The sequence below is a fragment of the Semicossyphus pulcher genome, unplaced genomic scaffold (assembly GCF_022749685.1).
Source record: "Semicossyphus pulcher isolate SPU_LCO1_2020_fin unplaced genomic scaffold, fSemPul1.0.p SCAF_20, whole genome shotgun sequence".
In the NCBI taxonomy this organism is placed as follows: Eukaryota; Metazoa; Chordata; class Actinopteri; order Labriformes; family Labridae; genus Semicossyphus; species Semicossyphus pulcher.
Window position 1 is genome coordinate 8,561,649 of NW_027211694.1, and position 131,699 is coordinate 8,693,347.

Sequence of the window (131,699 nt, forward strand, 5' to 3'; positions counted from 1 at the left end):
GCAGCCCTTGTCCCCATGGGGCAGAGTGAGTGCACACTGTGCATCTTGAAGGCTTTGTTTTAGCATGTGAATATGGCTTTGTTTTGTGTAAATGTTGTAATAAGGCTGGTTTACAACTGTTATCTAGCAAAGCCAACAGCAAAACGGTCATATTTTAAGGTCGTCTTACTAGTAAAGTGCGTAAAGGATCGAGTGTCTTCTTACAACCCAAACAGGGACTCTCATTAGAAACTCTTGACACTGATAAATGCTACAGAAGAGGAAGCAATTCAGGTATAAAAACAACAGCCGGCCTTTCTAAACAGTCGCACAGGTTTCCTACGCCACATTCTGATGGTGTATGGATGTATATTTCATAGGAAAACAGCATATTTGACAACCCACTAGCTTAACTTCGACAACAGATAATGTTAGCATTCAGCCACTTTAACATTATGTTAGCTAGGAAGTAAATTCCTGGCCTAAATGACCTTCCATTTTGAACTGGTAATACTAAGAAATGGTAATCTTTCAGCCACTTGCTTGCTTATGTTACCGTTAGCCAGGAAGTGGCTGATTGCTAAAATTAGCCGTTGTCCAACTGTAGTTATGGGGTTTAAAATATTGACAGATTTCTCTTCAGATTTTCAATAGTTATTGTCTTGTCAGTTGCTGATCAATGAATAAGTAATGTTAATGACTTGTCAGACACCCAACATATTTAATAACCCATAAGCTACACTTGGACATCAGCTAATGTTAGCATTCAGCCACTTCCTAGCTAATAGCATATAATGTTAGCTAAGAAGTAATTTCCTGGCTAACATTATGCTTTCCTTTTGTACTGGTAAAACTACACAATTGTAATATTATCTTTTAGCCTAAAAGGTCACATTAGCTAGCAAGTGGCTGAATGCTTAAGTTAGCTGTTGTCTGATTGAGCTAATGGGTTGTCATATAAGGCCAGATTCCCCTCGATTTTCATTGTCTTGTCAGTTTCTAATCCAAAAAATTGCTATGAAATGATTTGTCAGATACCCTAAATGTATACGACGGTAGCTCTAAAACTGGTAAATGGCTGCGATGTGAGTGTGGTCAATGAGGTTAAGCTCATGTCTCGTTCTAAATCACGGTCACTGGATGCCACTGTTACAAATGACTCTTTATCCTCGGGCCGCAATGCTTCGTCACTGTCTCACCCAGCTCTATACATCCTTCTCCAACCATCTGTTTTTCTTTCTCCGCTGCTCTGCACTGGATTTCTTTGCTTTGATCCCCGAGTGAGAGACAGGCGTTGGTCCAGCTGGTAGTCAGCGGGACCAGGCTGCACGCTTCCAAACTGACGCCCATATGCATATTCCACCATAGGGTGAGGTTCAGCGGTTAATCAATCACACCTACACTCCCAGTTTAGCCTCTCCATAGAGATAGTGGGGGGTTGGTGAATGGCAGATTAATCAATATCTTTAATTTGGGGTGAGAGTGAGATAATATGATACCTCCAGTCAGCTGTTTAGCAGGACTACTCTGCATCAAATAGAAACCCAATATCTAGCTTAAAGTGCCTTAAACACTGTAACACAAAGGTAAGTTTACAGTATACTTATTGCATTACTTTCACAGCAAGTTATTGTGACATTTTTAATGTAAGTTTAATTTTGACAGTAAGTTTAAATTGACTTTCAACCCAATTCTTCAACTCAATTTTATTTTGAAATTTAAAATTAAAAAAATCTATGGTGTTGGCTTTTTTTTGGCTTTTTTGGCTGAGGAAACGACTCGGGTTTATTATATTATTATATTATATATTAATATGGACCACTTTAAGAAAATAGCATGCCACAGAGGTGCAGTGACTACAATTTTTACCGAGTGAAAGAGCCATAAATTAAGCCATAAATTTCCATGCTTGACTTCCGGAACACGATTGATTCTCTAATCCATCAGCAATGCATGAAAACACAATGACATATTTCCAACACTCTCCACCTTTTTCCCCCCAGCGCAGAGCCCACTGCGCATGCGCAGCCTCCCCTGAAAACCACATGCGTCTCTCCGCTCTGCTCTCTCCAGTGCCAAGGCGGAGAGATGCGCACACTGACTGAGGACACCGCAGCACAGAAATGCGATCATCTCCGAGCAAGACCCGGCGTTAGCTTCACCTCCTAACACCCCTCACCTCTCTCTCAACACAATGGGTTAGATGGAACATGGCAAACTTTGACACACTTTGCATGTCATGGGAAATGCCCTGCGTTGTCCGGAGAGCTGTGCTGCCGAGCGGCTGAATTGAGAGCACAATAACACAGAGACTTGACAAGAAGGGGGGACCTGATTTCCAGTCTTTTCTATCCGGGTTCCTCTCCCATTTTGGTTTTGAGAGATGATCACGGAGCTGGTGTGCACCGCCGTGGCTGTGGGTCTCTATCTGAACACGCTGGACGCGGATTTCTGCTACGATGACAGGTAGGTTTCGCCCACAGAGCCAACAACACTACCACCATCCGCTCCTCCACTTGTCATCTCCTCCTGTTACCTCCTCACGGGAGTGGAGGGGGGGGACGGGTCGCTGCGCCTGTCCGCATGTTTGCACGTGCTTTTGTTGTCCGGAGCCTGTAATAAATCACTTCTTATTTGTGTGCTGTAGTCAAAACAGACAGAGAGAGGGAGGAGGAGAGTGATGCAACCAGACTGTAAAATTGTATTAATATCACCAAAACATGCCAGCTGTGGTGCAATCCCATAACTTGGGCTGCATTTTTGCTGCACATTGAGGTCTTGTCTTGGACTGATACATTTGTAAAGGTCACAAGAACCCCAAGTTTCCCCCCTTTTAATATATAGCACATGCCTGCAGTAACTAACAGCAAAAGAGTTGAAGTTCAACTTGTTGTGAATTTCAAGCAGCCTCAGTCCAACCGCCTGCTGCTCACATGAAGCGGTCCACATGCTCTTTGTGTTGATGAAGCACTCATGCCTGTTATAACAATGGCCTGCACCCAGGGGAATTAAAGCTAATTTGAATCGGGAGTTTAGCAGCTGAACAAACATGTCAACACTCTCATGCTGTGGAGAAGCGCTCTGAGAAATCCTGTGCAGAAATGATGGACAGTGATGTGAGACGAAGGTAATGCCGGACAAATCAGGGAGTGAGGGTTTCCAAAGGGGGCCATTAAGACAAACTTGAGGGTGTGACGAGATTGATAAGAAAAAAAATCATACCACGCTGCAATTTACAAGTATTATCTTTATCAGTTACATTTTATCCATAATTTATTTAGTCTGAAACGTGTAAAACTTTAAGAGAGTGAGTGTATGAAGATAAAAAACAGAGAAAAGGAGCCAAAGTAGCTTACGGGAATATTTGGTTTTCGCTTAAAGTGATGAATCACTAAAGTAGCTGCCAAGTATTGACTGTCAAGGAATATATTGTTTCAGGCCTAAGACACATATTTTCTTCCGCTAAACTGTGTGTGTCTGTGGGCCTTTTAAAATTGAATTCAAATGGCATAATCTCAACAGAGAAGATTACTGAACTTTGAATCACGCTATTCATGTTAACACCAAGGGCACGGCCTGTGATGAGGCGTCACAAGAACACAGCCGGGGGAGCTGCTGAAGTAGACTTGGGCTGCATTCATACAGTACTGCAGGCCTTCATGCTCAATTCCGATTTGGTGCTCATTATTATTTTCGCATGTGACCCAAGTAAGATATCAATGTGAACAGAAAATTATTTTAAAAAGACCCACGTGCGCAAACAATACGTCACATCCGCTGACATTCGTTTTCAGTAAAACATGGATGGCTCTCAGGCGTTGGGACTTGGATGTTAATAAACTTTTTCTCAGCAATGGCAAATTTCTCTCGATATATAACACACACTTCGGCCGTGGTATGTGCCTTCTAGTTTTGATTGGATTGAGGCATCTCCCCAAATACTAATTAAATCTGCTATGTCGCCGTCTCTCCACTGCGGAAAAAGGAAGTCTTCTTCTTCTTCTTTAGAATTACCCCTGGAAATGTGCATAATACTAAGGCAATGCGGACCAATTCCAATTTGAGTGTTCAAATACAAGTCACGCACAAATAAATAAGATTAGATGAAGCTGTATTGTCAGACTCCTTTGCTTCACAAGCCTGCTGTATTTCAAGTAAATCAAGTAAAGTTAGATTCTTTGAGAGTGCCTGCTTTACATCCGCACTTGTAGGAGTAATCACCTTCATGTAAATGTTGCTCAACAGCTAGTGCTCTTTTTAAAAAGCTAAGCTGGACAGGTAGTCCCTCACTGACTCTGAAATTCTGCGTATGGGCATAAGTAGTTTTGGCTCCTGCAAAAGTGCTGTCAAAACTGATATTAATAAATCTTCCACTATCAAGTATTAAATCGCAGGTATGCATGGTATGTGGTAGATTTCCCCGGGGATTAAAAGAATGACTAGACAGTGAACAGGTCGCCTCCTTCATTCGTTCGCAGTGGTTGCCGTCTGGTATGCATCTCCTGACACCCCTTAAAGGTCAAAGATCCCCCCACTTTACTTTTCAGCACCATCGGTGACCCCTCTGTGTGAGTAAGACGGAGTGTTTGTGGAGGTAAGGGAGGAGGAGGTGGTGGAGAAACATGGAGTGGTGGTAGAAATGAGCTCCGTCTGCCGTATCAAGTTCCATCGCACCTTGCCAAGTATCCCAGCAAAGCGCCCAGCGGCTCTCCATCCATCAGCCTCCTCGTCGGTACATGCGACCGTGACTCTGCGTGGTTGTCAAGCAAGCCCTTCGGTGACATATTACCCTCGGCGCTTTCCTACCTGCTTCAGCCTACGCTTGCACTCCATCCCCTCTGTGAAAGTTCAGTATCTGCCAATGCTTCATATCTATCAAAGTCACGATGGTAATTTACGCTCTAGGGGGACAGACAGCGGCGTTTTGGTTCAGCACTCTCAGATGGAGGAGGTTGAATACCAATCAGAGATCTGACCTTCCCTGGTCGTTCATCAAACGCGACCTCCTTCAGGGTCAAGAGTCGTGTGCTCCCGGTCTCTTCCCTCAGGGGTTAGAAAGAGAGTTATGAGCAAAAGGTCAAAGCAAGACAAAGATTGAAGTGGAGGACAATCGCACAGATTGCTCTGGTCTTGGGTTGTCTGACAAAGATCGCCTTGCTTGAAGACAAATTAGTTTTTCTGCATTTGTCTGCCTTGTTGTGAGCGGAGACGATCTTATCTGAGCTTTCACCCTGTAATCGAATTCTTGTTAAATGTCACATGCGGTTCTTAATGTCTAAGAAAAGATTTGAAGGGAGATAGTTCATCTATGTCCAGATGCTTCAACTTGTTGGGATGTCCATACCGGTCTCTGCTCTCTCAATCATGTCAAGTGTTTTTCCTGGGCACCACTCGAGTCTCGGCCAAACCCTCTCTTGGCCGATGGTAATCCCAATGAAAAGACTCTGCGTGTGAAATGACTCCGTTTTACAGGAGCTGGGAGAGGGCTTGAGCCAGGCCCTTTTTGATTCAAGGGAAAATATTGAGACGTGATCTTCTGGTTTACAGTCAGGCTTTTCTCCAGGTTCAGCCAAGGGTATTCACAGTGCTGATGTGCTCATGTTTGTTCAGGCGCTTAGATTGATTACTTGAGAGTTGTGGTCATAGATTTAAAAATATATTAAGCGTCACCTCTGAACTCTCCTTTGAATACCCATCATCAAGGCTTTTGACAGGTTAACAAATGAGGCAATGCATGATGCAAGCTATTGTTTTTACCAACACCGTTTGACGACTTGACGCAGTAATGGATGCTTTTACAAGGAAGACTCTGACATAATTCCATACACACTAAGACTAAAGCAAGGACATGAGATAAAGGAGGCAACACTGCGAAATGAAATGCATCCTAAGTGGCTTTAAGCATGCAGAGTCGGGCATCCCAAAACATCTGCGACCCCAATCACGTCACACACCCTCAACGCAACCAAGAAATGCATTATGGTCCCTTGGGGGATTGAAGGGAAAACATCTTCCCTCTTGTTTTAGAAGAGCAAAACAGTTTAATCTCTGGGTGGGGGTCTGGGTTTGGCGGTTTGGAGAGTTTTGGAGTTTCAATGATTGGCACATTCTCTTTATAACTTAATTGTGAAAAATCGCCACCATTAACGCTGTTATACATGATTTAATATGCGTCCAAATAACCCTGAAGTAAGTCAAAAGAAGCGCTACAATGAAGACAGAAGATCACAAGGTCTGTTGCTTGCAACATCTGTTTACTCTTCTAGCTTGGTTTCTGAGGTTGACCAATAAATGCATCAGTATGGCATTGTCTTCAAGAAGCGCCCTTTCATCACAGTTCAAACCATAGTGCTTTCAGTTGAAGTGCTAAACAACCGCTTTAATGTATGTCAATGCTACACACTGGATAGCCTATACATTGAAACAATAACTCTGAGTAACACACAAAAAAGCATTAAATCTGTACAGAACTGTTTTCTTCTTCCTTCTTTTTGTCCTTCCTTGAACTGCGAGTCGTCCCATGTATAAATCTATATGTAGCAGGCAAGGGAAAGTGTGCTCCATTAATAACAAGCATTGTTGTCACAAGAATGTTCAGCAGCTTGTATCAACTGAGATAAGAAAAGCAGTAAATTCAGTCAGTTTCAAGCAGTAGGTTCGTTTTCAGTGCAGGACTTCTGGTTGTTTATTTTCTCCAAGCTATTAGCGTAGATTTATTCTACCATGACCAGCGTTGGGCAGGTTACAAAAACAAGAAATCAAATACATTTGCAATGACTTCATTGAAATCATTGAAAAGATAATAACATGAGTTAATCATTATACAAAAGTTACATTTTTTTAATATGCTCTCTTCTACTACCTAAAAATGTAGTGTTGAGCGTCCGTCAGGTTACTGCATTACACATTTTATGTGAAACAACTATATGCCTACCCTGCTAACTAGCTAAGAAGACACAGAAACAGAAAGGCTAGCTGCCTTCCGTGCTAGCTAGCTAAGAAGACACAACTACAGGAAGGCTAGCTGCCTACCCTGCTAACTAGCTAAGAAGACACAGATACAGTAGGGCTAGCTTCCTCCCGTATGTAAGCTAACACGTCTGTCAGTCTGTCTACAAACACAGAAATGGAAACCGTTATCAGCCATCAGTCAAACTCATGTGAAGAAAAGAAACAGCTGCCCCAACATTGTATTTGTGATGTAACATCACTGGAATTAGTAGGCCTCACTGTAGTGCCATTCTTTACTACAGAAAAAAAGCTAATCATAAGCTATGCCTAATAAATGCGTCATTAAAGGGCTGTAACGTTAATATTGTTGGAATAACAACAGTTGTTACGTTTGATACATGTATTTAAATTTTGTCCCACCAAGAGAAGCCATGACATCGCTTACTCATTTCTGTTTTTGTAATTGTCATCTCACATGGGTTGACGCCCCCAAGGCGCACTATGTCGCCTGGATTCCCTGTGCCTCTAATGGAATAATTATCTAAAACATGTGCCCTAGCTGTGTTAAGACTCTTTAAGTTACAGAATGTGCTCGAAGCAGATAAATATTGAAGAAAGAAGTAGGCTAATGAAATGAGTTAGCGACCTCTCCTTGACTGAGTTGTGTTTGCCCAACGTGTTACAGCCTTACAGAGGTGATCTCTGGTGTTCTCCAGATATTTTCACTTTAGATGTTTTAGGAATGAGTAACACTAACTAAATACAAGTCATGGCGAGTAAAACTGTTCGTGTTTATGAACAGTAATTTGAGATGGTTTTGAGGCAAGAGGTGTTTAACTAGATTTGCGTAAAAGACAAACAGGCAAACCTCATGAAAAGTGTGGTTTGGTGATAAAAAAAAGATGTTGCCAACTCATGCACTACCCGAATGTTCTTAAGCATAAACATATTTTTTTACTCATTCGCCACAAAAGAGCTATGCTATTGATGTCTTGTTTTTGCAGCCCACTGCCTCCTTAGATTTGGTGGTAGGGTCTGGAGCTATCAGTCAAACAATAGGAAGGCGGGAGCAGAGAGTCTCACCCTATTACTTGCAGATTTTATTCATGAAAGCACTTAGCGGTTTAACTCTGCAGATGTTGCGACTATGAAACGGCTTTAAAGCCACAAATTAAGTCTTGAACCCAACGTGGTGAATGGGTTGAGTTGAATTTCTCTTTGGGTTTATGATGGTTTCTGACTCAGTGTTTGAGGAAAGAAATGGCAGAAGATGTGCTGAAGACGGGATGAAATGAGCTCCAGCTTCTACGATCCTTAAAGGGGCAGGAAAAACAGTCTGCTGGCAAACAGAGGAGCTTACATGGCTTGTTCCTCATAATGAAAGGTTACTGAGGCACGCACGGGGCAGTTTTTGTTTTTTTAATCAGGAACATTTTATGAAAGATATCGTCATAATAAACAAACTCTCCTTCCCTGAAGTCTTCCTGCTTACAGAGGGTGGGGTTGAGGGCGATCATTTGAATTGAAGCTAAATCATCAGATCACAGATCATGCTTCTCGCAGTTTGGTCACTGTGACATGTTGCAGAATGAATGCTTCATCAATTTGTCCTGAAGAAAATTTTTGATTTCAGTATTTGATATCGAAAAAAAGTTAATGGAGCTGTCAGCTTAAAGACCAAGGACAAATATCATACTGCTGTTTTCAGCTTCGCTTATTTCCCCTGGTCTCTACAAGTAGCAAGCATCCATGACGGGCTCAATGACTCTTACTTTATACCACTTATGCCTCTGGAACCACGACTCAGGAGACATGGCAAAGACATGGTTTTGTTTATTTTAAGGTCGTCCCTTCTCGTCCCATTTGGTCCCAGTGTTCACGAGGTTGCTGCTAACCCTTGGCTGGCCCTTATGCTACGCAGGCCGCAGTCGACCCGCCCTTCTGCCAAGACATGACCGCCAAACCTCAGTCCCACGACCCTCCCTGCATACACACCATATGTGGATCCTTAAACACTGCGTATCCACGGACAACTGGGCTTACATGTTTGCCAGAGCCCTGAAAGATTTGTCATGCGAGATTTAGGAGGATGACAACCTCAAACCTCTTGATAAACGGTTGATAACATATATTTAAAGAAGTCCTTATCTGGTCAACATGAGCACGTTTATCACACAAACTGAGACCCTTCACAACTGTGCTCAGCAGCACGGGGTTCAATTTCTTCCTAAGCGCACTTAACTCACTTTGTAAGCAAAGCTCCTTTTTGTGGCGTTAGATTACACTTGGAAGCTGGCATCCACTTCCTCTCTTTAAATCACGAGGAGGACTTCTGAAACAACATACAGCAGTTGGGGCGTAATTCAAAACCAAATCCGAGCTGGGGATCACACGAAATCGCAAGCGGTTACCCTTTCTTCCTTTTGTAATCAATAGCCATTAAGTATCATTTTTCAGTGACTGTGAAGTTTCCTTTTTCTCGTCCGGAGCCTAGAACAGCTGTCAGAACAGAAAATCAAACGTGTTTTTTGCTGCACTTGACAAAGCGCTCATATTTCACTACAGCTTGTAACAGCTCTGGCTGTGAAAATCAATCTAAAGTTAGATCTGACTTTCATCATCCTGCTCTTCAGCATCAGAGGGGTTTGTTTGTGCATGTGGAGGAAGTTTGTGTTTTTTCATGCGCTCTGACAGCTGTCAGTAGTTAATGGTGTAAAAAGATCAGAGTGATGGGGCCAGTGTTGCCAGATCTGTGGTTTTCCACCCAATTAGGATACATTTTGTTAATTGGGTGGGTAAAATTATTTTTGCAATCAGAAAGTTAGGCTTATTTCCAGTAAATGCTCCCCCTCCTTCCGGTACAATGTTTGAAAGCAACTGAGATAACGGACAGCTCTCATTTTAGGATTTAACTAATAAAGCTAACTTAATTGGTTTGAAGGAGCAGTGACGTCAACCGGCCAAAGATATACCCCGAGCTCATAGCTGCCTAAAACCATAACTAGTCATCATTATAGTTTTTTTATTTCCATTATACGACCACCATGTTAAATACTTGATTCTGATTGGTTAATTACAGCATTCCGAGGTCTGCTATTTCTCGATAGCAGTCCGTTGCTATGACAAACAGCCAGTTGCTAGGGATGCGGCTCTAATCACAGCATATGGAGGACTAACAAACAAAAAAATGATATTGATATTATACTTGAGAGGTGCTGGTTTGCAGCTTTTTTACCCTTAGACAGAGTCAGGCTAGCTGTTTCTCCCTGTTACCAATGTTTATGCTAAGCTAGGCTAACATTGCTGGTTCTCGCTTTATTTATTTTTTTCAATATGATTTTTTTGGCCTTTTATGCCTCTATTTACAGAGAGGACAGTGGATAGTGTTGAGGGTGACGTTGAACCTGGGCCACCGCATCGAGGACTATTGCCACGGTATAGCGGCCACAGATCTAACCGCTGAGCTGAACTGACGCCCTCTGGATTTCATTTTACCACAACAGAAATGATTGTGATATCATCATATCATCTGAACTCTCAAGAAAATATAATCATGCAAGCATACTTCCCGAAATATCAAATATTGGCTTTAATCTGGCTAACTTTGCCGTATTTAATGTTTTCAGAAATAAAGGATTCTTTAAGCTTTGTTTATATATAAAGTGCACACAGGTTGATATGAACTGCACAAAGATTTTACCCTGACCGCTGTAAAAATCAACTGAATTCATTTTCCCAAAGCCTCGGCATTAAGCTGAGTTGGGAGAAAAATTCTCTTAAAGATGAAGACAGAAAGAAATATATTATAAAACAAGGTATTTGTTTGAAGAATACCTTTAAGACAATGAGGCCAAAATTGTTGTGCCATGCAAGCTGTAATGAGGCTCCCGTTTATCTCAGCATGTTACTGACACTGTGCTGTGCCCTAATTATAATATAAGTACCAGGCACCTCACAAAATCAATAGAGATTCATTAGCACGGGCACCTTGGCACTGAACCCTAGCTGAGCACTGCGCACACTCTTTCCATTTCCATGCATGGCTACTCCAGCCTGTAAAATATACTAATATGCATAAGGCCTACTGTAGAGCCCCCTGTGTGTGTGTGTGGGGAGGGGGGAATCAGTTTGTGCTTCTCACCTCATAAAAACCTGAGACGGGGAGATTGAAAGAGTTGGCGTGAGGGCTTGAGGGATTTACAGTTCAGGAGAGATCAGATGACAAAGCCCGCTACCTTTACTCAAGGGCACAGTTATAGTGTTTAGTGTTGAGATGTAGGTGGAGTGTGGTGATTATACTGCAGGCTTTGTCGTTTAAATGTGCTATAGTTGGTATTTGTTTGCCCTGAATGTTTTTGTTGGAGGACATTAGAGACTTTCTCAAGACACTCGCAGAAACAGAAACTCATATGAAAGCATTGTGAGTGATTTCAGATGGTTTGCTGATGTTCATATTTCATTCCCATCCACATGATTTACACTGTGAAGGGAGATAGCCTTTCTCCTTTTCCTGTTTCCTCCCGATAAGCGCCTAAAAGTGGAGAACCACACTACATGACGCAGATACAGGAAGCGTGGAGGTCTCAGTGGAGCTGTGTTGTTTGGCAGCTCTTTCATTGTGGCACAATGGAGCGCTATTTAGAGGAGCGATGACACAAGTAGATATTTGGAAACAGAAGGAATTGAATAAGTTGCTTTGTTCAGAAAAAAAGGAATCTGCATGTAAAGCTGTTCAAAGTTTGTGTTTGACTTTTAATTTCCTGCTTCAGCTTACAGACGCCCGCTTTTGGTTTTCGTGGTACGTCAGTTCCAGCGCAATCGAAACACCAATTCACTCAGGTTTGGCTTGGCTGGAGGGTAATTATTCCGTGTGTCGAACCATAAAGCACATCATCCTTCAAGTTAACTATCCTGCTTAATTTTCCAGGCAGTCAGGAAACATTTAAGTCAATTTTCCCATTTTGATGAATGCCTGTTTAAGCATGGCTCAATAGTCTGCTCAGCCATCTTCTGGAGAGGAACTCAGCTCCTCTCTCTTTCTGCGGAGTTCGTCTCATGATGGGATCAGAAGCTGGATTTTCAGGTAGTCTGAGCTTACTGGAGACAAAGTGAATCCCCGTTTAAGTGAACGTGACAGCTCTGAATGCAAGTAAACCCACAGTGGAAGTCGACCTTGATGAATGGGAGAAATCTGCATTTGATAATGGCTGTTTTCCCGCCTCAGTCAGCTCGAGATAAACCAGCCGGCGTATTTATCTTTCTACAGAACAAAATTTGTTTCTCAGAGTCATTTTGGTATTCATGGATCACCGGCTGCACGGTTATAGTGCTTTCACGATGAGCTATAGCAACACTGTAATTTATTTTTGATGTATTTTCGTGGACCCAAACAGTCTTTCTCCTTCACGTTTTACCCTTTCAATTTGTTATTTTCATCTTTTAATCTGGTGGACGACTGGTGGAAGGTCACTGAATTATTCATGTTTTGCTTTTCATGAGAACATGGCCAGTTTGTACGAGCTCTGTGATGCATTTTTACTTTCATTTTGATAAGAAAAACACAGCAGGCGGCTTAAATTCTGTCAATACTTTGATTTGTTGGCCACTGCCTGAGAGAAATTCAGCATCCAGGGCAATCAATCATTCTTTTTCATGTGAATTTTCGGCTAAAGAAAGATCCAAAGGTGCTGTCCTGTTCTAGATTTGTATCTTTGCTCTGTAGACATGGAGAGCAGACAGATTAGAGGTCACCACTGAGTGTGACGGTTGGCGGCTGATCCACTGCGCTGGCTGCATTTAATCAAAAAATCCACACAGACATTTTCCTCCCCAAGGCTCGCTCATCACCGCCTTACCACATCCAGTCGATCCATGACAGAGGTGAGGGGAAAACGAGGACTTAATCTGCACACCGTGGCCACATTGTTATTTTCCTGCAATGACCAGCAGCATCTACACACTGTTAGTGTTATCTGCACAAGAACAAACCATGTGACATCCTTGTTGCAGACAGGAAAGATGCTTGTCTGGGAAGTTAAATGACCAGAGAGAGTGTTTGTGTTTTTTCACTCCTTGTGACTACACAATCTCCAAACCTAGTCTTACAAAGATTTGGCCTCTGGGAGTGCAAATTTTTCTGGGCTTCCGATGTAGACTTCCATTTCTTTGCGCACACAATTGTTTACAGTCTAACTAGCAATTTGAGAAGCGAGTTAATTGAGTTAAAGTTGAAAGACAACGCCAACAACCGGACTGCTAACTTAACTTCTATGCAGATGATGGTTGGGTTTATTAAAAAGCTAAATACAGCCAATGCGTTCCACCTCTCTTGCTCTCCACAAGGACTGTTCTCATGCACAAAGCCAAACCTGCTAAAAGCTCCTGGACGATACTTCCCAGACTATCTACGGAAACGAGCACACTTACGATACTAAAATTCTTGTCCCTCACAGATCTGCTAAAAGAGATTAGTTACTGCATACGTTTGACATATTGGGAATCGCACTATTTTACCTTCATGCCTCAATCTAGATGAGAAGATTGATATCACTCCCACCTTTGTACGACAGATTTATAGCTAACACCAGTAGCCAGCTAACCTAGCATAGCATTAAGACTGGAAACGTGAGAGCTGCTAGCCTGGCTCAGAAAAATCCGCTCAAAAGCTAACGCTCAAGCTAACTGAAGTGTTAAAGCTTCAAGAAATCATCCAGTACATAACCCAACAATTTAACAATTTTTACTAAAATTTTTGTACAAGCTAAACAGAAGGTTCAACACGCTAACTAGCGAGCTTTAGATGAGTAGATTTTGTTACCCTCAAAGAGAGCTAGGCTAGCTGTTTCCACATATGTCAAGCTTAGCTAACTTAAGCATAACCATAGCCTTATGTAACTCTTTTAAACAGGCAGTACTGGTTGTGATTTCATGCGTATACTGAATAACAAAGAGTAAAACTTGGCTGCAGCCACTTGTAAAAAAGACCTCAATGCAAATGTCACGGCATTGTAACATGACATCATGTCTGCTCGTCCCCCCAGTCCATCTCAGAGGGGAATATGGTACTTTTATGATGTTATACGATGTGTTTTATGGTTCCATAATGGCGTTTCCTGCAGCATTTTAAACAGGGCAATATATTTTGGAACCCCCGCTGATAGTTTGTCAAACTTGTATTATATGAAACCTCTTGAGGGGAAATGCATCTGACATATTATATTATTGCACTGGATTCTGTTGGTCTCATAATTCAAAGGCTGTAATTATTTGCACTTGCATTTGAATTCACTGATAGAATTTGTTTTGATCTGCAGTTTCAGACTTGGTCGAAAATGTGGCTTAAGTTTACTCTGAACCCCTTTAACCTACTTTTTCTTTCTTCCTACGTTAAGGGTCAAATGGATGTGGTTTCCACGTTAGCGATGACTCTATTGGTTCCAATGTGAGAGTTGAGTTCAGGCAAATGGTTTCGTTGTACCAGCCGTGTTCAACAGATCACAGATCAGAATTTGAAAAGATCTTAGATAATTAGCACAGTTCCTTGTAAAGAAGACAGATTTGGTTTGGGTTGGCCCCTGTGGTACCCCTCTATAGCTGCCGTTTCTCTCCGGCTAATGCTGGAATGTGACAATCGGTCACGGCAGAAGAAAGAAGGGCCTATTCTGGATTGGATACAGTGCTGTACGGCCTGTTAGCATACTTGGCTGTTGCAAACGCTGCATGTGAATCTGACCACTGAAAGCTGTCAAAGCAGAGAGAAGTTTCACTGCTCCGGTACGGCAGGGTGTTTTGTTTTCTGTACATCTACATACATAAAGGCACCAATCTTCTACATTCTCAAAAGAGCTGCGTTTTTTTAATTTGTGATCGGATTACAAATCAATTCTGGTGAGGCATTAAAGTGTTTTTTTTCTAATCGGAGACAGAAGGCTTTTGAGCAGAAACAGAATGCTGCTTTGTTTCTCCAGCTGCTCCCTTGGCAGCGCTGCAGCGCTCAGATCCTGCACTGGCTCCGCGATTTGTCATCAGCAATTAAAGTCGTCCTCATTATAATCTCGGCAGCAGATCGTAAATGATCCGGTTTCTCAAAGGAGCTAAGAAGTTTGAACAAAAGTTTGGTCTACATGAAACATGCCTGTACCGCGAAATATGGACTCTTTTTATCCGTGTTTTATATGTCTTCACGCAAGTTGTCTTTAATTTTTATTACTTTAGTTTACTGCAGAACAAATTTGGACTACAAAAAAGGAGTTTTTTCCTTGGTAAGAGACAGTAGACCCAGCCAAGGTCTGCCATTCTGTTGATCTAAGTGAAGGTGGTGGACCTTAACCACCCTGGAGAGGGTACTGGGGTGAATTGTTGATGTCGTGTGTGAGTCAGTTTGAAAATGTGTTCATGCAAATTATACAGGTGGCCTGAGGTGAAAAGTGAGCCCAGAGCACTGGCACTTCTTCGTAAGCTTTGACTCTTCACGGCCCATCAACATTCATGTATTCCCTGTAGAGAAAAAAAAATCAATGCCAGGAACGTGTTTGTTCTCAGTGTTGAAGTTCTTCCCTCTTTTAATTCACGTGTGGAAGAGGGTCTTCCATAATAATGAGCTGAGGTGGCTGGAGGTTCACGTTTTTTGTAGGTCACTGTGCCAACACCTGCAGCTTTTCTGGAAGTAGGCCAGTGGAATTGATTGTAGAAGCAGAAGGTACGGTGAATTAAAGAGGAAAGGGAAAAGGGAAAAGGAGACGTTCCTGGTGCTTGCAATAACACAAAAATCACATGCGGTTGAGTGAGGTAGTCGTGCCGCTGGAGTTGCTGTTGTAACCACAGCAGAACAATCTTTATAACAGGAACATGATTGCACATGCTGAAAAAACATGTAACTCAGAAAGTAAAAGAAACACACAATCCAAAATGTCCGAAATCAATCCTTTTTACCATGTAGTAAACCTCCTCTACTGTCCACCATTTTTTTGAGTGTCTGCAGTTTAAGTGTGTAAATGTATCCATTATATTATGCCCTCAAAAATTCCATAATGGAACCAAGAAAGTGCTTGTGAAAATAATCCCACATCTGCTAATGCACTGTATATAGATCATACGGATTGCACAACTCTACAGCTATTAGCGATGATGCTAAATGATGATTATGAAAAGTACGTGTCCAACATTTCTATTTAAAGCTCACTTAAACTGTTGGGTGTCCATTGTAAAAGAAGAAGTGAATCAGCACTCTGGTACCCCCAAAAATTTGTCCTTGAAAAATGTAAAACTACTTTGTGCTAACAGTCCGAACAAATGCAAAAATAAACTCACTACTGTCACTAATGAGTTAACTGTCAATATAAGTGTCCATTATCCAGTGAGGATTAATATAATAAATGTATGAGGAATTTTAGAGGCAGCATGCGCACAAGAAATAAGGCGTTCATTCACAGTGCCTCCGCTGCCTTACGGAGTTAAGCTAACATTACAGAAAGGCAGTTGTGCTTCCCAAACAACAGTCATATCTTTATCAAAACACTTTTTTTTGTTTAAGTGTATATTATTCAATGAGGATTCATTAAATAAAGGAATAAGGATTCCAGACACAGAGATAAGGTTTTCATTCACAGTGCCTCCACTGCGTCACATAGTTAAGCTAACGTTACAGAAAGGCAGTTGTACTTCACGAACAACAGTCATATCTTTATCCACACACACACACACACACACATATATATATATATATATATATATATTGTATGAATGTATATTATCCTGTAAGGATTAATTAAATAAATGAATGAGGAATTTCAGATGCAGCATACGTACAAGAAATAAGGCGTTCATTCACAGTACCTCCGCTGCCGCACAGAGTTAAGCTAACGTTACAGAAAGGCAGTTGTGCTTCCCAGTCGTATCTTTAACCACCAATTCTTTTCATCTATCTTATAAAATACACAATTGTGCCTTGTTTTAACTCACAGACGGTTTAGGGTTATGACTATCAATTCAAGGCGGCTTGCTCGAGTTCTGCTTTTTTTTCGTTGGCATAGAGAACATTACACCGGGAACACACCGGACGCCGAAGCGCCGCGAATAGCCGCGAAGCGCCGAGATGCAGAGCCCGTTTCCTTTCGGCGCCCATGTTAACCGATTGTGTCGTTCACACCAGGCGCGCCGTGGCGCGCACCTCCGCAGCCGGCTCGCGCCCTGCAGCGATCGTTTCGGCGTCTGGTCTATTTTTTGCGCGAGCCGCGAGCGATCGCGTCAATCCTGGCAGGAAGTCACACATGAAACAATGAGAGAATCCGGTCAATTTTCAAAATTAAAACAATTTTCAAAATAAAACACCGCGATTGACAAATGCGATGTTATATTTGTTTGCTTTTATATATTTAACAGTATCTAAACAGAGCGCGAGAGAGATGAAGATACACACAGACACAGACATATAGACACAAACACAAACAGACATAGACACACACACAGACACAGACACACAGGCACACACAAGAAAGAGAGAGACACAAAGTGGACTGGCTATAGGGGGTGCGGGCGGGGTGTCAAAACACACACGCAAACACAGAGAGAGAGAGCATGATGAAAACATGAAAACAGCTCCGAATGTGAGTAAACGACAGCTGAGGAGCAGAGGTGCTTGTCGACCAGCGCGGAGAAATGCGCGTCTGGTGTGAACGGAAGTGCTCCGGCTCGCGCACGATTTTCGTTGCGCGGCGCTTCGCAGCGCTTCGGCATCCGGTGTGTTCCCGGCGTTAGCCTCATTTGCCTCTGAAGAAGCAACGGGGCATGCACATGGTCAGACAGTGTACTTTAGTTACATCAACCATTTGATATTATAGTTCCTTTTAAGACTGTATTTAAATTCAAACAAATAAAACAGATTTAATATTTAATTTTTTCCCTCACTCAACTAGTAGCTGGGATTTTGAATGGAGACTAACAGCCCTGTTGCACCTTTTGCTGAAATTATAACTGCAGTATAGAAAAATGGCAACATCCGTCAAGTGCTTTACATAATTACCCCAGCCTTCACACAGCCCGTGATGTATGTATTGTTTGACAAAATCCTGGGACGCCACTCAGTCACTCTGCAATCAAGCATCACATTTATCACTGTGGAGGCAGGCGACTCAGGGAGGCCACCCTAATTACCCGTCCACAGTCAGACACTGTAATCAACTGTCAAGACCATACTGGATGCAGAATTTGGACAGACTGATTGGCTGCTCATTTGTTTTCTTGCAACATGCCGGAGGTGATTTTCTGGTTGGATACCATCGCAAGGACCGATGCATGGAGGGTGTTAAAGTTGGCCGCGGTTTCACTGATAAGAGCCGGATTTGAGAGAAAGCCAAGGATTTTAGAAACCCTATAAAACGCTCAGCATGCATTGCTCCTGGACTTTGGCTCATTTAGATGTGTTTTTCACCATGAATGCTGCCGGGCACTGTACCATACTGTAGGCATGTGACATATTTATTGGGTGTGATGTTTTTAAAATACCTTCACATTAAGAACTGCTGTCTTAATATATAAAGGAGAAACATAACTTAATATAAGAGCCTTTTTCCAAGACTATTCTTTGGTGGTCTTCTGGGTTTTCATGGACGTGTGAAAATTTAATTTGCTGTTGAACTGTACACTCTGCAAACCTCTTTCTCAAGTCTTATTCAATTTAATTGCATTCACACATTTTTCTTTTTATTAAAGTACAGCTAAGCTTTGTGGCAGGTCTGCTTGGAAACTTGCTAAAAATGTTTCCACTTTCTCCAGCTCTGTAAGGAGAAGCAGTTACAAATGCATTTTGTACATCTGCAGTTGCACCTTAAGTTGTCATGTCACTTTATAAAAACTCAAATTACACAGCTTTTTAGAGGTGCCTCTTTTGATCCCTTTAAATCCCAACCCAGTCTTTCCCTTCACTGCGTCTGCCCTGGGGGAGAGTAGAGCATTAGTTTTATTAGCCATCGATTTCCAATAGCCTTCCCTTCTGGTGAGACAGAGGATTCATCACAGCCTTTTATTGACACCATCACTCTTGGGAACCCTGAGGTTGGCTCGGTTTCCTTTTTAGCTGAGTTGGCAGTGGTAGCATTGTTGTCAGATCGCCTCTATTTTGTGTGACCAACTAATGGGAAGTGATCAATCAGTCACTTAGATGGAGATAAAGACTCTGCAATCAATCTGCTGAAGAACAGATGAGGAAGCTGCTCTCTCAATGATTAGGTTCATAATTTTTTAACCTCTAGAAATGTACTAAAAATGTCTGTGTATGTTACGCTATCACAGAGGACATGCTTCCACACTTGTTAGTTAATTTGAGCTACCACTCTCATGTCTTCCTGTTTCGGAGTTAGTACCAGAAGGCGACTAGCTTAGCCTAGCCAAAAGACAGGTAGCGGGGGGAAGTATTACTTAGCAAAAAGATAACTTCCTGAAAAACTTGACGTTTCTACCTCTCTGTTTGTGTACAGATTAACCAAATAGGATATACTGTGTTAATTAGTGAGCTTAAGAGGTGTTTTAAGGAGTGTTTGTGAACTTTGGACAGAGTTACGTTAGCTAGTAGGCGTTTTAAGCTAGGCTAATCGCCTCCTGGCTAGGCATTATACTTCAAGGAAAGAAATGAGAGTGGTATTCATCTTCTCAAGTAATTTTCAGCAAGAAAGTAAAAAACTGTATCCCTCAAAATAGCTTTTTATGATAAATGGGTCTTTAAATTTTTAAGGAGTGTTTGTGAACTTTGGACAGAGTAAAGTTAGCTAGTAGGCGTTTTAAGCTAGGCTAATCCCCTCCTGACGAGGCATTATACTTCATGGAAAGAAATGAGACTGCTACTAATCTTCTCAAGTAATTTTCAGCAACAAAGAAGATAACTGTATTCCTTAAATTGTTTTTGTATGAGAAACGAGTATTAACAATCCACTGATATGAATTTTATAGATCAATTTAATGATCAATGATTGAATATCACCCCCTTATGTACATATATTCTTAAATTAAAAAATATAGATTGTGTCATTTAAATGTGAGGAAGAGTTTAGTTATTTTATTTGGGTTTTTTTGTGTCAAGAATGGAGGTGAAACTTGATTTACGCCCTGAGTATCAGGTAAGGATGTGAGGTAGGTGCATAACAATTAGGCTAGTTTGCAACTGACATTTTAACCCCCTTTTGTCCATTTTTTTCCAAATCAGCTTCTCAAGCTTCTAACCAGATATAAAAACGCTAAATGCAGTGCTGGGTTTTTGCTTTAGATTTTATGACTGGAAAAACGTGGCGGTTATGGATAATTTCTTAGATCAAAAATATCTGTTTGAAGCATTCATGATATTTAAAAGTTTTAAGATGTGAGTCAGACATGTCAAAATAATTAATTAAAAACATAGCTCTGTGAGTCTTCAAAAACTGCTCTCCATTTACCAGCTGGTTTGCCTTCCTACTGCTTAATTCAACCGGCTCTCAAGTGATGCTTTTCAGACAAATATAAACCTGTATCTCAGTCTATTTATGTGCACAGCATACGTCCACATTAAGTACAATGAGTTGACCTTGGCTTTTTTGGAGGTAGCTGTTCAGCTAATCAGGAAACCGGCTTCACGGGGGACATGAAAGCAAGTCCTTGGCCTGACAAAAGAGAGACGGCCAACTTCCTGTCGCTTTGCTCAGACTGCTTCAGCCTCTTTGAAGCCTGGAGCTCCCGGAAGAAATCTGTTTCTCCTGATTGGTTGCTTGGACAGGGTGAGGATGTAGAGGAGACTTTATCTTAATCAGGTGTGGGTTGAATGTTGGGCCAGTGTGATGATGAAGCCAAAACAGCTGGACTTGGACTAACTATGACCAATAAATTCATGAATACCTGTATTCCATTGTTGAAATAATATTGATGTGAGTGGAACATAATGTTTTTAATTATCCTCAGCCTTGTGTAAAGGTGAAAAATGTTCTTTGAGTAGTATATTTATTGGATAAGGAATAAGAATGTGTGTTTATCTTACTAGCTTGTGTGTGTGTGTGATATGTGCGTAAGAATCAACACAAACTGTACAGATGGTAGCTTCGGCTTCACTGTAACACTAGCACTTAAATTTTGTATTACAAGATGCTTGAGTTGATTGGGGTCACATCCATTTGTATATTAATGAGAATGCAGAATTTTACTGCCCTGTTCTTTAAAATATTTGTGAAGCTTTTGTATATTTATCACAGTAGGAATGTTAGCTACCCTTGTACAGTAAACACAGTAAAATCAAGTTGGTTTAACGAGCCTGTTCTCACGCCCAAGTCAACAAAAACTGCAGTTGAGTGGCCCAACTCGTAAACCGTAGGTCCCGCTCTAGCATCATTTCTGGATGGTGTCCTCTAGCTTATCGTTTCCAATGTTGCGTCGAATTACCACAAAGTCCGCTTTGGGGGATGTTGGATCTGTCAAACCAAGATGTAACTTCCAGCCAGGAGATGAGGGGTAACAAATATGCAAGGTTCACTTAAAGGTATGCAACATACTGTTTACTTATGTTACATTAATTATGATGCATAGTCACGTAACATATGTAAAAAGCAGTGCGGTTAGACTTATATAGCTAATATAGCAATCAAGCTAGCAGTAATAAGTTACGTAAGTAGGCCACATACGTTTGTACTTCTTTAAAGCTCCTGTGAGGAGTTTTTATCTGGTTATGAAACAGACTGAAATTAATTCTGATCACTCTATATGACCTACAAAAGCAAACCAGACCATCAGCGACAAGATTGATTATTTCTATATAGTTATTTTTAATGCCTGAAACCGCTGGCGGTTAACGAAGACGAAGCGATTAACTTTACGCTGCCTTTGTTTACTTTTTCAAGGACTAAAAATTTTAAGTGATTGACACAAATGACCGTCTAAAGAAAGTGATAAAAACCACCACTTAAGCATGTACAGGACAAAATCTGCTAAGAGATAAAGAGGTACGGCTTTTGTCCACAGGGGGCGCCAAAATTAACACAAACCAAAAGTTCCTCACCGTAGCTTTAAATCGAAACCATGACCTTTTTCTGTAAGTTGTATTTGTGCTTAGAGGTATCTGAACTGCTACTTAGAGTTGTACCTAGATGGTCATATTTAGAAGCAAAGCGCCACAGGCCAAGCTGCCATATTTTACATGCTGGCAGTGGAAATGTTGGAACAGACATACAGCCATTGCACGCATCTGTGAGCCTGAAGCTGTAGTTGTTTTGTGTGAAAGCACAGCAAATTACTCATAGTCGTCTATTTTAGATGTTTCTTTTCCTAATCCCCGCCTTAAAAGTTAAAATAACTAATTTGTCTGGCCTTTTCCTTCCACAAAACTCCTGCCTGGTTGTTTTGCACCCTTGGGGAAAAATGCTGCGAGCTGCAGGATGGGCTATTTTTAATCAATGAAAGGATAGATCCAGTGAACTGAGCAGGAGATAAAAATGTAGGTTAGTGCCTTGAATGCAAAGTAAGCTTCATCCTTTGTGTCTCAGGTTTATTTTCAGTATTAAATAAAAAAAGTTCCAGTTTTTTTCCTTCATCTTTTCACGTCATCAGTGTCCAGCTGCGTTGAGCACCATCCAACTGCAGTTTATCACCGCTCACACATTTCAAACGATGGAACAAAACAAATAATTGCATCGAATAAAATCTGCCAATGAATGTCAGATTTCACACCAGGAAAAGGAAGAGCGGCTGCATGGCAAAGCATAAATCTTTTCACAACTAGGCCACTGGCAGTACGACAGGTTTTTTATGAATGCTATCTGGACATTTATGCAATTTTCCTGCCAGCTTGGCGTGGGACGGAGTGTGGGAAAGTGGCCGTGCCACTCTGGGTTGGGGTATTGTTCTGCCAGTGGTGTCGCTGACGTAAGATGTTTGAACACACCCTGAACGGTCACTTCCTGAGCTTTCAGTCTGCGGATACACAAATAAAACAGATACAAACAGCTGATAAAAAAAAGGAAATATTGTATTACCGTCTGTCGTGGCTGTGTCTGCTTCAAAACCATTTAATGAGAAGAAGAAATATGATTTTAAGAGGAAAAATATCTTTATTGAGGTAAGAAGAATATAAATGAGAGACTTCTAAAGCCGTCTTCCTCTTTCATCTTCATCACCACCTCCTTCCTCATTTTCCTGCCGTCGTGCTGTGGCCACATACTGACAGGATTATAGCAGCTGATAATCAGCCAATGAATGAATCACTCAGGCCCAGCCAGCCAGCGTAATGGCTTCACGCATGATCGTTCAACCTTGCACTGTGATGGATGGGTAGGTACCTCGCGGATTAACGAAAGAAAAAAAAATCATCTCCACGTGTTCACTCGCCTCATGTGGTGCGGCAAAATACACGCGCCCGGCTGGAGTGACCATTGAGGTGAAATTTATGGGATTTTTATCCTCAACCAGCTGCGGACTCGCTGGGAACAAAGCCATAAACGGTGCTTTCCTGCCAACCGGGAATCAGTACACTTTTTTTTTATAGATTACACATGCGGCCATTCGACATGTGCAGTTTGAGTGTGGAGCCACGAATGCACACACACAGTTTTTAATCAGATTACTTGTTGACCTCGACCTCTGTGCATGTCTCAGAAACTCTGTGCACCCTATGATCACTTTCTAATCCTGTTTGTATTGGATTAAGACGGAGGTGATCTGGACCCTGACACCCACTCGCACACAGACCCAGTCTGCTTGTCTTTAATACACTGCACCTTCTCCCACTGCTAAGACAGAATATAGATGAAGATGAAATCAATAATTGGTTGTGGATGTGACGAGCGGCTTGTTTCCTTATGCTAATCGTTTAGCAAAAACGTAACTGCAATCAATTGATTTGATTTACTGTCAGTGGGTTATCAAGAATTTGTTGTTGACTTACAGCCGGGGTCTCCAACCTGTTTTCTTCTGAGAGCTACTTTGGAAAAAATGAAAGTGGCCAAGAGTTACTTGCGTTACGTCGCTGTAATTGCTGGTGGCCCCATGTTGAATCTTTTGTCGACTGAAACGCCGGTACCACAGATGAGGCACACACACTTCCGTCCTTCACATTCGTAATTAAAAACTAGCCCATGGAAATAGTATGTTTCCTGCTTTTTATGGCGTGGCCGCCTTCATCGTCCATCATAAATCTGGCTAACAGGCTTTCTAACAGCACCAAACTCCTCACTTTAGCTCAACTAGCGTACAGCATAACTGGCCAGACCTGTCGATGGAGGTTTCTGCAACATTGCTGTGATTGGTTAGGTTCAGACGTTGACAGCTGATCGGCCTATCCTATTATTTTGTATTGGAGGGGGCGGGACATCTGTGTATTTGATTGAATTGAAGTGGGAAGAGGCTTTGAAGGTGCATTTATTGTCGTCAGATTTTTTGTGAATGTCTTGGCGAGCTACTAAAATCCAAGCCTACCGGTAGCTCGCGAGACCCCTGACTTACAGTAATCAAGGCGAGTCATTGGAGGCATGACAGACGTTTTGTTGCAGATTGGCAGCGATAAAATGGCAAGAGAAGAGGGCATATATTGATAGACTAAATATTTGTTTATATTTTTAAGTTTTTGGTTCAAAAAAATGTCAGAAACTAGTTCAAAAAAGGTCCTTAGAAGTCGTTAAATGACTTTTTCTTGGAAAACAGTCCAACAATTAAATTACCTGCATTCACGTAGTGTTGGAATGACTGAAAACACGAATTTCTGAATGGGGGAATTCAGATGAAGATTCCTGCAAGTTGGTACAACAACTTGGAAAGTCAAACATTTTTGTACCAAACTTGCAGAATTGACAGACTCTAATATTATGTAGAAACATGGCGGACAAAAGTGAATGTTGACTTGGAGGTCAAACATTTTGTATTAACTTGCGTATCAATTTATTCGCTAATTTGTAATTTGTTGTAACCGTACAACTCTGTCCATGTAGATTGACCTAGATTATGTTTTAGCAATAAAATACAAATCTTATTTGCAAAGTCCATGTTTTAAGCCGATGTCTTAAAGCTCGTGGGACGCTGGTTAAGCTCAGTTGGTAGAGCAGGCGTCCCATATTCAGTGAGGCTACAGCCTTTTACGCAGAGGCCGCAGGTTGGACTCCTGCCCTCAGCCCTTTGCTGTATGTCATTCCCCACTCTCTACTCCCGAAATTTCCTGCCTCTCTTCTCAGCTGTCCAATAAAGGCAAAAATGCCCCAAAAAATCTACTTTAAAAAATAAGACTTAAAGCTTGTGAACACAGTTGTAGAAAGACCTACTTCCTTGTAACATCCCAGGAGCACATGAATGCAGCAATATATTCAGTCTGGAATAATTTAATCCTCTCGACAGAGCAAAGACCGAATAAAGTTTGCTTCTCCTGCGGAAAAAATATCAATTTATTGTGGTTCTATTATTTCTGCAGTTGGCTGTAAAGTCTGCTTTTGGCTTTCTCAGGAAATATCCTGACACTTGTGAGAGAAATGATGAAGAACGTCTTAGTGAGAAATCCAAAATGATGACCCTGGAATGCTCTGTCATGCATTACCGCTCAAATCTGTATCCATTGATAGGGAAAAGAAAGAGGTTAACAAAGTTGTTTCCTCCTGGAAAATAACCCCAAGACATCCCAGTTAATACAGCCATCAGGCCACCCTTTACTTGTTTGAGTTTTGTCTTTGAGAAGTCCTCTGCAACTCTTCCTCTCTCCCATTTAAGAGCAAAACGGGCGGGTGAATGCAGGTTTATAAAGGTGTCAGCTCTGTAATCACACAGGCTAAACCTGGGCGACTGTGCCGCTGTGATAAAGATTTCTTTTGTCCTTTAAGAATGGTGGCTTCTCATAGAGTCCTAATCATCTTCATTCCTGTTTCTCTCACACAAAACAAGCGGCATCAGTGTTGTGTTTACTTCAGCCGTGCGCCAGCTCAAGATTAGCATTGTATGAATAGGCCTGTCTGCCGCAGCGCTTAATTAGCACTCAGATTGCTCAGTCAGGAGATGGAAATTTAATAGATCTCGGCCAGATGAGGGGTATTGAAAAGAGCTTGGTACTAAAGCAGACCAGTCGAGATTTTATATTAAGGGAAAGTAGAAGGATAAAAAGGATAGGAAGGAAAAGACAGCAAAGAATGAAACGCAATCAATCAGCAACTGAGAAGACAATGGATAGTGAAAATCAGGAGCTACTTTCGGCAATATTTTAAGTTAAAACAACATAATTTATAAGGCATTAAGCACCTCTAGATAAAAGCTAATGTAAGCATTTGATAGTGATACACAACTCCAAAGGAAAATTGCCGTTGGCTACTGCAGGGTTAGCACATTAGCTTGCCAACTAGGTGGGCTGTTTTAAAAGTTTTGCTTGATAAAAGGGAAGCTCAAACTTCCTAGCTAACATTAGCGAAAAGGCCTTAATCCCTTGCTAGCAGTAATGTTAGCTTGGAAATTATGCTATTCTCCCTGTATTGTGTAACACCTCTAAGTGTAATGTTAGCAAGAAAGTGGTTGAAGGCTAACATTCGCTGTTGTCTAATTTGCAAAACAGCAGTGTGACATTTTAAAAGCGCCTGATCCTCCCACCCTGAGTGAGGTGTAAGTTCCTGACTAACATTACCATGGGCTTTTGCAGCATTAGCGAATTAGCTAACCAACTAGGTAGGCTGTTTTAACAATTAAAATTGGCAAAAAGCTATATTAGGGAAGCTGAAACTTTCTAGCTAACATTAGCAGAAAGGCCTAAATCCCTTGCTTACTGTTATGTTAGCTAGGAAATTACACCTTTCTCCTTGTAATGTGTAAAACCTTCAAACTGTAACGTTACCAAGGAAGTGGTTGAATCCTTACGCTAGCTGTTGTCTAACTTGCAAGACAGCAGTGCGACATTTTAAAAGCGTCTTAGCCTTCCACCCTGAATGACGCATAAATTCCTGATTAACATTACCATTCGCTATTGCAGTGTAAGTGCATTAGCTTGCCAACTAGGTCGGCTATTTTAACAATTAAGCTTGCCAAAAAGCTACATCAGGGAAGCTGAAACTTCCTAGCTAACATGGGTGGTAATGCCTAAACTCCTGACTAATTTAAACCTTAGCTATTGCAGTGTAAGCGTATTAGCTTGCCATCTAGGTAGCCTGTTATAACAATTAAGCTAGATATAAGGGAAGCTGAAACTTTGTAGCTAACATTAGCGGAAAGGCCTAAATCCCTGGCTAACGGTTTTATTAGCTAGGAAATTGGGCTTTTCTCCTGGTGTTGTGTAACACTTTCTAACTGTAATGTTAGCAAGGACGTAGTTGAATGCTAACGTTAGCTGTTGTCTAACTTTTAACACAGTAGAGCGACATTTCTACGAGTGTGACATCAGAGAAAGACGGCTGCCGTGTGGATATGGTCACTTGCAGCAAACAAAAGACAAAAATAGCTAAGAGGTGATAATATTAATGACAAAATTTTCAGGCCAGTATCTTATAACAGCTACATTTTCATGATGATTGGCTAATTCATCTTATTAATGATGTCAGGGAGCAGGAGTGTGCACCCTCCTACAAAAAGGTTGTAATTCAGCCTCGCCTGATTACGTTAAGTGATGGTAGTTTATACTGTAGATGTTTATTAGAGTGGTGGAGCAGGCTGGATGAGAGCCCAAATATTTAAAGACTCAAGTGCAATACAGTTAATATTGATGCCCGTTTAATTGAGCACACGTAAACATTTAAACTGAAAAGTAGGTTTACTCAGCGAGTCCTCGGAGAGCTGAAGTGATTAATGTTCTGTCGTGACGTGCTGTGTGTGTTTGTCAACTGGAATCTGTAAACTGAACTTTTAAAGAATGCAATTAGGGAAACGACTCTTTCAAGGGATGCAGTTTTTGACTCGGGGGATTTTGAGTGTGTAGCTGAGAGGAAGATCTCTGTGGACCCTCTGCCACATGAGAGCCTGTCAGGGGGATAGTCAGAGCAGGACGGATTGGAACTGTAGCTTGAGTGTTGGGTAAATCACTTTTTTAGTGAGAAACTAAACTTTGTTTGTGTCCAAGAAAACACCACAGAGCATCTTCATAATAAAGAGTTACAATAAGGAATATCTGAAGACAACTATGTTACTAAAGCTAGACCTTTACTACACTTTATGATTACCTGATGTACAGAAATTAAATGACTATTACGCTGAGGAGGGCAGAGCTGAAAGATCCTTGTGCTATAAATAGAAATGGAAAACAAGGACTAAAGAGAGTGTTCTGACAGACTCTTTTTATAGCTGCACAATTAGTACTACAAACGATTGCAACCTCTCCAAGTCAGTTCTGCTCCCACTTAGCTGTATTTTTGGAAGACGCAGTAATATCCACCCGGCCCCTCTTTAACTCCTCTTCCTCTCTTTGTCCATATATCCTCCTTTGTGACTGATGTAATTAGTTGTACTTGGATATAGCTCATTAGCGTGCAGAAAACGTTGCCCGGTCCCTTATATTTAGCACATCCAATGTATATTTATGCACCGTCCCCAATAGAGGCCTACAGTGTGCATCTGCAGCAGGCGCAGCACATGAAAAAGCAAATCAGTGGTGGTGAGATCACTGTTTGGGAGGCGGTGGAGTGCCTCATTTGCATATTGAAAAGACACAAACCCAAACACTGAAAGACAGCCAATTTTCCTTCCTCTTACAGCAGCGGACAGGTGAAAGAAGACCTCACCATATTACAAAAGCAACCCCTGCCTAATGTCTCTTTTTTTCCACCCCTCCCCACAAAATCAGAAGAATAAAACTGAAAAGACCGAGCCCGTCCTGTACTTTGAGGATTGTGAATAGAGACCCCCGCTGCCGGCCTGCCTGCCCCACATACGGCGGCTGAATACAAAAGACCCTCCTTCTGTAAGAGCAATCACTACGGGAGAGCACTCTATCTGCACGGCTGCAGCGACAGGTCTCAATGAAGCCATCAGCGCGGGCGATGCTGCTGTCACACACATGTGCACAAAGAGACACACCTTTACATGTTGGCTCTTACAGCCACAAACACACACCGTTTTTTTTCATTCGACCCGCTCCCAACCCCTCATGCCTAATGCATTCTTTTCATCCTCCAGTGCCGGGCAGGAGCAGCGAGGGAGATGAGTGGTTGGCACTGATTTGAATATTTAAATTATTTATCAGCAGAGAGTATTGAGATCCGAGGCATGCTGAGGGACACAAGGGAGCTGGGCGAGGGTGAATCTAGCCATGTTTGGATTTGATAGGGAGCAAGAAAGTGGAAAAAATGGCTGTATTTGTAGTTTTTAGTGGATATTTTGCTTCAGAATCTGTGAAAAACATGAGACTGCTGTACACTCATAAGATATTACAGCAGAGCTACAGTAGAAAAAAAGGAAGTAAACTAAGTGATGTAATGCCCCGGCTCCTTAGATATATCGCACAAGGGAGAGTTCCACTTTGGCTAGTCGGACTCGGAGCCTGAGAAACACACACTTCTCTTTCCCTGATGGAGAACAATCCTGGGAAATGGAGGAATTTACTACAGCTCACGCGATGACAGGCCTGTAGGCGTGAAGGAAAAAACAATTAAAGTAGGATTAACGCTTTAAACAACTCTCACTTCGACACTGGGTTTAATGTACTTCGAGTTTTCCCTCATTGTTGGTTGTATTCTGGGTACAGGGCGGCCGCTCCATCCTCCTCTTTCTCTCCCTCCCTCTTCTTTATGTGCCCCGCACTAAGTTACAATCTCCAGACAAAGGAAGTCCTCGGCTGGCCCCCTGTCGCTGTCCTTTTCCCCCTCTCCTCATGTGAAAGCACAGGAACAACCGTGCTTGTAACCAAACATTTGAAAAGTGTGATTTAATCGTGGAAACACAACGTTTTTGATGCTCACATAACCCAGATTTTCATGTAGCAATCTACTAATACAAAATGTGGTAAATAGCTCTCGTAGATCTTATTATGTTTTTTGTCTATTGAACCCATCTAAGGCTGCAAGTATTGCGAGTATTTTCATGTTTAATAAATTATTTTACTCTTTGAAATGTCAAACATTTTCTTGAAAGTGCTCATCACAATGTCCCAGATTCTAAATTGATATCTTCAATTTGCTTCTTTTATCTAACCAACAGTCCAAAACCTCAAGACTCTTCATTTAGTGTCTGAAATGACAACGAAAAGCAGCTAATTGTCACATGTAAGAAGTTGAAACTACCAAATAGTTGACAATTCTGCTTGAAAAATGACTGAAACAGTTCATAGATTATGGTAATTGTTGGGGATTCTTTGATCAACTAATCGATTAATAGACTAATCATGTCTGATTAATTGACTAATCATGTTTGATTAATTGATTAATCGACTAATCATGTTTGATTAATTGATTAATCGACTCATCGTGTTTGATTAAACGGTTAATCGACTAATCGTGTTTGATTAATCGATTAATCGACTAATCGTTGCAGCTCTAAACCATCACTCCTGCTAGATTAAAGCATTAAAGCTCAACTTTTTAAAGATATTTTCATCCATACCTTCATTATCTTTGATCAAAGTTCTTTTTAAATGTTTTTTTTTTCTTGTGGGGTATCCTCTCGCTCTGCTTTGTTGTTGTAGCTGCCAGCCATTCATCACTCTTAATCCCTGTGGCGAACCTCATTTGTTGCAGTCTGCGAGTTTACATGAACGCAGCTCGTGTCCTCAGTAATGATCCGCTAATTATGAGAATCCACAGCAGCCTCGGGGGTGTGAAACCCACCTGTCCGTGTGTGTGTGTGTGTGTGTGTGTGGGTACCTGACATATGTGCATGCTGTGTGTGTGTGTGACATATGTGCATTGTGGCTCTCTCTCTGTGTTTAATCACACAATCTGAGACATGTTTATGTAATTTGGCGTCCTTATTGCATTTGTCCTTTAAATCATCAATAGATCATCAGCAACAGGAAAAAATATTGTTACAGATGAGACTTGAATTTCTTTGCTTTATTTGTACTTACATGTTTCATTTTTTTCATTATATAGTGTTTGTTTTAGTTTAAAGCTGCAATATCATTTTTTTTTGTAAAGATTAAAGCTACTGCTATGTATTTATAAACGATTGATCACATGACTGCTTGTATGTCAAGGGGTCGTTCGTCTATGCGAAGATTTATAGCAAATTGTTTTGGATGACCCCCACAGTTCTCATTGGTGTCATTTTCACCCACAGTGAACTTAAACACAACTTCAAATTATGGCAATGTAGCTTTGTATCTGCAGTATGTTTGAAGTGCAAATCTCAAAGATCTCAGTTTCGTTGTCTTTGGCGGCACCTATGGCAATAAGCGGTACTTAGATGAGCACACTTCCCAGATATCCAGACAGTGTCGCATGTGTGACGTCCACGGTTGGCTCCGGTTGTAACTCTTGATTTTCCTTGCTGACGGTCGCTTTCCTTTTTAGACTGTTTGCCTTCATCTGAGCGTTGAGTTTGTTTCTTTTTCTTTGGATTTTCACTTATTTTTGAAGTTGTATCTGTAGTCATCCATCTTTTCTTTGTTTGTTCAGCCATAGTAGATTACTGTTTACTCGCAACACTTGCAGAGACCAGAAAAACAGCACCCCCCCGTCCCTACATTTCCTGTCATATATTCACTGTCGTATCAATAAAGGTGAAAGGCCTATTACAATAAATAAACACTTCTTATGTTTCATACTGAAAATGATCATGTTGAACTATCATTAATAATTTATGTCTTCTGCTTTTTATAGCCGAGCCATCAAGACCAACCAGGACCTCCTCCCTGAGACTCCGTGGACCAACATCCTGTACGACGACTTCTGGGGCACCCTGCTCACCCACAGCGGCAGCCACAAGTCCTTCCGTCCGCTCTGCACCCTCTCCTTCCGCCTCAACTACACCCTGCACGGCCTGCGCCCCTGGGGCTTCCACCTGCTGAACGTGCTGCTGCACGCCCTCGTCACCGCCCTCTTCACGGCCTTCAGTCGCCCGCTTCTCGGTGGAGGACTTTGGAGCCTGCTCGCCGGCCTTCTCTTTGCGTCGCACCCGGTTCACACTGAAGCAGTCGCAGGCGTGGTCGGGAGGGCGGACGTCGGCGCCGCGTTGTTGTTCTTGCTGTCTCTTCTCTGCTATATGAGACACTGCGGACTTCGTGGGGACCAACGCGGGACTTTTCAGAGCAGAAAATGTGGCGGCTGTTCAGTCACCCTCTGCTGGGGCTGGATGCTGAGCAGCCTGTGGTGCGCAGCAGCCAGCATGCTGTGGAAGGAGCAGGGGGTGACGGTGCTGGCTGTGTCCGCTGTGTACGACCTCTTCGTGTTCCAGAGGCTCCGCTTCCGCCAGGCGCTTCTGCTCCTGCTCGGAAAGGTAAATTAATTCACAACACGATGCGTTTACTGGCCCTTGTTTTGTTGTCTCTACTTTTCTAGTTTCCTCTTCCTTCCCTCTGAGGCAAACCTCCTCCTAGCAGCTGTTGACGCTTCCTGCACGGTGGATTTAGTTTCGTGTGTTTGCCTTTCATTATGAGTGTAATTAGGAAAGCTGTTCTGCAGCGTGCTGCATGAAAACTAAGCTATTCTCATTTGTCTTCTGCTAAACAGGAAGACACAATATGCAGAGAGGAAGTTTTGCCACTTCCTCGCAACTTCGCTTTGCTGCAGTAAATAGATGCACGTTAATGCAAGGAAATTTAGATTAGGATCTCGGCCTCATTATGTGTGCAGCAGTCGCGCAGGAAAAGCTATTTTCGGGGTGAGTTGTTTTTGTTTTTTTTCGCAATTTAAAGCGGCGAAAGGTATGTGCGGAATAACAATAACACATCCTGGTAAATTATTCGGTCCATTTGTTGTGTAACCGGTCCGCATGTACACACGCTGTGCTCCCTCTGAAGGACTCCACCTTGACGCTGTGACTCATCTGATTATAGGAATCAGCGTTTGACTGGAAGACCTCCTCTCGCAGGCACCACTCTACATTTGATTATAGAAACTGCTCCTTAGCCGACGTGATGGTCCTCGTAAAACGCATAACTAGCGTGATAAAAAAAGTCCCCTTGGGTTTAGTGAGCAAGGGCAGTCTGGCTCTCGGTTGTGTGTGTGCGTGTGCCTCCTTCTTGAGGAAACATCTATAAATACCTCCGTTTGTCGCACTGCAACCTTGTATACGACATCCTATGGAACTCTCTGTTGTATACAAACTCCATCCTGTTACTGTCCTGTCCTATTTACACAGTCAGCATTACAAATAAAACATGCATGTGTGTGAGGCTTAAGCGTACCTGTGGGGCAGCTCGTTGTTTCTGGCAGGATGATAACCCTCAGACTGTTATTAGAGGGCCTGCGGTGAGCGGCCCACAGAGATCACAGAGGGCAGAAATGGGGAGTTATGATGTTTTCTTTCGCCCTGCTTGGCAGGAGTGACTCACGCGTGTGTGCTTCCCCTACTACTGTACCCTTAACGGCTGCAAAACAACACCTGACTTTCAAATCGTACCCAGGGTAATATTAAAGCTGCTAAATCATGTTGGAGAAGCTACCAGCAGGAAAAAGGATGATGAGGAAGACCAAATAATATCAACACAGTGTAATACAACATCAAAACTTAACTTCCTTTAAATCTAGTTTTGCCTCCTGTTTTAAACCCCTATTGCTTTAAGATTTTAAAAGGCCATTTCACATGAGAGGTATATACTGTATTAGTTTTCTCTGTGTTTGAAGCAATATCATGTGGCACCTGTGGCTCAGTGGTAGAGTCGGTTGTCTCTCAGCCAGAAGGTTGGCGGTTCGATCCCTTATTGCTGCAGTCTACATGTTGAAGTGTCCTTGGGCAAGGCGTGTGAATGTTATTAATACACATGTTGGGTGCTTTACGTAGCAGCCTCTGCTATTGGTGTCCATTTACCATTCAATTTAAATATTTTACTGCGTAGACATAAGTCTCCATGTTTTGTATATGGAAAATATGGAAACCAAGTTATCATGTCTTATTTACAACTTTGCATTTGTTCAATCAGCCAACTTTCTGAGACTGTTGTGAAAAAAGAGAACACGGACAAACGTACTGGGAAAAAATTACTGACACACTTACTTTTCTTAAGAAAAAAGATAGTAATTCATTTGGGATTGTATCAATAGTAGAGGTAGCATGTATAGTGAGAACAGGAGTGGTCCAAGTATCGAACCCTGGGGAACTCCACACAGCAGAGGAGCAGAAACAAGTGCAGATGTGACTTTAAAAACCTGAAATACCCCCCAAAAAATAATAACATAAAATAAAAAATGTAGATCTTCGCAGCTGTATAGTAAAAATGTATAAATAAATAGCTGTAACATGTAAAGTAAATACTAATGAAGACATCCAGCCATCTTTTCCAGGCCTCTGAGACCGTGTAGGAAAAGTCATTTGCACACCACAATATGTGATGGATTTCTCAGGCTATTTCATGGGAAATTAACACTATTAAATCATCACAGTATGCCTGAGTACAAAGGAAATGGAACTCATTTTCCACTTCTCAGTCAGTCAATCTGTTTTCCTCATGGATATTTCTGAATCTGCCAACAACAACGTCAAGAGCTGCGCAATGAAAGATCTTTGGAAAACAGATACGGAGACGCTTAATGTGACTCTCTAATGTGAAAATACACATATTTATCTTTGAAAACTGTTGATTATTGCCATAAATTTTCAAAATAAAGTTCTGTGGGTTTCTTATAAAGCACAAGTGAGTCTGTGGAGTTGAAGGTGCTACATTTGTTGGATTACCCACCTTGTCGACAACCTGAAATCCCATTTTCTGGAACGTTTCAAATCATCTTTAAAAGTAGCATCTGTTAAGATTCTGTCAGGTGTTCCTGTTTGTCCGTCTGCCCCTGTAAAAACAAAAATTTTAGAGACATAACCTTGAAATTTAACCAAAACCCGAAAGACGTCGAGCACTACCTGTTCCTTTCTGTTGCATTACACTCTAAAACATTGCATCACCCTCCCTGCTCGTCATCATGAAAAATCACACCTCTCTGTGTATTTATCACTCAGGAGAGCAGGGACATCACCAGCAGCCTCCACCTCTCTGCCCAGACACAATCGCCCCCTGCCAGCCCATCACATCCTGGTGCCAGCCGCCCCTCCCCTCACTGCCGCCAGCACATCTGGCTCATTTATCACTCTGGCACTGCCCTCCTCTGCTGCCCCCGTCACGGTTATCTTGGCAGGGAGCTCGTTACGTGCCGGGGGCCAGCCACGGGGGCAATCGTTTCCTCGATTACGAGCCAGACGTCTCGGGACGCACGGGGACACAAAAGGGAGAGAGGGATATCGAGAGAGAGGGAAACTATGTCCTCACTTCCTGTTCGTTATCAGCTCTGGGTCTTTGTCACCTACTGAGCCTGCAAAGTACTGTGGGAATGTAGATCTTTGCTGTGTCTTCATTGGATTGGATGGTAGAGACAGAAGTTGCCTGGTAGACAAGAGAACAATGCAGCATGTCATATTTCTATTAAGTCAACAATGTTTTCAGTCCCTCCAGGATGTCGAAATCGAAACAATTAACTTTTACGCAAATAAATGTATTTCCTCCGCACATGTACGTCACCAAACCAACTTCCTTGTTATCAAATATGATCGCCATTAGTTTTAATATTGTATCGACATCGTTGGGAATCCTTCACTGTGTCTTTAGTCTTTGGAACGCGGCATGCTAGGGACATAACTGTTAGCCGTCCACTTAGCCACTTCCTGATGCCTTGTGTTGAGTCTACTGACCAATCAGAGGCTGTCTTCCAAACTTCTGTCTTCCTTTCTCAATGATTTCATAGTAGTGTTGCAGCCAAAATAACAAGTAGAACAGCTTAATTTAATTTCTCCTTTGCACATATAGTTAGCATTGCAAGGCACAAATGCAGTGACAAATTTCATGCATTTCATGGTAGTTTACGTTGGTTTTATTCAGTTTTTACACATTTTATTTGGTGTCTTTGGATGGCTTTATTGGAGCATTTGTCCAAGTCACTAACAGTGGATGTGTTACACAGAAAAAAGCCTCAAAAACAAACCTGCGAAATCCTGAAGGAACTGATATTTTTGTAAATCAGAGCCTTTTTGGTAAGGTTACTATGAACACTTATAAGCAAATACGTTTGCTTCAGCAATTCTATTGGGGGAATAAAAGCTGGAAAAACTGCAACTTGCTATGCTAATGCTACAAAATCAGGCTGCAGCAATCCCCCCCCAAAAAGCCTGCAAATTCCTGGAGGGACTGTATTTCTTCAGCAATGAAGCAAAAGATCGAACCTTCCCTCGCATCGCATCACCTGACCGCTCCCTCACAGCCGCCACAAACAATAAAAGAATGCAAATCAGCCTTGGCGTAGCACGGGAGGCAGATGTGCTTTGGCCAGCACTCCATTTCTCATCCTATTAACTCCCTAATCAGACTGAGATGAGCTTTCACATGAGACAAGGTGGGACGGGGGTGGGGGGGGGAGAGTTACAAAGTGATGGATGGAGACAAAGGAAGGTGTGGTGCGAGGACTGCAGCAGCAGAACGATGCCGGGATTATCGCAACATAACGTCTTTGTTCTTTCCACTCTTGGTTTGTCAGTGGCTGAAACAACTCGCTGATGAACGAGGCTCGCGGCGTTAGACGGGGCCCTGAGGAATAGTTTGCTTATTTTGGTAGTGGGATAAAGTCAGCCTGAGGATTAATTTCATTAAAGGCGTTTGATTAAATGTCGTGCGAGGATTTAAAGCATTTACGTGCCTGAGCAAAGACGTCAGTGATTATACCGTTCAGATGAAGTCAGAGGTGTGAAATTAAGTATGGTTACTCAAATAAAAGAAAAGGACTGGATTAGTTGGAAGGACATTTTTCTAATGAAAGTCAGTGTGTGCACCTGCAGTCAAATAATAATAAGAGATAGACATTAGAGAGACTTGATTTTGGTCTTGCTACTAAAGTGTTACGGACTCCTCCTCCCCGCTGACAGCTTATTGGATGTTCTGCCAATTATCTTGTAGCAGCAGCAGCAGGCTGTGAAATGATGCCCTCCGCTGCAGGTTCTGCTGCATGCTCTTTACTTACCTTGCATTCATGGGTAAACTGAATGCGAGACGTAATGCACCTTAAGACTTTGTTGCGCATCGAGACATTCGACCTCAAGCGAGAACATTTATTCTTCCTATCCCGAGCCTGTCTTGAAAAAAAAGTTGGATTCAGACCAACTTTACTGCACAGGCTTGTTGTAAATTTCCATTTTAACTTGATGAGTGCCATCTGTTCGCAAGTTTGTATCATTTTATTTTCATTTGCATAACCGACTCAAGTTTAATTAGCAGAAATGTCACCTGAGAGAGTTTTCACTGCAGATCTTTTAATTCCTTCTGTTGGAAAAAGCAGAGAAAAACAAAAAACTTATCAGTGCCAGTAGTGATATTATGGAAAAATTATAAAACTGGAAAAATTACGACAGATATACATCACCTTGTTTAGCAGTACTGTGAAAGATAAACAGAGGCTACAGTCCTCATCCCCCACTCTCTCCTCCCCTGTTTCCGACCCTATCCACTGTCCTCTCGCGCAATAAACGCATAAAAGGCCAAAAAATATATTTAAGAAAGAAGGGTTAAAGTTTTCCACCACCAACTATTGCACCAAAACATGTTCTTTAAACACAATATAATTTGGTATATGCAACAAGTTCTCTTAGATCACATCACACTTTATGCTTCTTCAATTTTTTTACTTCTCTCAAGAGTAACTACATTAGTAAACGAGGAAGTGTCACTCATTGGGTGTTTCTCCTTTTGATAATGGAAGCTGAAATTAGCTGTTTTGGAAGTAGCTTAGAAAAAGCCTCTTAAAACTTCTCTTGCTCACAGGCAGTACAAGTGATTTATCCTAGTATTTGCGAGTTTGTAGTTATTTGCTAGCAAGCTAGCTAGTTGTTCATGCTAGGTGTAACTTGCGGTTGAGGGATTTTGGATGGATCTTAGAGCGGATTTTTTGGAAATAAAATTGCCTTATGTTGCGCTCCATCTTTTTCCAATAATGCTCATACAAGGAGTTTGAAGAATGCCCAACCTAGAGTGCATTTATCCGTCGGTGCGCTTACAGTTTTCTGCTAAAAATCGGCTGCTGCTAAATCAACAGTTAGGTTTAAAAAGTGTTTTTGTTTATTGAAGTGAGGGTGAAATCTGAGTTGAGCAAGAAGCACGTTTTACTGAGCAGACCAGAGCAGGGTTAAGAGCAAGGGAGCGCATGAGAAAAGAAGCTACGTTAGCAAGGAGGGAAAATTGTTAGCTAACATGCTATGATTGGTGTAGCTAAAATGCTAAAGTTATTTTATAGTTTTTTAAGGAGTTTTTTTTCTTATGAGCACTGCCAGTATCGTCTTGGCTAGGGTTGTTCAAACACTTTTTTACATGTAGCATAATAAAACCAGATTTGAGAGAAAACAGTGACATATTTGTGGCTAAGTCGCATCTTAGAATCACATGTGATTTAATCTGGTTTCAAAGCATTTGAAGTAGCAAGTGTGGGGGCTTATATCACTTATACACGCCAATTAAGAACTAATCTGTTCAGAATTGATCCCTAGTAACTATGAAAAAGGGGCCAGCAAAGCTCAACCCAGTGCATCAAGAGCATCGAGGACTTTGCACTGAACCTCCATTCACACTGATGCCCTATATAACTCCAACAGGAAGCTCCTGAAATGTCAAGTAACCTGCTTGATCGCTGTCTTGGTGGACAGCATGCGAGGCTTCGACCCGTGACCCGTCCCATTACAGGTCTCTGTGCCAGCAGCAGCAAGTCTTTGATGGAGAGAACTATGGGGTAATTAGGTCACTCTATCAAAGTCAGCCCCTCTCAATGCCAGCCATGCTGCTGCTGATGTCGGATGACTTGGGTGAGTCGCGCCAAGTCAGCGGTATCCAGAAGACATTAGAGAGCTGGAAAAAGAAGTCGTAGTTCCGAAAATAGATTTCGGAGGATAACAAGATAACATTTTAATTCAACAAGCAGCAAAAAAAAAATCCCAGTATGCTGGAAAAAGTTACAGGCAGTTTAAATTGGACATGACTTTAACTGGAAAAGTCCGGAAGATTGATCCCCCGCTGTCCTTCGTCAGTCCACAGCAGCTTTAAACAGAGCGCTCATGAAGTCAGCCGTGTCCCGCTGTTTCTTCAGACATGTTTTAAACACTCTGCATGCTACAGTGTCAACATGCCGACCGCACACTTCTGGGATTAATAAAAAGAGAGCTAGTAATGAATGGCACTGTTAAAAGATGAAGGCCTGGGAGCTTAATACTGTATGTTTATGTGCGGAAAGTGGGAGACGGAGAGAATGAGAGAAGGGTAAACTTGAGAAAGAAAGTGGGTAATAAACTGAAAGAGAGTAAAAAGTACGAGAGGGAAAGCCACAGAAATTGACGCTGAATTTCCAAATGAGGATCCAGACTGGAGGAGATATGTGGAGGAGCGTGAGGTTCAAAGGCTTGGAGCGAGCGGGATGTTCGGTTTGACAGCTGGCGGGGGATTATGCCAGCCGTCCTCCATGGATACGCACAGATCTCATAAAGGCCAATCAATCAAAGCTAAAACCAGTTCCCAGGATTTTTAAATTAGACAGCAGGAAGACTGAAAACTGTGAGATTAGAGGAAAGAAATCCTGAAAACTTTTGAGACAAACACTGATAATATATTTGCTATTTGTGCAGCCATTTTGTTATTTGCATTCTTTATGTCCCCTCTGATACAATCATAATAATGTCAATTATAGACCTTCAAAACATGCTAACTTCGAACTCATCACCTTTGATAAAAAATGTATGGTTAGCCAGCAAGTTGCCCAGGAAGTAGATTCTTATGCTGTTAGCCACATTAGCTAATCCAGCGACCTGTGTTGTTAAAACTCATTTTGACAGTAATCTCTACATTACTTAAACCAAAGACTCTTCAGATATAAAGTTTACATTAATTCGCTTGGATCAAATGTCTTTGTCAACGGCCTAACAACCTAGTTGTAGGTCTCTGTGTTAGCTAGCTAGCTAGACACTAGAAGTAAGGCTTTTATTGAGAAGTTGGTTGTGTAACTTTAGATATGTTGGCTGTTGTAAAAATTCAGGTAACTCCAGTCCTTCAAAACAGTGTGTTGGGGAAAGTAGCGCAAGACTCCTAGCTTTACAAATAAAGTTTGATTTCAATTGAAATGAATCTCAATCCATTCGGTTAGCCACAATAGCTAATCCAGGGGCCTGTGTTGTCTTAAACTCCTTTTGACAGTAATCTCTACGATTCGCAAAACACAGTTTTTATGTCTTTTACTCTTTAAATATAAAGTTTACAAAAATAAGTTTTGATAAACTGTCTTTTTCAACGGCCTATAGACAACCTAGTTATGGGTCTCTGTGTGAGCTAGCTAGCTAGACGCTAGAAGCAAACGTTCAGGTTACAACTTCCTTTAGAACCATGTGTGTTGGGGAAAGCAGTGCAGCTTGATTTTGGGTAAATCCATTCAAGAGTTTCTATTTGTCTCAAGGTAAACACTGAAAGTACACGCTTAGATTAGCTGCTGTGGCTAACTTGCTTTGAATTAAAGTCTTTGATTTCCTTGCTTAATTCTTGCGTTAGCATTAGCCAAAAATATGAGCTCAAGTTAATCCTTAAATTTAAAAGGTATTTAAGTTCTTCTTCTTCTGGTTTAAATCAAGAAATGAGTCTGATAATGAGGTTAGCGTCAAAAGATAAGTTGCTATGATTGCTTTGTTTTTCTGCATGTTTATAGAAAACTAGTTTACCAGATGTTTCTTTCAACTTACAAGGACATATAGAGGCAGAAAAGACCTTTCTTGTCGTAGCAGTTTAGCTTGTCAAACACAGGTGTGACTCATAACCTTAATGAGGTCTGTCCTGGTGTTGTTAAACATGCTAGCTTACTGGCACTCCTAATGTGATTAGTTACACCTGTGCTTCTCCTGCCAGCAGTCAAAGGTCCAAGAAACTTCCAGAATTAAGTCTCAAGTTTTGATGTTTTTCAAACGTTATTCCCTGTGTAGATTCAGGATTAGCTTTAAGTTTTGCTTTATGTTTTAAGCTATTTTCTTACTCAGAATAGCTAACTTTAAGCACTGTGTTAGTTCTAATAGTGATTTGCAATGTTCTTCTGACCATAGAGCGACAATTTAAGATGGAATTGAAGGGACAATAGATAAATCAACATCTTAGTAGGTAGGTAAAAGGATGTTTTAGAGCAATCAGAGGGCGTAGTTGAGCAGGAAATAAGAAATAACTTGTTGCTTCTAAGAACACACCAATAATGACGTTGGTTTCAAGCTGGCGAGGAAACTGCACTTAGTAGCTGCTTAGTTTGTAAAATAATGGTAATAAATCACCGAAAACTAGCCTCTGCTCTTGTTTGAGTTGTGTGGGTGTGATTGATCGGGAAGTCAATTAGGGAACGCTTTAGAAATTGACAAAGCAGCGAGGGGTAAAATGAAGCTCATCCACCTAAATACCACAAATGACTCTCTTGCTGGAAATTGGCTTATCTTCTGATACCAAGCAGAATTGGATTTCTCAGACAGTTTCCTCCCTCGACAGCCAATATGGGCTCATCCATCAATACGCACACTCCCCTTTTTGTGTAAAAGGCACTCTGTCTCCACCTTTCAGCATCCGAATCAATATCCAATTTTTTTCCGCTTTCACTTCCTCGCTGCCTCTCCGGGTGCTTTTAAAATGTTGAACTCCTTGAACTGAGCCTTTTCCATCTTTTTATTGACAAGTAACCTCCTGTAAAGAGCCTTGACCGCACTTCCACCTCAGGTAACCTCTTCACTTTTCCATTTAATATCTGCAGAAATCAAGAACTGAAGCGAAACCAGTGTCTCAGGCGAGTCAAGGCTAAAGCTCTTATCCTAATCCTAACATGGGTTTGCTGTGGATAACTTGTGTTTTCCATCATATGGTTCCTGGAAGTTCACTCATGAGCTTACTCAAGCGTGCTCATTGGAAGAGAGGGGGTATTTCTCCCTGGAGTTTATTAATGAGACAAATGAAAGCTTGTTCTCTGTGCTCTGTGCTCTGTGCGTGATTCATTCAGAGGCGATTATACACAGTTTAAATTATTGCCACAGTAGAGTAAACTCACTTAAGAGATAAAAAGAAACTACACTGGATTAATGCTTTGAGTTATAGCCGCTCTGAAGGCGATTATCACACAAACCCAGTACTGAAAACACACATCACTAAGGTGTAAACTCCTTGTCCTGCGCAGTGATACTACAGCATTCAGAGTATGTAAACACGAGCACACATACATTTGTAATCCCCCGCAAGAAAGGTTCAAATAAAGTTCATATTACACAAGTGCTCAGAAAAGATAAAAAAGGTCTCTGAAAATAGGAAGTCCGTGATCATCACTCATGATGTTTTGTCGTTTTTAGTCCATCTGATAAACTTCTGGTCAGGACCGCGCCAGGCTGTCTCTGTGGGTAATTCTCTGTCTAAATCACATTATTCAAGTTGAATAAATGAAATAAAAGTTACTTAAACTTGGCAAAAACACCACTAAATGAGGTTTAAGCATTAAATGGATTTTTATACACCAAGTTGTATGAAATACTTGCTAGTAGTGTAGTGGATGCAAAGCTTTTAGCTCACTCAAGGAGTCGCGTGGTCGGAGTTCTGGCCGGTTCCGGGTCTAGAATAAGTAGTTCCAGTGAGATGCCAGGGTCATGAATTGGAACATGGAATTTAAAGTCTTAACTGTACTACATAAATATCCTTTCGTAACTATATTGTTTCTAAAAATCCGATAAAAAGAACTTGAATGGTGCGAATTTGTGATTTTCCCGGCTGTAGTAATAAAAATCCGAACTATTCCTTTAACTGATTTCAAAGGAATCATTGTAAAATGTGGTATTGAAAACCCCTTCCCATTTCTCCCCCTCCTGTAACTGACAAAAATAGCCAAATATCAAAGGTCAAAAGGTCAAGCATGTAAAAATACAACCTTATCTTGCAGACATGAGGCGGCATGAGGAAACTGAAACAGACTGTACCTTTGGCCTTGTCAAGTCACACACAGTTCCTGCCTCTGGCTTTGAATCTAATTTAAACACAGATTTTCCTGATTTATAAAGTGTTCCCTAAACGCCTCTCCTTCCAAGTGCATATAAAAACAGCCATTAGCACTTTAAAGATCACAAAAGGGAGCATTCAGAGGCTGCAGCGAGCGCCCTGGTTGGCGTGTGACAGTTCATTTGAAGGTGTTGCGTGACACAGGACCTAATTGTGATCATGCTGCAGAATTAATGCTCTTATGAGATGTAAACAGCATCTACATACCAACACAATGAGGCCTAAGCTGATTAGCAGTCACACTCGCTGCGATCCTGACAGGCAACAAGGAAAGACTTAGGGAGAGAGCCTCTCGTGCTTCAAAGTTACTTCAAAGTTGACCTCAGCGAGGGGAAAGTGGTTTACTTATGTGTGTCAAATTATAGAAATAAGAGTTTCCCCTGCTTTACTTGATAAAATGTTCCTGACGTTTAAGAATTTACTGGAACCCTGAATGTGAATTTCAAAATAAAGCATCTTTCACCAGTTACTATCTGACATACTCCATTAAAAATGATTATTTTTCGATATAAACAGTCGAAATGTTGCTGACTGAAAGTGACATGCATTACAGCGCCCAGCTGTCCAAATACAAATGTGTCTTTCAACATTTTGAATATGTCATATCTCGCTCTTTTCATGTAAACGGAGCTGTGTTGTTTCTGGCTTTGGTGCATTTTAATTTAAAAAGCTATGTTAGGGCTACAAAGACGTGTATAATTGAGCATGAGTGCGGTTTAAGCCCCCTGGCAGCTGTCAGAAACATTCCAGGGATGTCTTTTTGTACGTAACAAAACCTCAACCTTTCAAAAATGTGTAAATCAAGCTCTTACGTCTCGTATTTATTGGGCTTGAACATCACTCTTAATAACTTGTTGTCTACCAAGACCACAAATGCATTTAAAAGAACCACAGCTGCTCTAATTCAGACGCTAAATAACGTGACAGGTATTAAAATCGACTCCTAAAATGAAAGCAAGCTCAGGTGCTCTGGAGCATGGACAGAAAATTGCGGCTTTGACTCAGCTCTTCTGGCCAAAAATGTTGATTTAGGTGTTTTAACTTTTTTTCCCCCCTCTCTTCCAGAAAAAGAACCTCAGTGTTTTGCTGAGTCTCGCCGTCCTGGTTTCCTGGGGGGTCCTTCTGCTCTCGGCTCGCCTCTACTGGATGGGCAACAAGCCCCCCAACTTCTCCAACTCTGACAACCCTGCGGCTGACTCGCCGCATTTCCTTACTCGGACGCTGACGTTCCTCCACCTGCCGGCCGCCAACGCGTGGCTGCTGCTCTGCCCAGACAGGCTCAGCTTCGACTGGTCCATGGACGCCGTGCCCTTGGTGAGGTCCTTGGCCGACTGCAGGAACCTTCACACTGTTGCCTTTTACGGTGGATTTATCCTCCTGGCTCTGTTTGGCCTTCGGAGCACCGCATCCAAAGCCAAGGAGACCAATGGGAAAGCCTATGTCGCTAATGGGAAATCAATCACTAATGGGAATGGTTATCACGCGCCTGACTCAAACCATAACACAGACCAGGGGCCACCAAAGACCACCATGAACGGGTCAGCTGGGCTCCACCACTGCCCTCCACAGACCCCCCTCCCCCCTACAGAAAACCTTGTACTGTTTTCATTAGGCATCATGTCGTTGCCTTTCATCCCCGCCACAAACCTGTTCTTCTATGTAGGTTTTGTGATAGCAGAGAGGGTACTGTACATTCCCAGTATAGGCTTCTGTTTACTGGTTGCCACTGGTGCAAGAACATTATACGTCAGACTAAGGACTAGAGGCTACAAGGCCTTACTGTTGTGTCTCTGTGCGGGACTAGTGCTGCTGAATGGACTCCGAACTGTTCAAAGAAACAGGGACTGGAGCAACGAGGAGAATCTCTACAAGTCTGGGATCAGTGTGAATCCTGCTAAAGGTAAGACAGGGACAACTGTTAGCATCGGGGATCACATCTCAACACGTTTTGAGTGCCAACTCTGCATAGCAATGAGTGTCAAAAACGGTCAAGGACCAAAAGGTGATTTTAAAGCAACATAATGTAACTTTTAATAAAGAGAAACTCTCAGAATTCATGGTGATAAAGCCGACTAGATCTGGTATGACTTGCAGCTTTTGGTGGCTAATGCAAGCTAACGTTAGCAAGCTTAAGATATTGCTTTTCAACCGATATAACTGAGTCAGCTGGCTGACTTAATGCCTCAGCTTTCCTTGTGCTGAACTTCTACACTTTTTTGTTAGCATTTAGCTTGAGCTTGTGCTAATTTAGTCTTTTATTTAGCTGATTTAAAGGCATGCTAGCCTTAATCTGTGAAGTTTTGACCTCTCGTAGTTTACAGGGCAATGCCAGTAACCATATTTACACAGCAGCCATTTTTCTTTTTCAGATTTTTCTTTTGGCTAGCTTAAATGCTGCTAACAAGAGGATAATGTAACCATCATCATTCCGCAGGTGTACATTCCTAGCTAACAGTTTTGCTGGGAAATGTTTCAGCTAAAGCGTTAGCTCTTATCTAATGCTCCCAAATGAGTAAGCAAATATTGAACTGTAAAGGAAAATGGCCGCCATGTAAATATGGTGACAGAGGAAGCACAGACATGATTGTTTCACGTGCTAACAACAGCCCTTTTTACATTGCAATTCCGTAACGCAGCTCCGCCATCATGCCGCTTTTGCCATTTTACACTGAACCAGCATTATGGAAGCAAGACGTGCGTGAGGTGTAAACAAACAGCGCTTGCTTCCCATACACATACACAGACGCTGTTCCGCCCTGCTGGCTTCGCTGTTTACACAGACGCCGTTTCGCCTCTGTTGCTCGCTCTGATGCCGGCTCAGAGAAGGAATGACTTTGCCCCACCATTCAGCATTGAATGCGTTTTACATAATCCTGTAATAATCCCGCCTTGAACTAGCCGTGTAAAAGGGGCTGATGACTGGCTGATGTGTTATTGTTAACACACTTAAAGGATACACACTGAATGTAAACATACATTTAAAACTGTATCTTCTTAAGGCAAAGTGGTTGTAACAATTACACAATTAACTGTAAATCAATTTGAGAAGTTTAGATGTTTTTTATGTAAAAAGAAGTTAAGAAATCTCTTGAAATTGTCCAGCAATTCCCGGCCCTACTTAATACACATATCCTTCAGCTGTGTGTCTGTTTAACTCACTGCAGCCAGCCTCGTTCATGATGTTGAAAGGTGCGTGGGAAGGTGTACGAGAAAGTAACAGACACTGACATCTCTGCTTGGGGAACTGCTGTTAACAGCCAAACCCGCAGAGACGAACGCAATACATCTGCTCCTTCATGCCAGAGCTGCTTTGAAAAAGCTATGATTTAAATACAGCACATTTCTAATTAACACTAGATGAATAAAACAAGCAGTTATTTGATTAGAATGTAACTATTTTTAAATGAATGCCAACACTGTGTTTCCCCACTTCTGACTGACACGTTTCTCCTTTAGCCTGGGGAAACTTGGGGAACGTTCTGAAGAACCAGGGGAAGATGGCAGAGGCGGAGACGGCGTACAGAAACGCTCTGCACCACCGAGGGAACATGGCCGACATGCTGTATAACCTGTGAGTGTTTAAGAAGTCCTGTTTGCAAAGTCTTGACACGAACGAGTTCCGATTCCTCCCATCCATCACTTGAGAAACGCAGCGACGGAGCGCAGAGGCAGACGAGGGAAAGGGAAAAGTCGAAATGACAGACAGGAAGAAGAAAACAGAAATAGATCTGATAGAGGAAGGAAGAAGAAGAAGAACTTTGTGTCCCTGGTGGCTCTTTGAAACTTCTGCTACTGATTTGAGTAGTCGTGGTTTGTGGGGCCTGTGGGAGAACACAGAGCTGCTTCCAATCCTGCAACACGAGGTGTCAAAGGTGCCAGAACCTCACAGCAGACCCGCGTTTCTCTCGCTCTCATGCTGACATTGTTTTTCTCCTCGCTTCCCTCTCAAGTTACGGGTGTCAGGAAGCTGGCAAAGCAACATGGGGAGACGGGAAAGCAAATGATGGAGTTTAAAACGGAGTGCTGTGTGAATTTGATTGATGGTTGGATACATTTGGTTTATGCGTTGGTATATTGGATAAAGGATACAGAAGCTGCTACAGATTTAGCAGTTTAATACCCCAGCTTTCACCCGAAGTGCCCTCATCACTTTGACGTGCTGTAGTTTAGGTTAAAGCTCAATTTACCTCCACAAATGTAAGACTTCTTGGTGTCTAAAAATGTTCCTTTTGTTGTCTTTTAGTGGCTTGCTGCTGCAGGAGAACGAACGCTTTACTGAAGCGCTGCATTATTACAAACTGGCCATTGGGAGTCGGCCAACACTGGCATGTAAGTAAACTTTCTTCCTCATACATTATGACTGCAGCGATTTATCAGCGATTAGATGTTCTCACACATTACTCGATCTTGGCTGCCGCCTTTGTTTGGATTAATTAGATTTGAGCCACAGTGAGAGTCCGTTATTGGATCGCCGTCAAAATCCATCGTCATTTTTAATGCTGAATTAAGTGTTTCTTCGCCACATGGTCGTTTTCAGGGACATATTCAGGCTATTTCAGCTTGGCGGTGAAGTGGTGGGATTCAATCTCACACTTGAGTGCTTGCATGTGAAATGAGGGTCCTTCTTTTACTGTACCAAGGACATTTTATGAGAGAGGACGGGTTTCCAGACTGCCTTATTAGCTTGATAAGTTCTCCTAAATTCTTCCTTTACCTAATCCTTTCAGCCCAATGTATTTCTATTTCACAAAGGGCCAGTTTGCTGATTTTCAACCTCTGTGCTATCATGCTACTATGGGGAGCTAATGCCATTATGGGAGGGAAAAAAATGCAATTTGGCTCTGTGCCTTTGGAGGACGCTATCCACTTCTCCTGGGCCCTGGAAAACCTCCGTCAGACTACGTAAAACGCCTCATCTGGCGGAGGCCAGGGAGCTCGCTAAACTACACTTCCTCAATCTAGGACGCCCGCCTCTGATGTCATGTCTCATTCAAAATCATCAGGTTTGAAATGTAGACTGCAGACCTGAAGATTTTTTAGACGATCCACCGGTATATTCTCATCATATTTCGGATTCTGTACCGCTCTGAGCCATTGCCTGCAGCGAAACGGTAGTGTTTCACTCCAGCGTCTCTCGCTGGGCCGTTCCTTTCAGAGGGAGAGGCGCAATGCATGCTGGGTGTTGTAGGAATGTAGAATGGACAAAACCATGAGCTGTTTGTACAACTTTCTCCACAGCTATGGCGCCAATTTCATATATTATTGCTTTTATCGTACAGTTAACACCAGCTTTTACTGACAGTGGCTTTTTCCATGGGTAAATTGCTCCATTAAAGAGGGGGTATTATGCTGTTTCACATATTAAGACGTATATATAATGTTACAATGTTGGATGTCCAGACTAAACGTTGGTGAAGTTTCATATCTGTAGGTAAAAGTATGTTGGAGTAATCCCCTGCTAAAATAGTTCTCCAGATGCTTCACTTTGTGATGTCACGAAGTGGAGTTAATTCAAAATCGAAAAAGTGAAGTCAACACTTTGCCGACAACTCTGTAACACGGGCACAGGGTAGGAGGCAAACACTGAGTTCTGCCCCTCTGCAGGCTTCAGACTGCTGGCCAATCAGAAGATAGCGGGCTTGTAGGGGCGGGGTTTCTTAAAGAGACAGAACTGACTGGAGCGTTTCAGGCAGTGACTGTATGAGAGGTGCACAGAGCACCAGTGTGAGAAAAAAGGAGAGTTTTTTTTTAACTGTAAATTATGCTAAGCTACTCCACAGGTATCACAGAGTGAAATATGAAGCTTGAAATTAGCATAATTAAGGACTTTTATTGTGCTAATTTTGTCTGCCTATGACCTCTTTCTGTCTCCTTGCTGCTCTGACTTTTTAACTAAGAAAAAAGCTTGTTTTAATCATGTATTTACAAGAACTACAGATGTAAACAAACCTTTTTTTTTGTGGGACATCAGGTCTAATTAGCTTCCCTTCCTCCTCACAGCGGCCTACTTGAACACAGGAATCATCCTCATGAACCAGGGCAGCCCGGAGGAGGCCAAACGCACCTTTCTGACTTGCGCCGACATTCCGGACGAGAACTTGAAGGACCCGCACGCCCACAAGAGCTCCGTCACCAGCTGCCTGTACAACCTGGGGAAGCTGCTCCACGAGCAGGGCCAGCAGGAGGTCAGTGTGTCCAAGGAGATTACTCATTTTTAACGTAGGACTAAAAGCTGAAGAGAAGTAAACAGGCAACTGTGTGGTTACTAAAGCTAAAGTAGTCCCTCATCAATTACAGGACCTTTAATGTGCTGATGCAACACATTTTTTCCGTTACACTACAGGAGGCCTTGTCTATTTATAAGGAAGCGGTGCAGAAAATGCCCCGACAGTTTGCACCACACAGCCTTTTCAACATGATGGGTGAGTTTTTGTTTGTGTCTGTTACAATCTGAATCTTTTGTTGGACAGAAACTGAAACCGTGGGAGTAAATATTGAAGTTAATTAGTCTTTCTATGAAGTTAAATAACCACTTTAAGCATGTAATTAAATTCGCAACAGCTATGAAACTCTTGATATTTAATGACGTAACAGAATATAGTCCTGGGACGAGCTTGGCTCGAGCTTTCGTGATTAATTTTACATGTTTGTTTCCTTTTAAATCTGAGTTTTGAATTGAATTCAACAAATTGACATTCACTCGTTGCCAAAACAAACCCTCCGCAGACCTGAACCACCTGTTTGATTCCAGCACCGCAGCTCGTACATGTGTGCACAGAGGATTGAGGTTAATCTGTGTAATAAATCACGTCCCGCTCTTTGTTATTGTAACACTAATTACATTATTGGAAGCCCATCCTGAGCGCATAGTTGAGATTGCAGGGTGATGTTTGAGAAAATTCCTCGGTCGAGCTAAATGAGAATTGGAAGTGTGTTTTGTCAGGTGGAGGAGGAGGGTGGTGTTTGTGTCGTTCTTACCCCAGGGGCTGCCAGCACGTCCTCACATCAAACAGAATCTCATGGAGTTTTAAACACAACAATTGTTCTTCAGAAGAAAACCACAGATTGAACGACAGTGGGGTTTTTATTAAGCATGAGAGGGAAGCCGAGGGGTCCAGATAGTTTATTTATCCTGCACTTAATATGAAAAAAACACAAAAAGGAGCCATTTTTTCTGACTCACTCTTAATAATCTTTATGCTCCAAAGTAAAAATAAAATATGAAAGCATAACGCTAAATCAGGTGTTCCCTCTGTCACCATCTGCTTTAGCCTTAATCCACGAGGGCTGTTGACAGGCTGTTCTCCCTCCAAAACTTTTGTCAATAAATCATTACTGAATACCAAAAATTTGTCAGTGTAGCTAAGAGCTAAAACAATAGCACAAACGATTTCCATCCATCCATCCATTATCTATACCGCTTGTCCTGTTCAGGGTCCTGAGGGGCTCGAGCCTATCCCAGCTGTCATTGGGCGAGAGGCGGGGTTACACCCTGGACTGATTGTCAGTCAATCACAGGGCTGACACATAGAGACAGACAACCTTTCACATTCACACCTACGGGCAATTTTAGAGTCACCAATGAACCTGAAGCCGGAGTACAAAGCGGAGCATGCAAAGGGAGACCATGAAAACTCCCCACAGAAAAGCCCTCTTAGTCCGAACCAGGACTCAAACTAGAGTCGCTTAAACAGTTTCAATTAGAAGAAACAGGCTGCAAATTTAAAAACACATGTAATGAAGAAAACGTGCTGCACATGAAAAAAAGTTCTGGAATAAGCAAAAAAACCCCCCAAAAAACGCATTAACATCAAACGCACCGCAAATACAGAAACAATCCAAAATCAACAACACACAAACCCAGAAAACAGTGCCCCCTACAAGCCTGGAGAACATCCGTTGTGTTGACTGGGTTTGCTGTGTTTTTCTTTGTTTGTTTGTTTTTGACTTTGCATCGTTTCTGTACTTGCATCACATTTCATGTAAATGTGTTTAGTTCGGCGTTTTGCGGCATGTTATTTTCATTTGCGTCGTGTTTCCGTTGTTGCATATGTTTTTGAACTTGCATCGTTTCTGAATTTGCAGCCTGTTTCTTCTAAAGCCTTTAGGCCGTAAAAAAAGCCATACTTAAAGGTGGGGTATCATGCTAATTTCAAGCTTCATGTTTCACTCTGTGATACCTGTGGAGTAGCTTAGTATCATTTACAGTTACAAAAACTCATCATGTTTCTCACACTGGGGCTCTGTGCAGGCCCTCATACAGCCTCTGCATGAAACGACTCAGTTAGCTCTGTCCCTTTAAGAAACCCTGCCCCTTCAAGCCCTGTCTTCTGATTGTGCCAGCTCTCTGAAAGCCTGCTTGGTTGCACTTTGTGATGTCACAAAGTGCAGCATGTAGAAAAAACTGTGTGAAACCTGGCGTTCACAGCAGACTGAGCTGAAAAGCCTGGGGATTACTCCAACATACTTTTACCTTCAGATTTGAAATACCCACGTTAAATATAGACATCCAACATTGTAACATTATATATATGCCTTAAAATGTGAAACAGCATAATGCCCGAAACACTAACCTCGACTCCTGTGTGTTTTTAGGAGAGGCCTACATGAGGCTGAACAGACTGGAGGAAGCCGAACACTGGTACAGAGAGTCCCTCAGAGCCAAACCCGACCACATCCCTGCCCACCTAACATACGGCAAACTCCTGTCCATCATCGTAAGTCCTCTCACTCACACACACACATTCACACACACACATACACATGGGAAGAAGAAAGCAAACACATTATCTCCGTGACGATTGAAGTGGGTAACTAGCAGGCAGAGTGTAATTAAACGGGACCTGAAGTGGCAGAGTGGAGCGATGAATAATACATGCTGAGTGACTTACGGGACATCGGAGCGAGACCAACTCATCCTATTGATTCCTCTGCAGAGCCTGAAGAGCTGTGATAATTATTATGAGGTGCAGGGGTCTGACTCTGAAGGGTGCATGCTAAACAAACGCTTCTCGCCGGATCAAAAGTCAAGCAGAAGAAATTTAAGGCATTCACGGTTTAAGTGTTTGACCTCTAAAGTGCTAATACGGAGGAAAAGGGAGGGAAAAGTAGTTTATTGGAGACTTTGATTTGCCCTCAATCCTGGACTGAAGCCAAAAACCAGCCGTACAGTAGCTTTAAAAATCCATGTGACGTCTGAAGGTCACAGTTTCTGGTGTTAGATGAGAGCTTTCCCTCTGTGATGGGATGAGTTCCAGATTATCTCCGTGTTTTCTGTCCCTCGCTGTGTTCAAAAGAGTCAAGGGCGCCCAAGTTTGCCCGACTTTCAATGTTTTTTCAGCCGAAAAAAACCCACACTTCCTGTCCTCCGATTCTACGAAAACAAAAACATGTGACAACAGATGTGCTCACAGCTGAGTCGAGTTTGGGGTTGAACTTTGCTCCCTTTCTGACCTCCTCCGATCCCTTGCCTTGGGAGTAAAGACGACCTGCAGAGCCTCATACTCTCGCAGCTGCACCCCTCACAGGCTTATACCTCAATTCTGATCATTTCCCCTCTTTGTTAAGAGATTTAAAGATATACAAAGAATAACACACGAAAGCAAAGGTTCACATTAAAGTCGCATAGTGTGGCTGGACATCTGCTGCGCTCCCTCGGGCTCGGATCCGCGCAGAGAGGCCCGAATCCTTCACTACTACTACTTCAGGGCTTCAGGAACAGGAGATTGGATGGACCCTGGACAATAGGCCAGTGGACAGGCTTATAATGCAATTACTTTCCTTCCTTATTGAATCACTCCATCAGCTTCATTTTTGGACGTCCTGCCGGACTCAATCGACAATGCAGACGCGGGGAGGAGAGGTCAAACTGAAGTCTTGTACCGTGTTTCACCCCGACATGTGCTGGATGTGTAGTACTCAAACTCAACACTCCCAAGTTTCAAAGTGACCCTCCGTCCACATCACGCCTGTCAGCTAATCAAGTACAACCCCCAATTCTTCCCAAGGTCAAAGTGCTAGCAAACAGCACCGTTGTAAAATTAGAGCCCCGCTGACAGTCAAAGATCTTTAGCTGGGGTCAAAAGGATGATGTTTGCATCATGGAAAGTTGTGTCCAGTGTGCTGTTTTAGGAAATTAAACTTGGCTGGTCATTTAGTAGCCTCCAGAGTCTTTAAACATTGCAGTTTGGTCAGTGGCCCAATGAGGCAAAATATGACACTGCTAGGTACATCGCGTACCAACATGGGACGTTCATTCAGGAGACCATGGTTCAATGCATGTGTCACACAAATACTAATTGTTGACGTATTGTTATTTAGGCTAGTATTGTTTGTAGGTGAGTAGCTACTTTAACCCGATGTTTTTCATAGAAAATACAAAGTATTTTTGGTGACCAAACATATCTATATATATATATATATATATATATATATATATATATATATATCTGTTACTGTTTTTAATGTAAACCATTTATTAATAATTGCACGTCCAACAGTCAGTAATAGGGAAATGTTTTACAGCAAGCTTTATTTTGAAAATCTACCCAGATTTTGCTCATTAAACACCTTTAACTTGGCTGCTTTCTTTTGAAAATCTACCCAGATTTTGCTCATTAAATATCCTTAACTTGGCTGCTTTATTTTGAAAATCTACCCAGATTTTGCACCTTAAATAACCTTAACTTGGCTGCTTTATTTTGAAAATCTACCCAGATTTTGCTCATTAAACACCTTTAACTTGGCTGCTTTATTTTGAAAATCTAACTCTTTTTTTATTTACCATATCCTAACTGATTGCTTGTAAATAATAATAAACTTGAACACATAGTGCATGTGTTAAAGCGTGTAGAGAGTGGTTCTTAGACTGTCAGATTTTGAAGCTCAGGGCCTCAGACGAAGCTGCTGCATTTGACAAGTTAGGGTTTGAATGCGCTTTATTTTGGTACATTCAGCACTGATGCTCAGCACTACTTCTCATTGTAGAAAAACCGCTCAATAATGGACAACCAGATAATTACATTCATTGAGAGCGTGCAAGGTTTTAATGTAGAAGACTATACACAGCAATAAATCAGTTAAAAAATAGCATATCACAAAATTATGTTTTAAAAATCACCCGGAGCGTTCCATAAATCTGCTAAATGATGACTTCCTCCAGCCCTGACTGGACTGAACCCCTCTGATGGATGGCCGCAGAAAAGGTTTAATTGAATGTAAAGAGAAAAGAGCCAAAGAAAATGTGAAATAAGCCATCTCGGCCCGATATTCGATCATTCACATGGAGCGATTGCGGGCATGGGAAAAAGCTAATGACGCAAAACTAATATGCCCAGTCCTCTCGTTTCTTATTGCATGGCAAGTCTAATGGCAATATGGAAGCAATCAGTGCTGAGGCATGAAACAAAAGAGGTGAGGCCGCATGCACACAGAGGCAATATCTTTCTCAGTTTGGTTTCAGCTGCACACACACACACACGCACACGCGTGTTTGAGGTTTTTCTTTAAAGGTTCGGCGCAGAGGATGGGACGCTGTGTTCTTTATGAGCATCAGTTTCCCGCTGAAACGTAACAGCAGGGTGACCGAGCCTCAGCTGGTGCATGGAATAAGGAAAAGCAGATACAGTAAAATACGAGTGATTTGGTAGCTGTGTCTTTGTGGGTATGATGTCCAGGTATACAGTATTCATGTTATGTATATTTGAATTGGAAAAAAACAAATTCTTAAAGGGACTAGTGTTGATTTTTAGCTTTGATTATTGTATGTATTGCTGGGAACACAGTACCTCACCGAGGGGACACTTAAAGGGGAGGCAGCTACAGTCCTCGACGCAATGATCTGAGGTTCGACTCCCAGTCTGCCGATCATTTGGTCCACGTCATCCCCCACTCTCTCCTCCCTACACTTCCCATGTCTCTTGAGCTTTCCTATAAAATAAAGGCAAAAAGCCCCAAAAAAACAACAACAAATAAACAACAACAAAGCAAATGTCTCAGTACCAACTTTATGGAAAGGATCCCTAACTCTTCTCCTCAACTCTCTTGCACTTCCAATGCTGTCTTCCCAAGGACCACCGAACGCATTAAGAATTGGTAGGGCCCACCCTCACCCGCTTAAACCCCACCAAAAAAGAAACACAAACCCACTCACGCACAGCCAAGTCAGCTGCCACATGTAGGTCTCTCTGCTCAAAATGCCGTTCCAATTCACCATCAAGCAGATCCAGACCTTCAAAGTACTGTTCTTGAGGACTCTTGATGTATGTGTGCGGGCTCCCCAGCCCCCAACTTCGCGTGGCGTTTCTGTTGCCTAGGCAACGCAGGGACATCCGTGAGGTCTTTGGAGTCCGCTTCAACTTTCTAGTCGAACTCATCAAAGGCACAATCGGACCTCTTTTGTTGAATAAAGCTTTGTGTAAAATCCACGGCTTTCTGCGCATCCTGTAGCATGTTTACAGTCTGTAGGGCCTTGACAGATCCAAGGGAGAAAATCACATCGGTGTCAGATGCAGGCCGAAGGATGCGCTGAATTTGTCAAGCAGTGTGACGTTTTTTTTTTTAACATGTTTTACAGTGAAAAATATTGATTGGGTCGGGCCTGGACCCTACTGCCGCTAGAGGTTCTGTGGTCCATGTGTCTTCCTGAAACAGTTCACCCCGAGACTTCTCCTCGAGGGAGACTTCTTGTTCTTTCTCTGAAGTGATCTTTTCCACTTCAAAGCAGGTGCACGCTGCAGACGTAGGTGAGGACAGCGGATGGGCAGCCTCGCCTACTCCCCGAACAAAGTATCCAGAGCTGTATAGACAGAGAGTCGCGACAGTGGAGGTCCAATATGCTCCATGATCCATGCTTTTGTGGGCAATGTGTTACAAGGACTTTCCTTATGAGGCGGATGACAATGTGTTTGAAAGCAGGTGACGTAGGTGAGGACAGCGGAGGAGCAGCCCTGCCTACTCCCCGAACAAAGTATCCAGAGCCATACAGACAGAGAGTCGCGACAGTGGAGGTCCACTATGCTCCATGATCCGCCATTGTGATGTCGCAACTCTCTCTCTACAGCTCTGAAAGTACCGTCACTCAGTCAGTCACATACAGACCCATGTGTAGGGCTGACCCAGCCAAAAAAAGGATCAAGGTTCACAAATATTGGAATACCCTGCTAAAGCACTCGGCCTAAAGCAGCCTTCTGGTTTCTAAAGCTGTTTGGACCCTGGTATAACTGCTTCCAGGTCTAGTATATATCCTGCATAACAACTAGAATCAGTAGGTCAAAGTGTGTTTTGTACCGTCGCCAAAGCAAAGTATAGAAAAGAATCTTACCACAAAATAAATATTTAACTTATAAATATCAGGTGTAATCAATGATTTCCTTCCTTTTCCTTTCAGGGGCAGAAGACAGAAGCAGAGAGGTTTTATCTGAGAGCCATTCAGCTCGACCCGACGAAAGGAAACTGCTACATGCACTATGGTGAGAAGAGATATCAAAGGTTTATAATAATAAAAATACCGACGCCTTTGTCCTTAAAAATGTCCTTCTGGGGTTTATGTAACGCTGCACCACATTAACAAATTTGTGGAAATGCAAATGTTGTTGAATTAACTGTTTGAGAGTGTTTGAGGCTTTGCAGATGGCTTTGCAAGCACACATACAAACACGCATGTACGCTGTGTTTATCTGGATGAGGAGGCAGGATCAGAATACACTGTTTACCATGCATAACAGAGAGTACAACATGATACCGTGTCTCGCCTGCACTGCTGTTAATGGAGCGCTTCATATCAGTCTGGAGAAACAGACTCCTTGCTTTTCCATGTTGCTATCTTTAGGATATTCATCACAGGAAATGAAATCTGTCCTGTCTTCCTGAAAGCGCCATTGTCCCTTTCTCCTCCTCCTTATCTCCCTCCGTTCCTCTTGGTGCATTCTCTGCTCTAGATATCTCCGGGTTCGAGTCTAGTTCTGTCCCCAGCGAGGGGCGCACTGCTGTCTTTGGATCGAGCTGTTTCCCCTTACACTCTTTACTCCCTCTCTGCCTATCTGGTTGTTTTCTTTTTTCCAACGTTATCTTGTAGCTTCTTGCTAAAGGTTGATGTTTATTCGGGCTAGCCCCCTCTGTTATCGCAAATCTGGCTGTATTAGCTATCCTGGGTTCACTGGATGAGCTCCAGGTGTGTGTGGGGAGTGATGATATCTGACCACATTATAACACAACGGATGCACTCGCAAAGATAACATATGAGAGAAAGCGAGGAAGTAAAGACACAGAGGGTGATAGCTGAGACAAGTAGCCTACCCCCTTTCCTGCCATTGTTCACCGGAGCACATTTTAACGCTAACTGTCCCCCATATTGTCCGGTTCGGCTTATTTTTTGATGCTGCACTTGCAGCTAAATACAGTTAGCTTCTAGTACAATAAAAGGCAACAGAAGACACATCAGTGGAGGGTCTCCACATATCCCCCTGCCCTCAGTCAGTAACATCTGTGGCCTGGCTCAGCTGTGAATTTATAGCCGCAGCGTCAACACTTGTGGGTGCTGCACCAGGTGGTCAGGCTCCCACAGGAAAAACCCATGAAATACCTCCGTCTCATCTGTGTTCTCAACCATCGCTGAGGAAAAACAACAATCCTTTCACTGTCTCTTTCTGTCTCTGCTTCCTTGTTGCATTTCCTGTGGCACTTTTCTCTTTTTACTGCCAACATTTGTCTTCCTTTGCTCCCTGTACCATCTCCATCTTTTTCTGTTAGAGCTCCTGTAATAGTTATCTCTGTGAAAGTTTTCTCTGTCTGTCTTTCCCTCAAGTATCACTTTTAACAGTTCAAAACAGCATGATGCTAAAACATAAACTTAGCAAGCAAACAAACAAATAAAACCCAAACCCCCAAGCTGTCTGCAAACAAGACAGCCAAGCTAGCTAGAGCCATGCTAGCAGCTCTGAAAGTCTGTAGTCTAAAGTCATCCCGCTAAAATGCTCGACTGATAATGCTAACAAGTTCTAAGTTTTAGCAGGTACACTGTTTAGAACCTTGGATAAGTGTGTCTTAAGCTAAAACAATGATATACAACCATACAAATAAACAACTAAAGAAGCAAACGAAAGCCAAACTGTCACACAGCAAGCACTCAAGACAGCCATGCTATCTAAAACCATGCTAGCTACAGCCATGCTATTGGCTCTGTAGTCTAAAGTCATCCCGCTAAAATGCTCACAATGATAATGCTAACAAGTGCTGATATTTAGTAGGTATGCTGTCTAGCATCTTAGATTAGCGAGTCTTAAGCAAAATCTTCAATGATACACAACTATACAAACAAACAATTAAACAAGCAAACCAAAGCCAAACTGTCAAACTACAAGCACACAAGACAGCCATGTAAGCTCGAGTCATGCTAGCTGCACTGTGAGTCTTTTGTTGAAAGTCATCTTGCTAACACTCAAAATGACAATGCTAACAACTTCTGGATTAAGCATGTATTCTGTTGTTAACCATCATGGTTTAGCTAGTTAGCATGCTAATACTTACTACTTTCTAAGAGGGGCATGAATGGACTCCTAAAAAATGTCGTAGTTTATTAACAGGAATCCTACAGCCCTTTGAAAATAAGTGCACTTCCTGTGTCTTCCCCTTTCTCCAGGTCAGTTCCTGTTGGAGCAGTCTCGTCTGGGCGAGGCGGCGGAGATGGCGGAGAGAGCTGCGGAGCTGGACAGCTCAGAGTTTGATGTGGTCTTCAGCGCCGCTCACATGCTAAGGTTAGCTTAACTGCTAACACACAAAAAACAACCACTTCCAAGTGGCGTTTCGCTCCATGGAAAAAGCAAATGGAGAAAGAAATTGGAAATCCTCTGTTTATTGGGTTTGCTGTGCTCCTTTAACAATTGTGGGTTTATTTTGTTCCACTGCAATTTAATAGCCATATTTGTGATATCATTTTTACCATTATTGTAGAATAGTAAATGCCCTCCCTAAAGAAGTAACTACCATAAAAGCTGTTATATATATCATATATAAACAGCAGTACAGTTTCACTTTATCACTCTGATTTCTGCTCCAGGGCTTGTAAAGAAGCCACTGGAGAATTTTTCCCTCAAAGTTTGGCAATCGTTGCACAGACAGAAAGCGTATTAGTCTTCAAATGTGTCAAATGGGACGGCAAATGTCCAACTCAAGGAAATATTGGAGCAATGTGCCTTCATTCCTTTTTGCTCTACATTCTCTGGAAAAGTCATTACGGCTGTGGAGCGTCCATCTCAATACAAACACCACAGAGGATTTGTAAAATGTTGAAAGTCTCAGGGTTTGGCTGCAGATTGAAATCTAAATGACAGATTTTCTACTCGATTCTGGTCCAAGGGGTTATTTTCAGCTGGGACATAAATCCAAGGTGATTAGGATTAGAGTTTTATTGGCGTGGTTTTAAACGTAAGCTGCTTTACTGATAATAAAGGTGAGATACAAATCTCGACGTTTCTTATTTATAAATATCTACTGACTAGAACTAGGATTATAATAATGACCTGATCCAGCCTGATGATCAGGTTTCCTTGTAATCCATGGCAGCAAACCACTCTCATGAGTCAGATATTGTGTTGGTAATCTGGCATGTGATTTCTCCCATAAATCATTTCATTTGTACAACTTTTCTCAAAGAGAAAGAAGGACTTACCTTTCCGTATTCCCTTCTATCTTATCTTACTTATTGTCTATCCAGCGCTCAAAAAATAAGGAAGTACGCTTAAAGATGATTCCTATGATAGTCATTTATGAGCTTAAACTAGAGGCATATTTCACTTGAGTTACAGTCTTATAAATATTAATCACCATGTCAGGAAAGAAGGGTTTCCTTTACTTTATTAGCTTTGGCACAGCAAAGTCCGGCTCATACCCTCTTTGGATAAATATATGGAGCAGATTAACTGTTGCTATTTATAAACCCAGCTGCAACATGTAAGGCTCTGCTGTATAATCAAAGTTTCCTAATGATTTTATCAGAAGTGTTTTTCAAGTTAGCATATGAAATATTTAAACATTGCCGCAGCCTAAGAAGGATCCGTACCATCCACTGGCTATTAGCTGTCACCGTATGCACTCAATAGTTTATTCAGTAGTCTGTGAATACTAAAGTTTAGCAGAAAACATTATCGTCTGCAGGAACAAAGAGGAACAAAGTTCAGTTATTTATTAATGTTATTGAATGAAAAGATCATTCCAAACTGCCCAAAAGGATATGAAATCTTAATTCAGAGAGGAAAGCTTGGACGTGAAACAATAATATTTGTAAGGGTTAGATCATTAGCAAATCAGGATTTAGATAATAATATGCAATAAAAAATAAAGGTGTGACAAAACCCAAACCCCCAAGCTGTCTGTAAAGAAGACAGCCATGCTAGCTACTGCCAAGCTAGCTACAGCCAGGATTGCTACAGCCATGCAAGCTACAGCCATGCTAAATACAGCCATGCTAGCTACAGCCATGCTAGCTACAGCCAAGCTCGCTACAGCCATGCTAGCTACAGCCAAGCTCGCTACAGCCATGCAAGCTACAGCCATGCAAGCTACAGCCATGCTAGCTACAGCCAAGCTAGCTACAGCCAAGCTCGCTACAGCCATGTAAGCTACAGCCAAGCTTGCTACAGCCATGCAAGCTACAGCCATGCAAGCTACAGCCATGCTAGCTACAGCCATGCAAGCTACAGCCATGCAAGCTACAGCCAAGCTCGCTACAGCCATGCAAGCTACAGCCAAGCTCGCTACAGCCATGCAAGCTACAGCCAAGCTCGCTACAGCCATGCAAGCTACAGCCAAGCTCGCTACAGCCATGCTAGCTACAGCCAAGCTAGCTACAGCCATGCTAGCTACAGCCAAGCTAGCTACAGCCAAGCTCGCTACAGCCGTGCAAGCTACAGCCATGCTAGCTACAGCCAAGCTCACTACAGCCATGCTAGCTACAGCCACTCAAGCTACAGCCATGCTAGCAGCTCAAGTCTGTAGTCTAAAGTCCTTCCACTAAAATGCTCGACTGATAATGCTAACTAAAGTTCGACGTTTTAGCAGGTAGACTGTTTAGCATCAAATAAACAACTAAACAAGCAAACAAAAGCCAAACAGTCACACTGCAAGCACACAAGACAGCCAGGGGATATGGACCCCGTTAGGTTCTTAAGCAGTCCCAGGAGAAGACAATCCTCTAATCTTTTTCTTACTGCTGTATTTTACATTTTCAGGACTTAAAAGTTTACTGTACTAGAAAAAAATCACACTTTGGTAACAACACGTACACAAATCAGCCATAACATTGTGACCCCCTGCCTGATATTGTGTAGTCCCCCCTTTATGCCGCCAAAACAGCCCTGACCCATCGAGGCATGGACTCCACTTGACCTCTGAAGGTGTGCTGAAGTATCTGGCACCAAGGCGTTAGCAGCAGATCCTTTCAGTCCTGTAAGTTGCGAGGTGGGGCCTCCATGGATCAGACTTGTTTGTCCAGCACATCCCACAGATGCTCGATTGGACTGAGATCCGAGTCAACACCTTGAACTCATATTTGCAGTGTGGCAGGGCGCATTATCCTGCTGAAAGAGGCAACTGCCATTAGGGAATACTGTTTCCATGAAGGGGTGTGCTTGGTCTGCAATAATGTTTCGATATGTGTCAAAGTAACATCAACATGAATGGCAGGACCCAAGGTTTCCCAGCAGAACATTGCCCAAAGCATCACACTGCCTCCACCGGCTTGCCTTCTTCCCATCGTGCATCCTGGTGCCAAGTCTTAGCTGTCAAACGTCAAAGATGTCAAAGTCGCTCACATCCTTATGCCCAAAACGAGATAATCAATGTTATTGACCAGACCTGTCAGTGGTCATAATGTTATGGCTGATTGGTGTAAGACACCTTTACGCACAAGACACAAGAGTGTAAAATGTACTAAGTAAATGGCGAATTCTGATTACAGTAATTCGTCTAATTAGCTATGCAATAATGAATAATACAGTAATTTGTATTAGTACAGGATTTTTTATTATAAATGATGTCTAATTTTTCTTCTTCTCTTCTCCCTCCTCAGACAGGCCAGTCTAAATGAGGCAGCAGAGAGACAGTACGAGCGAGCAGCCGGCCTCAGACCAGACGTAAGTACCTGCCTGGTGTGCCTGTGAGCACTTATCATGGAAATGCACACACACGTCTGCACAGTAAATTCATTTTACAGCATGCCACATATTACCCATCATTCTGACACTATGGTATAGTGCTGTTGTTCCTGGCAAACAGTGATGCAGCTGAATATAAATGGAAACTGTGCTCTGTTCATGGCTGGGAACTGGAGCGTCTACGTGCTTATGAAAACATAAAAATCCCAACAGTGTTCAGTGGTTTCTGTCTCATGCTATTAAGTTAACACATTCTGTTTCAGAGTAAATACTTGTAAAGATCATGGTAAAGTTAAACCAAAATCCTGTTTGTACCTTGTTTAAATTTGTTACCTCAAAAGGAAAGGATCGTGCACCGGTCTGAAAAAGGTAACTAAGTCATAGGAGCCCCTGTGTTTTTAGAGGAGACCTAGAAGCAGCTTCCTGCAGTCGTTTGTCATGTTAGGCTTCGTCTGCTCTGTGACTTATACGGCTGGATCTGTTAGGAGAGGGGGTTAGACTTTCATCTTCATGCTCTTCACAGCTGTAACGGCTGTTGTATTGCCACACCCTTTTGTCTGATGTATCCTCACAGCCCTGAACTCAAGTAGCACATAATATAACACTACTCGTCATGCTTGAAATAGGCTATGTTCATATGAATTGATTTTATTTTTAACTGGATGTGATACAACATTATTAATGATATGGAAGTATTTTTTTAAACAATAATGGATTTACTACCACTTGAAGTGTCAAAAGCAGGACAAATTAAGTTAAGGTGACCTTACCCAAACCTAAGTATGCCGTAGCCCATCACACAACTCTGATCAAAAGTTAAAGGTGCAATTCGCCCCTGAAAAAAGCCACTATCAGTCAAAGCTCGTGTTCTCTGTAATCAATAGAAGGGCGCCATAGCTGTGGAGAAAGTTGGTTTCGACCATTCTACAATCCTACAACACCCAGCATGCATTGCGCCCCTCCCTCTGAAAGCAAGAGACGCTGGAGTGAAATACTACAGTTTTCCAGTTAAGGACATTGATCGCTGCAGGCAATGGCTCAGAGCTGTACAGAATCCGAAACATGACGAGAATATACCGCTATCTGCTGGATGACATCGGAGGCGGGTGTCCTAGGTTGCGGACTGCGCCAGATGACATGTTTTACGTAGCCTGGCGTAGGTTTTCCAGGGCCCATTGGAGAAGCGTATAATGTCCTCCAAAGGCACAGAGCGAAATTGCATTCCCCTTAATAGCATGATAGGACTGAGGTTTAAAATCTGCGAACTGGCCCTTTAAATCGATGTATCCCTGAGTTAAGGTATATTCAAACCACTTATCCACAAGTTTAGGTATATTTCAACCATTTTAACAAGATTTTATCTTTATCTATGACTTTAAGCTAACAATTTTTACCATTTAATACTTTTAGCCAATATTCAACCATTTATCTTTTAGCCTACATGTTGCTGCTAGCTATTATTTATCAGTTACTTTGACCCATTTTTACCCATTGTTTAAGCTATTTATTTAAACACTTTACTATTGCTTTTAGCCAATTGATTCTACTATTATTCCATTACTTAGCTAGCTGAACCATGTACCTTTTTTTTTAGTACTTTTAGCTAACTAATTCTATCATATGTTTGTTGCGTTAAGCTAACTTATTCCACTGCTAACTGTTGCTCTATCCGCTAGCTTGCTAACTAGTGTTGACATACTCAAAAGCAATACGAAAGCCAGGATCAACTCTTATTTATCTGGCTAAGTATGTGTTAAGGGCCTTATTTCTTTTTTCTCCACGTTAGCTTAGCTACTTTACAGTTTTTCCACTTCCACCCCCTGCAGAACTACCCCTCTGGGAATGACTGCTAGTGGCGAATTGCAGCTTTATAGCATCTACCCCTTTTATGATAAGGTCTGCCTGTCGGTTAATATCCTGTGTAAGCCTTAAAAGCAGAGTAAAACCAAAGAGGGGAGAAATGCTGGTTGTCCATTTTAACTAAGGAAGCCATTTATTATATTTTATTCACAAAAGATTTAGATTCCTCAAAGTCACAGTAACTATAATTCACAGTCTGGCAGCTTTCAGACACGCTGAGGGCTTCTCCTGCTCGCATCTGCTTGGTGAATGACAGTCTCTCAGTATCAACAATATCCAATAGCTTTCAGGTTATGAAAGATTCAGCGCTAGCTCTGCGTGCTAAGAAAGAAAATGATTGTGTGCCTCCAGAGAATTGGGAGTTTGTCATTTTACGCACGCAGACTGGAAAGCTTTATTTACACCATTCACTTCTCAGTTCTGTTCATTGAGCAGAATGTCCGATGTTTACCGACTGTGGAAACTTATAATTCTATGAGGCAACAATAATATGATGAGCTCATATTTTTTGGAGTTGCAATCAGACGGACAAATAGTGTATTCGTTTACAGAGCGGCCAAACAAACTCACATTGTTTAAATAAAGTCAAAATGTCCGAGAACTGACATCACGTTGCAGGACATCTTTTTTTCCAACTGTTAAACTTTGCAATAGAAGATTTCTTAAAAATATTTCATATTAAACTTTCTGACGGTCAAGATTATACAACTGATTTCAAAACTGATTCAGAATTATTCGTTTTTCTGGCTTAGTATGTGTACAATACAAAAGGTTGTTTGTAACAGCTTGATACATTCTTTGCTGCTCTAGCTTCTGCACTGTAGCTGCTCTCTGTAAAACTGCCTTAATTCATTAATTTTCCTGCATCGTCCAGGCCGCCACTTGAAATATTTGTGCGCCGTTATCGTTCATTTGATACATAAGGTGAGAAAAACAAGCTCCCACTCCCAAGGCCGGTCTTTTAACACTGCTTGAGAGGTGGAATGTAAACACGTGAAATATAAGCGCTCAGAAGAGACGAACAGTTGTGTTTTTGGAGAGAGGAAAAATCTGTGAACCAGTTGCCAAGTTGCTAACCATATGTCATGCAGCGAGGACGCGGGTCTGGGAACAAGGCCAGGACTGGGGGGTTTAGGTGCCGACGACTTTTAGGATGAGATTTGGGTGTGTTTGTTAGTTACGGCTTACTGAGAGTCGTGTCTATGATCTGGATTTTGTAGATTCGGAGCCAGATGGTTTCACTTTGCCACTTCAAAGGAGGCTTTTTCTTTAAATAGGGCTCCAGAAGCACACCTCTAAATGGGTTTCTTCATTTATATGATATAAAAACTTAACACGCGCCCACACACAATCTGTAGCTACCTATTTGCACACTGTAACATTATCAAAGGACACTCTTGCTTTTGGCCATGCCTGCCTCTTTGCTGTGAGATTACATTAGGGCTAATTTAATGCATATTTGATCCTCTTAGCCTTAAGCAAATTTAACTACAGCCATTTCCTTAATCCACTGTCCATAAAAAAACCTGGCAGCTGCTGAAAACGAGCGTATGACTCACAAGTCTCTCACAAATGTAGCTGTAGCACGTCCCACCAAAAGATGTTGATTTTGAAATTATTTGGAATCCCAAAACCAACGCAAGAGCCGGTTAAAAAAAAACACGGATACTTTTGCAACTGTCAGGAACTCGCTCCCTGCCAGAGTTGTTTCAAAATAAAAGTCCCTCTCATCAAACAGCAAAGTAGACAAAAGCTTAAGGCAGTAAAAGAAAAGGAAAAATAAGACATGTGACAGCTTTATGACACCTGAACACCTCACTATGATTATGCCACTAAACATGTACCGATCTGTCTTTCTTTAGTACCCAGCTGCTCTGATGAACCTCGGCGCCATCCTCCACCTGAATGGGAAACTTCCGGAAGCAGAGGCCAACTACCTGCGTGCGCTGCAGCTCAAACCTGACGATGTCATCACCCAGTCCAACCTGCGCAAGCTGTGGAACATCATGGAGAGGCAGGGACTCAGGACTAGGCAGAGGAGCGACCTTTGAACTGAGAGAGTCGCTGCTCTCTTCCCTTTATCTTGACGTACTCTTCTGCGGAGAACAAAGCAGGACAGGAGGCGAAAAAGCTCTCTTTATGAGACAGGAATTCTTCATCATTGTGGCCTGTGATGCTTTTGGAAGACAGTTTGAGGCTTGGCGTGTTTGGAATTCAAAGGTCGAACAATTCTGCCCTGAAATACGTGACTATAAGTGATGATGGTCACTCAAACGACCAAGCCAATGATATTATTTGGTTTAATAAAGCGATGATTAGGTGTGGAATGATGAACAAATGAAAAAAAATCTGCTATTTATTATTTCTCTATAAATTACAATTAAAGTATTTTAAAGCACTTAATTTGAAAGAAGATGTAGCAAAAGTAATTTGATAATAATTTCTGAAGAGTTGGTTTTGAAGTTGTCAGTACTGATGTCAGAAGAACATATTTTACAACAAAATTCCAGTCGTTTTGGCATTAAAGGGGAACTCCACTGTTTTTACACATTATATCAATGTCCATAGGTTTTAAGGAGAACAACTTTGTCTGTGTAAAAAAAGTTGTATAAAGCCTTTTGTAGCCCCAGAGGGAGCCGTGTAATGTCTGATACATGATTAAAAATGACAAAACTCTGGATATGTAAAGCTAGAAAGAGCTGTGTAGCTGCTCCTCATCTAAGCTTGGCTAGCAGGTCATGGCTACGTTAGCTGCTACTAGCATAACACAACTGAATCTCCTGCCGTGTTCCATTTACCTCGGAAGTTGGAAGTCAAGACTGGAAATGATGTCAAACTCAAGCTGACCACGTTCCAGTACAAATTCTGAAAAACAACGAGATTCAACAAGGTTAGGGAAGTTGAGTTTGCACTAGCTAGACTAGCTACTGTTAGCAATACTATTTGATAAATGTGTGTTAAGCAGTTTTTTGTACAAACAGCGGAACATGTTCACAGATAGACGATAAACTAAACAACTAAACTTTGGAGACGCAGATAAGACATGCTAGAAAACAGTATATTACCATTGCTTTAACTGCTGTTAAAGCGCAGAGCAGCCATCTTGGATTTTGAGGCTGGATTTGGTGAGTTTTTTTCAGACTTTCACAGATGGAAAGCCAACTAAAGGGGGCTTTCCAGGTGGAGTTTCAGACTGGGAATTTATAAAGTCCGTCAACCCAGTCTGAAAGGGACACAGTCTTTAGCTGTGTCCCAATCCAGGGGCTGCAGCCTTCGAAGGCGGCCTACAGAGGATAAATCATTCGTACCCTGCATAGACCGTTGGCCGAACTGAAATGAGACGGTCTGGTCTATGGCGGATTTCCTGTTTGCGTCACCAGCTATTCCCGCCTTTACCCTTGCGTCACCAAATGCTGCTCTTGTCGCCTAGCAACAGGTAGCTTGCGAGCTTCCTTGCTAGCATAACTAAAGTCACTTAACCTATTATTTGAAAAATAATTTGTTTCAGGGCCCCTTTCGTTTTTTTTTAAACATGTGTAACGCTAGCTATTCGACTGAGTTGAAACCAAAAACGTTTACATTTAAAAGTATATTTCTCGGCCACGTAAGAGTCCGCCATCTTGTTTGAATTGGAATGAATCTCATGATACATTGGGAAAAGGAGGACGCATTTGTTGGCCACATCTGAAGGAGCCTTTGAATTAGTACAGCCTTCAGCGCGCCGCTGTGACGCAATCGACCTTCAAAAACAGCTTTCAAAGGCTGCAGCCCCTGAATTAGGACACAGCTTTTGTCCAGACCATCCTTGGCCCAATTGTATTATGGGTAATTTTGACGTTTTGAAAAGGAAGAATTTGCAGGAAAAAAAACTATCTATAGTTCTGGGGCAAAATGTTGGTCCTTTCAAAGATAATTTTATTGGAGTGCTACACTAAATTAGTACTCTACTCTTACAAAAATAATATTTAAACCTTGATGTATTACCGTAACAGTGACAGAAAATGCATAACATTAAAAACATACCAGTGCTGAGACATCTTCAGGCACTGCCCTTTAATGTAGTGCTGTAGAGTAAATTGAGTAAATTGCTCCAAACAATTAAACAAGCAAACAGTAATTTATTGCCAATCCCATGCTGTTGTCCAAGTCACTGATGATTGTTTGCACCTGGTGCATTTTAAACACTTGGTAAAAACTAAAACAGTTTATGAGAAAACTCCTCCGCGGTGCCAAAGCTTGAACTGAGTCTGTAAGCCTCTCGTGCCAAGCAAGAACTGTTCTCACTTATGTGTTGTGTTCTGTGTCAAATGAAGGTGTTTCACTTCATGTGATCAAACTTAATTTATTAATACATGTTATTTTATGTGAAAAAGCCAACACTGTGCCGTCTCTATCACAGTAGCCCACCCTCTGTTTCCTCCGCATAGACAGGCTACAGTAGAAACATGACAGTTACGAGTTTTTTTTTTATATATCTGTATTGTTTTCTCTCTGCTCAGGGACATCTGGTTTTGATTCCTGTCACAGAATGGGATTGTGACACAGAGAGAGCTTCTTAAAATGGTGTTACATGTTTTTTTGATGATTGTGATATTCGGTTAAGTTATAGAAAAAGTGTAGCTGAAAATGTGCCGTGTTTTGTAAAGAAAAGTGAACCTTTTTCCATAATAAAAACATGATTTTTGCTCTTACGCTCTGGGAAATCTTTGCGTCTCAGCTATGCAATTTCAGTCAGCCAAACCACATGTATATTTATAGGAATACAGAGAATGCACTGAGTTGATACTTGATGCTATCTCTGATGCAAGCCTAAACCTCCACCTGGCTCTCACGGCAGCGGTTGGGGAGTTTTGAATCAAAGTGCGGCAATAAGCTTGCAAGGGGCAATATTACACACAAGCATTGCGTGACATTTAATATCTTGCATACAAACATTTCTTAATCAAAAAGCAAGTTTTTTTAACACGCGGACATCATGTAGCAAGCACATAAATGTAAGGTATCTGACCATTACTATCATTTTACCGCTTCTGAATTCATGTGCAACTAAAAAGACAATGAAGAGGAAAAAATCCAGAGGAGAATGGGGCCCTGTTTCAAGGTTAAACAACATATGTGATAACCCCTTAACTAAACTGATGCAACAGCTAATGTTAGCGTTCACGCTCTTTCTAGCTAACATTAGGTTAGCGAGTATTGTACCATATAACTCTCAAACAGTAATATTAGCCTTCAGACACTTCCTAGCTAACAAAAATATTATCTTGTAAGTGGCTGAGTTTGACACCACATGAATGCAGGGAAATACTGGACCAAGGCAGATGTAGCAGCTTGTGTTTGGAAATTAGTTGTGAGAAAAACACAGGTGTAACTAATATTGCTAACGATGGCAGTAATCCATTGTGGTTCACTGGGCTAGCTAACTGGCAACTGAGCTATCGTTAGTGTATATTAAATACACCTGCCCTTTTCCTGATAAGACAAGTCAAGATGTCTGCTGTGAAAAAGGTCCATTTCACATGAACAGCAGAAGCTAGCAACAAGTGTTTACCGCACACAGCAGCCAAAAGCGCAAGCTAGCAGATGCACTTAGTTAGAGGAGAATAAATGTAAGCAACCACTTCCGACAGTTTTACCCTTGTGCTTTATTAATAATAGCTTTACTTGCTGGTTTTTTGGGGGTACAAAAGACAACAAAGCTGTTTTTCTTTTCTTCTGGCCTTATCAAAAATCAACATAAAGAAATAAAGAGGTCAAATTATCCTTTGCTAAAAGCTAAGCTAGCACAGTTGATGAAGGTTGCAAAATGACCATAAAGCCTTGTTGTCAAAGCAAATAAAGTGCTTTTGTTGGGGGTTAATTAGACCCCAAAGATCAGAAATCGGTCACAAATATACTGAATAGGGAAAATATTGGTTTAACCTACACCTTTTGTGTTCAAGGTTGCCTAAAGAATCAATACGTCACATTCTGTAGTGGACTTCTGAAATGTCATTAGATCAAAATACGTTCACAAGTTAATGTAGTTTTTCACAGTTTGAAGTGGATATATGTCGTAAGAAGTCATATGCGTTGATATTTGTCTTCCTAAAGTAGTTGCAGACTTTATTCCATTTAGTTGTGGTTCCCAAATATTTGTTTAACAGTTTGAAAGTTAAATATTTAGGAAAGGAGGTAGGCTAATTTCTCTCCAGTGCTGTTTCATTGGAAAAGATAAGTGTGATTATCTGTAAATGACAACACACACATCTCTCTGAGAGGAACAGCTAATTAGACTTCTCCAACTTGACATGCTGCCATCATCTGACATCAAAGAGGTTCTAATCACAAGCCAGACATTGAGCGCACCCAGCTGTAAATATTTCAGAAGATTGACTTGCAGAAACTCACAGTCCCAGTTTCAAACATATCAAAAATATGCAAGATAAATTAGCATAAATCTGCAAGGGCATATTTTGTTATGCAATAAGAATTATAAGACAGAATCAGGAATTTGTTTTTGATGCATAAAATTAACCTTATTTTCAAACACCATCTGCTAGACTCATCAATGAATCCGCCTGTGTTAGCCTCAGGGCTGATTATGTCATCCCAAATAGCAGAGACCTGACTCTGGGAAACAGCTCCACAAATTAAACAGACTAGTGCACAAGTGACTCACTGGCAAACTAATATTAAGCCAAAGTAAATTAAAGCTCCTGTGAGGAGTTTTCATCAGGTTATGAAACAGACTGAAATTAATTCTAATTACTCTATATGAGCTACAAAAGCAAACCAGACCATCAGTAGCAAGATTGAGTATTTCTATATCGTAATTTGTAATGCCTCAAGCTTCTGGTGGGGGGGTAGATGTAAGACGAAGCGATTAACTGCACGCTGCCTTTGTTTTCCAGGGCAAAAACTGTAAAGTGAGTGATACATATGACTGTTAAAGAAAGCAGGATGATATTTTTTGTTTAAAAAAAACACTGTTTAAACATGCACAGGGCAAAATCAGCAAAGTGATAAGAGATTGTGCACAGGGGGCGCCAAAATCAACACAAACTAAAAGTTCCTCACAGTAGCTTTAATAAAAAAGTTAAAGAGGGCATATTATGCTGTTTCACATATTAAGACATATATATAATGTTACAATATTGGATGACCAAACTAAACGTGGGTGAAGTTTCAAATCTGTAGGTAAAAGTATGTTGGAGTAATCCCCAGGCTTCTCAGCTCAGTCTGCTGTGAACGCCAGGTTTCACACAGTTTTTTCTACACGCTGCAACTTTGTGACGTCACAGAGTGCAGCCTCAGCAGTCTTCGGAGAGCTGGCCAATCAGAAGACGGGGCTTCTTAGAGGGACAGAGTTGACTGAGTCGCTTCAGGCAGAGGCTGTATGAGGGCCTGCACAGAGCACCAGTGTGAGAGGAATAAATTTCTCACAACAGAAACAAAAACAACAAACAGTTTTTTAAATTGTAAATTATGCTAAGCTACTCCACAGGTATCACAGAGTGAAATATGAAGCTTGAAAGTAGTATAATACCTCCCCTTTAAATAAAAAATAGAGAAGAGTAAGTGTATTTTACCCTGGTAGATGCATAAAACATTAGGTTGTGAATGTTTTGCCTCATAAAAATAAAACGTGTGTTTGTGTTATCTTATGTTATGTTATCTTAAGCTATCTTATCCTGGACTTCACTCTGTCTTTACTTCTGTTATCATGGCCCCATCTGAACTCCCACTAGCTAGTTGATATCCAAAGAGGAAGCACTTTGATAACCTCTACTTCCTGCCTGTGCGCCTGAACACACCACCATGTGTGGTTGCAAGAGTCAAAATAGCATCCACCAATTCACTCTGACGGGAATAATACAAATACATGTTCAAGTCTAATTACAGCAAGTGTAACATTTTCCTTTAGAGAGATCAAAGCCGTTCACACATGATGGCGACATGTGCGCTCGGGTGTTCCATATCCGGCACACATGACTTCTGACAGCGGGATTAACACCTGGGCCGACATGTTAAAGTAAACCAATAAAACTAAACAATAGGGAAGGAAATCAGGCAGGCCTGTGACACTTGAAAGATTTCCTCCTACCACTCGATACTACGCCTGCAAGGTAATGATGTGGGAGTAGTGGAAGGATATGACTATGTCGTAAAACTGTAGATTCAGAAGCTTTAATGTGGTTTGATTGAACGGCAGACTAAACTTATTTAACTGATTAAACATTACCAAGAAAAGTTCTCGTCTTAGCGAGTTAAAGTACTAATACAATACAAAATACTCTATTACATTCTGTAAAAAAAAATAAAAGCACTCTTTATACAAAAATAAACCTAGTGATATATTAATTATTTATACCCATATTGTATTGTTTATGTTGAAGGGAAATACCCCTATGGTGGAGCTGCTTACACCTATAAGATACCGTCTTTTTGCATGGGGTCACAAGGTATTTAGGTTTAATATGAATACCTGTGTGATTGCACTTGGCCTTTGACCTTTGGGTAACAAATAATGGAGATGCTGGAAGAAAGACTGAGCATATTAGAAAATGTTATGATGAGCTGAAGGAATTTTGTGGGGAATTATTGACAAAAAAGAGAACACTAAACATAATGTAGACGTGCCAGTGCTCTATGTCTAAACATAGCATGTTTCAACAGTGACCTCTGTTGGCTGTTTCCCTTAAGTACAGTTGCCTGAAATTCTATCCGCCAATTTAAACAGGTGCTGTAACAAAAAATAAAAGCCCTTTCAGTAAGACTTACTCCATGTAAAGGAGGTGAATAAACTGCTCAAGGGAAAAAGTGTATGGTAAAGCTTCGGTTTGGAAAAAAGTAATGATGAGTTTTTATTTTCTATGTATCTAAACTGGCAAATTAGCTGGAATGGGGTCAAACTCATGCGACATTTCCAGTAAAATGACACACCTCAGCAAGTGATGTAAGAGAAGGTGTGGCATATTTGCTTAAGTTTTGACATAACAATGTCTAAATCGACACATTTGATGAGGGTGTGTTGATGCGTTTTCTGTTTATGTGGGTTAGGTTTTGATTTCCTAGTTCTTGTTGGAAGTTCTTGTAAATGCATGTGCTGTTCACAGAGTTTATACTACACCTATTAATTCAGCTGCTATCATAGATTGTCATATCATTAGAACAGTATATGTAATGTAAAGTGTGTTGTAGTTTTCTAATTTAATTTTACCAATACCAATTTTTTATTAACTTTTAAAAAAAAGCTAAACTTAATCGAACATAACTTTTAATCATTTAATTGCATATTCTAGCTCCTCTTTTAAAAATGTAGATTATACATGTCCATACGAGTGACAGTTCTCCATTACATGTTGCTGTTGGATAAGACTAAGCTTAGACATACAACTTTGTGTGGGGAAAAAAGCTTCTTCAGCTCAGTAAGAGATCTTAGAGTGCTGGTTTATGCTGGAGAAATATTTGCCAAAGAAAGGTTGCAACAAGGATAGGTAAACCAGAAAGTGTGTGTCAGTAAGCAATATTATATATGTAACGATATATAACCAAAACGATATTAAATGTGTCACAATATGCCCTGATATCAATATTAGAAATGTGTCAGCATAGGTCCCCACAACTATATTTAATCCAGAAAGTGTGTTAGCATAAAGCCCTGATAATATTAAAAACCAGAAAGTGTGTCTGTCAGTACAACTCCCCACAACGATATCAAAGCCGCAAGGTGTGTGTCAGTAAAAGTCTCCCCAAAGATAATCAAACCAGATAGTATAAAAGTCCCCACATCGAGATTAAACCCAGAAAAAATGTGTCATAAAAGTCCAAAAAAGGGGCGTTGTTTGGCTGAGTTGTTAGAGCAGGCGCCCCATGTACAGAGGTGCATGTGAAAGTGTCTGCGTCAGTCCCCATGATATTTACGCCACAAGGTGTGTGTTAGTAAAAGTCCCCTCAAAGATAATTAAACCAGAAAAGGTGTGTCAGTAAAAAAACGTGTGTGTCAATCAAAGTCCCCACACTGATATTTTAACCACAAAGTATTTGTCAGTAAAGGTCCCCATAACGTTGTTTGGCATAAAACACACAACACATCCACCGAGAGTTAAGTTATACAAATATTTATTTAGACATGTAAATATTGCACGTGCTTAATGCCCTGTCTTGACTTCATTTGTACTGAATCAAATACTCCGGATATATTTGATTTGGATCAAAAACAACAAAAATAGAGGGATGCTTGATATCATTCACACAGCTGTCGTGTGAGTTTTCAGAACTTCCATGATCAGGTTTTTGGAAATAAGACTGTCCAACAACGGATGTCCCGATCATCACCCGAGCCAAAAATATTATTTTCGTGTTTTCACCATATGTATCTCCTGTTTTCCCACCAGACAGCGGCAATGGATCTGAGCTGCTCCGGCTGTATTTGTCCGCAAATGAGGCATGTTTTGCAAAATATATTCCTAAAGAGAAAGAAATTAAAGAAACTCAAATTAATAAGGTATCAGTCAGAGCTATATTTCAATAGGTTAGATATTGTTGCATAGTATTATTTAACTTACCTTTGCCGTATGAGTGGCCATTTTGCCCAGAAAGCCGTAAATCAAAGTTATATTTGCATATTTTGTCAACATTTTTGATTTCGGTCCCATGAAAGAGTCTTCTCTCTTGTATTTCTTTGACACCTTGGAGTCTCATTAGCTGTTTCTTTTTCCTTAAACAAAAAGAGGTACCATGTTGATTAAAAAGAAGGGGGATTAGGAAGTAAATGGAGGGAGCCAAACTCAAAAACCTACCGACCTACAGAATATTTCCCATAAGTCCAAATTCTGTATCCTGTGGACCGATACAATGCATCTGTCCAACAGCCCATCGTTCTTCACATAGCCGGCCACAGTCTTGTACTCAGGCGTAAGTTCACTCAGAGGGATTAACTGTAAAATATAAACACACACATTTATAAAGAATTTAATAAAGTATCTACTGTGTAGAATTCTAATGGCAATGTCTGATGATTATGATTGTTTGTGATTGTCACTTTAGTAGCCTAATCTTTTTTAAAGTTCGGCTAATTTAAGCATTGGCTAATATGCTAGAAAGCTTTGGGAAATGTCATATAATAGCATAAAATTAAAGTTAAAGTTTTTTTCTTAAAGATAATTTAATGACAACTCCTCTCAACGCTTGGATAAAAAAAGAAATGTTCGACCACCACCTGTTTTTGAAGTTAAGATTTGTTTTTTTGATCCAAACGAAGATGCTAGCTTGAAATGATATATTTTTGCTTATTCAAAAGAACAGGAAACAAAATTAAAATTAAAATTATCACTTATATTCGTCTATATTTATGATACTTTCTTATAATTTTATATTTTCTTACCAAATGAAGTGTCCATATTTGTCTTGTGGAGAGTAAGACCATGTTACATTATGGCTAACTACAGACAGAGTTGCAATGAAGGAAGGTTACGTAAAAAATCCTTTTATCATATGGTGATAACTGAATATTTTTCACCCAGAATGGTAAGAAGAGTCTTTGTTTCTAGAAACATCTTTAGAACAGCAGCAAATTCTTATAAACATTCTTCTTTGATTTTAAACATCGTCAGATTTATCTATCAGATGCTAACATGACCCACAAACTGGGGCTACTAGCAAGCAAGCTAGCTTGCCAAAACTAATAATCACACAGCTCATTCTATTTGTTTACAAGACTGAAATATTATCAGTAACTTAAGGGACTATGTCTAGTTCAGAAATAAAATAAATGAAGGCTACCATTTTAATTTGTACGAATACTTTTAGTTATACTTTAGTTATACTAATACTTTAGTTCGTTTTTAGCTATCTTATTGCTAACTTTACACTGGTTCATCTTGGGTTTCTGTCCGTTCAGCTGTAAAATTAACAGGATACCTGTTGCAAAATCATATACTTCTTGGTAAATATATACTTCAGAGATATTTTTAAAATATTTTAAATGACTTTATTTCATTGTCACCTGATACGGACAGGTGGGGTCAACCTTTTCCCAGAAGACAGGTGAAGCAGTGAAGCAGGAACAACTGTAGGAGGAAAGGGTTAACTAAATTCCATTTTGCTTAGTTTCACTTTCATTTCACTGAAAACAATAGAACGACTTACCCAGAACTCACTGAGTATTACTTTATATAATTATGTGATTTTTTGCCTTATTTCACCTTCTCTCGATGTTAAAGCCCCGCTGGATCCGCCTTTGCGCTCCTGTTTTGAGGTCTGTCTGCAACATTGCTGTAGAACACAGAAGGCAAGTCAACCAGGTACTTCATACGTAAACAAGGACTTGTAAAAAAGAAACTGCTGTCAAATACCTGAGAAATCTACTTTGCTGCGACAGTCTGATGAAGATGTATCTAAAGATGCTTTTGAGTTTATTTGGTAGTATTTTTCAATATCCTCACTCTTCAGGGGGCTATCAGGGTCTTCCTGCAGAATGAAAAGGAAGTAACAGAAGGCTGTGTATTCCTCGGAAATATTACTCTTTGTGTGTATTTGTAAGGTTATAGATTGATTGTAATATAAAATAAATGTCTGAAGAAGTTTACCTCAAATCTGTGCCACCTTCCACAGTCTGCCAGGTAGTACCAACACCAAGGGGTGTCTGATGTGTCCATGAATTCCACGTCTGCATTGCCCCACGCTGTCATATTATAACAAATGCTAAATAAATAAGTTTAAACAGGCCTCCTACTGTCTGACTGACTCTAGTAACTAACAAGTAACTCTTAAGGTGTTTTTGACTGTTATAAATTCAAGCCACACCTTGTGATGTCACATCATGTGACATCACAAGCAGAGATCATTTGCCTGTTACTATTAAAGATGTTCTTAAAGAGACACACACTTTAGTTGAAAAGTTTATTTTCTGTAACATGTGCAAATTACAGACACCCACATATAACTTCATCCACCCTGCACTCACACACACACAGCTGTGTTTAGACTGGAGAGATCTTCACTGGTCGAACGCGAGGAAATGCAAGTCTTGTACTGCTACACCACCTAGTGGCCAAAAGCGTCCTTAGGTTATTCTCCTTGCTCCAAATCACACACATTCACACAATGAATCCAACAAACGCACACAGCAAAGCAATATTACGTTAATTTTCATTACAGTACTGTACATGTGCTGGCTACATTCATTTATTTTTTTTGACAAATTTACACCAGGTGCAAAGATAAACCTGCGTATTCCTTTAGCAGGTGATGACATCACACCCTAATGATTTTAAGTCAAACGTGACGCTGAAATTGATCCTTTTATTGTTTGGAATGCACTTTGTTTCCAACTAAATTCCACCTCTGTCAAGTCTTTTTAAGGATAGAAGTAAATGGTCGGAAAATATACACACGTACATATTGCTAGAGGACCACGAGAGAACACGACATCACGACTTTATGTCATTGTGACACAATTACAAAACCTTTCATGGAAAGGGGGGAAAGTGCACCGATGCATGGTTTAAAAAAAATGCAGAGGTAGAAGCGTTTTTCTGAATAAAAACAAAGAAAGATCCATGCCTACGCTAAGTACACACAGATGGTGATGGGTTTCTGAATGAGCGAGAGGGAACATGTCGGGGGTTTTTGGTTTCGTTATTTGGAAATCACGTCGACATGATCTGTAAATAAGCTCATGCGTGGCACTGTGGATGTGAAGGAAGGGCTGCGGCTGATGGCAGGACATCACTTAGACCTACGGGCTGCGAATGTCACTCTTTTTTTTTCTAAACAACTGTGCACAGAGATTGAACAAGCAAGCACAGGTTCTGCATTTATTAAAAAGAAATGCCACAAAGGCGGATCTTAAGTCAGTGTTTTCCTCCTCCTCCGTAACCGAAGTATTCCAAACACAAGGGCCCATTTAGAATAAGCTGTACAGTATTCAGACTGTACACAAAGCCTTTACTGTCTTCTCCGTCTTCCAATTTCCCCAAAGGCACTTTAGATGACCTATGCTCCAGTTGGCTCTGGATCCGAAAGAAGAATGTCCATTGAACTGCTTCTTTTTCCTCATCGTCCCACCCTTAAAGTCTGCATCCAAAATATTTCCATATTTGAGATCCAGCCGAGATATCTTCTTGCTATGCTTCAGTAAAACTCAATCAGATACTCCGGGTAAATCTGATTGCTGTCAAATATTACATAAATCTTTGGATTGGCCATATCGTCCACACAGCTGTCGTAAAAGTTGGTGAAGCTGGCGTCCTTGGACGGCGGTCTGCAGTACATGGGATGCCCGACTGTGTATTCTCCAACTATCACTCTGGCCAGGAACATTGTCTTGTAGTGTGGCTCACTCGCAAATATTGGCGGGGCGAGTCCGTGTCTCTGCAGGGTGGTGTTGTGCTTCCCTGTGGTGTGACAGAATTTACTCGAGTATTTGGCATCCCGGGCAAAGTAGCTCCCTGCAGGACGGAAAGGTAAATGTTAAAAATCAGACCGATACAGTAAAGTGAATTGTTTCATGTTGCTATATCACAACACAGAAGGGTCTACCTTTGCCATAGACATCTCCATGGCTTCCTGTCAGCCGCCAGTCAAAGTTAAAAGTACAAATAGCCTGTATGTTGCTGTGTCCTGTGCCGTGAAACAGCATTCGCTCCTCAATATCCAGAGTGCGCTTGACTTTTCGCAACTGGGTTTTCTTCCTTAGGGGAGAACCAGGGAACGACAACAGAGCACTGAACATCACTTTGATATAAAGTGTATTTTTAAGCTACAAAGGGCTACAGGTCTGAGCTCAAAACTACAGTAGGTAAAAGACAAACTCAGTCTCAAAAGCGAGAAAGCTTTTGGGTTTAACAGAAGAAAAGCTTCGTTTGTAGTAAGAGCTGAGAAAAGTAACATAGTATTTCTGAAAGTCTCATTCTAAACTTAAGGATGCACTACATACAGAAATAATCGTAAAATAACCCAAATCACATTCGAGGCAGAGTCCTCGGCTAAAGGCCAGTTCAGATCAATGGTTCGCAACGAGACAGGATGCAGCTGCCAAAAGAATCCCTCGACATCTGATCGTAAACGTTCTAAAGCTGGGCCGTTCACATCAAAGAAACAATCACGCACAGATGCGTCTGACCGTCTCCATAGCAACGACACATAGTTAATACTATAACGTTAGTATTAAGGTGACTGCACACTGCACAGACAATTCCCAACTCACCTCAACAAGTTGGCAGTTGCTGGTTGCAGTCTTTAGAATGTTGCAAAAACCGACTGCCAGCTCCGCACTGCCCAGACACGAGCTGACAGCACAGACTTTTGTTGCCTACTTTTTCTTATTTAACTTTTTGCTGTATTTGACATGGACGGAAGTCGTGCGTACTGATGTCCCGCACGTGAGTACAGGCGCGTTTTTAAGGGAACCAATCTCAGAATGTTGCGGTTTGTTGGGAAAAGGCGCACATTGGTCCGACTTTCTGCGACTCCACCAAACCCGACCGTCCATGTCAAACTCTGACCCGACAGTTGGTCAGCGTTTGTCTGGGCAGTGTGCAGCCACCTTCAGGCCTAGGTTACATGAATTAGCGAGCTGGATTTATGTTATTGTTATAAAAAGAAATGGATGACAGTGACAGTGACACGCTCGCAATGTTAGCTGTAACATTGATTAATAAACGGCGAAGACGGAGAGTTAGGGTGCCTAGCTACATTGTTCTGTTCTAAAACAACATTTGGAGATTTGACAAGTCAAATCTTTTTTTAAAACTCCAGGCCACGGCGTCAGACACTCTGCAACTAACCAGTTCACACAGCTGCAATTTTCTCTGCAACATTCTGAAACCGTTTTGTCGCGTTACGAATCATTGACCTGAACTGGCCTTAATACAGACGACCAAACTGAAGATGGCGCAGTCCAAAAAAAACAACTAAACAAATGTCTACCTGCAGAAGAATTCCCATAAATCCAAGTTCTGAATCCTCTGTATACATTTGATCGGATGATCCATGGTCCTCTCATACAGTCTGGCCACTTCTTTAAACTCATAGGTGTCTCTTCCAAGCTGGATCAGCTGCAGAAACACAAACCAAATCAAAGCTTGGTTGGAAAGTGAAAAAGCAAATAATAGAGTAGAAGACAACCGCAGAGTGAGAGCAGTTTGAAAGGTTGTTGTCATAGTGGTCACATTTTTTTCATGGTAATTGCGTTCAGATCTTTTATTTTTTAGGGCTACAATTACTTGAGCTATAAGCTGGTTTTATTTTGAAATTTCATACATTTTTGAACTGCGACTTTTGACAAAGTCAGGTTTGCAAATGATGCATGCATGTGTATATAAATTGGGGATAAGGTATTGATTGTGTGTGTGAATATATGCTATCTTACTCACCTGATAGGGCTCATCTGTGTTAATTCTCTCCCAATGACACGGAACAGGCAAGGCAAGATTATCACAAATAAACCTGACAGAATGATCAAATCAGAGAGAGAAGATGGGTTACAACAGTGTAAGACTGAGTGCATTTACATTAAATCAATACACTAATATTATTAAGGAAAATCATGTAATAAGGAAAAGAAACATCTAAGATATCTGTGCCTGATGCTGCTGCTCCGTAACTCCCTGTGGAGCTGAGTGGAAGTTACGTACAGGACTCCTGAGTCTGGCAGATGCTTGAACCCTGACCTTTTGCTGAAAAGGTGGTCTCCTGATACACACAATCTCATCCTGCTATTTTATTCTGGGAGATGTTCAAGTCAAAGAAGTCCCGTTTAACCACCCAATCTTACCTGAAGCCAGTTGCAGAGTGGAGGGAGCGTTTGATTGGCCGCTGCTTCCCTGTCGTTACGTTTATCTGCCGCATAACTGGTGAGGAATTTAATGGAGATTAACACCACACTCAGAGTTTTCAGGGTTAGATGAAGTGTATTATAATGTAAATGTTAGTATTAGTTTACCTGAGAAGTCCAGTCTGTAGGTGTATTTTGCCGTGTAGAATTCCATGACACCTCGCTGGTTTCTGTTGTAGCACTGCTCAATCTGAGCGCTGGTCACAGAGCAGGCTGCACTGGGATCGATCTGACAACATAGTTATGATTATAAAAATGTAAATAGTTGATTTCTGAATTTGTTTATAAATTTTAAAAAAGCTGTGGGAAAATTCTCATCATAACATTCTTAAATACGCGGTGACATCATCAGATGTTTTGTTTTGTCTGATCGATAGTCCAACACCACAAAATCTATTTACAATCAATATATTTACAACAAAGTTAGACCAAGAAAAGAAGTGAATTCTCACATTTACAATCGGGAAAAATTTAATGTTTGACATTTTGCCTTGAAAAATAACTTTGCTTCACTAATGTCTATCTTAGAAGCAAAAGAAGTGAGTGAATTGAAACTAACAATGCAATGGGGTTTACACTAAGTCTCTGATCATGTGCCAGCCAAAGACTTCACCCGGGAATAATTGGCCTAAATCAAAGTGGTTGAACTAGTCTGTGATTGACATTTAAACCTACAGAGTCTTGGCTCTCAATTGCACACAATTAGACTTCCTGGTTTTAGAGAGGGAGGGGCAATAGACGAGAAACACAGGACATGGACTGTTTGGAAAGTGATGTGTGAAGTTGTACTGTGACTACCTCAAACATATGCCACACTCCACACTCAGCCAGGTAGAACCAGCACCAGTTGGGCTCGGAGGTGTCCATGTCCTCCATCTCAGTGGACTCCTCCTCGGACGATCTGATGGCTAACATTGCTGAATCTGAAATTAATAGGTGCAAACAGGCGAAGACACTCAGACAAAAAGCGAGTAACATATAAGAAAGTACAGGCAGAGTAAGAGGAAGTTGTATTCGTGTGACAAACCTTACGTCAAGGAGAGGTTGCTAAGGGAATTTCATCATGTAAACAAATTCAAATAATACAAGATAATGACATATCAAGCTAGCTATCATTAGCAGTTGCCGCACCCGACTTTTCTCAACTCTACGGGAGTCTTACCAGTTTTCAGCCTGTCTTTATCAGCATATAAATCCGCCATTCATTCTGAATAAATCCCCATTAAGAATAAAAACTCTAAATAAGGATGCATAACTAACGGTATATAACATTTTTGTCTTCCTTTCTAAGCGTTGTTTACTTTTATTTCCTGCTTTTTGTCACGCAGCGAACGTCATTGCGTCATTCGATGGAACGCGTCCTCGCTCCCTGGAACGCTGATGCCCTGAATTTGTCCTGCTAGGTAGCAATCTGCCCAGTTACCGCAGCCATAAAGTGGTGTAACTAAGATTTTAAATACAAACCGCTCAGCTCATAAAATACGACGCAAAAGAGACACACTTATAGGTCAACTGATCCGTAGTTTTAATTTATTAATAAACCAATAAATTATTAAATTGGGGTTTTCTAGTGAACTTTGATTTTTGCATGAATCAATGTTACATTTATGTTTTTTTTCAATTAAGCGTTTGACATTATGATGCATTCATATCTGCATATTTCTTACACCAACGTGTGGCTGTCCATACGTACGTCCATGAGGACAGTGTGTTCGCGTGGTATCCCTCAGGACACACCCCACTTTTGTATAAGGCTGTTCTTCAAACTTCGCTCGGTCAGTCTAGAAATTTTCAGCGCCAACTACAAGCACACGGGTGAGTATTATGCATGCATTTAAATCCCTTTTAACTAGCTGTGAATATGTAATTGTCTCTTTATGTTCAGAATTGCCTTTTCTTAGGCTAGTTTTTGTGCAATCCTCTGCACAAGTTGGTCGATAAAGTCATTTGCAATTAATGGCATTAGTGCATCTGATTTTTTCCCCCAGAGGAGACTTTAATATACAGCAGTTAGGATGAATTGGAGATTACTCTAAATGTAAATGTAAATGACTGTAAACGCTTCAACTAGCTTATATCTGCACGTATGGAGAAGTGATTGTAACTAAAAATATGACGTCTGTGTTTAATATGTGCGCACACAACAGACCTTAAGACCATGGCTGAAGAGAGAGCTGAAGGGGCTCCTTCTAGTGACCCCAGGCCAGATAAAGGGATTCCTGAGGAGGGTGTCAAGCCAAGGGGCAAATGGGCCAGCGAGATGGAGTTCATGCTCTCCATGGCTGGAGAAATTATTGGCCTTGGGAATGTTTGGCGCTTCCCCTATCTGTGCTTCAAAAACGGAGGAGGTGAGGGACTAGGTTTAGATGATTTAAGGTGGGGTCTTCTGGCTGAAGTAAAGAATAAATTGCTGAGAAGGCTGAAAATATTTGTGTGGAAATGTGCAAAAGAATGTTTTCCTTCAAACTCTCAGTATTCTTTACGCAGGATCCATGAGATTTCCTCCAAGTAACATGGAGCATTTTGTTTTCTCACAATAAGCCCGTTTATCTATTGCATAATCAACTCATAGAAAAGCGTTTATACAGTTTGGTCTGCAACATGCCACTACATGTCAGAGACTCTTCTTTGTCGGTGTTTTTTATTTGCAGGTGTCTTCCTCATCCCTTACTTTGTGTTCCTCTTCTTTTGTGGCATCCCTGTGTTCTTCCTGGAGACGGCGTTGGGCCAGTACACCAGTGAGGGCGGGGTGACCGCCTGGAGGAAGATATGCCCCATGTTTGAGGGTAAAAAACAAGGCTCACTCAGAAATTTGTGTGTGCTTTTTGTTAGCATCCAGATCCCCCTTAAATAACAAGTCCATCCACTTTATAAATATTCCAGACTTGCAGAGAAACTTCCTCATTAACATTTAATAGCTACTTGTTTTATTTTCTATGTACAAAAGAAGTTAAGGAACGGTCTGTACTTAACAATTGCTGCCTGGTGCGTTCACTGTCAGCTTGTTTCTCACAATATCTTAACAAGTTGCTGCTAAACAAGGACAGGAAACATTAAAATACAAAGTGAAAGCAGACATTTTTATGAACTGTGGAGATTGGTGTTGGTTGATTGTACATATAAGATGCTTTAGTGTAAAACTTAAGTGAAATAACAGAGAGAAATATGTATGTAAACCTCAGAGTCAGAGGCTGGGAACCAAACCAACGCTAAGGAGCTGTAACTGTTGCATAATACAGAAAGCGACAGCAGCCAGAAGTCTTTACTAACTGTGAAAACTCTCTGTGTCCTGCAGGGGTGGGGATTGCATCACAGGTAATCGTGATGTATCTGAACATCTACTACATCGTGGTGCTGGCCTGGGCCATCCTCTACTTGTATAACTCATTCAAAAGCCCGCTGCCCTGGTCAACATGTGACAACAACTGGAACACCGGTGAGCTTTGTAACAAATCAGCGCCGGATTGTTAAAACACATCTGGATGAGATTAGGAATTTGTTTAGACTTCGGGGGGAAAATTCTCCCACGTTTTATGTTAAGTGTGAAACCTCCAACTCACCTTCATCTGTTTTTCATTACCCTCTTAGAATACTGTCATTTGCGCAACCCTGATTTGTTTCAACCCGGCTTCAACTGGTCGTTTCTGAACAACTTCACCTCACCTGACTACTATGATATAAACCTTCCTGACATAAGGTAAGTTACATTTTGACTTGGCTACAAAGCAGAAATTCTTCTTATTGATGTGATACATAAAAGGAGGATTAGTCTTGGCCTCCACAGATGCATTCGGTCACGGACACACCCATGCTTTTTTGTGTTCAGAGGAGGTTCTTCATCTCTTGCTGTTATAAAAACATTATTAATTGCTGCAATGGGACTGTCTGCAGGTGAAACATACACATAATAAATCTAAATTATTATCAGATGTTGTTTTAATAATGGTTAAAAAAACTAGCGGGTTGTCAAATGGAAGAAAAATCTCATATTTAAGTCATACTTTCTAAGAATTCTGCTTTTTTGCCTTCTTACTGCGTGTTAAATTAGAGGAACTGTTCCACTCTCATATTGCAGATCGGAAGCCACAGCAAGCAGAAAGTTAGCTTAGCTCAGCATAAAGACTTGAAATAGGGGAAACGGCTAACTTTGCTTTCTCTGAAATCCCAGTAAGGGCACCTCAAAAGCTCACTAAGGGCCTGTGTCCACTAACGGCCTATTTTCTACACAAAACCAATGTACTTCAGAGTTTTCAGCGCTCGGCGTCCTAAGCGTGAAAACACCCTTGACGTCAGCTGTTTTTTGTCGTTGCGTTCACAGTGCTCTCAGTTGAAAACATTTAAACTTTTGGAACACCGCCACCCTCGTTAATGTCACTTTTCCCTCACCGACAAACCAAAATCAAGAAGGGGCGGGACTTCAGATATCAACTTTGTCAACAACAAAGGCGGAGGAGAAGCGTATCATTTCATTTTTTCGAGGGTAATATTTCCATTTTTTACGTCTCCTCTCGCCGTTCCTCCTCTACTCTGCTAATCTGGAACAGATCAGCTGCAGGAGCCGGATTTGTCAGCAGAGCTGTCAATCATCCTTTTTACAGCATCAATTAAATAATTAAAAATAAACTTGTCAGAAAAATGAACACTTCGAAATAAATCAGCATGATAAGAACTAACTATAATGACAGAAACCATGTTTGAGAAACATTTATTTGACGTGTATTTTGATGTTATAGTTTGACTCATGTCCCATCTGTTAACATGGAGGAGGCGGGCTTTATGACCTATACTGCAGCCAGTCAGCAGGGGGCACTCGAAATGTTTTGGCTTCACTTTTAGGGAGTGGTCATGTCGTCCATCTTTTTATACAGTCTGTGGTCACTACCAAGGGAAGCAGAAGTGCTTCAGACAACTTACGTAACCTGGGCGCTGCCGGCAAAAAACGCTGTTAGTGGACACACCTTATATGTTTGTTTAATTAATGCAACAATCATACTGCATAAAAGACACAAGGCTTATTTACCATAAAGCTTTACTGATAAAAGGACAGATATCTTATTGAATATATAAATAAACTGATTCAGACTGTGTGACTCTGTAAAGAAATCTGAATGTGATTTGAAAAGAACTCGACCGTTGGTGAGGCATTGTTACGTGTTATTGTTAGAATGTGTTTTCTTTATTTCCAGCAATGAAACTGACCATTTGATCTCCAAGTCACCAGAGGAGGAGTTCTGGACGTGAGACACACACACACACAATCACACACACACACACACATGCTTTGACACATATACAACAAGTCTCAAGAGAAAACTGCTCTTTAAACAGCAGTCAGAGTAAACCCAATTATAATGCAATGTAAAAGAAAAAGCCTATTACATAGAGCCAAAGTAGATTACAATGTTTCCTGACCCTACAAAGAGATCATAAATTGGCAGAATATCTCTCTAACGTCAGAGATACAGAGCAGAGCTGGTGCGTAACTGAGTTAAGTGTCAGTGACCACAAACAAGAAGTTGAAAAAGGAGCACACAAGAATTCCTGGCATCTTAAAGAAAACAGAATTTCGTCACGGTGTAAAACATAAAATGAAATGCAGGAAAATTAACCAGCTGCAGACACCAAAAAATAACCAATCAAACCTCCTGATTCAGCTTCCAACATAGTTGCACTCCACCTTGTTTATTTCTTATTTTCATGTATCTTTGAAGCAGTACTCTGCCCGTCTCATGATAACCTCCTGATTGCGTGAGACAGCAGACATTGGGAAATCACTACACAGCTACATACAAACATGCATACGCTGCAGAATGAGAACAAGATGTGCTCTTTTTCAGCAGCGTGTACAATACAAACCTAAAGCTGTCCAAAATAAACCAAGGACGATTTAAATCTGTATTAACGATGCAGTACTCGAATTCATTGGCTCTCAATATAGTCTCTTCATTCACACAGCCGTAGCAGGCAGTGTTTCTTCACTATATATTGAAGCATCTCGAAGGAACAAACAAAATGTGTTTATTCATGCTTTAATGTACATCATTCTTCATCTTGTTTGCAGACGATGCAGTTGTATATTTATGTGTCTGATGTTTTTCCCACAGTAACCGGGTGTTAAGAATGTCAGATGACATGTCCCTGGGTAAGGTACACTGGGACCTGGCTTTGTGCCTCCTGATTGCCTGGGTTGTATGTTATTTCTGCGTCTTTAAGGGGATCAGATCCACAGGAAAGGCAAGTATTCCTTTAGCCTACATTAACAGTACTCTCGCTGTTATCAGGGGGTTTGGGAACAGAAATACAACACCCTTAATTTTAAGTGCTAACAGGCTACATCTGTTGGTCACCTGCCTTAATGAACAGCCTTGTCTGGTGTCTTTAGCGTATCTACCTTTCCTTCCATCTACAAGTGATAATAGATTTTTTTAGTGCACATTAAGTTCTATTACTTAAGATTTCATTTTGTTATACCATTATTGCCCAACATTTGATTTCTGCTATTGACCATATTCACACAGCGGGCGTTGTCCTCTGACATCATGCTCAGGGTGGGACGCTAACGAGCTGTTTTACTGTAGTACTGCTGTTTATTAATCATATTAATTTAAGGTATCTGATCAATTGTTATCGTGTCACCTCTTCTCAATTGGTCAGCAACTTCAAAGACAATGAACAGTGAAGGAAAGCAGGCCATATTTCTAGTTAAAACAACATATATCCCATTAGCTACTGTCAGATAACAGCTAGCATACGAATTCAGCCACTACCATTAGCTAGGAAGTGGCTAAAAGCTAATATCAATGTTTGGTAGTGTTACGTGAAAGTCCTAGCTAATGTAACATTAGCTAGCTTACGTCCAAGCTAACTTAATGTAAGCTATGAAGCAGTTAAGTGCTAATATTAGCTAATGGTAGCTAATGAGTCATCAAATATGTTGTTTTACTTTGAAATATGGCCAGATTTCTGTGCAGATTAACTTTTTAAGCGCTGATTAATCAGGAAAAGGTGAAATGATAACGTATTTTTATATGGATTACAACCTGGAACCCAGCAGTGCAACATGATCTGCATGAAATTTGCGGAGATAGAAATTTAGCAGGTAGCTGGTTAGCTACTGAGCCAGACATTTACCTAAGGAGACTAAAAGGACAGAGTATACTGGGCTTGCCAATGATTGGAAACTTCAAATGAATGCTAGTGTTGCTCTGTATCTGCTGGACAGTTTGCTAGCATGTTAGCGATATCATCTTTTTACGGTGATAATATGTCAGTTCTGTGTTTTTGCTTGTTTCTGTTGCCCCCTAGTAACAAAACACAACCTTTATACAAGTTTTAGTGTCTACATATTCAGTAATTACCTACATGTTTGTATGCATTTTTGTGCTTGTAGGTTGTGTACTTCACTGCTACATTCCCGTACCTGATGCTGTTCATCCTCTTCATCCGCGGAGTGACACTCCCGGGAGCCGGAGAGGGACTGAAATATTACCTCACCCCTGACTTCAGCAGGCTCTCTGATCCCAACGTAAGAACTCACTGTCACATCAGCTGTTCTTGTGTTTGTTTTACATTTAACAGTATGCAGAGGAGAGAATAACGCTGCCATTGTGGCACTAAAGAAAAACACGTAGAAAAATTCAGGCCTCACAACCAGCCAGATCTACATCTTAAATATCTCAATAACACTCTGTTGATTTCCTCTCAACAGTTTCCTGTTATTCTCTTCCCTCTTCGCCCTTTTTTTTTTTGCCTTGACTTTTATTTCCAGTCCCAACCCGGAGTATTAGCAGGAAAAACAAACCAAGATCCTCTCTCAGTGAGAAGTTTGTCAAAGAAAGCTTGATTATACCGTAACATCATCAGACGGGAGTAAAAACTTTTTCCTAAGCTGGATCTGAATAAATCATTTTCCTCAATGGAAATATAGGATTTTTGTTGCATAAAAAACTAGCACACTGCAATACAGTTTAACAGTAGATCTGTTATTCACTCAGAATAATGATGTAATCTCTAAACTGAATAGGGAGTTGTAAAAAACCACAGGGTGATTTCTGGATTATTTGGCATGCTCTTGCACAATGACAGCATCTGTGTCTGCCAGCAAGGCGTCTTTCATGATGTGATCACTCGAGGGCAACTTCAGAGCTCGTCTGTGTGGCAGGGGGTCACTTCCTTTTCTTCCTCTGCTAGGCATGCATGCATGTGTTTGTGTGAACATTCCTGTGAGTGGTCATCCTGCATGAAAACAATCTCGGGTTCAGAAAGGATCCATTAAAGCCAATAGAAACCCAAATCTACAGTGTTATGTATAAAATAGTAAGCAGTTTAACCACGTTTTTCAACATTAATTTGTTTTAACTCTGATTTTTGTGGATGCAAAGATTTTTGCTGTTTCAAGCTGAATTTCAAGAAGCTTTACATATGAACTTTTTGTGTCTCTTCCTGTCTCTGTGTGTTGAACTGGATGTGTCCCCGTTCCATCTGGAGGCATTAAGCAACTCTATAAAATTAGCTGACCATCTCACATTTTCCTGCTACAGTTAGAAGATAAAGTGTGTTTTCCCCATCGGTTATAAGCACGCAAAAAAGAGCATTTGTCTTCCAGCTGTGAACCATTGTGGGAATCTTGAGTAAACATGGAGGGACGTTAAGGGGAGTGTGAGAATATCTGCAGTAATGTTAAAAGCAGGTGAAGGCAGACAGATGCACAATACCAGATGCTCTTGAAAACAGATCCTTTCTAAAGTTTTTCTCATCATGTGAGGTTCTGTTTTCACTTGAGCCACGCAGGAAATCGTAATTGCGTTCTGGCCTGTATCTGTGGTCTGTTTTATGTGTGAATGTGTCTCCTTTTGTCCGTGTGTCACTGTGCATGTGTTAGGACATGCAAACGCTTCTAAGGACACAACAGTGTCCTCTGTTTCTGGTGTCGGATGTGAACATCCTTTGAGACAGACTAAAGCCTCCTAAGGCTGTGAATTAGCCAGGCCCTCTTTGGGGCCAGAGTAGGGCCCTGTATATTGCTTTGGAGCCTTGCCAACTTTATCTTTCAGTGGGCGTGACTGTCAGCGTAGTGGTGCCTCTAATGTTAACCAGATGCTGTCAGAAAGAGGTCCCGCAGACGGACATTCCTGTAAACAAAACGTTCTACTCCCACAAACCTGAACGCGCACAAATGTGATGCAAGCTCATTTACATAGTTATGAATTTACACAGGAAAAAGTCTGGAAATTCTGTATCATTTCTGACAGGCATAAAGCAGAGCCATACATTATTGTCTTTTATACAACAGTATACAGAGGCCTGAAATGAGTGCCGTTATAGAGTTTACATGTATCACTCCGCCTCAGTTGTTTGGAACACTGTTAATTAACGTTACAGCAAACAGTCTAGATTAATCAAACACATTCGTCACCAAAGCAACTATCAACAGAATTTTTCAACATTTGCAAGATGAATTATAACATTCAGATAAATGTACATAATATGTAGTTTTTAGTCTGCCGTAACGTTTAGACATACACAAAGTAGCAAGAGTGCAGGAAAATGTATTAATGTATCAATCTGTTGTATAAAAGCAATATCACACTCGGGGGGGGTTCTGTTGTACTGAATATCAGCATGGCTGACGGCATGGCATGGCATGACGATATAGCCTCATGTCGGGTGTGCAGCCAGTTGTTAGCATAAACGGCTTCTGGTTAAGACTTCCTTTTCCGCGTGCTGCATTATTTACAGAAAAAAACCCCTGTTTTTCTTGAGATTTACTTTAATTAACGGGTCTTGCCTTTCCCGAAATTCCGAAAACATCATGATGCAGATTAGTAAAAAAGTAAAAATGCAAGCTTTCTCAGGTCTGTCGTGAAGAGGAGAAGAAAACTAATTTTAAAGTGCTCGTTAGTTCAACGCAGGATCGATAATTTTTGCTGCATTCGAGGAAGTCGGGAAATCTAAATGCTGAATGGCTTTATCTCCAGTTGAATTTTAGATCGAGAACAGATTGTAAGCTGAACTTGCTGCAGATGTAAGTTTATAGAGATTAATAAGAAGCTAAATCGTCATCAGATGAACGCTGATGGGTGCCGGGATGTCATTACGGCGCATTACTGTCCGCCTGCTTTTGCTCTCCACACGGACTGTTTTTCCTGCATACACCGCAGCCTGCTGATACGTGATTGGTCAACATTACTTGGACTACAAGTGTAGTACAAATGGAAACCAGAACACTTGTCAAACCTAAAACCCACATCACTGCCTACAGATTCTACATTTCTACGTAGAAACTGTAAATAGAGATTAGCACGGCTGTGATTACCTCTAGGACTCGGTGTGTTGCCTCGTGTCTCTGAGTGAATCACAGCTGGTCTGATATTCAGCATAACAGCACTCCTTCTCGTGTGATATCGCCCAGTAATTGTTGATTGTTATGACTTAACAAAAAATGTTATTGTTGCTCAGTAATGAAAGAAGTAAAAGGAAAGTTTTTTTAATGTTTCCCCTTAAATGTTTGAAATGTCTTACCCTCTCCAGGTTTGGCGTGATGCAGGGACTCAGGTGTTCTTCTCCTACGCCGTGTGTCAGGGAGTACTCACCGCTCTGGGAAGCTACAACAAATACAACAACAACTGCTTTAGGTTAGCATCCTCTGTATTCTAAAAATCACAGTTATGATTGTACATTAACATGCTCTTCAACAGTGCAGATAATCTTTTCTTTGTGTGGTTGTTATGTTGCAGGGATTGCGTGGGACTTTGTTTCCTGAACAGTGCCACCAGTATCTTTGCTGGTTTTGCTGTGTTCTCAGTGCTGGGATTCATGGCTCATGAACTGAACTTGCCGTTGGATGATGTTGCTGCTTCTGGTGATTTTAATTCTTATCTGCATGCTTTTTTTTAAACTGTCAACTTTATTTAATAGGCTGGAAGTGGTGACAACAACCAACAACGTCCACAAGATGGCATCTTATGTTCAGTTAAATTATTTTTACTTTAAAGTATCTTTCTTTTTTTACTGATGCCAGAGGCACGTCTTTAATATTTTATGATAATTTTGTTTTTTCTTTGTTCACTGCTTAAATTTGTTTTTTCTACACTCTGCACTTTTGGCTGCATCTGGTGACATGTGCAATGAAAACAGATCTATAAGATAATTAAAGGGATAAGACACAGAACTTCTACAATCAGACATGTACAAAATCAATATATGGACTTTAAAGTTTGGACTTGAGAGTACTGTTCTTCCTGCAGGTCCTGGTCTGGCCTTTATAGCCTATCCAAAGGCTCTGTCGCTGCTGCCTGGCTCCTCCTTCTGGGCTATTCTCTTCTTTTTCATGCTCCTCCTTCTGGGCCTGGACAGTCAGGTATGGTTCTGTCTAATAATAATTTTATATAGGTCTTTATCGTAAAATAATCAGTTTCACTTCTGTTCCTACAGTTTGTGTGTGTGGAGAGTCTGGCCACAGCTCTCACAGACATGTTCCCACGTTACCTGAGGAGGCGGGGTGGCAGAGAAATCCTGGTCCTGGTCATCGCTGTTGTCTGTTTTCTGCTGGGGCTGCCACTCATCACTGAGGTACACAGCAGAAACAGTATTTATATTGTCATTTAATTTAAGGAAGGACAACTAGCTTCAGACATTTTTTATTTACAGGAAGAATTGTAATGACTTTGATTATCCCTAAGCCTTTTAATTTGCCCCTCTTTTAAGCCAGATGTTTAAATTATTTATCATTCTTAATTAATGAGCAAACACATTTAGATTAACAGCTTTACCTTGTGTCCAATTAGCAAATGTTTGCATGCTAGCACGCTAAACTGAGCATTAAGTTCAACTGTTAGCATGTCAGTGTTTGGCTTTTAGCTCAAAGCCTATGCACAGCAAGCTAAACTGCTAGCTTGGCTGTAAACTCTTGGTTTTGTTAATCAACACACTAACCTTAACTTAACCCTTAACTTCAGTATATTTTTGTAGTAATTAAAGCATCACCTCACATAGATATTCAGTCAGGTTAACACATTTTAATCTTTGAAATGATCTGTTATACTTTGTTTGATGATAATTAGCAAATGTTAGCATGCTAGTAGGCTAAACTAAGGTTGTGTCCATTATACATTAACCTGCAACTGATGTAAAGCAGGTGAAATGTTTTACTAACTTTAGCATTCTAGCTTGCTAACATTTTCTAATTCAAACTCAAAGTTAGCATTTAAACTGTTACTATGCTAACATTTACTGTAGCTCTACGACTACTCAAAACCGCACAGAACTGTTAGCATGGCTGTAACCCATTAGCCTTGTTAATTAACAAACTTTGCCTGATAATTAGCACATCCTCATACACATTTGAATCTTTTTAAACTAAATGAGTATCAAAATTCCTCAAACAAAGGTTCCTTGTTCATTTAAAAGTACTTATATTTAGAGTGAATGGTTAGTTAGCTTGTAGCTTAGTTTGCTACACTTGTATGCTTTGTAATAATTAAAAGATTTAATTTCTGATGTGTCAAAAATAGGACTTTCATGTTCTGCTCTGGAGGCACAGGAAATGACGGCCGTGTTAAAAATCACAGCCTGTCTAACCTCTCTTCCTGACTGTACTTTTTCTGCATGTTTTCTGCTCATGTTACAGGGAGGGATAGTCCTCTTTCAGGTGATAGACACCTACGGTCCCAGTGGAACCAGTCTCCTCCTCATCGCCTGCTTTGAGACCATTGTCATTGCCTGGGTGTACGGTAAGTCAACTTTAAGTTATTACATTTATAAAAATGCTGATTTCATTACCGATAGTAGCATTACATTCACAGTTGCTACTTAGAGGAGCTTCATAATTGACGGCAGCATTTGTCTCATGTTATCTGTAAGGAAGCAGCTTCTGATCAAAACTCTGAGATCCACATTTGTTTTAATTTTATCGCCCGTTTAATAAAAAGATTATGAGCAGATAAAACAAGACAGGGACTTTTGATGACACTAAAAAGATAGCATGCTGTGCTCATTTTTACTCAAGGATATTTAAGCAATATCACATGAGAGGGAGTGATGTTGTACCATCATCACGGCTGTGATTCGGTCGTAGCCACGAGGCCGCAGGCCACAAGCAATAATCAACAACAAAAGATTTTTTGCTCCACCAACTCAACCAGTTCCACAACTTATCTGAAATTGGACTTTTGTTGCCAAGCAACCCAAACATTCTCCTGCACTCTGCTACTACATGTTTCATCATGTACATTTATCTGTTTGTTGTAATATATCAACAGCCAGTGAAATAAGAGTCTGCTGTGTGATTCAGAGGTACCAGCCTGATCAGTGTGAACATACACGGTCTGCTGTAATGTTAATTTGCAGTATTCAGAACACGTGGCTGAGGCGGAGTGATACACAGAGTGAAAAGTCCCTGTGATGTTGTTCTCTATATCAGCACTCAGGGAATGCCTCTTATCCAACCAGGTTACTTTCTCGGTAATAACTGTTGTATAATTAGACAGTTCCTCTTAATCTTACAGTTCCCACCGTTTACCTTGGATTACAACATGTACGGTATTTTAACTTAAAAGGATGTAGAGTATCTTTAATAATAACTTACAGCAGATAGATGCCAAATATCAGCCTACACTCTATTTAGAAAACTAGCGATAGATAAAGAATTTTAATTTATATCTCCTGTAATAACTTAAGTATCAGCGGTCATTTAAATGACTTATTCAAGAGAAAATAAACCTGACCTTTAAATGTTTCCGTTGCCAGCAAAGAATTTGCAATTATTTGCAAACCATTTCTGTCTGTGTTCCGCAATTATTAACTTCACTCGGCAACAACTCTGGTAAAGATCCAAAACAAATACTGGACCTCAATTTCTCAACAAAAACAACCGTTTTGTTTACATTCTTGACCTCACAGAGATGGGAACATTTATCTTTCTTACAACAGGCTCAATTGTTATTATACATGAAGCCTTGGCATCATGTTTGAGGGGTAAAGGTCAGTTAATTAGAGAAAAATAAAGACTTTTCTTATCCTGTGGGAATGCGGGTCAGTTTCTAAATCACATGAGGTCACCTGGTATTACCAGTCCTGTATAATAGGGCTAAAGAACCCTTCCTCTCCGCTGAGAGCAGTTCAGGTTTGTAGAGGGATGAGGGCTCCATCTACTGGACAGAAACCAGAAGAAACATCTTCTGCTGTAAAGCCACACAGGAAATGTTTAGGCTTTAGACCTCTTTACATTTCCTGCTATACCCATCACTTGTTTCATACAAATATTCATATCTAAAAAATGCTTCATGGGTTGTTGCTTCTTAAAGAATGCACCAGGATTTGTCCTCTGCCCACATTTTAATGTTTCATTTCCCCAGCCATGTCGTCCTCCGCCATCATTTTGGATCAATCGTCTTACCTCCCACACCTTCATTAGAAGCAAAGTTACTGCCTGAAATAGACACGTGGGTTGAGGATTCGTCTGTCCTCTTATTTGTCTTTATGTCTCATCTAGCAGAACATCTTTAACTTGGTCTTTTTACAAAACAAGTAGTTTTCTTTAATGAAACAGAAAGTATGTACCACATGTGCATTTAAGTCTTTTATGACTCAGCATTTTCATGTCTCGAAGCTGAGCCTTCACCTTTTACAGTGTTTTCAGTCAAGGGCCCCGTGTGTTAAACCATTTCCTTCCCTTTGATTGACTCACACCTCTTGTCCATCACCCTCCAGGTGCAGACCGCTTTAATGACAACATCAAGGACATGATCGGGTACGCCCCACTCCCCGTGCTGAAGTACTGCTGGCTGTTCGTCACGCCGATCATCTGCGGAGTGAGTCACTCACACCTGCGACACATCTCTCTTCTTTACAGCTTTAATGTCTTTTTCCTCTCATGTCTTCATTTGTATTCTTTATTTCCCGCCGCATATGACTTCTGATTGAACGCTGATCTTCTGCTGCTCCTTATCTTCCTGATTCCCTCTTTACTGGCCTTTTATCTTTGATGAGTTATTCACATACTTTCATTTTGCCTCATCAGTAATTATTCCTGAGCGCACACAGGGGAAAAAAGAGGAGAGATTGCAGCCTTTACCTAAAACTGTGGACTCATCTATTTTAAAACACACATCCCTGCAGACATGATCAGTACGAGATTAGAAAGTACAGAGGCTATCTTAAGAGTCAGTTAAAAGCTGTAATAGTTTAAAGTGAATGTTGAGAGTTGAAGTTACCCACAGACAGTTATCACCTGACTGACTCAGCTCTATGGACTGTTTTGGCGTCTTTCATAGGATTGTTTTCTTAATCTGGCAACATTCACTGCTCTCATTGCTATTTCTTTCTCTCACAAGAGCTCTAATAAACCCACCCTGCCCACCCGGACTTGTAAGGTTAACTATTAGCTCTTAAAGAATGAAAGATCTAGAAGAGACGGGTGTTTCTTTTTGTGGGTGGAGACCAAAAAACGGAGCTTAAAGCTCCTGTGAGGAGTTTTTCATTAGTCATGAAACAGACTGAAATTAAATCTGATGACTCTATATGACCTACAAAAGCAAACCAGACCATCAGCGACAATATTGATTATTTCTATAAAGTTATTTTTAATGCCTGTAACCGCTGATGGGTGGGGGGTAGGTGTCAGAAGAAGCGATTAACTGCAAGCTGCTTTTGTTTACATTTTCCAGGGCAAACATTTAAAGTGAGTGATACATACGACTGTTAAAGAAAGCAGGATGACATTTTTTGCTAAAGCCACCACTTAAGCATGTACAGGAAAAAATCAGCAAGAAGATAAGAGGTACGGCTTGGTCCACAGGGGGCGCCAAAATCAACACAAACTAAAAGTTCTTCACAGGAGCTTTAAAAATGTAACTTAAAGCTTCTGTGAGGAGTTTTCTCTGGTTCTGAAACAGACGATCCTGACGCCTCTATATAAGCTACAAAAGCAAACCAGACCATGGGAAAGAAGATTATTTCTATATATTTATTTTTAATCTGTGCAAGCGCTGCCACCGGGTCAGTGTCAGACGAGCAGATAAACAACACACTGCAGAAACAGCCTTTGTTTACATTTTCCACACAAGATCCACAGTGAGGGTTACGTTTGACTGTTAAAAGAAAGCAGGAGGAGCTTTTTCTTCATATAACACGACTTGTACACATGTACAGGACAAGATCAGCAAAGATAGTAGATGTACGGCTTGTCCACAGGGGGCGCCAAAGTCCACACAACATGAAAGATCCTCACAGGAGCTTTAAATTCGCCGGGTGGCCAGAAACTCAACCTGAAATAATTCATTTATGTTCCGCTTAGTTTTTTGGGTGTTTAAAGAAGCAACATTTAGCTAACATGTTTGCTATATGCTAACGCTAACTGTTTCCTAATATGGGGAGGGTTTAATATGATGGCTGTACAGAGGCTTATGCTTGTTCCTAAACAACCAAGATGGCCGTCGATGTCATGAAAAGTTCTTTTCATGTTATGTATTTTCAGTTAGAAGACATTGGACGTTGGAACTAGCTACATAGCGTACGTAGCGCTGTGTCACATGTTTGGTTGCATTGATTGGTTGTAGGACTTTCCAAGGGTTCAAAGGCATTTTGGTCATTGCCATGTGATAATGTCCCAATTCACACTCCTTCACTTAGCCCTCTAACTCGACCATTTTCTGTCTCCTAGCTCACCCTGCTGTATGACCTGTCACAATCATCGTCATTATCGGTGTATGGATACCTACCTGGTTCCTGGAGTGCTGTGCTGGGCAGCCTGCTCATCATCACTCCACTGATGTGCATCCCAGTATTCATTTTTATCTCGATGTGTAGGGTGAGTGAATTTAACGTTGTATTTGGTCAATTTCAAAATAAAAGGTAATGTCTTTTTCCCTAGCCTTGACTGTGTACATTTCCTTCCTAACATTTAGAATTCAGACAACATGACGACACCGTCCAGTGACCTGCGTCAGGCTGAACCACACAAGCCAATTCTCACGCTGTGTGACTACGTCATCTTCGGGCCACAAGTGCAGAAAAACAGAGTGGATAACAGAGACGAGAAGATGATGATGGGGGAGCGCAGCATGGTTTGATAGTCAGTGCTAATGCTGACAGACCTGCAGCAAATGATGGTGCATCGATGGTCTGATTACATTGTACAAATATGTGACAACAACCACTTTTTTTTAAAAGTCAATGCAACTTGTTTTATATACATTTTATTCAGGGAGATGCTGTTATGTCTTATTTGTTACGTTACTTTTACCTGAAATGAAATGAATACTAATGTAAAGGTTACATACATTTTTCTATAGACCAATAATCATGTAAAGGGTTTATAGAAGAGAATAGCCCTCCTTATATTGTTATAACCTTTTTGTATTCAATACATCCTTTTTACTCGTCAAATCCTGGCCCTTACATTACCCACAATTCATCTCTCGCACTGACAGTTGGTTCTAATATGGGCTTGTTATGCTAGTAGCGGCTAATGTAGCCTTGAGCCGCTAGCATCAATCGGAGATGAGGGATTGACTACAGTGTACCTGGTAAGCCAACTTCTTTCTAACGCTACATATAAAGGCTTTCTTTTCAATTTTCTAACTCGTCTTTAGCCCCGCCTACTCTGACTCGAGTGACATCACTTAAGGCAATTAATCGGACTTTAGTCCCCTTTAAACATTAACAGTTTTGTAAAGTCATTTGAGTTATTAGGTTGATTTTGTCTTTCAGTATTGGTGCTATCATGGACATGAAATGTTTTTGCACTCCACTATTAACTTCTTATCTTCATTTTATTCAACAAAACAGATTTATGTTTCAGAATGTGTACATTATCTTAAATTCCTCATATGTTTTTATATCTTTCGCTGACAAATATGATGAACTGTATGAATGTCATTAAATATATCCCTATGGATGATATTCTGCTTAAGTAGGCGTCCTTTAATTCTTTACATGTTGATTTCACAGCAGAGTCCTGCTATCGCCAATAGATCTTTGCACACGGTTATTACCCGTGTATCCTTTTCAGTTAGTAATCGTTCTTTCACCTCCTGCTTTAAAACCAGTTAGTCTATGGGGTACCCTGTGTGTGATGTCACAGGATATGGCTGGGCTTGCTCCATCATAAAGCCAAGTTCAGTCATCTGTGTAATCCAAACCGGCATTCAATTAACAGACAATTCCGCCCAGTCGCCTCCCGCCTCTCCTCACATCCTGACTGCCTCCGCTGCTCCCCCATCGACACAGAGTGACCCGCAGATCGAAAAGAGTCCGGCCTTGAGACCTCAAAAGCTCACCTTTGGTTGCAGCTGACCTTGACCTTATCTTTAATAAGAAGATAAAAATCAACATCTGTAAAGTATCAGAAGGGATAGAAATATGATAGGAATATGTTTGGCCACGCCCACATTTTCTACATTGATTGCTCTTAAATTAGAAGCTGCAGTATGCCTGAGGGTGGATATAGAACAATTGTGGTGCGATAGTTCCAGTATCTATTATTAGACCATCTGACCATCAGTCTTTACATAACCACACCAAACAAGCTGCAGCAGAGAGGCAGAGTCATGGAAAAGCCCAACTATTTATTGTAACAGGTACAAAGAAATTGACTTTATTGACATGTCACATAAACACAGAATGTAAGATGGACATATTGAGACCAGCAGGACTTCCGCTGTAATGGAAACACAAATTTAAATATGCTAATATTGACGTTTTTCTCTGACCTAGTCTGGGTCAACGTAGCACCAACCAAATACTGGATAAGTGTTTATACTTTAAAAGTAACATTTTTTTTAAAGTTACCGAATCCAAATGTGCTTAAATATTTTACTCAAAAAATATTGTTGTACAAACAGACATGAAAAATAAAACAATTTAAGATATTTATTATTAATTTATAATTCCGTTAGTATACGTTAAAAAAGCACTAAAGTAGATTATAAATACGAAAAAACTTTGTTACCTGGATGACATCACTGTGATGTCACCAGGGTTATTTCCGCAGATTTGTGGTAGCTAAAAAAATATTGTTAGTTCTTTAAAACGGCGAAACAAAACAACAAAAATAACATTATAGAGAGTTATTGAGTTATCCCGCTTTGCCACCAAAACTAGCTCGTTGACGTAGGTTTTTCAGACCTGGGATGACCCGCTAATAAATGCCGATTGCCTCTTTTCCCCTTTTTGCCAGTGGAGTATACTTCTTTCGGTCTCTTTTCTCCTGCGTCACCCTATGACGTCACAAACGCACCAGAAAGGGCTCAACCCTCTCGAGCCAAAGAAGATTTTATACAATTGTTTTCCTTTCAAAAAAGTGCAGTATTAAAGTACTGAGCTTTGAAAAAAATCCATCAAAACTACAGACAGATGACAGAAGAAGTGTGGATTACAGGTCAGATTGAGTGTAAAAAATGTTCATCTTATAAACCTCTCGTGAAATCAACTGGAAAACCTGAGCGTGCTGGGATATCGCACCGAGATAGTTCTGCATCATTGACTCGCTTCACTGATGAGCTGTGATCTTCCCCAAACGATACCGAGCCTTTGTATTCCCCTCCATCATTGTTTCTCGTTAACGGCAGAGAGAGAGAGAAACGGGAGCGATGCCAACACTTCTTAATGAAGATTTGAAAAATGGGCTTGTTATAAACTGATATTTCACGACTAGAGGGACATGTCTTTTATCGAGTTAAATGTGGGAGGAAGATTACAAGAGGTAAATCTGTGATTGGCTGTTGTAAATAAGAAACACCAAGTTTGAAGACGCTTTAATAATGCCCTGATGGATTTTGAAGACAGGTCTGCTTTGTCCAGTTGTTCAGTTATGTGCTTTATTCACTTCCTGTTTTATTTTGTTACTCACCTTTCTTGATTGCATGCCCCGCCCTAATTAGCCTCACCTGTGCCTGATTAGCCACACCCGCTCAGCGTCTTTAGTCTTTGGGCTGCTGAAAACGTAAAAAAAAATCCCCCCAAAAAAATGGAGACAGTGTTTTTTGTTTAGTGTTTTTACATAATTGTACTGGAACGAGTGCTTTTAAAAAAAGGACACTAATGGAGATTTAAGCCTGAAGGTGGATTTAATGCAACATCAACTGCTTTAATACCTTGACAAAGTTTCGTTGCCTGTTTGTTTCCTTCCCGTTAGCTACTCACATCCTGCCTCTGCCAGTGTTTAACCCCGGTGAGTTTTTTAGACCTTTTATTTTTCTCCTCGACCTCGTCTCCTTTTGTACTTTTTTTGTCCTTATTGGACTATCCTGGTTTTTCTTCGTCTCCTCCATCACACAGTTAGCCGTGTGTTTTTGCACCGTTTTCTGGTAGAAAATGTACTTTGCTCAAGGATCACAGTCTGCATTTGGGTCCTCTCTCCTGTGTTCCCGATGGTGCAACATATGACAGTCCTGTTCCCTCTGACCAGTCAGTGGTCGGCCGTGGCTTTGAGTTTATTTTCCTTTTAGTATCTGCTAAGCTGGTTTGGAACTTTGGCGGTGATACCACAAAAGTACAAACTTGCAAACCACGAAACATTTGGTGGCCTACGTTTCACTGTTGCACTGCTCTTGTGCAAAACAAGTTGATCTAAGTAAAAGAGTGAAAGTAAAAACTGAATGGATGTAGAGTTATGAGGAAATATGATGGAAATATAGCATTTATGTTTGTTTAATTTGATGAAAGTCAAAGTTTTTCTAATGTTGTCAACAGTGACGTGATGTTGCATGTGCATGCTTCATACTAAAGTCTTTTTACCGATGTTGCTACACTCTAACTTTTCCACTTGAACCAAGTTTTCTTTTTGCAATATCTCAATTATTATTTTTTTAAGTTGAGGCATTTCCACAAACTATAAATTGACATAACACGTTTTGGTTAATCTAATTTGACTACAGGACATAACATTTTTGATTCATGTTGTTAATATTATCATTACTAAGCTATTCTACTCTCTTTGTTAGACATGTTTAGTTGCAAAAATCATCCAGCTAGGGGTATTGTTTGTAATTCTTTAACTGCATAGTTTGTGGACGTCGTTGATGGTTTGCCAGGTATAGGTTTACCAGTGGAGCTGCTCCTCAGTTATGAGGATCAGCATGAAGTCCCTCAAATTTTACAGATTTTGGAGGGAGATGAAGGAGGAGAGGGGACTAGAAGAGTTCCAAGTTCATATTGTTGCGGGAGGATGCTGTTCAAGCCTCCCCAGACATGTGTGTATGTTTTTGTTTGTTTGTTTATTTTTGTTTTTCCTTTTGCAGCAGCCTTTTATTTATTTTATTTTACATAGATGAGTATGTATCATAACTGTAATTCCTCTAACATAAAAATAACCAGCTGGAATGTAAGGGGGCTTCGGAAAATAACAAAATTAAAACAGGTTATGAGTAGGATTAGACATCTTAAATCTAAAATCATATTTTTACAGGAAACCCACCTAACAACTGCAGACTTAAAGCGTGTACAGAGCAGATGGCCTGGCCAAGTAATATATGCATGTTATAATAATTATGCAAGGGGAGTGCTTATCCTTATCCACCGGACAATACCATTGCAGATTGTCAAAACTATCCGAGACCCAGGTGGAAGATATGTTATTGTCCAATGCAATATCCTATCAATGACATGGAACCTAGTGAGCATTTATGGGCCCAATGAAGATAACCCCAGTTTCTTTAGGAATATTTTGCTTGACTTGTCTACCATGAATGGATTTTTTATTTTAGGAGGGGACTTCAATTGTGCTTTAAATCCAACAATAGATCGTTCAACGGGCCGCGACACGGGTAAAACTCAAACTAGAGAAACATTGAAGCAGGTGATGGAGGACCTAAATCTAGTTGATGTCTGGAGAGAACGTAATCCTGATAAAAATCATTACTCCTGTTATTCAAGTACATATAAATCACATTCCCGTATTGATTATTTCATTATTTCCAGGGAACTCTTATCCAAGGTTAGTGAATGTTGGTATAATGGTATCGTGATAAGTGACCATGCTGCTGTATCACTCAAAATACAAGTTGACAAAATTATCCATAACCCACCTAATTGGAGGTTACAGGCGAGATGGCTGCAAGATCAAGCTTTTGTTGACACTATTGGCTCTAAAATTAACAACTACTTTGAACTGAATTCTGACGAAACTAGTGCTTGTATCAGATGGGAAGCATTTAAAGCATTCATCAGGGGAGAGATAATTAGTTACACCAGCTATAAAACAAAACACTATAAAATGGAAATGGAAAATTTGGAAAATCAAATCAAAATATTGGAAAATGACCTGTATGCAAAAGATGATAATTTAAAACAAAAAGAAATTATTATATTGAGAGCTAAATACAATAAAATGTCCACAGATAAAACCGCCAAAAGCTTAATGTGGTTGAAACAGGCCTATCATGATCAAGGAGAAAAGGCTGGCAAACTTTTAGCCTGGAGAATCAAAAAACAACAAACTGACCGAGCAATAAATAGTATTAGGACACCGCAAGGGAATCTAACAATAGACCCGCAAGAAATAAATACATGCTTCAAGGATTTTTATGAATCCTTATATAGATCAGAATGCAACCAAGACTCGGATGCGCAGAAAACATTTCTTGATCACCTTCAATTTCAGTCACTATCTGATGACATAAAAAATGAATTGGATAGGAACATAACAACCGAAGAGATGTCGGAAGCGATCCAAAATATGAATAGTGGTAAGGCACCTGGGCCTGATGGGTTGCCTATAGAATTTTATAAAACATTTAAAACTAAATTAATGGAGCCACTTCTTAACATGTTTCAAGAATGCTTTCAGGAAGGAACTCTTCCACCCACTATGAGACTCGCTATGATAACCCTCATTCAAAAACCAGGCAAACCACCCACAGAATGTACGTCGTTCAGGCCAATCAGCCTGATGTGCTCTGACACTAAAATACTTTGTAAAATGCTAGCAAGAAGATTAGATCCACACCTCCCTAAACTTATACATAATGATCAAAATGGGTTTGTACGAAATCGTCAAGGTTTTCATAATATCAGAAGAGTCCTTAATATATTACATGAAAAAGCTGGTACTAAAGATGCAGCGATACTGTCATTGGATGCCCAACAGGCATTTGACAGAATAGAGTGGCACTACCTTTTTAAATTGCTACCACGATTTGGATTTGGAGAGAGATTCCTTAGATGGATTCATGTTCTCTATAAAAACCCAGTAGCAGAGATTCTGACCAATAGTGTTGTCTCAAAACCATTCAACTTGCAGCGTTCAACCCGACAAGGCTGTCCATTATCACCGATGCTATTCACTTTAGCTATCGAACCTCTCGCTCTGGCTGTCAGGGCCCATGATGGCCTCACGGGCATCCAGATAGGTGAACAAGAGCATAGGATATCTTTGTATGCCGACGACGTCATCCTGTTTCTGACCAGGCTTAAGGATAGTATTCCAAATCTAACCACATTAATTCAACAATTTGGAGAGTTCTCTGGATATAAAATTAATTTCTCTAAATCATCACTATTGTTTTTAAACAAAAATGAACACCTGACGCCAACTATAAAAACACAGTTTACAAATGCAAAAAATGGTTTTACATATTTAGGCGTTAAAATTACTCCTGAAATCAAAACTGTTGTATCTTCATTATGACTCGCTAACAGAAAAAATAACAAAAACATTAGACCGCTTGACAGTAATGCCAATTTCAATGATTGGCCGTATTAATATAATTAAAATGGATATACTGCCAAAGTTCCTGTACCTTTTTCAATCAATCCCACTCCCACTTCCCAAGTGCTTTTTTAACAAAATTAATAGCACTCTTACTAGATTCATTTGGAACAATAAAAAAGCTAGGCTGCGCTTGAAGTTGCTTTACTTGCCGTATGAAAGAGGTGGCCTTCGTCTTCCAAATCTGCTGTGGTATTATTGGTCTGCTCAATTGCACTCTGCTTCATTTTATTTCAGCTCCAATTTTCTTCCAGCTTGGGTAAATATCGAGCAAACAACTACATCAGAGCTACCCCTCAATTTGTATCTACATTCAGCAGATTTGAAAACACTGAGAAAAAAGACAAAGAATCCCTTTCTTAGAAATGTTATTGACATTTGGTATCGTGTACACCAGCATATTGGAGGCCTCCCTGGCTTATCTCGTTTTTCTCCTATATGGGGAAGCAGCGATTTTACACCAGGTAGATGTGATGGTGGTTTCAAGCTTTGGGCAACCAAAGGTGTGCAATGTGTAGGGAATCTGTACAGAAACGGGAAACTACTTACTTTTGAGCAATTATGCAATGAGTATGATATACCAATAAATAATTTTTTCAAATATCTACAATTGAAACATTTCATATCATCAAAAAATAAAGACCTAATGTCTGAGCCACCTTTGACAAACATTGAAAACATAATAGTCAATAATCAGAATAAAAGGGGACTAGTATCTTTGTTTTATGGGACTTTGGTGTTTCATGGAAAGGAATCATCTAAAGACAGATTAGAAGCTTGGAAAGTCGATATTGGAGAGGATATATTAGAAGAAGATTGGGAAATTGCATGCTTAAAGGCACAACAAAATACAATTAATACAAAATTAAAATTGCTCCAATATAAATGGCTAATGCGAACTTATATTACTCCAGTGAAATTGAATAAAATCTATCCTAATATTCCAGATATATGTTGTAAGTGTTTAGAAGAAAAAGGAACATTATTCCATTGTGTTTGGGAGTGCTCAAAGGTGCAGTCGTTCTGGCAGGCAGTGACTGGGACCATTTCCCAGATTGTGAATAAAAATGTTCCCCTGCAAGCCAAACTTTGTATCCTGGGTATATACCCTGAACATTTTGCTGTAAATTCTAAACAATCAGTATTGATTGATTTTGGGCTACTCCAAGCTAGAAGACTAATTGCTCTTTTCTGGAAAAATACGCAAGTGCCCTCAGTAAAGATATGGTTGAAGGAAATTGCAACACACCTTGCATTGGAGAGACTTACATATATTGTTAGAGGGAAAAGAAAACAGTTTCTCAAAGTATGGAAACCTTTTTTGGAATATTTGGAAGATGAGAATGTTACAGTAACTTGAACACCATCACTGCTGCTTTTTCTGTTATTTCTGTTATTTATTTATTTTGTTTTTATTTACTTCTGTTACCACTGTATTATTTGTATTATTATTTTCATTTCCCCCTTTTTGTTTTTCTCTTTTTTTCACGTTTGTTTTGTTGCCTAGTACACTGATGTTTTTTTTTCATTTAATAAAAAAAAAAAAAATTGACATAACAGGCAGATAGAAATGCACTTTTTCTCTGCAACGTTTCGTACGAAATACATGGCTGTGAACGACAGGATGTGCCTCCATCTGTGTCGCGTTCATGGCTGCTGCCTGTGTATCTTTACCCATGTTTAATGAAGCTTTTGCTGCACTCAGCAACTCTTCGCACGTGGCAAGAGGTGAGAAAATAAGAAAAAAAAGTCTGGCCTCATCGTCCGGTCGACCATTTGATCAAAATCACCGAGATGAAGGCAACTGTGAACGCATCACAGCAGCAGATTGCAAAAGTAAAATGCCTGGTTGCTTCTTTAGTGGCTTTCACGGTTACAGTGTTTTAATGTAATTCATCGTGGGGCATATTGAGGACAATGACGAAAAACAAGGTCACAAGGATGTGAGACAGTTGTGATGATAAAACGTGACCGGGCGGAGATGGAAGGAGAGCAGAATGACACGCAGAATGAGGTGGCTGATAGATCTCCGGGGAGGAATAGTTCACTGTGCAGTGAAAATCTACAGGATTCGTGTATCCGAAAAACAGTAAATGAAGACATTTCAATGCCCTCTGTCACTCCTCTTATCTGATGTTCTCCCTCTTTTAGTTTTTTATTCCATCTCCAGCTATGGAACAATCTTTTCGGTGTCTTGCAGTCATTTTCCTGATTTCTATGTATCTCTTCATCTCGTGCCCCGCTTATCTACCCGGGTCCTACTGCGACACATCAACTTGTCCCCATTTTTATCTCACTATCTTTTCATTCAGCCTCCAAACTCATATCTTTACCTTATTTCTTCATTCCTTGCAGTGATTTATCAGGCCCCCGCCTCCCTCGTCACCTTTCCTCTTTTCACTCTTTTCTCTCATTAACTCAATCATGCTCCCTCTGATGTAAGCGTCCCCCCTACCTTTGTCTTTAACCTGTGGAAATGTATGCGACATGCATTGTCCTGCTGCATTACTGGATGAAAATGTCGGTAATATTAGCCCTCTTTATATGCATGCCAATCGCCTCTGGGTGTCCGCTGCTTTATGATAACCGCTGCATTGATTCACGGACCACAACACGTGCTGAGAATAAAAGGCAGCTAGAAAGGAGGCTTCAAAGGCAGCACTTTGAAACAGAGGGCCATTTTTACATGAATAAACTAGCTTAACTTAAAAAAGAATGCAAATCTGCCACTTTTATGATATTTGGGCTCAAAATGTAATTTGTACAGAAGTGTGAATTGACCCCTTCTTGCATTTTGTATCCACAAAAAGATGTTGCAATTGTAATTTCGTTGTGCTTGCACGACAAGAAAGTTGTTGAAGCTAAGAATTTAGCGCTAATGGCTACTGTATACACCAATCAACAGTCATCAACAACATCTTTTTCCAGCTTACTGTTTTTAAAGGAGAAACAAATGGAATCTAAGAGCAGTAGGCTAGCTGTGTGCACGGAACTTGGCGCATGTTAGCTTGCCAATATTAAATAGCAAAAAACAATTGGAAGGTTAGGCTGATTAGAATGACCGTTACGGTGTACAGAAATGTTGAGCCAACCCATCTAAAATTTTAGAAACTGCACTTTTATTTATATTTTAGTCATGTGTGAGGCTTGAATTACTCTGTCAGCATTTTCCAGATTAGCAACCACAGTTTTTGTTTCTGCAACAAAACATCTAAATTTGCTGAGTCATTTATCATAAATAATAGAGGTAGGACAAAATATCGATACGGCAATATATCGGCGTCCTGCAGGCACACTCACACAAGACAAGGATTTAGATTAAAATGCCTTTATGAAATCAGGGCATCGTAAAAAACATCAATATTACAGTAAACGCCGACCGGTTTCGACCCTCATCGGGTCTTCCTCAGGGCGTGGCTAGGAAGAGTCATGAAACAGACTGTTAGATGAGGTTCACTTATATATCGTCAAGTGGCCTGGAGGGTAAACTACACCGGCATATGAATAAATACATAAATATTAATAAATAGATATAAGTAATCATTATGAAAAACAAGTGTTGCCATAAATAATCAGTAGGAATAGTTCATATGCTGGCGCCAAATATAAATACTTTAACTGACAAATATATGGCGATTTTCACTCACCGTGTCGCGACTTCATGACTCCTCGAGGCTGCGGTTAAGACATTAATGAGAATGAATGTAGGCGGAAATTCATTGGCCGACGAAGTGCCATATTTCAATAATCACATAATCGCTGTGTCGCGATATTAATCGTTGCCGTGGGCCACTGATTCCCACTTCTACTTGCAAATAGTCTTCCTCAATGGCAACAGGTGAGCTGCAGGAAAAGAGATGTGTTGTTGACAAAAGACTCACCTTATCTGTTGAACGCAATCAATCTATGTCAACATATAAACACATCCAAAGAATTTCTACATTTTAGAAAAACCGGTACATGATTTATTTAGAATATGCTACACGAGCCATAACTCAGCGTTTTGCTACAGGCTCTCATTACGCAGTGACAGGACCGGAGCTCATGCATACAAATGACTGTGCAGCTGAAGTTTATCTCCGGGCATGCAGACTCAGCAAATCTCAGGAGTATCCATTCCACACGAGGCATGCCATACCTCACGAATGAAGCCACGACGGTTTATAGGCAGTAAAATACAAATACGTTGAAGATATACAACCAGGTGGCCACTTGAATGGTTTAACATTATGTCGGAGTGAAACATGGTTCTGCAGGTGAATCTTTTCTATTTCAGACTTGCAACAAAGAAGATATCTGCTTCTGAAAGTGGTTCTTTTTGCTTTCTTTCTTCACAAACATTTTCTCAGGGAAAAAAACTCCAAACTCTGCCAAACTTTACTTTTTCTCTCTGATGTTCTGTCTCTTGTCATTCTGCTTCTGTCACCTAAATAATGGCTCCCTATTATTCCTGGCTGTGCTCGCTCTGGAATCATAATTAGGCTGCATTGATCGGGGAACGCTGTAAACACATTGATGAAAACCAGCTTTGACAACTGCAATCCAGCCAGCGATCATCATTTGGGTCCACATGGGCAATAAACCCACCAGATATTACACCGAATCTGCTGATAGGAGCGACTAGCTACGGGTTTGATTAAGCCTCTAATATTGTTTAATCTCTCATTTTTACAAACACTATCTACTAACTATCCTCTGCTGGTGCATTGTGGGAATGTTCATTAGTCTTTGTAATTGTCTGGCGATAGCATATCTGGAGCAGATATTAATGCTAGGAGGTTACCTGGCAGGAGAAACAAGACTGGTTCGTGCTTCGTATTTGATTCCATTAAAATTAATGAAGACGTCGTTTCACTGCCACGGGAGAAATTAAAAAACAATATACATAACCTCACTTTATCCTCTTAGTGTGTAACAAGGTCACGCTCAAAACTAAACCATTGTATTAGAGTGTACAAGATCTAAGACTGTAAAATATATGCACGTTGTTAATGTTATTGTATGTAATTTAGTGAATCCCAAAATGCAATGCGTCAAATATTTACAGGAATTGAAGCGGACGGACATGATTCCCAAAGGTCCAAATATCTGGACGATAGACTTGTTTTTCTTTTTTAGATTCTTTTTCAGCAAAAAAAAATAGGCAGGGGAGAGAGGAGATAAATTCAATGCGACTTTAATTGAAGTTATCTCGCAGAGTTTCAGGAGCAGAACCAAACTGTGCCTCTTCTGTGATTCCTCTGAATGCTCATCTCTGTGGTGCCCTGTTGCTACGTCGAATTCGTGAATGAAGCTTACCCACATTGATGGCAAAAAGAACAAATCCCAGCAAGTCCAAGCCTCACCCAACAATCTTTTCCTTCACAAAAAAGTTTAAAAGCATCTAGCTGATGGTGTGATCCTTGCGATCGAATTGCCCTTTGGTCACAAAGTTAGCTGCTTGGCAAAAGTCAAGCGAAGTCGAAGTTAGCAAACTCTTGCCTTGATGTCTCTAAAGCCGGAGATATACTTGCATTTTACTACAGCTATGTCCCAATCCAGGGGCTGCATCCTTTTGAAGGACGTATTTGAAGGCCGATTGCGCCACAGCGGCACGTCCAAGGCTAATTAGAAGGCTCCTTCAGATGCAGCCGACAAATGCGTCCTCCTTTTCCCGGGCCACCAGGGATCCATTGGGTGCATTTTGTTTGGTGACGCAAGGCTAAGGGCAGGAAGAGCTGGTGACGCAAACAGGAAATCCTCTGTAGACCACACCATCTCATTTCAGTTCTGCCTGATTCATCCTTAGATCCTAGACCGTGTCCTTTGAAGGATGCAGCCTCTGAATTGAGTGTCCTAATGCTGTAGCCTAGACCTCTCGCCTCACGCACCCAGAGACCTCTCTCCTCAGGAACCTCAGATCTCTCTGCTCAGGTACCTCATGCGGGAGGATGTACTCACATTATTTAGTGAATCAAAGCGTTGGAAAGCTAGATGCTATCGGCTATGAGCTAGTGCTTGAGCATGGAGGTCACGTGTGCCCATGCTCAAACCCCATTGGCTCACAGAACTAGGTGCCTGAGGAAAGAGGTCTGCATTTGGACCCTTCACCACAGCTTACCGAGTTTGTGCCCATGATATCTGCCACGCGTGCCCTGCTTCTGTTTGGCGCGTTGGCTGTCCACATCCTCAAAAATTAATGTTATGAGTACGTGAGATGCAGTATGCACATGAACAATAGGGGCAGAGGGGATGAGGGTCAACACAGCAGCAAGGACAACCATGGCAGAAATTTCCGAAGACAGCTGCGAGACCAAGCCAGCAATTATCCACATCTGTACAATGTGTCATTGCCACTGCACAGCTACAAACTCGCCGTAAGTAGCCGGCGACAGATTTGTTCCATTGTAGAAGTCGACCTGGAAACCTGCAAAACTAAATGGAAACAAGTCCAAGACCGTAACGTCCGTGCGATGTTCTGGAAACGGAGTAGAGACGGTGCAAACGGTGTGTTCTGTCCACTGCTCATCAGTCCCCTGACCTGTCGGAGAATTTGGTCAATCACCGGGCCATTGACAATTCCGAATGAACATAACAGTAACCTTCTCGAGTGTTGTTTACATCCCACACATATGGTAGTTGCCAATCTCGGATCCCATCGGCTACAGTCTGAGACGATATAGCTTCTGGGGACACCGGTAAACGTGCCGGGCGGTAATCAATAAACGACTCCCATCAAGACTTCCTTTTCCACGTCCATTGTTACAGAAAGAGAATTAGCCTTTGTCAGGTCTCTGCTCAAGAGGAGAAGAAAACTTTTAAAATGCTCATTTGTTGAACGGAGGTCGGATCGATCTGAAGCATTCGAGGGGGTCGGGGAATTTGAATGCTGAATGGCTTTCGTGACACAGCGTCAAGGGAATTCATCTCAAGTTAAATTTTTGATATTTTCTTGCATACGCCGCAGCCTGCTGATACGTGATTGATTGGTCAATCTAGCCAAACTACAAGCGTAGTTCAAACGGAAACCAGAACACTTGCCTTGCCGGAAATCCACATCCCTGCCTGCAGATTCTACTATGTCAAATCTGTAAATAGAGATTAGGGCAGTTGTATACGGCCTGAGATCTCTGGTGTGCCCTCTAGAGGTATACTCCAGTAACATGCATAGTGCATGGACAAGTATGTGGACAATTACGTTCATGACACAGCCGGTTGTGTATGCGAACTCAAAGGTTAAAAAGCAAGTATATCTCCAGCCTTATTTGACACCCAATCGCGTAAAGTTGATTGAAATGAGGAGGCGCTTTTAGGGGCCTAATGTGGCAGATCACAATCTTTGAACTCTCTCTCTCTGTCTGTGCATATGTGTGTTAGTCTGTATTAACATCTGGGTCCAATTTGGCAGCTGTTCGTGGGATAAACCAGAAGGCGTCTATGCTTGATGGAGCATTGATTGACATTGCAGGCATATGGCACTGCTACAGCCATTCTTGCACAGGCCTTGCTTATCACAAAAATGCAATTACATCTAATGGAATGAACGAGGATGAATATTAGGTCCCTGTATGTGCTGATTGCTGCGTCAGACACTAGCAGGGCTGCATTCATGCTAATACATTTCCAGGATCTTTGTCAGCAGTCATCCCTCGGTTCATTTTCAAAAACCCCACGAGCTCTTTCAGTGATCAGACCCTTCTCTGTTGGGAAATACCATGGTAACAGCGCTGGCAAGAGCTAACCCAAGCTAACGCAACAAACACAAAAGCACAAACACACACTTCTGCTGCTGCCAGAGCTCCCCACCACAGTTGGGCGATTGACATGTCCCCCCCACGGCCTCGGGGCCTCACTAGTCACAAGTGAGCAGTAATCAAAGCAGACACACAGGTCGAAGTTTATTATCAAACACTCGATACCAGCAGCAGGAACAGCCACAGGTCCTCAGAAAATATAGTTTACAGGAAAGTGCTGCAAACTGGAAAACGGATTTACAGGCAGCAGATACAGTGTGGCGTCTCTTTGGCCTGGAGAGCCGGATTGAAGCTTTACACGAAGATGGTATTTTTTCTTATGGATGTAAAGTTTAAGTTTCAGGACTTTAGTGCTGGTGACACAAACTGAAGCTGATGACCTGACGAAGGATTCAGAAATCTCTCAGGTAGGATTCACTTAATTCCCACCACTGTCAAATAAGGCTAAGACAGGGTTAACAACTTTTGTTTTCGCTCAGTGGACAGCCTCTGCCAGATTATGAACTCATTCAAACTTTTTGTTGCAAGTTAAAGCTACAGATGCTAAGAGAAATAACACTTTTCTTCTTCTGAAAGGCAAGGAAAAAAATGACATCTTAAGAGTCTCTTCTGTCAAAAACAGCATGATTAACTTTGAATCTAAATGGATGAGAATCCTCAAAGGGAATATCTGATGTGTTTTGTTGTATTAGTTTGCTTTTGAAGCGGATAGACCCGGACTCACCTTGAGAACAATATGAAAGTACGTATTTGATCATTTCACATTATTATGCCCAATTTAAGTTGATTATTTTTTGCACACTGCTGAAACATGATTAAAAATTTTACCTCCTGCTGTAAAAATGAATCAATATTCATTCTGCGAAAACACAGTCGCTGCTTCGAACTTAAGCGCTTTTTGTCTTGCAAAAAAAATTGCCAAAGTGTATATATATGCGATGACACAGGTGAATATCATTCAACATCATCAAATACTGGAAGGCATAAAATATGCGTCTATTAAATGCGTTTCATCGTGAGAAATCAGCAGCAGTAGAAGAAGTACAGCAGGCTTTTGTAATCAGTGTAACTTGCTCAGCGTGATCCTGCTGTTTTAAATCTCTGTGTGTCAAAATAAGCAGTGAAATTTCTTTTAAAATTTCCAGGGCGAAGCAGAGAATATCTTTCTTCTTTTAGGAAATGTTGCCGCACACGTTTTCGAGTTTGACAATTTCTGGGTCAATCAATATTTGCTAATTATAAACAACTTCCTCCTGATCGTGTTGTTTCATCCAGACAGGAAATGAGGGATGAATTCACAGACAACGAACGGCTTTATAATTATCAAAATGAAAAAAAAAAAACGATTTTATTGAGCAGTCAAACTTTACTGACAGCTAAAAGCCCAGTCATACATTAATATTCTCTGGAGTGATCAATGATGTGAGCAGGACAGGCAGGTGTTAACAAGGCTTTGAAGTAGGCAGAGTGTCAGTAGTGATTAAGATGCACAGTGTAGTTTTCACATGGATTGCATCACCTGGCTCCTCACATCAAACCAATTCGAGTACAATAACACAAGATATAGCCCAATGCTAATGTACATCTGTTGTCCCTTGGTGTGAAGCAATGCACATATACTGTATGTATGTAGTCATACAACAATGTGACAATGATAATACAGCGTAACTTTAAAAAATACACCATTTCACTACGCAATATCAGACCTTAACAGACCTTGATGTTGCATGTTCTGTGCCATTTGTTTGGCTTGAGTTAGCATTCCAACATAGACCAACTTAAATCAATTAAAAGCCTTCATTTTGTGTCAATATACCTCCCAGTTAAATTTAATATAACTTGTTAATTCTACGATATAGATGTGGAACCTGCACATCAAAAAAGTACATTTTAGTTACTTTACAAAGTCACCATACTAACATGGCGGCCATTTCTCTCTGTCACTTTCAGGGGAAGGAAGCTTAGGCTAATTTAATGAGGCTGTATTTCAGGTAAGCTAGTCCAGCTAGGTAGCTCAGCTACTTAAAGGACAAATGATATTCTCCTAACAGAGGGACTTGGGCCATAGTTCAAGCTAAAACTAATCTAATTGGTGAAACATTAGCTACCGTAAGACAACAGCTAATGCTAGCTTTCCACCACTTCATAGCTAACATTACTTTTTGATAGTGTTACACAATACCATAGGATAGGCATCTTAAATTCCTAGCTAACAGTGATGTTAGTCAGCTAATGGTACTGCTAGCTAATATTTAGATGAATAGCTCCTAACGTTAGCTAATGCGCACTCTCTTCCTCTTTGTCATGGATTTATTTTAAGCTAGTTAGCACTTGTTCCTGTGCTCGCCCTAATTAAATTACTACTCTATACACGACAGCATTAGTCGGTGTTAGATTCAGTTAAAGGAATACAGATTACACTAACTAGCTAGTTTAGAGATTGTTTGGTTTTGTAAGAAAGTAATAGCACCTAGCCAGTAGGTATTAATGGAAAATCTGCTGGCTCCTAAGCCAACAGGCCAGCCATAGAACCGGACCAATGACTATATGGATGGACGGCAGGTCTCCATCTGCTCTTATTGTACGGAATTGATGCCAAAATAGCACCTGTGATAGGCGCTGCCATCTTGCCATGGTGACGTCATTTGGAGCCAGAGTTGCACAGTAGAGATCGGCGGGTGACACCGCTGTTTTTGTTACGTTTCCTCTCGCTGATGGTCCTCTACTCTGCCAGTCCGGAACAGATTGGCTGCAGGAGCTGTATTGGTCAACAGAGCTGTCAATCATTTTTTTACAGCATCAAATAACTGATTAAAAATAAAGTCAGAAAAATGAACACTTGGACGCAAATCAGCATGATAAGAACTAACTATAATGACAGAAACCGTGTTTGAGAAACATTTAAGTGTATTTTGATTTTATAGTTTGACTCATGTCCCATCTGTTAACATGGAGGAGGCGGGCTTTATAACCTGTACTGCAGCCAGTCAGCAGGGAGCGATAGAGATGTTTTGACTTCACTTTTAGGGAACTGTCATGTCGTCCATCTTTTTATGCAGTCTATGGTCCTGACACTTCTAATATTAAGTCACCTTCTAACCAGGAACTGTGACCTACTCTATTCTTTATTTTCCTTCCAAATTCAAAATTGCCTGTGCAGGAGCTCTAGATGTTTATATTTCCTCTCTGATTTATGTGGTAATCATTATCTTTAGTTCTGGAATCTATATAGTTGCCCAAGTTAATAAAGGGCTATAAAAGACCATAAAAATGTCCCAACATCAGTAGATTATAATGAGTAGTTTTCCCAACCATAGAACATAATCTAGATCAAATAAACGCTGAACAAGTTATAACAGCGATATAAAATCTGTTTTTTCTCTCTCTCTCTCTCTCCAGCTTTTGTGCACATTGTCCTGAGTCTGTCAAGTCAAGAATTTAACTCGGTGATAGACCCAGCTAGACAGAAACAGAGACTATAACTCGTCACCATTACAGGCTGTGAGGACCGAGTGACTTCCTGACCCCACTGGTTGGCATTGGGCACACCATGGGGAAGACTGGGCAGAGTACTGTGGACTTAAACTCCCCTACAGAAGTCAAACAAGCAGTTCCCTTTGAGGAGCTGGACCTTGCTGCACCACCTGCAGACGAAAAGAAAAAAGAAGAACCACCTGACAGAGGAAGCTGGAAAGGAAAGTTTGACTTCCTGCTGTCGTGTGTTGGATACGCCATTGGCCTCGGAAATGTCTGGAGGTTCCCTTATCTGTGCGGCAAGAATGGTGGAGGTAAGAGCGGTATCATGAGACTGATAGAACCAGAAGTGTCTCAGTTAATTCTGCTAAAATACTTTGAGGGCATATATGTACACTCTAATAAAACAACATTGTATCCTTTGCTGGTACCACTTGGTGCTACCAGTTGCATTTCTTAAGGCATCCTTTCCTTAAGCTGCCTAGCATCTTAAGAGCAGATACAAGGTGGCATATGAAGCCTTATATCTGCCTTGTTTTAGCTCAGGTTTTGCTTCATTGTAGCCCAACCAGGAAGTTTATGCAACAATCCAATCACAGTCACTGTAGTCTCTAAATGGTTCCAAACATCTTCTCATTCCTTTATCACATCCTTTTTGCGTCTCAAACATTAGTTAGCGTCTTTTTGGTTAGGTTCAGGCACAAAACTGCCGCCTTGGCTAGGTCTTGTGTTGTATTTCCCCCATCACCCGCTAAAGCACCTTTTGTCAGTTTTTCTATGTCACTAGCGGCAGTTGGGTCCACGACAAAATGAAGAGTCAACTATACCAACACAACCCCCTGTAGCACATTTACTCCGTCATTTTTATCACCAGCTAGCAGCATGCTAATCATGTACAACTAGCTAGTGTACCATGTTAAGCAAGGTCACCTTTTCTACGTCACTCGCAGCAGTTGGGTCCACGACAACATGAAGAGTCAACTTTGCCTTCGAGCATCCTCGATCTGCCCCTCTTGAACTGAGCTAAACACAACCAACACAACCCCTTGTAGCACATTTACTCTCTTTATTATCACCAGCTAACAGCATGCTAATCACGTACAACTAGCTACTGCACCAGGCTAAGCAAGGTCACCTTCAGCTCCTTAATCCTAGCAAACACCAAATGAAAAACACATATCCACTATGTAATGTTTACTTATGTCACGCTAAGTAGCGTGCCTATTTGGCCGCCAAATGAACCAAAAAACCTGACTAGCTTACCCGGCTAGTAGAATGCTAATAGCACGTCATTCTAACTAGCAAGCTGCTGGGGCCACCATATAACCAAACAATCTTCTTCAGCTACCCCAACCTGGCAATCAACAAAGCATGTATTTGTTGTATAAATATACCCATCTCGTCCACTGGCCCTGCTTCGCCTCAGAGACTTCTGTTAGCCACTTAGCAGCCTCTTCTTGCCTTTGAATATCCTCTACAACCAGTTACAACCTGTTACAGGGAACTCCCAAACACTTGGTCATACATTTATCAGTTACTCTCTCACAGAAGATTCTCACTATTTTCTACATTTTGAAATATGTACAGCGAACACTCTCAGACGCCACAATAATCGAGGCAGCAGCATTTTACTTGAATTCTCTGTCCTCGTAATGCAGTCCATTACCTGCTGCCTTAACCCCTGGATCTGCTCCTTATCACTTTACACCCTCGGCTACCGCCTTCCTAAACTTTAACTTGCTTCTCAAACACTGTCTGACTTGTCGTCTTATATATAAAAAGCGTCTTGCGTGAGGGTTTTTACATCCATTGGGTGATTCACTGCCACAATGGGAGACATTTCTAGAGGTAAACCTAACTCCCTGCCTGTATGCAGCTTTTTTAAGAAAGCCTCTAACTTCCTGTTATTCCCTTTAGAGTGAAACTTTTCTCCCTACTACATAAAACCATAGCAAGCTTATGTTTTCCTAAAGCTTTCTGCTATCCTTAAAGTTGCAAACCCTTTATTTGAGGCCATTGTGCAGCACATTAATGCCCCCTTGACTTCCTCTAAAGCTAACATTAAAAACACATTTATATTTACTGACGCATATTTAATCAGTTCTAAAATGTTGTGTCTGGCAAAGATACTCCCTGGTCTTCTAGCACTTCTCATAAAATGCTCATAATAAAATAAATCAGGCAGGAGCCGTGGTTTAACAAACAAGAAATATCACAGCAACATTTAATTTATTTTCCTGCTAAAATGATGAAGAAACTCTTTTTTAGCTTAAATTGAATAGACAGGTTTCATTCAGTTTCTAAATGATATTATGAGCTGTCAATCAAAGTATCATACCTATGTTAAAATGCGGTACTCGTATGACTCTGGCATGTTAATGATGTACTTTTTTATAAACCTCCCAGGGGCCTTCCTGATCCCGTACTTCATGACCCTGGTGTTTGCCGGGATACCTCTCTTCCTCCTGGAGACGTCTCTGGGTCAGTTCACCTCAGTGGGGGGGCTGGGGGTGTGGAAGCTCCTGCCTATGATGAAAGGTAAGATGCGTACACAAATAGGAAGAGATATTGAAGTCATCCGTTCTTATGTTATTAAAATGTAGCCATGTAATTTGACCCCCTCCAGTGAAAATCAAGTGTTTAACCTTGTAAACATCTCCATGTGGTGTTCTTCATGTGCTACAAAACATATCAGGGAACACATCAGCAGTCATCTCCATGGCTGGGCCTTTTAAACTGCAGTGTACCAAGGACAGGCTGAACAACACATTTTCAGATTGGCAGGTTTAAGACGTCACAAACCTAAGGAGCCAATCCCGTTAATGGACGGGGTGCGCTATGCATATCATTATGTGCAACCTATGGCAACCACGGCTGTAACCGTCATCGTAATTTTTGCAAACTCACTACTAACGTTAACGTTACTACTACTAATTACTACATTTCAAGCTAGCTACGTTTCAACAAGTTGCCGCTAAACACTGGCAGAGTGTTTTGTTTCATGACAGAGGGGGCGGAGAAATGTGCATAGTGGGCGGGGACTATGCTGATTGGGGAATTTTTAATGAGGGAGAGGGAGGAGGTGCCTTGGGAGGATTTTTACAAGGTAGTTAAACCTATTTTGCTGAAAAAAAATATCAGACACAATTTATTATTTCAAGCAGAGGATTTTATGTGTCTTTAAACATGACTGGAGCTGCTCTTTAAAGATATGATGTTCCTTAGTGGATGTGGATAAATGTTCTGAGTATCCAAACAGGGAAATGTGTCACACGAATATGTCCTTTGGTGACAGGCAATTCAAAATCTACATTACTCACAATGTAGATTACAAGTCTATTTACTCCACTCGGCTTTGCTGTCTCTAAAAAGATGAGGAGACAGCAACAGTAAAGGATTTTCCAGTTTAAGCAGCTTGTGCAGCTCGTGCTTGATGGTAGCAATTACACCACAGCCTCCAAGCTCGATCGGCTCAAGTGAAGCAATCAAGAAATAAAAAATAATAATAATGATGATTAAGATTATAACTAACTGTTTCCCACCTGCTCTGGTGTTTTAATTTGCGTGTTAGCTGACCTGTTAAACATTGATGTCTGTGCCTCCTTCTTCTTCAGGTGTCGGAATGGCCGCAGTGGTCCTCTCCTTCTGGCTCAACATCTACTATATCATCATCATCGCCTGGGCGCTCTACTACTTATTTAACTCCTTTGGCTCGGTATGTTACATATCAATAAATCACGAGGAAGCAAACCCAAACTGAAATTTTGTACATTTTAACTACACCTGAAATGATTAGTTGATTAATTCAAATCAACTTTTTTTTCTCCTCATAATTATTTGAATTAATCAAGAAACTGACAAAATTATCAGATTAATCAAAAACAAAAATGGTTATTTGCAGCCACAGTTTGAAGTAAAGCTTGATGCTTTAAATTTCTCATTCTGTCGTAGAATTAAAAGTATCTGAATGAAAAGCTAAGTGATTAATGAACAAGCAGTACTTTTAAATAAACAATGATGAAATGACTAGTTGTAATGTGAAAGTTATCGATTGCAATGACAACGCCATGTAGAATTATCAATCAACTCTCTATTTACCAAGAGTTGGCTCAATTAGAAACACGCTGGTGAATTTAGCGAAGCATTTAGCCGCTAGAGACCAAAGTATAGTTGGAGGAAACCCAAATTGAGCAACAAGGATAATACACTTTAAATGTTTGTATAAAAGCAGGAGGACATGAACAAGACTTTAAAGGAGCCAGTCGCCCCTGGAAAAAGCAACTGTCAGTCAAAGGTGGTGTTCTCTGTAATCCATAGAAGCAATAATATTTGAAATTGGCGCCATAGCTGTGGAGAAAGTTGTACAAGCAGCTCGTGGTTTCGCCTGTTCTACATTCCTACAACACCCAGCGTGCATTGCGCCCCTCCCTCTGAAAGGAACGGCCCAGCGAGAGACGCTGGAGTGAAATACTATGGTTTCACTGCAGGCGCTGGCTCAGAGCGGGACAGAATCCGAAATACAACCAGAATATACCGGTGGATCGTCTAAAAAATCTTCAGGTCTGCAGTCTACATTTCAAACCTGACGATTTTGAACGAGACATGACATCAGAGGCGGGCGTCCTAGATTGAGGAAGTGTAGTTAGGCAAGCTCCCTGGCCTCCGCCAGATGACACGTTTTAAGTAGTCTGAGGTTTTCCAGGGTCCATTGGAAAAACGGATAGAGTCCAAAGGCACAGAGCCAAATTGCATTTTCTTTCCCACCACAATGGCATTAGCTTCCCATAATAGCATGATAGGACTTAACTTGTTCCCGCTGCCCCCTGGTGGACAAAAATAGAAAACAAAGACACTTGAGTTTTGTTTATCAGTTCCTCCAGCCTCCTAGTCACGACTTCTCTCGGCCTGTTTTTCTCTGTTTTGGCTCAAAGAGCAGAACATTTGAAGACTTTGCAGACATGTGCTTGAGGCTCTCGAGTTGGGAAAAATTAATAATTTGGCAGAGAAAAATATCGGTTTCAATGTTTCTCTCTGAAGGCCAAAAATAAGGTTAGGTTATTAATGTGACTGTTGAGAGTCAAGATGAAACGTTCGAAGTTTATTTTTCTATGAAGAAAAGCAGAATTGTGTTGAACATATTTTTGTTTCTGTGTGCAGGAGCTGCCTTGGCAAAGCTGCGATAACCCCTGGAACACAGAGAAATGTTTTTCCAACTACAGCCTGACAGACACCACCAACCTGACCAGCGCTGTCACCGAGTTCTGGGAGTAAGTCAGCCAGATTCTATCCTGTCATACAGCATGTGTGTGTACAAGAGCGCGCAAGCTGTTTCTGGGAGCTATTTGTGCTGTCTGAATTCATTGTATTGTGTGTGTTTGTAGGCGTAACATGCACCAGATGAGTAGTGGTCTGGAGGAGCCGGGGGAGCTACGCTGGCCCTTAGTGGGCACTCTGGGGCTGGCCTGGGTGCTCGTTTACTTCTCAATCTGGAAAGGAGTGGAGTGGACGGGGAAGGTCAGACTCAAATGTTACGCTCTCCATCACCAGACTTCTCCTCCTACATCATGCAGTCTCCTTTCTCTCGACTACTTCTCTTCCGTCCTATAAATGATTAACTTTAAGTCATGCAATCGATACTAGACTGACAGATTTTACAGACAAAAAGTAGGCCCAAATCAAGCCTGGCTTAAATGACATTTGGTTTTGTTGGTCTTTATTTATCATTCCATGTTGTCTCGAGAGGAAGGGATTTATCTGAATATAGCCTAACACCGTCAGTGAAAACCGCCCCATTGGCACAAAAAGTAGCCCAAATAATCACAACTTAATTTCACCCGCCTGATTAAAACCGCCCAATTTGGCAACACAGAGCCATAAAAGCACTCAGGAGGCAAAACTGATGTTCTAACTGACTGGAGACAATTAAAGAGATGCATGAGATTCTCCCTCATGAGTTAGGCGGAAGCAGATATTCACAGTTATTGAGTTCAATGACTGTAGTGATGGTTTTAGTTACGTCTCCTCTCGCCGTTCGTGCTCCGGAACAGATCGGCAGCAGGAGCGGTATTTGTCAACAGAGCTGTCAACCATCCTTTTTACAGCATCAAATAACTAATTAAAACTAACCTTGTCAGAAAAATAAACACTTGGACGTAAATCAGCGTGATAACTCCAAGCTCCCTCTGGATGACTGAGCTTCTAACCCTATCTCTAAGGCTGAGCCCAGACACCCTACAGTGCCCGCAATAACGCTGCACCGATCCGTCTGTCAACCACACGATCCATTTTACCCCCACTCGTGAACAAGACCCTGAGACACTTGACCTCCTTCGCTGGGGTTGCACCTCTCCTCCCACCTGAGGGGTTGCTGACTCTCATTCTAACCACTTCGCACTTGCCCGCAAACCTCCCCAATGACTGCTGGAGGTCACAGCTTGATGAAGCCACTCTCCTCTCCCCGGCTGCGTCTTGAGATCCTGTCCATGAAAATCACAGACAGAATGGCGGAGGCCAACACCCACTGGAAACATGTTTGACTTTGCCACCTCTCACTTTTAGTTATACAGAGACCTGATGGCCCGTAGTAGGTGACCCGATACCCCATATTCCCGCAGTACCCCCCTGACTCCTTGTCAAATATGATCCCCTATATTCCTATTAGGGATGCACGATATTGGATTTTTTGCCGATATCCGATATGCCGATATTTTACAACTCATTTAGCCGATTACCGATACCGATATTTTTTCCCCGCACACCTAATTGCAGAGATCATCAACTCTCTTCTGTATTGGAATTAACGTACAGTATAATGGTGATACTCTTATCACATTTGTTACAACGGTCGGGGTGACGGGTCTTGAGATGGTAAATCAAGTTTGCAGTGTTGAAAGACTTTGCCTTGGCTCCTCCTCGCATCACCGAAGCTGAGCAGTCATTGCAAATAGCAGTTTTGCTTTCTATTTCGGACACTTTGAAAAACTTCCACACCACGGACATTTTGGCTTCTAACTCTCTCATGCTGCAGGTAGACACATGTGACGTCATCACGCTGCCCCGCGCAGGTCTTCTTCGCACCAGGGACATTGCGCCGAGGTTGGGCATTTAATCAAGTATGCAGCAGCCCATTATTTTATCGGTTAATTAAATCGGCGGATATCGGCGTGTTGGCCGATGTCCGATAGTTAATTTTTAAGCCAATATCGGCTGATGCCGATAACGTGCCGATAATATCGTGCATCCCTAATTCCTATTGGTGTTCCATTTTTCATTCGTATATCTTCTTTAAAGTTTGACTTTTGTGATGATGACATATGATTTACTGATTGGAGAACTTTAAAATGGTCTCTATATATTGATTCTGATCCCTCCGTAGATTGCAAAATGAAAGTAAGCTCATCAAAACAGGACAGACTTTAATTTGCTGCACAGAACTCTCTCAGCATTTAATTCAGGTACAGAACAGGAAACTTTTTAAAAAGTTATTAATTAATCCCAAACCGCCGGATTATTTAAAGGTAACACAAAGAGAGTCGGAAAAGTGAAAAAACTCCCACCGCCTGCTGCATTGGGTGTTTTAATTTAAAGTCGAAGCGATGTATGTGAGCGGGAACGCTTCCACGTTCACTGCCAGGGATAATTGGATTTTAATGTGTGTGTGAAAAATGAATTCCCCGAGGCGCTGGCCCTGATGGACATTACCAATTAAACATAATCATTATGCTACAGAAGTGCTGGCCTCATCCTAAAGGCTCTGGCAGCATCTTTTGGCAAAGAGAAGCCATGGAAATATTCTAGTAGATGAGAATATTTAACTCTGTGGCGACAAGGGATTTGACTTTTAGTTATTAAGGAGAAAAAAATATGTTAATTTCAGCCTTAAAATTCTTTCTACATCTTTCTTAGGTGGTTTATTTCTCTGCTACGTACCCCTACTTCATGCTCTTCATCCTCTTCTTTCGTGGGGTCACTCTGCCCGGAGCCATAGACGGGATCCGCTTCTACATTACCCCAGATTTCCAAAAGCTCATCCGGTCTGAGGTACACAGTTTGCACACAGCCAATCAGACAAACTTCCATATAAACAAGCAGACATGAATATGGGTGCATACTGTATGTGTGGTCCGACAGGTGTGGCTGGATGCAGCAACTCAAATCTTCTTCTCCTACGGCCTGGGCCTGGGCTCGCTCATCGCGCTGGGAAGCTACAACACGTACCACAACGACGTCTACAAGTAGGAACGCACGCTCAAAACCTCCATGTCCTATTTGACTGTTGGATTTTTTCTCTATTGATAATCTTGTTTCCTGTGTCTTCAGAGACTCCATCATCGTGTGCTGCATCAACTCCTGCACCAGCATGTTCGCTGGCTTTGTCATCTTCTCCATCGTTGGCTTCATGTCCCATATCACCAAGAAGCCTGTGAAGGAACTGGCAGCATCAGGTACAGCGCTGTGTTTGGTGATGCAAAACAGCATGGTGCATCTAAAAATAAGTCGGAAAGTCTCGTTGTAGGATTTATGTCTGCGATATGCTGCTGTGGAGGAAGTATTCAGATCCTTACTGCATCGAAATTGATACGTAAAATAGTATTAGAAATAAAAGTACTTAATGTTTTCGTTTGGGTAGTATTTACACATATACTTTAATTTGTTTCCTGTTACTGTTTCAAAATAAAGCCACACAATGTTTGAGCTTTTAATTCTAACTTTTTTTACACCTGTATTTATTCTGCTTTCTAACCGCGTTGCAAACTTTGAATGTGAGAAAGTATGACTTAAACTACTCTGATAAAGCTGTAGGACAGTGAACTGTAAATGATTTTATCATATATATATATTTTTTTATATTAACGACTTTTATTACACAGCTGTGCTAAATACTTGATTCTGCTTGGTTAATTACGGCATTCCGAGGTCTGTTATTTCTCCATAACAGACCGTTGCTATGAAGGACAGACCGTTGCTAGGGATGTGGCTCTAATCACACAATCCAGAGGACAAACTGTAATCATATCAATCTGCCGAAAGAAGTCTGAAAGTCGGTCTGTTTACAGAGGGATAATGTTTCCATTTAATGTGAAAACCCTGCCGGGGTTCCATTCCGCTTTAACAACCTGCTCACTAAGCATTATTGCTTTCATATTGTTGAGATAAAAGTAAAAAAAACCCAGCACTGGTGGACACTGTCCTTCACAATAAAACTGACCACACAAAGCAGTCTATAAAAATGTAAATGAGTGGCACTTTCCCCCAAGTCTTCCAAAATAAAAGTGTTATTGCTGTTTTATTTATCTATATTTAATGGGTGAATAGAAATCATTCAATAACTTTTAAGGACATGAACATATGTGGGCCCTGGTATGGTGGTGTTTATGATTTTCTGTATGCCGCAGTATAATGTCATATGATAAACATTTGCAATTCTAATGTTGTGTTTTCTTTGTGACATTCAGGTCCAGGTCTGGCATTTTTAGCTTATCCTCAGGCCGTCACCCAGCTGCCCATGTCCTCTCTGTGGGCCATCCTCTTCTTCTCCATGCTCATGATGCTCGGCCTCGACAGCCAGGTACAGACAGCACACACTTTACCTGTTGCTTAACAGATGGTATCATTTATTAGATTTATTTTAGCCTCACTGATTGTATCACTGTTAAACCAACAGAAGCTTCTGTATAAGTGATGTAAATCATTCATTTTGAATGATGCCATTCTGTTAACATTATAGCTATGTCTCAATTCAGAAGATCCTTCGGGCCTGTTGTTTTAAGTGAAATAAATGAGATGGTCTGGTTTGCGGAGGATTTCCTGCTTGCGTCACCAACTGTTCCCGCCCTTACCCTTGCGTCACCATACGCTGTTCCTGTCGCCTAGCAACAGGTAGCTAGCTGGCTAAATTAACCTATTATTTTAAAGATCATTTGAAGTTTCAAGGCCCCTTTAATTTTTTTTTTTTACATTTGTATCTCTAGCTATTTGATTGAGTTCAAACCAAAAATGTTTACATTTAAAGTGTATTCCTTGGCCACAAAGGGTGCACCCGATGCATCTTTCACGGACCAGGAAAAGGAGGACGCATTTGTCGGACGCATCTGAAGGAGCCTTCGAAATGCCGCTGAGACGCAATCGGCCTTCAAATACGTCCTTCACAGGCTGCAGCTGCTAAATTGGGACACTTATATCTTAACTAAATGACATACCCTCATAAGAGAGCAATGAGCGGAACAAGCAGCAGAAAGTTCTGCCCTCGTTTGCCCTGAATTTAGTCTCTCAGGCTATATACCTACTGCCATACCTTATTTGTGAAGGTTAATGGGAGTCTATTCAGCTTGAAATAAATACCTGCAGGCACTACTCAAGGCTGAAATTGGTCCTACAAACCTTTTAAGAAAAGGAATTTCCATAATGAGTCTGACAATATTTTAAAAGTGGACTTCTAAGTCGTACTAAGGAGTACTGCTTAGTTCACAAGCTACTGAACACTCTGACCCATGTCTCTTAATAATGTCAGTTATAACGTCCTGTATTAGTTCTGCACAGTGGAAGGCTTCATCACAGCTCTGATGGATGAATATCCGCTGCTTCTGAGAAAGAGGAAGAAGGTCTTCATCCTCATCGTCTGCCTCATCTCTTTTATCATCGGCTTCTCCAACATCACACAGGTACAGCTGTTAGCTTGTACTGCAGGATGTGTTCACTTTAAAGTATTTTAAAACGTTCTCACAATAACCTGAGGTGTACATGCGTCATGCATATTTCATTCGATAAAAACAGGGATATTAATATTCAGCTTCTAAAGCAGATGTGTGTCTTACTGTGTGTGTGTGTGTGTGTGTGTGTGTGTGTGTTAAACTCCCTCAGGGTGGTCTGTACGTGTTCAAGCTGTTTGATTACTACTCCGCCAGTGGGATGTGTCTGCTGTTTCTTGTCTTCTTCGAGACAGTTTCAATATCCTGGTTCTATGGTAGGAAATCTTTTTTATGCCGTTTGTGCTGTAGAGTGAAATCAGATGTAACTCAAATAAGACTATTTTGCAAAGTCACCAAATGAATCAAGCATGTAGATGTCCTATACACTCTAATGAAGCTGTTCAACAGGAAATTACTTTTATCTGCTCTATTTTTTCCTGATAACACTCCATTCTGCTTTCCCGCTCTTTCACCCCATATGGCTTTGTTCTGTTATGTTTTATCTCCACATTAACACACACACACACTTTGTCTTTGTCCCCGTCCCTTTATGCCACAGGAGCTGAAAGGTTTTATAAGAACATAGAGGACATGATTGGCTACAGGCCATGCGGATGGTGGAAGCTCTGTTGGATGTTTTTCACGCCGATGATCTGCCTGGTAGGAGAGAAATGATTATCGATTTAACGCCCTCAATACGAGTCAAAATCCACCATGTGCTGGTGAGATCTATGAACCAATCAGGATACAGCGTGTTCCGATAGGTACACAGAATTGATGACATTGCTGAATTGGCAATTTATACTTGAACTGATTGACTGTCAGACCCTCCGGGAAATCATGGCAGTGTCTTTTATCTTTACCACTGCAGTGATAAAATAAATGTACTGTACTGGAGTGTACTGGCAGCTTTGAGAACTGCTAACTCCCATCAAGCACTCATTTGATTACTGGCAGGTCAAAAGACATCAATACAGGTTAAATCAATCATGACATGTCTAATGAAATGTCTTGACAACTTCTAAATGTGATTGCTGTAAAATTTAGTACACACAGTGACCCCCATCATATTTTTTTCTCCCAAAAACATGTTTTGTGCTAAGTAGCATGTTATCTGTTAGCATGCTAACACACTAAACTACGATGGTGAGAATAGTAAACATTATACCTGTGAAATATCAGCATTTTACCACTGTTAGGAAAATAACTGCTTAAAACTCTGCCAAATATGTTAATATACTAAATCTTGACAACAACTTTTAAACATATTGCTGTTACATTTGGTACACTTAGGCCTATCTATGTCCCTATTATCATGTTTTTACGTCTAAATATGGTTTAAGAGCCAATACCTACAAAACTAAAGACAATGTAGTGCTGATTCGCAAATGTTAGCTGTTAGAATGCTAGCACGCTAAACTAGGATGGTGATAATGGCAAACATTTTACCCGCTAAACATTAGCTTGTGGGCAGTGTTATTATGAGCTTGCTAGCACTTTGATTTTAGCATTTAGCTCACAGCACCACTGTGTCCAAGTACAGTCTTATCGTGAGCCGTTAGCTAGCACTAGCATGGCTGTTTTTTAAACATGAAGGCACCAGAAAACTTGTTTTGAGAATGTAATGATGTAGCTGTTCCAAAGACATTGTTAACACAAGCTAGACATCTCAAAAAGATAGATTTTTTTAGTGAATTTATTCCAATTTTAACCACAACGTTTTTAAACATACAAATCACTAATTCAGTGCTTTGCGATCTCATTCTGTAGCCTGTTATTGGTTTACCAGTTAGAAATGACATAGACTTATAACCTTATTGTGTATTTTAGGGGGTGTTCACCTTCAGTGCCATCGAGATGACCCCTCTGACCTTGGGGAAGTATGTGTACCCGCTGTGGGGCCAAGTGATTGGCTGGTTCATGGCTTTGTCTTCGATGATACTGATCCCAGGGTATGTGGTCTACATGTTCTGCACCACCAAGGGCAGCATCAAACAGGTACAAACCTCTTATACCACTCAGTGTTTCTATGTTTTCTATTCCTGCAATTAGAGAAACATGAACCACTGTGATACAACGATTTGGAACTGAAGAGTAACTGAGAGAAAGTAAACAAAATACAAAGTACATGCGCTAGCTGAGGGATACGGTACAAAAAGGCAGGGGTTATTAAAGCTGCAGAAAATCAGGAAGAAACAAAATAAATGAGTTTGGCTCGAGGCCAACATCATTATCCTGTTTTTCTTTTGGAAAGGTATGTTTGGAAGGTGAGCACAGCTTGTTAGTCAATATTTTGTTGCTGTTTATGCCCTTCACAACCAGATTTTCGATGACTGTTGGAGAACATATTAAAAATTAAGTGGCTCTGAGATATTTATGATAAGCCCTAGTTCTAAATATTTAGCTCTTGCTGTTTTTCCTTGAATTAAAGATGTCCAAATTGCATCTAAAAAGCACATTTGGGATTTTTTAATTCATTCATTTGGACTCACAAACAAGCAGCTAATACGAATCTCAGTCTAACTCTCTTTACTTGACCAGCGTTGGCGGATGATGACGACTTCCCGGGAGGACAAAAAGCCATCGGGGCATGAAGAATTTACTCACACAGGGAGCGTGGGCGAAGCTCCTGTCTAGCCAGGATTGTTTAGGTCAAAATAATGTGATGGCCATTTCTCCCCGTCTGCGAGGACTCTTTGTTGTACGCAATGAAATTTGACGATTGCTCGGATAAAGTCTTGTCTAGTATTTTACTTTTAAATTGTAAATAAGGGAAGATGAGTCTCTGATCACACATTGAATACAATAGACCAGCTCTGAACCTGTGAACATACACCACATATATACCATTAATGTATGAATTTATAATAAGAATTTCATAATTGTCCATTTCCTCTACTCAACAAAATCACTCTTTGTTTATAAGCCACAAAAGTAATGAATGTTATATCTGATAAGACTTGATCTGAGGTGTAAAACTCTAGTGTATTGATTGTTATTTATTTGTTATTTGGTAGATTAAAGAACTAACAAGCCACTGTGATATTTTGGTCCAGTTAGCAGTCCAGTAAATATCAGTTTTACAATTAAATGTCTGTAAATATGTGGTCCCTGCTTGTGTATTTGTTACTATTATATAAATGTGATGAAAGTTGTACAGACTATACACCATAGAGAGAATCTCAATTAACACTGCTTTGCAAGATGTATAAATAATTTTGTATAATCTCAAGTATAAGCCTTCATTGTGGCTTCTTTTATTAAACTGTAAATATAATTATGTCACTATGTTAAGTATGTAATGTATTTCTTTTTTTTAAAAGTTGTTTCATACTGTCAATGATAAAGTACAATAAAAACCTGAGTTAGTTTGGGGTTAAGTCAAATAAGATGTATTAAGAATGTGCCCTTTCTTGTCAGTAAAAAAACATTTTCAAAATAAACTGCACCTGGTTACTCCAGTTTACAATGTCTTTTTGATGAGAAAAATATTTATATATATAAAAAAAACCTCCTATATACACACGAGGACGTCAATCTGTCATACATATCTAACTTCCGGTATATTAATATTTTAAGTCATGTCATCACGTTCCAGTGACGCGAGTGATAATAACTGATGACCTTTGCTGTTTGCCGTATGATTTGATTGTTTTTTTCATAAACTTTATTTAACAAACCAAATTTACCTATTACATGTAACGTATCTGTCTGATTTCCTGTGTGTGACAATGGTGACAACAAGCATACCAATATTTGACTTGACACTCGAGGAGTTACTGCTAGATTCTAATATATTCCGTAATATCCAATAACTACGTGGGTTCTAATATGTTAGAGCTAATTAGCGGATCACGAGCCGCGTTCCTATCTATAGCAAAAAAAATACTAGGGAGTGATGACATAGGTGGCGGCGATTACAAACTGCTAACCCCAGATAGCTAACTTGGTGGAGAAATGATGTTTCCACACAGAGGATAATGAGGAAGAAGAAGATGAGGACTGTGTCTGAACGAGCTGCATAAATACTGTAAGTAAGCTTCGTGAGGTTAAAGTAAGCTACTTCTGTCTTGTGCTGTGTGTCTCGGGCTAACGCTAGCAGCAGCTGGCAGGCAGCTGCTAGCTAGCAGAGGTTGTGCTGTGCTGTTTCCATAGTAACAAATGGCGAATCTGCTTTGCCGTAACGTACTCAACCCAAACAGTGCTGCAGCGGTTTGAGGTCACAGCTGAGGGATTTTGTAAATCCACAGATGTTTTCTGTGGTGGCTATGATTTGGATTGTGATGTTTATAGTTGTTGTTTACTTTTCGTTTGATAATATTGCACAGAATTATGTGTGCTTGTTTTACCTAGAGTAACGTGCATTTTAATTATATATCAGGCATGATTGAAACTTGCGTCAAAAATAATTACCATCTGCTATAAATAGTGTGTGCTAAATTCTATTTTATGATAAATATTTCAACATCAATATCAAATATAGCTAATGACTGATGGTGGCTTAAAGGGGACATATTTTAGCTTTGCAATCAAGTATTATTCTTCTATTATTCCAATGTGTTTTCAAATCAAGTTGGTAAAGTTTATTTCATTTTTAAAATTGTATACATATTTTAATAAAATTATTTTTCATAGCCTCTCCTTCCTCCTGAAACAAACAAGCCATTTTGCCATTCAAAGGTCAGACCTTAGCCACGATTGGCTGACAGTATTTGGAGTGACCACGTATCCCCTCCCTCACGTGTGCGATCCAACGTGGTGGAGCTGCTGCACTGCACTGTCACTCTAAAGTTGTAGAAAACATGGCTGCTCTAGGATCAGTTATTTGGCCTCATATGTGCGAGCCAGAATTGCCAGGAGGTATCGGAATGATAAGTTGAAATCTTAACAACAACTTGACTACAAGCGAGTGCAAGAAGGCAGCCTGAGGTGAATGACGGTGAATGATGATTGGTCGATTTCAGCGAAAGCAGGGTTCTACGTAGAAACCTTCAGCTGTTCTGAACGGCCCATTTCAGAGGCGACCTTTTGAAGAATGTAATTCTGGAATAACACGGATTATGCAGTTTTCACTGTGAACAATAAACACCCAAAAATGTGAAACATGCAAAATATGAGTATTTCCATTCAAAAGATATGGCCCCTTTAAACGTTTTGTAGAAACAAGCTGTCAAACCAAAGAACCAACAAGCAAAACAATGTGGTGAATAGACTTAAATCATCTTTAATAGCATGTT

General features: G+C 40.9%; 5 protein-coding genes across 6 annotated transcripts; 3 read left to right on the plus strand and 2 right to left on the minus strand.

Annotated features, from left to right (window-relative positions):
* Positions 1-2,362: 2,362 nt before the first annotated feature.
* On the plus strand, positions 2,363-66,820 carry tmtc2a (transmembrane O-mannosyltransferase targeting cadherins 2a). 2 transcript variants are annotated; one of them, XM_069671104.1, is made up of 12 exons: positions 2,363-2,445; positions 31,635-32,250; positions 44,096-44,930; positions 46,487-46,601; positions 47,274-47,359; positions 49,031-49,215; positions 49,374-49,452; positions 51,626-51,747; positions 56,418-56,499; positions 58,668-58,782; positions 62,094-62,157; positions 65,901-66,820. In XM_069671104.1, exons 1-12 carry the CDS (start codon positions 2,363-2,365, stop codon positions 66,087-66,089), a joined length of 2,571 nt encoding a protein of 856 aa, XP_069527205.1. In that variant the 3' UTR covers positions 66,090-66,820. The 2 variants fall into 2 exon arrangements, with proteins under 2 accessions (XP_069527205.1, XP_069527206.1); XM_069671105.1 differs by having other exon boundaries at positions 31,635-32,227; positions 44,079-44,930.
* A 7,318-nt stretch (positions 66,821-74,138) lies between these two features.
* LOC138599614 (protein mono-ADP-ribosyltransferase PARP11-like) lies at positions 74,139-76,776 on the minus strand. Its single transcript, XM_069671359.1, has 7 exons — positions 76,611-76,776; positions 76,377-76,491; positions 76,227-76,296; positions 76,028-76,091; positions 74,827-74,960; positions 74,589-74,740; positions 74,139-74,489 (listed from the first exon to the last, which is right to left on the minus strand). The coding sequence occupies exons 1-7, from the start codon at positions 76,710-76,712 to the stop codon at positions 74,191-74,193; spliced, it is 936 nt and encodes a 311-aa protein (XP_069527460.1). The 5' UTR covers positions 76,713-76,776; the 3' UTR covers positions 74,139-74,190.
* Positions 76,777-76,959: 183 nt separating this feature from the next.
* On the minus strand, positions 76,960-82,136 carry LOC138599212 (protein mono-ADP-ribosyltransferase PARP11-like). The gene is made up of 8 exons (XM_069670715.1): positions 82,023-82,136; positions 81,659-81,783; positions 80,969-81,089; positions 80,801-80,876; positions 80,400-80,472; positions 79,954-80,081; positions 78,565-78,716; positions 76,960-78,473 (listed from the first exon to the last, which is right to left on the minus strand). Exons 1-8 carry the CDS (start codon positions 82,060-82,062, stop codon positions 78,157-78,159), a joined length of 1,032 nt encoding a protein of 343 aa, XP_069526816.1. The 5' UTR covers positions 82,063-82,136; the 3' UTR covers positions 76,960-78,156.
* A 531-nt stretch (positions 82,137-82,667) lies between these two features.
* LOC138599210 (sodium- and chloride-dependent betaine transporter-like) lies at positions 82,668-98,718 on the plus strand. The gene is made up of 16 exons (XM_069670713.1): positions 82,668-82,675; positions 83,008-83,208; positions 83,512-83,646; positions 84,156-84,296; positions 84,449-84,557; positions 86,047-86,097; positions 86,965-87,094; positions 88,251-88,385; positions 91,391-91,494; positions 91,597-91,721; positions 92,107-92,219; positions 92,294-92,431; positions 93,489-93,591; positions 95,570-95,670; positions 97,521-97,667; positions 97,765-98,718. Exons 2-16 carry the CDS (start codon positions 83,019-83,021, stop codon positions 97,927-97,929), a joined length of 1,887 nt encoding a protein of 628 aa, XP_069526814.1. The 5' UTR covers positions 82,668-82,675; positions 83,008-83,018; the 3' UTR covers positions 97,930-98,718.
* A 17,132-nt stretch (positions 98,719-115,850) lies between these two features.
* slc6a1l (solute carrier family 6 member 1, like) lies at positions 115,851-129,177 on the plus strand. The gene is made up of 14 exons (XM_069670714.1): positions 115,851-116,088; positions 118,181-118,312; positions 119,389-119,489; positions 120,932-121,041; positions 121,156-121,288; positions 123,680-123,814; positions 123,905-124,008; positions 124,094-124,218; positions 125,230-125,342; positions 126,304-126,435; positions 126,635-126,737; positions 127,022-127,122; positions 128,293-128,460; positions 129,004-129,177. The coding sequence occupies exons 1-14, from the start codon at positions 115,851-115,853 to the stop codon at positions 129,097-129,099; spliced, it is 1,791 nt and encodes a 596-aa protein (XP_069526815.1). The 3' UTR covers positions 129,100-129,177.
* Positions 129,178-131,699: the final 2,522 nt, after the last annotated feature.

Excerpts from the sequence above, each read along its gene's own strand:
- tmtc2a (XM_069671104.1), top strand. The coding sequence starts at position 2,363 with ATGATCACGGAGCTGGTGTGCACCGCCGTGGCTGTGGGTCTCTATCTG. Across the intron at positions 32,251-44,095 it reads TTCTGCTCCTGCTCGGAAAG|AAAAAGAACCTCAGTGTTTT; the intron begins GTAAATTAATTC and ends CCTCTCTTCCAG. Across the intron at positions 49,216-49,373 it reads ACGAGCAGGGCCAGCAGGAG|GAGGCCTTGTCTATTTATAA; the intron begins GTCAGTGTGTCC and ends GTTACACTACAG.
- LOC138599614 (XM_069671359.1), bottom strand. The coding sequence starts at position 76,712 with ATGACAGCGTGGGGCAATGCAGACGTGGAATTCATGGACACATCAGAC. Across the intron at positions 76,297-76,376 it reads CAGCAAAGTAGATTTCTCAG|CAATGTTGCAGACAGACCTC; the intron begins GTATTTGACAGC and ends TGTGTTCTACAG. Across the intron at positions 74,961-76,027 it reads ACCCCACCTGTCCGTATCAG|TTAATCCCTCTGAGTGAACT; the intron begins GTGACAATGAAA and ends TATATTTTACAG.
- LOC138599212 (XM_069670715.1), bottom strand. The coding sequence starts at position 82,062 with ATGGCGGATTTATATGCTGATAAAGACAGGCTGAAAACTG. Across the intron at positions 80,473-80,800 it reads CACTCTGCAACTGGCTTCAG|GTTTATTTGTGATAATCTTG; the intron begins GTAAGATTGGGT and ends TCATTCTGTCAG. Across the intron at positions 80,082-80,399 it reads ACACAGATGAGCCCTATCAG|CTGATCCAGCTTGGAAGAGA; the intron begins GTGAGTAAGATA and ends GTGTTTCTGCAG.
- LOC138599210 (XM_069670713.1), top strand. The coding sequence starts at position 83,019 with ATGGCTGAAGAGAGAGCTGAAGGGGCTCCTTCTAGTGACCCCAGGCCA. Across the intron at positions 92,220-92,293 it reads TTCTGGGCCTGGACAGTCAG|TTTGTGTGTGTGGAGAGTCT; the intron begins GTATGGTTCTGT and ends CTGTTCCTACAG. Across the intron at positions 97,668-97,764 it reads TTTTTATCTCGATGTGTAGG|AATTCAGACAACATGACGAC; the intron begins GTGAGTGAATTT and ends CCTAACATTTAG.
- slc6a1l (XM_069670714.1), top strand. The coding sequence starts at position 115,851 with ATGGGGAAGACTGGGCAGAGTACTGTGGACTTAAACTCCCCTACAGAA. Across the intron at positions 121,289-123,679 it reads GAGTGGAGTGGACGGGGAAG|GTGGTTTATTTCTCTGCTAC; the intron begins GTCAGACTCAAA and ends CATCTTTCTTAG. Across the intron at positions 127,123-128,292 it reads TCACGCCGATGATCTGCCTG|GGGGTGTTCACCTTCAGTGC; the intron begins GTAGGAGAGAAA and ends TGTGTATTTTAG.